At 44.2% G+C, this 135,000-nt stretch overlaps 4 protein-coding genes across 4 annotated transcripts in view; 1 reads left to right on the top strand and 3 right to left on the bottom strand.

Moving 5' to 3' along the window:
* Nucleotides 1-16,397: 16,397 nt before the first annotated feature.
* Nucleotides 16,398-83,256, bottom strand: LOC106590617 (beta-1,4-mannosyl-glycoprotein 4-beta-N-acetylglucosaminyltransferase). The gene is made up of 7 exons (XM_014181747.2): nucleotides 82,315-83,256; nucleotides 28,642-28,720; nucleotides 26,297-26,472; nucleotides 25,955-26,123; nucleotides 22,644-23,353; nucleotides 21,952-22,261; nucleotides 16,398-19,067 (listed from the first exon to the last, which is right to left on the bottom strand). Exons 2-7 carry the CDS (start codon nucleotides 28,717-28,719, stop codon nucleotides 18,597-18,599), a joined length of 1,914 nt encoding a protein of 637 aa, XP_014037222.1. The 5' UTR covers nucleotide 28,720; nucleotides 82,315-83,256; the 3' UTR covers nucleotides 16,398-18,596.
* A 4,610-nt stretch (nucleotides 83,257-87,866) lies between these two features.
* On the bottom strand, nucleotides 87,867-103,339 carry tab1 (TGF-beta activated kinase 1/MAP3K7 binding protein 1). The gene is made up of 12 exons (XM_045708501.1): nucleotides 103,057-103,339; nucleotides 102,346-102,476; nucleotides 100,531-100,684; nucleotides 100,197-100,283; nucleotides 99,724-99,862; nucleotides 97,109-97,225; nucleotides 96,316-96,427; nucleotides 92,551-92,695; nucleotides 92,073-92,286; nucleotides 90,406-90,571; nucleotides 89,188-89,277; nucleotides 87,867-89,075 (listed from the first exon to the last, which is right to left on the bottom strand). The coding sequence occupies exons 1-12, from the start codon at nucleotides 103,123-103,125 to the stop codon at nucleotides 88,928-88,930; spliced, it is 1,572 nt and encodes a 523-aa protein (XP_045564457.1). The 5' UTR covers nucleotides 103,126-103,339; the 3' UTR covers nucleotides 87,867-88,927.
* An 11,348-nt stretch (nucleotides 103,340-114,687) lies between these two features.
* On the bottom strand, nucleotides 114,688-121,601 carry LOC106590817 (amine sulfotransferase). Its single transcript, XM_014181987.2, has 7 exons — nucleotides 121,372-121,601; nucleotides 120,311-120,528; nucleotides 120,012-120,138; nucleotides 116,451-116,545; nucleotides 116,045-116,133; nucleotides 115,809-115,900; nucleotides 114,688-115,259 (listed from the first exon to the last, which is right to left on the bottom strand). The coding sequence occupies exons 1-7, from the start codon at nucleotides 121,556-121,558 to the stop codon at nucleotides 115,081-115,083; spliced, it is 987 nt and encodes a 328-aa protein (XP_014037462.1). The 5' UTR covers nucleotides 121,559-121,601; the 3' UTR covers nucleotides 114,688-115,080.
* A 12,156-nt stretch (nucleotides 121,602-133,757) lies between these two features.
* The window catches only part of LOC106594525 (voltage-dependent calcium channel gamma-2 subunit), a 103,136-nt gene continuing 101,893 nt past the window's right edge, over nucleotides 133,758-135,000 (top strand). The window contains exon 1 of the mRNA XM_045708485.1: nucleotides 133,758-135,000. This exon is cut by the window's right edge and continues 753 nt beyond it. The gene's annotated coding sequence lies outside the window, so the exon portion shown is untranslated.

Here is a 135,000-nt window from a genome sequence, read left to right as displayed (position 1 = left end):
AAACTAAATGTTTTACATCCCCTAGGTCAGCAGTAACTTACCAAACTAAATGTTTTACATCCCCTAGGTCAGCAGTGACTTTCCATTTATGAGACAGCTATGAATCTTTATGACATTCATCAGAATATAGAAACTATTGTGTGTTCCAAATGGCACCCTATTCCATAGTGCACTACTTTAGACCGAGACACTGCCGTCCAGTTAGACTATTTGACATAATGTCTGTGCTCCTTAATGTGTATTTACATTCATATTTATTTTATTTAACATATCTGCTTTCAGTTACTTTTTAAATTATGGCTGATAGTAATTTGTTCATTATTTTAACTGTTGGCATAATGTTGGGCTGTTTACGTGATGTTGGGCTGTTTACGTGATGTTGGGCTGTTTACGTGATGTTGGGCTGTTTACGTGATGTTGGGCTGTTTACGTGATGTTGGGCTGTTTACGTGATGTTGGGCTGTTTACGTGATGTTGGGCTGTTTACGTAATGTTGGGCTGTTTACGTAATGTTGGGCTGTTTACGTGATGTTGGGCTGTTTACGTAATGTTGGGCTGTTTACGTAATGTTGGGCTGTTTACGTAATGTTGGGCTGTGACTGGCTAAAAGACTCATCATCTAATTTCTTGACCTTTTGCATATATTTTCTTCTCTTTTCTTTAACCACTCTCTCTTTTTCGCTCTCGCTCTCTCTCTGTCTTTTTCTCTTTTTCTCCATCCTTCCTCTTCTCCTCAGCTTTTTCTCGTATTCTTTTCATTTCTTTCCATTCCATCTCTTTTTCATTCCCTTTCTGTCAACCCTCAACTTAATTATCTCCCTGTCTTTCTCTCTATCGCCCATCACTCCTCAACTTCTCTCCCTGTCTTTCTCTCCCTTCACTCCTCTCTCTCTCTCTCTCTCTCTCTCTCTCTCTCTCTCTCTCTCTCTCTCTCTCTCTCTCCCTTCACTCCTCAACGCTCTCTCTCTCTCTCTCTCTCTCTCTCTCTCTCTCTCTGTGATTTAACTGTAGTTGTGTTTGGCAGTGTTTCTGGTGAGAGATGGAGGGCGAGATGGAGGGATGAAGGAGGGGTAGTGACTAGCGAGCCAGCTGGTGTATTAGTGATGGTCTCAGGGTTCATACCGTGCACTGGGAAAGAAGTAGATGTTGCTGAAGATACTGCACACACACGCACGCACGCACACACGCACGCACGCACACACACACACACACTCACGCACACGCACACGCACTCACACGCACTCACACGCATCACACACACACACACACACACACACACACACACACACACACACACACACACACACACACACACACACACACACACACACACACACACACACACACACACAGGCAAACATGTTATTTCTCCAGTTGAAGGGAACAGGATGGAGAGCCTGATTGAAGGTGCTATGCCAGTCTGATCTCCCTGTTGTGAGTTTAGTGTGCATCTGGTGGAAATGAATACTGTACTGCTGGGGTCCTGGGTTGGCGTGGGTTGAGATTAGGGAGAGTGGTGTGTGTGTGTGTGTGTGTGTGTGTGTGTGTGTGTGTGTGTGTGTGTGTCAACCACCCCCCAGCAAAAGCAGCCCAAACACTGGTTCTAAGTCTCTCGAGGAGAGCTACTTTCTTCTGTTCTCTCTTTCCTCCCACTCTCTCTCACAACCCTTTCTTCCAGCCTCTCTCTCACCACTCTACTGCAGAAGGTTAAACCCACATCCTGTCTTTCTCTGCCTCTTCCTCTCTGTAGATACTCTTACACACACACCACAAGAGGTTTTACTTTACAGGAGCATCAGAAGCCAGTCTTAACATCGGGATGTGGAGTTTATGCTTTCATAGAGACATACACACGTGTTTGATGTTTTAAACTAGTTTACCGTGTGTGTGTGTGTGTGTGTGTGTGTGTGTGTGTGTGTGTGTGTGTGTGTTGGCTCTGCCGGCATCAGATTCTACTTAACGGATAATTCCAGGCCAAAACGCAGCATCATTATAATGCATCATACAGGCTGTATTTCTACATTTAGAAAGTTGAAAACTAGATTGCTGACATGCAAAACATTTTGGGACTATATCAACAATGAACTAATGAAACAAATACCACAAATACCACGACGTAGCTTTTAGCTGGAGTTTTCCTTTATGTAGTCTAATGCAGTCTTTGACACAGTGGATAAAACCTCATGTTTATTCAGCTGATTTCAGCCTAAACTGTCCAGATGTAGAAGGTAATCCTGGCACTTCTCTCTCTATCTCTCTCTCTGTCCCTCTCTTTCACTATCTCTATTTATTTCTGTCACTCCTATCCTTCCCTCTCTTTCTCTCTGCCTCACTTTGAGGCTCTGTAAAAAAGAGAGATTTAACTAAAGCTGACAGATAGAGCTCTAGCCCCCCCCCACACACACACAATATTTGTATGGATATTTATTATGTAGGATAGAAGTGAGTTTTATTCTACATGAACTAGAGGTATGCACTGCACAACACAGTTCTCTCTACATATCCACGTCTTGTATTAGTATCATTCTACACTTGTGAAACTTCTCAACTTCAATCTGTCACTTAATGTAACATTTCTTATCAATATTGCCGTTCGTTTTTACATTGATAACGGATGTACGCATCACGTCCTCATGGCCTTTAACATCGCCCACCCATCTGTTATTGCAACAGTTTTATATGAGTCATACTAACAGCAACACACACACACACACACACACACACACACACACACACACACACACACACACACACACACACACACACACACACACACACACACACACACACACACACACACACACACACACGCACACACACAGCAACACGATGGCCCCGTCATCCATAGCTTTCAGTGCCAGATCTGTATCTGTTCTGTTGTTAGTTATGTCACCTATAACACTTTTCAATCAGTCATCCCACAAACATCCCTCAGTCACTCCCATAGACTCACATTATAAACCTAATGAAGGGTTAGTCCCTGAGTGGGTTAGACAGATATGCAAAATAATACATCCCTGATATGGACATTTAATTGAGCATACAATAGAAAGAGACAGTCTGTTTGCACAGTGTGCACTCACTGCAAGACGGAACAGGAGAGAGAGATGAGGGAAAGAGAGTGAGGAGAAAGAAAGAGAGGAGGGAAGGAGAGAGAGAAGGAGAGAGAGATTGAGATCAGAAAAAAGAGAGAAATAGGAAGGAGAAGAGCACCTTCTCCTTCTGAAAGCCCAGGTGCTGAATGCTGTGGAATTAGCCTGGAGGGGGAACCTGCAGCAGACAAAAAGTAGAGAGAGAGAGATAGAGAGAAGGAGAGAGATCCTCTGTACAGAATGAGTGCAGACTGCAGAGAGAGAGGCTAATTAAAATGGGGAGATGAGTTGTAGCAGAGCAGGCAGATTGAGATTACACAGACAGAGAGAGAAAGAGAGCGAGAGGAGTGGGGGGAGATGGGCTCGGTGCCCAATACAGCCTGTACATCTCAATCAGCTTCACAACACCATGATGGGACATCCAGGCTCCAACCTACAGTATGTTCACAACACCATGATGGGAGCATCCAGGCTCCAACCTACAGTATGTTCACAACACCATGATGGGAGCATCCAGGCTCCAACCTACAGTATGTTCACAACACCATGATGGGAACATCCAGGCTCCAACCTACAGTATGTTCACAACACCATGATGGGAGCATCCAGGCTCCAACCTACAGTATGTTCACAACACCATGATGGGAACATCCAGGCTCCAACCTACAGTATGTTCACAACACCATGATGGAAGCATCCAGGCTCCAACCTACAGTATGTTCACAACACCATGATGGGAGCATCCAGGCTCCAACCTACAGTATGTTCACAACACCATGATGGGAGCATCCAGGCTCCAACCTACAGTATGTTCACAACACCATGATGGAAGCATCCAGGCTCCAACCTACAGTATGTTCACAACACCATGATGGGAGCATCCAGGCTCCAACCTACAGTATGTTCACAACAACCTCATTATTATTATTCACTCAATCATTTGACGGACTTGTTTTCGGCTACAGGACTCACAATTAAAACTATGTGTTACTGTTACTCTTGAACTTTCAATCCCAAAATATCTGCATAGGTCCTTAAATATTTCCTCCAGGAGTCACAGGACTGTAGTTGTTTTTCATGTAAAATGGCCGCCTTGATATCATAACATTCCTAGGTCCCAAATTGCACCCTATTCCCTATATAGTTCACTACTGTTGACAAGGGCCCATTGGGCTCTGGTCAGAAGTGCACTATATAGGGAATAGGGTGCCTGTTTAGGACTCATCCTTTGTGGTTTTGGTCTAGCCTGGTCCCCGCCTTTGTCCACAGTGCCTGGCCAACCCTTACTGGACACAGTCCTGAAGCCAGGGACAGTTATATAGCAACTGCTTACCGCTGAAAGTCCTTAACAAAAGTGGTGTGGTCCAAACTGTCACACCAACATACTTGGTTACCCAACTCCAGTCCTTAACAGCAATACCAGACAGCCCTGCTCTAACTAGGTCAGTCAACGGGTCAGCTTCTATCCGATGTGTGTTAGAGCTGGGCTGGAACAAAGCACTGCACATCTGATCGGAGTTGACCGATCTAACATCTGTTTGTCAGGTTTTCTAGCTTCTTGTAGAAATATTTACCCACAGACATTTCAAGAGCAGCTTTTGAAATGATTGACAGCGGAGCTACTGGCTGTGCAGGATTTTGTTCCAGCTCAGCTCTAACACACCTGATTCAACTAATCATGGTCCACACCGAAGATCATGATAAGTTGTTTATTTGAATCAGGCTTGTTAGTGCTGGGCTCGAAGAAAAGCCTGCACCACCTGTAGCTTTCCAGCACCAGGGTTAGTGTGGTCACGGCTAGAAGGGATCCGGTTTTTGTCAAATGAACGTCAAAAGTTCTCCTAACCTGCTGCGAAACCTCAAGTCTGACGTTAATTTGACAAAAGCTGCATCCCCTCTAGCCATGAGCGGTTAGCGGGGCCACTGCTGCCACAACGTCATGATCATTTGATCTTTGTTCCATCACTGCCCTCTAGTGAAATATATGAACATATATGAATGTAGGAGTAGGGTGACGTGGCACCTAGATGCTGATCTTGGGTCAGTTTTGCATTTCCCCCACTATAATGGGTAAGGGCAGGGTTGGGGGAGGGGAAGATGATCCTAGATCTGTACCTAGGGGAAACATTAGCCCGGAGCATGAATATATGACCGTCTGACTAGGGCGATGCAAAGTACTGTAAAAATGCAACATCCTACATAAAGAGACATAAAGTGATAAAAATTTTAAATTAATTTATTATATTTCTTTGTCATAGAATTCATTACTTTTAGTTTGAGGTTAACATACAGCCATTCATCTACAGAAGAACAAACATTTTATTTTTGAAAAATGAACTTAGAAATGTACACTCTTCTTTGTAATAAGACCCCACGGAGGAGAAGAAAAAAAAAACATTCTTTTTTAAATTAAGATCTTTTCTTTTCATTCTTTCCATCCTTCCGTCTTCTTTTCACCCTGTTAAGCTGCTGAGCAGAGGGAGGTCTGGGTCATGTTCATTACGATCCTCAACAGGAAATGTTTTAAAACATTGAGTAACGGAGAATGAAAATAAGAGTTTCTGATTGGACCAGGTCCAAGTATTCCCGCCCTGTTTCATACATTTTGTGCCTAATGTACACAATCCTGAACCCAGTTAACAGACAGTACACACAGGCTGCTTGGGCTGATGTCGATTGGTTTAGCAGAACACCGAGCCACGGAACGCCACACACACACACACACACACACACACACACACACACACACACACACACACACACACACACACACACACACACAGAGGCTGTTCAGATGACAGGAACATCCAACCCTCTTCCGTGATTAATAAAACAACAACAAACAAACACAATATAATAAACAATTACAAAATAAAAATCTGGACAAATCCCTCAAACTGCTATAAAAAATGAAATGTAAATAAACTCAGTGCAAAGGGATGTAGATGTGGTTACTGTACAACATGTTATCATCTTTCTTTGTCCCTCGAGGATGTGTGTGTGTGGGGCGGGGGGCAAATTCCACCACTTTGGAGTAAACTGGGATTACAGTTGAAATACCCACATGTAACATTGGTTTGTCATTAGGATCATTTCATTAGCTTGAATGCCTTAAATCATTTAAACTAACAATCCATTCTAACAATCAGAAGCTAAACTTTTCCCACCACAGAGTAGTAACAGCCAATCAGAAGCACCTTGTCCCACCACAGAGTAGTTACAGCCAATCAGAAGCACCTTGTCCCACCACAGAGTAGTTACAGCCAATCAGTGACCTTATATTAAAAGCCTGAAATCTGACAACCCAGACAGGATGCGTGTGATTAGTCAAATCTGGCAATGCAGCCCAGTGGGTTAACTTCTTACACACACACACACACACACACACACACACACACACACACACACACACACACACACACACACACACACACACACACACACACACACACACACACACACACACACACACACACACACACACACACGTCCTCCTGGGACCCAGTAGGGATCGGGTGGCAGCAGCATGGCGGTCTGGTGCCAAGGTGGCGGAACAGTGTGTGTGTGTGTGTGTGTGTGTGTGCGTGGCTCCACCCCTATCTCTTGTCCCCCAGAAGGGTTTGGCCTTGACACAGGGCAAGATGGACGGAACTGGACAGATCAAGTGTGTGCGTGTGTGTGTTTGTGTGTATGTGTGTGTGTGTGTGTGTGTGTGTGTGTGTGTGTGTGTGTGTGTGTGTGTGTGTGTGTGTGTGTGTGTGTGTGTGTGTGTGTGTGTGTGTGTGTGTGTATGCCTGTATATAGGCAACATCCCTCCCTCTTTCTAAACCAGTCAGTGGGGATTTGACAAGCAGTTGATGGGACAACAATTGAGCTTCTGTAAAGAAAGTATCCCGTCTCTGTGTGTGTGTGTGTGTGTGTGTGTGTGTGTGTGTGTCTCACTACAGCTTCTGTCCACAGAGGGAGAGTACGCCACCTAGTGGTTCCTGTGTGACATCACATCACAGCACAGCATGGCTGTAAAGCAGGTCACACGGGATTCAATCCCATCATTCTACTAGACAATGCAGCTTTTAAAGTTTTAAAGGCAATGTTACCGTAAAGGCTGCATTCAAGGCTGCAGTTATCGGCTCAATCAGAAATGACTTTAAAATGTCCATCGCACTACAGCGTGGTTTCTGATTGAATCCCTGTCTTACTCATCTCCCTGTACACATCTCCCTGTAATTTGGCTAGCCAAATCAGCCTAGCCATCACTAACTTCTATACCATTATCAAGGCAACAATGGCTAGCCAAATCAGCCTAGCCATCGCTAACTTCTATACCATTATCAAGGCAACAATGGCTAGCCAAATCAGCCTAGCCATCGCTAACTTCTATACCATTATCAAGGCAACAATGGCTAGCCAAATCAGCCTAGCCATCGCTAACTTCTATACCATTATCAAGGCAACAATGGCTAGCCAAATTAGCCTAGCCATCACTAACTTCTATACCATCACCAAAACAAACAAACAAAGTATTACTGTAACAGCCATACAAAACAAACCACATCCCCCAGTAACATTAATAAAGTGTTTCATTGTTTCACAGACAGAAACCAAGCACCATCTGATCTGTAATTCAGCATGCAAAAAAACTTCTATGTTTTAAAACATAAAACATCTATTTTTATTATTTGACATCTTTGACCATCTTATGCAAAGAGAAAGGAAGGAAGGAAGGAAGGAAGGAAGGAAGGAAGTAAGGAAGGAAGGAAAGAAATAAAAAGGGCATAATATACATAGAAGAGAGGGAGAAAACAAAGAAAGGAAATGTGTTGATGCCAGTACGGCTTTGGTACCAGAGACAAGAGAGTGGGGTTGGGTTGGTGTGTGTGTGTGTGTGCGTGCGCTCGTGAGCATGTGTGCGTGTGTGGTGTACAGTATGTCTATAAGGATTCATCTCCTTGGTTCTGGGCCCAGAAAGACCCAAACTGGTTCAGAGTGGTTGAGACTCAGGCAGTGAGTGACAGAGAAATGGCTTCTGTGTACAATGGAGAGCCTTCAAGGCCTAACAGAGGATAGAGAGGACAGTCAGTGTGTGAGTGTGTGTGTGTGTGTGTAGAGAGGATAGAGAGTACACTAGACAAAGTAGCTACAGTAGTCAGACAGGCAGTTTAACTGACAAAGACACAGCCAGCATAATCGTCCCCAGACCAGTCCACAGCCCAAAACAGAGGCCACAGTGTGTATGTCTGCGTGTGTGTGTGTCCGTCCATGCGCGAGCCTGTGTGTGTGGATGTAGTCCAAACCAGAAAGCATGTCAGACTTGACTTCCAACAGACCAACTGAAAAACATCCCTAAAAGCTGACCTGTCAGTTAGAATAGCACAACATGGCATCTGTTGTTAAGGTTACTGAGAACAAAGACAAACAGCATTCAAATAATTGGCAATTGAGTTGTTTTGACCCAAAATGGCAGAAATGAATTGTCCATTTTGAAGGTGTAGGTAGGAAACTGTAAGTGGAATGACACCTTTAAAAAACATTAACCCACAAGCTGCCAAGTGAGGTAAAAGAAAGGAAAAAAAACATTCAAGAAAGGACCAAAAAAATAGAAAGGAAGTAAAATAGCAATGCAGAGACAAAGGAACACAACACCGCCCTCTCAGCCTTCTCTCAGCTCAATGAACAACAAGATGACTGAGTTTCACTTGAAAGTAAGTGCATAACAAAATAGAATACAAAAATCATGTCTTGAGTTGCACACAGTGTGTCAATAGAACAATGTCCATGTTTGTTATGACCAAGTTTCTTCCTCCTCTTTCTCCCCCTGTTTCTCTCTCTCTCTTATATCCCTGTTTCTCTCTCACTTATATCCCTGTTTCTCTCTCTCTTATATCCCTGTTTCTCTCTCACTTATATCCCTGTTTCTCTCTCTCTCTTATATCCCTGTTTCTCTCTCTCTCTTATATCCCTGTTTCTCTCTCACTTATATCCCTGTTTCTCTCTCACTTATATCCCTGTTTCTCTCTCTGTTATATCCCTGTTTCTCTCTCTCTTATATCCCTGTTTCTCTCTCTCTTATATCCCTGTTTCTCTCTCTCTTATATCCCTGTTTCTCTCTCTCTCACTTATATCCCTGTTTCTCTCTCTCTTATATCCCTGTTTCTCTCTCTCTTATATCCCTGTTTCTCTCTCACTTATATCCCTGTTTCTCTCTTTTATTGTCTCTCTCTCTTATATCCCTGTTTCTCTCTCTCTTATATCCCTGTTTCTCTCTCACTTATATCCCTGTTTCTCTCTCTCTCTTATATCCCTGTTTCTCTCTCTCTTATATCCCTGTTTCTCTCTCACTTATATCCCTGTTTCTCTCTCACTTATATCCCTGTTTCTCTCTCACTTATATCCCTGTTTCTCTCTCTCTTATATCCCTGTTTCTCTCTCTCACTTATATCCCTGTTTCTCTCTCACTTATATCCCTGTTTCTCTCTCACTTATATCCCTGTTTCTCTATCTCACTTATATCCCTGTTTCTCTCTCTGTTATATCCCTGTTTCTCTCTCTCACTTATATCCCTGTTTCTCTCTCTCTTATATCCCTGTTTCTCTCTCTCTTATATCCCTGTTTCTCTCTCTCACTTATATCCCTGTTTCTCTCTCTCTCTCCTTTTTCACTCTGTTTTCGGATGTGGTGACCCTTACTGCCTGGAGACTCGCTCTCTCCTCCTCTTTCTCCTCTCTCTCCACCCGCCTTCTCTCTCCTTCGATCTCTCTCTCTCCATTCCTCCCTCAATCTCTCTCTCTCTCTCTGTCTCAGTCCAGCAGGTCTGGCACTGAGGACTCTGTGTGTAAGGGATGGTTGGGTGAGTGTGCAGCCAAGCACAGGTGGAATTAAGGTTATAGGGTTAAACACACACACACACACACACACACACACACACACACACACACACACACACACACACACACACACACACACACACACACACACACACACACACACACACACACACTATACTCCAGCTCACTACTAAGGGCATGTGATCAACGGCCAGGTGGTGTGTGTGTGTGTGTTTATGCGTGCATGTGTTGTTATGCGTTTGTGTGTGTGTGTGTGTGTGTGTGTGTGTGTGTGTGTGACAGAGTCCATCTGTCGCTCTGATTCTCCAATGTCGACACTCTTTGATCTGTGGTGACACAGCATATGGCCTCCTGGTTCTACCCTTCTCTCTCGCTCTCTCTCTTCATCCCTCTATCTTTCCTTCTCTTCCTCTCCTCCTTCAAGCCAACAGTCTGTCCTGATATAAACCGTCTGATATGAATATGAGCTCCAGAGACAGCATGAGTGTTCCAAATGACACCCTATTCCCTTCAAAGTGCACTACTTCTGACCAGGGCCCATAGGGTATACAGGGGACTAGGGTGCTACCTGGGATGAAGACAGACATACGGCTGATATTCCTCAAAGCTTTTGGGCCATTACTCAAACCCTGTCATCAGACAGATATGAAATAGTATATTTCAGTGAAGGATAGGTACCCATTACATCTCCAGTCATCCCAAACCAGATATGATCTCTGAGTCCCAAACGGCCTGCTTTTCTCTATATAGTGCATTTTTTAGGACCAGGGCGAATAGGGCTTTGGTCAAAAGTAGTACACGGCGTAGGGAATAGGGTGCCATTTGAGGTGAGAACAATATGCCTGATGCACTAATGGATATATCTGCTGTTTAAACCAGTAGTCCATTAAATGGTGGATAATACAGGAACAATATTAGGCTTAGGTCAATGTTTGAATAAGATAAGGTAGCTAGGTAGGTCATGTTTTATGTCTGCATCCTATCCTATTCCCTACGGGCCCTGGTCAAAAGAAGTGCCCTAAATAGGGAATAGGGTGCCATTTGGGCTGAAGGTTACAGCCTAGCAGCGTAATACACATGTACCAGTGATGACGCAGGCTTAGACGTAGGGACCGTAATATGATACTATAGCCATTTTCCAATGCGTCATATGAAGCACACATACTCACGCACGCACACACAAGCAAACACACTCTTGGACTCATACCTTAGATTTAACTGCATGGCCGCACGCCTATCTCTCCTCAGAGCTCAAATATTCTCTCTTTCTCTCTCCTGCTCTCTTCTCTGTTTACAAAAGACAACAGAGGAGTAATTGGATGGATTTTTGCCTTAGCACAAACAGCAACAATGGCTGCCACAACAGAGACCACACCATTACTATGACAAGAACCAGGGATAGGAGAGAGAGAGAGGGAGGAAGGGGGGACTGGGGGAGAGAGAGAGAGTGTAAGGGTGGGAAGGAGAGAAAGAGAGGGCGGGAAGGAGGGGGGGAGGGAGAGAGAGGGGACATTCCGCATGAAACTGAAACAAAAAAAAGACCATGACCTTTTGGAAAGAGAGGGAAGGAAGAAATAAAGAACCATTGTGACTGACCCCCTGCAGCCCAGACCTCTCCCCCTCCATTCCTCCCTCCATTCCTCCCTCTCTCTCTCCTCTCTGACTCCCACCTGACTAGAGGTGTATCCCAAATAGCACCCTATGAACTACAGTATCTCACAAAAGTGAGTACACCCCTCATATTTTTGTAAATATTTGAGTACATCTTTTCATGTGACAACACTGAAGAAATGACACTTTGCTACAATGTAAAGTAGTGAGTGTACAGCTTGTATAACAGTGTACATTTGCTGTCCCTTCAAAATAACTCAACACACAGCCATTCATGTCTAAACTGCTGGCAACAAAAGTGAGTACACCCCTAAGTGAATATGTCCAAATTTGGCCCAATTGGCCATTTTCCCTCCCCGGTGTCATGGGACTCGTTAGTGTTACAAGGTCTCAGGTGTGAATGGGGAGCAGGTGTGTTAAATTTGGTGTCATTGCTCTCACACTCCCTCAAACTGACTGGTCACTGGAAGTTCAACATGGCACCTCATGGCAAAGAACTCTCTGAGGATCTGAAAAAAAAGAATTGTTGCTCTACATAAAGATGGCCTGGGCTAAAAGAAGATTGCCAAGACCCTGAAACTGAGCTGCAGCACGGTGGCCAAGACCATACAGCGGTTTAACAGGACAGGTTCCACTCAGAACAGGCCTCGCCATGGTCGACCAAAGAAGTTGAGTGCACGTGCTCAGCGTCATATCCAGAGGTTGTCTTTGGGAAATAGACATATGAGTGCTGCCAGCATTGCTGCAGAGGTTGAAGGGGTCAGCCTGTCAGTGCTCAGACCATACGCCGCACACTGCATCAAATTGGTCTGCATGGCTGTCGTCCCAGCAGGAAGCCTCTTCTAAAGATGATGCACAAGAAAGCCCGCAAACTGTTTGCTGAAGACAAGCAGACTAAGGACCTGGATTACTGGAACCATGTCCTGTGGTCTGATGAGACCAAGATAAACTTATTTGGTTCAGATGGTGTCAAGCGTGTGTGGCGGCAACCAGGTAAGGAGTACAAAGACAAGTGTGTCTTGCCTACAGTCAAGCATGGTGGTGGGAGTGTCATGGTCTGGGGCTGCATGAGTGCTGCCGGCACTGGGGAGCTACAGTTCATTGAGGGAACCATGAATGCCAACATGTACTGTGACATACTGAAGCAGAGCATGATCCCCTCCCTTCGGAGACTGGGCCGCAGGGCAGTATTCCAACATGATAACGACCCCAAACACACCTCCAAGACGACCACTGCCTTGCTAAAGAAGCTGAGGGTAAAGGTGATGGACTGGCCTAGCATGTCTCCAGACCTAAACCATATTGAGCATCTGTGGGGCATCCTCAAACGGAAGGTGGAGGAGTGCAAGGTCTCTCACATCCACCAGCTCCGTGATGTCGTCATGGAAGAGGACTCCAGTGGCAACCTGTGAAGCTCTGGTGAACTCCATGCCCAAGAGGGTTAAGGCAGTGCTGGAAAATGATGGTGGTCACACAAAATATTGACACTTTGGGCCCAATTTGGATATTTTCACTTAGGGGTGTACTCACTTTTGATGCCAGCGGTTTAGACATGAATGGCTGTGTGTTGAGTTATTTTGAGGGGACAGCAAATTTACACTGTTATACAAGCTGTACACTCACTACGTTACATTGTAGCAAAGTGTCATTTCTTCAGTGTTGTCACATGAAAAGACATACTCAGATATTTACAAAAATGTGAGGGGTGTACTCACTTTTGTGAGAGACTGTATATAGTGCACTACTGTTGACATGGGCAGACTCCGGCAGACTGCTATCTCAGAAAACCCAGGGATTTGAATTTCTGGATTTCTGAGGACAACCTTCAACATGATGATACAGGGTATAATACAATTCCTGTGAAGTAACATAGTCCAGACAGACACCTTATCTGGCAATGACTCATTCACACACATGTACACGCTCGCACAGACACAAACACACACTTGAAACCAGATGTGCAGAACCAGGCCCAGACAGGGAGCCTGAGGGCTGAGCTAACCCAACTGCATCACGACGGGGACTAAACACACAACACGCCCACCTGGGCTTTAAAGTTCCTTGGAAGTCTCAGATCAAGTTGTATTCATCATTCCATGTAATGATTCAACAATGAATGGAGTGAATAGAGAATTAATATATAGAGAGAGTCACACCTTCCTTCTGCACTAGCGGCTAACCACCCCACCACACACACTACACTAGACCAGTTATATAGAGGTGGTGTTATCATCCCACACTACACTAGACCAGTTATATAGAGGTTCTGTTATCATCCCACACTACACTAGACCAGTTATATAGAGGTGGTGTTATCATCCCACACTACACTAGACCAGTTATATAGAGGTGGTGTTATCATCCCACACTACACTAGACCAGTTATATAGAGGTGGTGTTATCATCCCACACTACACTAGACCAGTTATATAGAGGTGGTGTTATCATCCACACTACACTAGACCAGTTATATAGAGGTGGTGTTATCATCCCACACTACACTAGACCAGTTATATAGAGGTGGTGTTATCATCCCACACTACACTACACCAGTTATATAGAGGTGGTGTTATCATCCCACACTACACTACACCAGTTATATAGAGGTGGTGTTATCATCCCACACTACACTACACCAGTTATATAGAGGTGGTGTTATCATCCCACACTACACTACACCAGTTATATAGAGGTAGAGGTGGTGTGTTAGTTTGGTCACTGCTGTGCTGTTAGGTCCCGGCTATCTCTTTATTCTTGATTTATTTAGTCACATTTATAAACACATTCTCATTTACAGAAACGACCTGGGGAATAGTTACAGGGGATAGGAGGGGGGACAAATGAGCCAATTGGAAGCTGGAGATGATTAGGTGACCATGATGGTACGAGGGCCAGATTGGAACAGAGCCTGCAGTAAAATGGCCTTTCTCATTCTACTTCCCCTTGATGACCTAAGAGAATTTGGGAGATATGGAAAACCGACAGTATCCAGATTCAGGGTAAAAATCAATGTCGTTCTATTCCTGGTACAGTAGATATTGTATTATCTTTGCAAATGTATTTGTTTGAATCTGAGGTTGTAACCAAACTCACAGTATATTTCCTGGAATGTATGTCTGCTTTCTAAATGGGGAGTGGGCTCCCGAGTGGCACAGCAGGCTCAGGCACTGCATCTCAGTGCTAGAGGCGTCACTGCAGACCCTGGTTTGATCCCGGGCTATATCACAACCGGATGTGATCGGGAGTCCCATAGGGTGGTGCACAATTGGCCCAGCGTTGTCCGGGTTTTGGGAGGCCGGGGTAGGCCGTCATTGTATATAAGAATTTGTTCTTAACTGACTTTCCTAGTTAAATAAAGATTTTTTTAAAATTATAATCCTATTGCATACAGTTGAAGTTGGAAATGTACATACACCTTCGCCAAATACATTTAAACTCAGTTTTTCACAATTCCTGACATTTAATCCTAGTTAAAATTCCTTGCCTTAGGTCAGTTAGGATCAGCACTTTATTTTAAGAATGTGAAATGTCAGAATAATAGTAGAGAGAATGATTTATTTCATCTTTTATTTCTTTCATAACATTCCCAGTGGGTCAGAAGTTTACATACACTCAATTAGTATTTGGTAGCATTGCCTTTAAATAGTTTAACTTGGGTCAAATGTTTCGGTAGCCACAAGCTTCCCACAATAAGTTGGGTGAATTTTGGCCCATTCCTCCTGACAGAGCTGGTGTAACTGAGTCAGGTTCGAAGAACTCCTTGCTCGCACACACTTTTTCAGTTCTGCCCACAAATTGTCTATTGGATTGAGGTCAGGGCTTTGTGATGGCCAGTCCAATACCATGACTTTGTTGTCCTTAAGCCATTTTGCCACAACTTTGGAAGTATGCTTGGGGTCATTGTCCATTTGGAAGACCCATTTGCGATCAAGCTTTAACTTCCTGACTGATGTCTTGAGATGTTGCTTCAATATAGCCACATCATTTTCTTTCCTCATGATGCCATCTATTTTGTGAAGTGCACCAGTCCTTCCTGCAGCAAAGCACCTCCACAACATGATGCTGCCACCCCCGTGCTTCACGGTTGGCATGGTGTTCTTCGGCTTGCAAGTCTCTCCCTTTTTCCTCCAAACATAACGATGGTCATTATGGCCAAACAGTTCTATTTTTGTTTCATCAGACCAGAAGACATTTCTCCAAAAAGTACGATCTTTGTCCCCATGTGCAGTTGCAAACCGTAGTCTGGCTTTTTTATGGCGGTTTTGGAGCAGTGGCTTCTTCCTTTCTGAGTGACCTTTCAGGTTATGTCGAAATAGGACTCGGTTTACTGTGGATATAGATACTTTTGTACCTGTTTCCTCCAGCATCTTCACAAGGTCCTTTGCTGTTGTTCTGGGATTGGTTTGTACTTTTCGCACCAAAGTACGTTCACCTCTAGGAGAAATCAGCCTCCTTCCTGAGCAGTATGATGGCTGCGTGGTCCCATGGTGTTTATACTTTTGTACTATTGTTTGTACAGATGAACGTGGTACCTTCAGATGTTTGGAAATTGCTCCCAAGGGTGAACCAGACTTGTGGAGGTCTACAATTTTTTTTCTGAGGTCTTGGCTGATTTCTTTTGATTTTCCCATGATGTCAAGCAAAGAGGCCCTGAGTTTGAAGGTAGGCCTTGAAATACATCCACAGGTACACCTCCAATTGACTCAAATTATGTCAATTAGCCTATCAGAAGCTTCTAAAGCCATGACAAAAAAATTCTGGAATTTTCCAAGCTGTTTAAAGGCACAGTCAACTTAGTGTAAGTAAACTTCTGACCCACTGGAATTGTGATACATTGAATTATATGTGAAATAATCTGTCTGTAAACAGTTGTTGGAAAAATTACTTGTGTCATGCACAAAGTAGATGTCCTAACCGACTTGCCAAAACTATAGTTTGTTAACAAGAAATTGGTGGTTGAAAAACGAGTTTTAATGACTCCAACCTAAGTGTATGTAAACTTCCGACTTCAACTGTATATAGTGCACTACTTTTGACCAGGTCCCATAGTGCACTATGTAGGGAGTAGGACGCCATTTGAGACACATCCTATCTCACTAAAATCAATCATTCTTTATCTCTGTCTCGGACTATCATATGACATCGTCAAAATGCCCATCATGCCTCAGTGTTCTGTTTACCACCACAAGGGTTCCGTCTATTGCAGAGGCAGGGCATCACCACGGTAACATCAGAGAGCGCGAGAGAGAGCTAGGGCTGGGCTCTAGTCAGCCTAGTCAAGAGACTGCATGATTAACACCATGATCTGTCTATGCAATCGGGACTGTAGGGAGAGATGTAGAGATAGGAGGAAGCAGGGGAAAGAGAGAGAGAGAAGGAGGCGGGAGAGGGAGTAAGAGAGAGAATGAATGAGATACAGAGAGACACACAGAAAGAGAAGGAAGAGAGAGAGAGGGAGAGAGAAGGAAGAGGGGAGGGAGAGTGAAAGAGAGGGAGAAGGAAAGGAGAGGGAGAGAGAGAGAGCCAGAGAGAGAAAGAAGGGAGATAAATGAGTCAGGGGAGTAAACTACATTTGGTTAAAGTTACATTCTCCTGAGGATAAAAGAAGGGAACATACACACAGTGCTGCTGTAGATTTCCTTCCCTTTCTCTCTAAAGACTCAGTGACCTAACTTGAACGCAGCTCACCCTCCTCCCTCATCACCCCCTTTCTCTCTTCCCTCTCCTCCCTTTCCGCCACCCCCCCCCCCTCTCTCGTTACCATGGCAACGTGGGCGGCACATTTCTGCTCGAGCAATCAAGTGACCTTTTTTTTACCGGACCGAGTAAGAGAGAGAAAGAAAGAGGGACAGAGGGGAGGGAGACGGAGAGAGAAGATGCAGTAGAGAAGGCAAGCTAGAGAAACCGAAAGAGAGGAAGAGAGAGAGAGAGTCAACCAGAATTTTTTGTTTAAATCTTTGTCTTTATAGGCCACATAGAACAACAATACACCTCCTGCTGTGCTGTACACAAGGCTATGGAGACGACATCACTTCATCATTCATTACTGTCTGTCTGTCTGTCTGTCTGTCTGTCTGTCTGTCTGTCTGTCTGTCTGTCTGTCTGTCTGTCTGTCTGCAGAGGAGGACTGTCACCCAGTTATACACACACACATATTGTGTTCTGACCTTTCAGGATCGCACACCCCAGTGCACACGTGCGCGCATGCACACAGATTAACACATAAACACACACACACACACACACACACACACCTCACAGAGTGTTAGCGGTTTGCAGCAACAGATGCAGAAGTCCCATTCCATGTGTGTAAAGTTAACCAAGAGTTTCTACAACGATTCAGGCTTTTCTCTTGTCAGTTCATTTGCTAGCAAGCCAAAATATTAACCATAAGAAAGCAATACACAGACTGCACTATATCTAACTCACATATGATGAGAGGAGAAAGTGTGTGTGTGTGTGTGTGTGTGTGTGTGTTAGCAGGGGTCACTAAAGACACAACAGGAAGGTATCCAACAGTGAGTGAGAATTCTGCGACGGGACGAGGGAGTGTCTGTGTCGCTATGACGATATGATGAAGTAAACATCAACAGAAACAAAAATGTAATCTTTTGCTTCCTTTTTCCACAGGTTTGCGATTCGCCTGTTTTGTCCCTCTGCCCTCACCGTACCAACCCAGCATAAAGGCCTGTCTGTCAGTCAGAACTAGGAAAGTAGTAGGTGAGGTTCAGAGGTTGATATAGAGAGCGTTTCTAGGGAGGACTATTTTGTCAGTAGTCAGTGGTCATTTCCCCCCAAAGCTGTTCCAATGTTCCCTTTTACCCAAAAATAAGGACTTTTTGTAGCTTGCGTTAGGTATCCTTCCAACGTCAGTGTTTTCCTCCTCCTGTATCCTTCCCCATCAGTGCTAAGGCTTTCCTTCCGTCTGTATCCTTCACCCATGAAGAGTGCTAATTTTGTTTCCATGTCCCTCTCCTTTGTGAGTCCCAGGGGCCCTCCTTCCTTACCCATTCACTTCCTTCAATTCTCTACCCCCCCCTCGAATTCGTTACCCCTCAATCATTTTATCATGTTTGACATACGGGTTCTCCAGAAGGTACAGGTACTTCTCATAATTCTCCAACATATACTTTGGGGCGTACATGTGCTCTTTGGGGTCCGAGGGGGGGTACTCCTGCACCGATCCATCGAACCAACCCCCCGTCCGGATCAGGTCCCGAATATAATTCAGATCCCGTTTGTCCTCGTAGTCGCCCCAACGCGGGAAGTCCCCGTTCTGGGCCGAGATCAGCTTAAAATGGATGCCCTCAGGGCTAAAGCACCAAGAACAGTGCCACCCAGCAAAGTGGAAGGGGCTTCCAACGGCCCACTGGACCAGGATGTGACCCGTGTCGTTCTCGTACTTCCTGAAACCGGGCATGGTGTAGTATTCCCTGCGCCGGAGACGTATCCCATCGGCATCGTAGACGTCTCGGAGCATTCCGACCGTGCATCCCGACACGACCTCCAACGACCCCAGCTAGAACAAGAAGGTGATACTTTATTGAGAAGGAATTTATCAAATCAAATGTTATTGGTCACATAAACATGGTTATCAGATGTTAATGCGAGTGTAGCGAAATGCTTGTGCTTCTAGTTCCGACCATGCAGTAATATCTACCAAGTAATCGAATAATTTCACAACAACTACCTTATACACACAAGTGTAAAGGAATGAATAAGAATATGTGCATATAAATATATGGATGAGTGTTTTTCTGCACCTAACCCCTCACATACTCTCACCCAACCCCTCACATACTCTCACCCAACCCCCCACATACGCTCACCCAACCCCTCACATTAGCACACACCCAACCCCTCAAATTAACACACACCCAACCCCTCACATTAACACACACCCATATACCCAACCCCTCACATTAACACACACCCATATACCCAACCCCTCACATTAACACACCCATATACCCAACCCCTCACATTAACACACCCATATACCCAACCTCTCACATTAGCACACACCCAACCCCACAAATTAACATACACCCAACCCCTCACATTAACACACCCATATACCCAACCCCTCACATTAGCACACACCCAACCCCTCACATTAACATACACCCAACCCCTCACATTAACACATACATACACCCAACCCCTCATATTAACACATACATACACCCAACCCCTCATATTAACACATACATACGCCCAACCCCTCATATTAACACATACATACACCCAACCCCTCACATTAACACACACATACGCCCAACCCCTCATATTAAGGGGCGGCAGGTAGCCTAGTGGTTAGAGCACTGGACTAGTAACCGAAAGGTTGCAAGATCGAATCCCTGAGCTGACAAGGTTAAAATCTGTTGTTCTGCCCCTGAACAAGGCAGTTAATCCACTGTTCCTAGGCTTTCATTGAAAATAAGAGTTTGTTCTTAACTGACTTGCCTAGTTAAATAAAGGTAAAATTAAAAACAATTTTTTAAATTAAATTAAGACATACACACAAGCCCTCTGATACATGCACACACATACAGTGCATTTGGAAAGTATTCAGACCCCTTCACTTTTTCCACATTACAGCCTTATTCTAAAATGTATTAAATAAAAAATGTTCCTCATCAATCTACACACCCCATAATGACAAAGCGAAAACAAGTTTTTAGAAATGTTTGTAAAAAAACTAAAACAGAAATACCTTATTTACATAACAATTCAGACCATTTGCTATGAGACTTGAAATTGAGCTCAGGTGCATCCTGTTTCCATTGATCATCCTTGAGATGTTTCTACAACTTGATTGGAGTCCACCTGGGGTAAATTTAATTGATTGGACATGATTTGGAAAGGCACACACCTGTCTATATAAGGTGCCACAGTCGACAGTGCATGTCAGAGCAAAAACCAAGCCATGAAGTCGAAGGAATTGTCCGTAGAGCTCCGAGACAGGATTGTGTCGATACACAGATCTGGGGAAGTGTACCAAAACATTTCTGCAGCATTGAAGGTCCCCAAGAACACAGTGGCCTCCCTCATTCTTAAATTGAAGAAGTTTGGAACCACAAGACTCTTACTAGAGCTGGCCGCCCAGCCAAACTGAGAAATCGGAGGAGAAGATCCTTGGTCTGAGAGGTGACCAAGAACCCGATGGTCACTCAGAGCTGCAGAGTTCCTGGAGCTCCTTCCAGAAGGACAACCATCTCTGCAGCACTCCACCAATCAGGCCTTTATGGTAGATTGGCCAGACAGAAGCCACTCCTCAGTAAAAGGCACATGACAGCCCGCTTGGAGTTTGCCAAAAGGTACCTAAAGGACTCTCAGACCATGAGAAACAAGATTCTCTGGTCTGATGAGACCAAGATTGAACTTTCTGGCCTGAATGCCAAGCATCACACCTGGAGGAAACCTGGCACCATCCCTACGGTGAAGCATAGTGGTGGCAGCATCATGCTGTGGGGATGTTTTTCAGCGGCAGAGACTGGGAGACTAGTCAGGATAGAGAGAAAGATGAACGAAGAAAAGTACAGAGAGACCCTTGATGAAAACCTGCTCCAGGGTGCTCAGGTCCTCAGACTGGGATGATGGTTCACCTTCCAATATGACAACGGCTCTAAGCACAGAGCCAAGACAACGCAGGAGTGGCTTCGGGACAAGTCTCTGAATGTCCTTGAGTGGCCCAGCCAGAGCCCCGACTTGAACCCGATGGAACATCTCTGGAGAGACCTGAAAATAGCTGTGCAGTGACGCTCCCCATCCAAACTGACAGAGCTTGAGAGGATCTGCAGAGAAGAATGGGAGAAACTCCCCAAGTACAGGTGTGGCAAGCTTGTAGCATCATACCCAAGAAGACTCAAGGCTGTAATCGCTGCCAAAGGTGCTTCAGCAAAGTATTGGATAAAGGGTATGAATACTTATGTAAATGTCACATTTCAGTTTATTATATTTGATAGATTTTCTAAAATAAAAAATAAAATGAGTTTTTGCTTTGTCATTATGTGGTATTGTGTGTAGATTGATGAGGAACATTTTAGAATAAAGCTGTAACGTGGTAAAAAGTGAAGGGGTGTGTATACTTTCCGAATGCACGGTACAAATACCAGTAAGCAGCTTTAGGGGGTTAAGTGATCCTAAAAGCCAACCATAGCACTTAACAGGGACTGTATATCGTTTGAGTGGAATCCAATAGAGATCTTATCTTTCTAGGATCTGTCACTAACAACCCCCTAGTAGTCGGCTCAAATCCTGTTCGAAAAGATAAGATTAAAAAAACTTGATTGTCCATCAAGTTTACACAGGATACATTTTTTTCGCGCCTGGTTTGGGATTCGAACCAGCAACCTTCTGTTAACAAGCCCGCCCCTGTAACCTCTAACCCTCTAGGCTACCTGCTTCCAGAAGAACCCGTAGAGCGACTTCCTCATGTGGATGGCGAATGGTTCCGTCCACCCGTCGAACAGCTTGAGGAAAAGAAGTCCCTCGCGGGCGGGGATCTCATCGGCATCGTTGATGACGAAGACGTCGTCGGCACGTGATCCGGTCACCCTGGCCATGCCGTCGCGGGTCAGGTAGGTACGGAGGTAGTCATCAGCGATCCAGCCGTCCTGGCGCCCGCCGTCGGGAAAGTGGTCTAGGAAAACGTAGAGGATTTTGTGGCGCACGTAGTCGTAGGTTCCGTTCAGGAGGAGACGCAGGAACCTGGAGGGAGGGACAGATACAGACAGTGTGTCAACAGATACACTTAAACGAGTCTTTCAGGAGAGAGAGACGTAGAGAAGACAGACACACAGAAGGCAAGCCAGCCAGATGGACAGACAGCCAGCCAGATGGACAGACAGACAGCTAGCCAGCCAGATGGAAAGCCAGCCAGATGGACAGCCAGCCAGATGGACAGCCAGCCAGATGGACAGTCAGCCAGCCAGCCAGATGGACAAACAGATAGCCAGCCATCTCATCATCCTGTCCACTCGTCGAAGTGGTCATCTCTCTCCGTCGGAGGTGAAGTTGGAGGCAAACAGACACAAAGCCAGCAAGACAGACAGACAGACAGACAGAAGCATATATAGCTATGTCCACTCACCGTAGTGGTCTTCTCTCTCCGTAGGCGGTGAAGTTAGACTCACACACCAGGAACAGATCCACAGCATGGGCCAACTCGTGGAACCTCACGTGGAGAAGATCAAACTCATGGTTCACGTTGATGGCATTGATCACCCTCCTGGGTCTCTCTCTGGGCGTCAGTCTCTCCTTAGTGGGCAGGTTAGAGTGGTAGACCATGGTAGGTACCCCACAGTAGGGCCCGTGCCACCCCGGCCGACACACACATTTTACCAGACGTTTGCCTCCTCGTCCTCTTGATTTGGCCTTGGGAGGCATGGAGGTGCCGGAGGACGACGGATGGAGTGGTTGTTGGTGGGATTGGTTCAGGACCGCCAAGGGCTTACGCTGCCCAGGGGAGCCTGCTCGAGATCCTACCTCAGTACCAGTCACAGTAGGCCCCCCGGGTCGTGCCGCGTCATCCCTGGGGGTGGCGACCTCCGTCCCCTGGCGGAAGCAGAGGGCTCCGGCTTTAGTGCGGACGAAGTAGGAGGTGGGGTCGTCCTGGAGCTGGTGGGTGCGGGTGTGGATGTCGCCCAGGGTTTCTAAGGGGTCCGGGGATGAGGCCTTGGAGGGCACCACCTGGTCATCAATCCCAGCCGAGGCCTTTTCCTCTGGGGCGTAAGGTCTGACAAGGTGGGCTGGGTGGCTGGGGTACCAGGGCTTGAAGTGAAGGTCCTCACCTTCACGCTCCTGAGGAAGACAAGGCAAAGAGGGGACTGTTTAGCACTTTACTTGTCCTCAAAGATCAATCTAGAGAAAGTTTATTAGGGCTCTTTACATTCTGCATCGCTGAAGGGTTACAGATAGAAATGTAATTTCCGATTGAGCCAGCATATGCAGTATTTACCATGAAAACAGTCTGCTCTATTGCGGGAACATTGCCTTTAATTCTTAGGGATAGGCATCCCGTCAACAGGGAAATCATGCTGATCAAATCAAATGTAATTTGTCACAAGCACCGAATACGACAGGTGTAGGTAGTCCTTACTGTGAAATACTTACTTACAAGCCCTTAACCAACAATTCAGTTTTAAGAAAATGATTTACTAAATAAACTAAAAAGTTACACAATAAATTAACAATAATGAGGCTATATACAGGGGGTCAATATGCGTGGGTACAGGTTCGTTGAGGTAATTTGTACATGTAGGTAGGGGTAAAGTGAATATGTATAGATAATAAACACTGAGTACCAGCAGTGTAAAAACAAGGGGGGGGTCAATGTAAATAGTCCGGGTGGCCATTTGATTAATTGTTCAGCAGTCTTATGTTTGGGGGTAGATGCTGTTAAGAAGCCTTTTGGACCTAGACTTGACGCTCCGGTACCACTTCCTGTACGGTAGCAGAGAGAACAGTCTATGACAGGAGTGGCTGGAGTCTGACAATTGTTTGGGCTTTCCTCTGACACCGCCTAGTATATAGGTCCTGGATGGCAGGAAGCTTGGCCCCAGTGATGTACTGAGCCGTATGCACTACCCTCTGTAGCGCTTGGTCGGATGCCGAGCAGTTGCCAAACCAGGCGGCGATGCAACCTGTCTGGATGCTCTCGATGGTGCAGCTGTAGACTTTCTTGGTGTGTTTGGACCATGATAGTTTGTTGGTGATGTGGACACCAAGGAACTTGAAACTCTCGACCCACTGCACTACAGCCCTGTCGATGTGAATGGGGGCGTGTTCAGCCCTCTTATTCCTGTAGTCCACGATCATCTCCTTTGTGTTGGTCACGTTGAGGGAGAGGTTGTTGTCATCTCTGAGCTCCTCCCTATAGGCTGTCTCATCGTTGTCGGTGATCAGGCCTGCCACCGTTGTGTTGTCAGCAAACTTAATGATGGTGTTGGAGTCATGCTTGGCCACGCAGTCGTGGGTGAACAAGGAGTACAGGAGGGGACTAAGCACCCACCCCTGGGGGCGGCCCGTCAGGAAGTCCAGGATCCAGTGATGGTCCAGTGATCCAGTGATGGTGATGAGCTTTGTGGGCACTATAGTGTTAAATGCTGAGCTGTACATCCGCAATACGGATTGAATAGAGCCCTTAGTGTTAACTGCTACTTTGTTGACATGCAATGACTCAGATTCCATTAAACTTTGCTCCTGACATTTAAAAGGAATAGCTTTAATGTTTGGACTGGAGGTAGACTACTGATGATAATAGTGTATTGACTGGAGTACACTGATGATAATAGTGTATTGACTGGAGGTACACTGATGATAATAGTGTATTGACTGGAGGTACACTGATGATAATGGTGTATTGACTGGAGGTAGACTACTGATGATAATGGTGTATAGACTGGAGGTAGACTACTGATGATAATGGTGTATTGACTGGAGGTAGACTACTGATGATAATGGTGTATTGACTGGAGGTAGACTACTGATGATAATGGTGTATTGACTGTAGGTAGACTACTGATGATAATGGTGCATTGACTGGAAGTACACTTATGATAATGGTGTATTGACTGTTGGATGACTACTGATGATAATGGTGTATTGACTGGATGTAGAATATTGTTGATGATGGTGTATTGACTGGAGGAAGACTACTGATGATAATGGTGTATTGACTGGAGGTAGACTACTATGATAATGGTGTATTGACTGGATAGAATACTGTTGATGATAGTGTATTGACTGGAAATAGACTACTGATGATAATGGTGTATTGACTGGAAATAGACTAATTATGATAATGATGTATTAACTGGAGGTAGACTACCAATGATAATGGTGTATTAACTGGAGGTAGACTACCAATGATAATGGCCTTGAGAACCGTTTCTAAAGACACTCTTTCTTATCACAGGTTCCAAAGCACTTTTATGCCCAGGGCCTGTATTCATAAAGCGTCTCAGTGTAGGAGTGCTGATCTAGGATCAGTTTACCCTTTTATATCATAATGAATATAATTATATGGACCGGTGGGGACCTGATCCAATATCATCACTACTACTCTGAGACGCTTTGTGGATACAGGCCCAGGCCTGATCATTGCCTTGAGGAGGGTTTCTAATACACAGCTAACATTTAGCCAACACCCTCGTTTAAGAACCTCAAACACATCCCAGCAGTGAGTAGTCAACACATCTGGCAGGAGATATCCCAGGCTCCCTAGCACTTCCATGACCAGGCATGATCACTGACTCGAGAACAGTTTCTAAGATCAACAGTTTGTAGCTCACACTCATGGCAGTATAGTCAACACAGTGTAGAGATTAGCCAAACTGTCAATCCTGAAAAGTCACAGTGAAGACAAGTAAAACAACCGACCGTTAAACCAAACTGTCTCACCTCGTTGGGATCCGTGTCCCTGTGTCTGGGTTCCTCCTCTGGTTGACCCCATGGTTGGGGCGCAGCAGGTTCCTCTCTCAGCCTCATCTCCACCCCACCTCCTCTTCCTCCTCCACCCCCTCCCCCAGGGCCTATAGCCCCTACGATCCGGGGCTTGGTGTCCGAGGGCCTGTAGGAACAAACAGAAATGTCATGTTGGTCAGAAAGGTCATGTTGTCATCAATCAATCAAAAGTATTTACAAAGCCCTACTTCATCAGTAGTCCCCATGTCTGTCATACAAAAACATCAATACACACACACACACACACACCCCCCCCCCATCCCTCCGACCCACACACACCTGAGGGCGGGCGGGGGTCCATCCTCCTGCCAGGCGGCGAAGTCAGACGACGAGGCAGCCGAGGTTAACGGTGTGCCCCCCCCCTCCCTCCAGAAGAAGCCTGTCACCATGATGAAGGACTTGATGTTGGGGTACGGGGCCGACAGCTCCTTGAGCAGGGATACGTAGTGCAGGGCCTGGAACAAATAGAATAGAATGACTTTATCAACAACAATTAAATTATAACTTTATTTCCCCCCCAGGAACTTACATTTTGGCATTGTGAATGAATTAATGAAAACATTTTATTTGACAAATATTTTAAAAACACATACAGAATAGCCTCAATTATTTATACAATTACAGTGGGGGAAAAAAGTATTTCATCCCCTGCTGATTTTGTACGTTTGCCCACTGACAAAGAAAGGATCAGTCTATAATTTTAATGGTAGGATTATTTGAACAGTGAGAGACAGAATAACAACAAAAATATCCAGAAAAACGCATGTCAACAATGTTATAAATTGATTTGCATTTTAATGAGGGAAATAAGTATTTGACCCCCTCTCAATCAGAAAGATTTCTGGCTCCCAGGTGTCTTTTATACAGGTAACGAGCTGAGATTAGGAGCACACTCTTAAAGGGAGTGCTCTTAACCGCAGCTTGTTACCTGTATAAAAGACACCTGTCCACAGAAGCAATCAATCAATCAGATTCCAAACTCTCCACCATGGCCAAGACCAAAGAGCTCTCCAAGCTCACAAGGCTGGAATGGGCTACAAGACCATCGCCAAGCAGCTTGGTGAGAAGGTGACAACATTTGGGCGATTATTCGCAAATGGAAGAAACACAAAATAACTGTCAATATCCCTCAGCCTGGGGCTCCATGCAAGATCTCACCTCGTGGAGTTGCAATGCTCATGAGAACGGTGAGGAATCAGCCCAGAACTACACGGGAGGATCTTGTCAATGATCTCAAGGCAGCTGGGACCATAGTCACCAAGAAAACAATTGGTAACACACTACGCCGTGAAGGACTGAAATCCTGCAGTGCCCGCAAGGTCCCCCTGCTCAAGAATACATATACATGCCCGTCTGAAGTTTGCCAATGAACATCTGAATGACTCAGAGGACAACTGGTGAAAGTGTTGTGGTCAGATGAGACCAAAATGGAGCTCTTTGACATCAACTCAACTCGCTGTGTTTGGAGGAGGAGGAATGCTGCCTATGACCCCAAGAACACCATCTCCACCGTCAAACATGGAAGTGGAAACATTATGCTTTGGGGGTGTTTTTCTGCTAAGGGGACAGGACAACTTCACCGCATCAAAGGGACGATGGACGGGGCCATGTACCGTCAAATCTTGGGTGAGAACCTCCTTCCCTCAGCCAGGGCATTGAAAATGGGTCGTGGATGGGTATTCCAGCATGACAATGACCCAAAACACACGGCCAAGGCAACAAAGGAGTGGCTCAAGAAGAAGCACATTAAGGTCTTGGAGTGGCCTAGCCAGTCTCCAGACCTTAATCCCATAGAAAATCTGTGGAGGGAGCTGAAGGTTCGAGTTGCCAAACGTCAGCCTCGAAACCTTAATGACTTGGAGAAGATCTGCAAAGAGGAGTGGGACAAAATCCCTCCTGAGATGTGTGCAAACCTGGTGGCCAACTACAAGAAACGTCTGACCTCTGTGATTGCCAACAAGGGTTTTGCCACCAAGTACTAAGTCATGTTTTGCAGAGGGGTCAAATACTTATTTCCCTCATTAAAATGCAAATCATTTTATAACATTTTTGACATGCGTTGTTCTGGATTTTTTTGTTGTTATTCTGTCTCACTGTTCAAATAAACCTACCATTATAATTATAGACTGATCATTTCTTTATAAGTGAGTAAACGTACAAAATCAGCAGGGGATCAAATACTTTCCCCCCCCCACTGTATACACACAGTAAAATGATTGAGAAAACACAACATCAGACGACTTACTTCCATTGTCGTCCTTGTTATTACATGAGCAACAATAGACAGCTTGGGCAAGACTGTCGGTACATTGGCACCTCACATTCAATTTCATTTAAAATACAATGAATATATACAATATAAAGATCTTAATTTGACCTGTATTGTCACAGCAAAAATTATCCTGAAGCAACAGAATTTAAAAGTTTAGTCCAAAATGTTGCCTGATTGGTGGTTAGGCTATTAGCTAGTCAAAATGAGGCCACATGAAGAGTGGAATACTGTTAGAGCAGGTGTCCAGTGCTTATCTGCATTTCCTGCGGGACAGGAAAAATTCTCAGCAGCAAAAGAGTGATCAAATTAAGATCCTACATCTGTAGGCTATACATATAGCAATATATTTTACCTTGTAATAGTGGAGGAAGGAGATGACACACAGGCCCACTGTGCACAGCAAGAACACTCTGTGACGTCGCATTTTCATCCTATAGGAAGAGAGGGAGAGAGAGAATTGACCAATGGGAGATGACACAGGCCATAAACATATCAACATGAACTGTGTACGGCAAGAATGTTGCTTTCTTTTCTTGTAGAGAAGGGGAGAGGAGGGGGGAGAGAAAGGAAGGGAAGGGGGAGAGACAGAGTCAAAGGTGAAAGAGATGGAAAGGGAGAAAGGAGAGGGAGAGAGAGAATGTGGGGAGGTAGCAAGATAGAAGAGGGTGAGTGGGGAGGAGAGAAAAAGAAAAAGAGATCCATTTTTTTTCATTCCTTTCATTATTCACTCATCCCTCTTTCCCCTGGAGGATTTCTACAGTAAACATCACCTAAGAAAGATCTCTTTTTTGATGACCATAATCTTCCTGAGTCTAAAGCAATGACATCATCAACCAATCAGCCAACTGTACATTTAATCTAATCCAATTTCTTCCTCGATTGGTTTATATAAAATATGTGGCCAAAACCTTGATCAACTCATTAAAATTCCTAAAAAACATCCAGAAAAAAACATCCCAAAATGTAAATGCGTCCCTTTCTAAAAACTTCAGAAAGTACATTGACTTTCATATCCTCCGAAAAAATAGGATTTTCTCTTATAACAGTTCAGTTCATATTCAGTTCATATTCAGGGCAGTCAGTGCTGACGATGCAACATCTATTCTTACATTTAATCCATCTTAATATTTTGTTTTAATACATCTCTCGCAGCCCACTTTAACCACACACAATGAAAGAAAGGGGGAAGAAGAGAGAGAGGTAGAATGGGAGAGAGAAAGAAAGAGAGATAGATTGATAGAGGGAGGCTGGGAGAGGGAGAAGAGTGAGAGACAGAGAGAGAGATAGAGGGAGAGAGACAGAGAGAAAGAGAAAGCAAGAGAGAGAGACAGAGCGAGTGAGAGAGAGAGAGTGAGAGTGTGTGAGAGAGAGAGAGAGAGAGAGAGAGAGAGAGAGAGAGAGAGAGAGAGAGAGAGAGAGAGAGAGAGAGAGCGAGAGTGAGGCAATCTGGCAGTTGTAACACACAATACCTAGTATGAATCTAAAGTAGCCTAGAAGCCTGTACAGGGCTACCTCAGGGATTCCACTGCTTTATCAAACTATGAACAGAACAGAGGAGAGAGTCGAGATGAGAATGAGAGGGGAAAACCAGGCGGAGGAAAAGGAGAATGGGAGAGGAGGAGGGATGGAGAGATGTGGTCCAGTGGAGGGAGGAAAAGTATGAACAAGGGACCAGCCAGAGGGAGGTAGGGAAAGAATGCCAAAAAAAATGGAAAAATTCAGTAAACCTCTCTGAGAAATGTCAGCGTTTTGCATTCCTGCTAAGAACAGGGAGATATATGCTGCTGACCCTTTATACGCTGACTTAAGGACAGTTTAGTGTTCTCCCTAAGGATGGAGGATAGGATATGGGGGAGGGAAAGCTGATACTAGATCTGTGCCTATGGGCCAGAAATCTATACAGGCTATCTCTGAGGTCACACACACACACACACACACACACACACACACACACACACACACACACACACACACACACACACACACACACACACACACACACACACACACACACACACACACACACACACACACACACACACACACACACACACACACACACAGAGTTCCATTCCACAAGGCTAATGCTACACTTGGCAGGACTACAAGCAACAACTGAGAGAGAGAGGAAGGGAGGGAGAGAGGAGGGGGGGAAGGAGAGAGGAATCAGTGTGGTGCTAGGGTGTGAGGTAGGGAGGTAGAGAGGGAGGTGGGGAGAAGGGAGAGATGGAGGAGAGGAGGGGTGGTTGAATCTGTGTGGTGCAAGGCAGTGAGGGAGTAGAGGAGGGGTGGTTGAATCTGTGTGGTGCAAGGCAGTGAGGGAGTAGAGGAGGGGTGGTTGAATCTGTGTGGTGCAAGGCAGTGAGGGAGTAGAGGAGGGGGGTTGAATCTGTGTGGTGCAAGGCAGTGAGGGAGTAGAGGAGGGGTGGTTGAATCTGTGTGGTGCAAGGCAGTGAGGGGAGTAGAGGAGGGGTGGTTGAATCTGTGTGGTGCAAGGCAGTGAGGGAGTAGAGGAGGGGTGGTTGAATCTGTGTGGTGCAAGGCAGTGAGGGAGTAGAGGAGGGGTGGTTGAATCTGTGTGGTGCAAGGCAGTGAGGGAGTAGAGGAGGGGGGGTTGAATCTGTGTGGTGCAAGGCAGTGAGGGAGTAGAGGAGGGGTGGTTGAATCTGTGTGGTGCAAGGCAGTGAGGGAGTAGAGGAGGGGTGGTTGAATCTGTGTGGTGCAAGGCAGTGAGGGAGTAGAGGAGGGGTGGTTGAATCTGTGTGGTGCAAGGCAGTGAGGGAGTAGAGGAGGGGTGGTTGAATCTGTGTGGTGCAAGGCAGTGAGGGGAGTAGAGGAGGGGTGGTTGAATCTGTGTGGTGCAAGGCAGTGAGGGAGTAGAGGAGGGGTGGTTGAATCTGTGTGGTGCAAGGCAGTGAGGGAGTAGAGGAGGGGTGGTTGAATCTGTGTGGTGCAAGGCAGTGAGGGAGTAGAGGAGGGGTGGTTGAATCTGTGTGGTGCAAGGCAGTGAGGGAGTAGAGGAGGGGTGGTTGAATCTGTGTGGTGCAAGGCAGTGAGGGAGTAGAGGAGGGGGGACTCGGTACGTTGCTAGACAGAATGAAAGAGCGAGGAAGGAGAAGAGAGGAGGAGAGCAGGGCTAGGTTTCCCCCTCCAGTCATTTCCTCTCTGTCTACCTTATTATCTCTCATCTCCAATTCTCCTTCATTTTCTCTCCTTCTCTATTTCGCTCCCACTCTCCTCCGTCTCCCTTTCCCTCTCTCCCCATCTCCGTTACATTACATATTTCCTGTCCACACACAGTATAGGCAAGATGGCATGAAAGAAAGAGTGAAAAGCAAGGGGTGCTCATAAAAGAGGGAGGAAGAATGACAAGAAAAGCTAGGATGTATGAATGTCTTTTCCTCTCTCTCTCTCTCTCTCTCTCTCTTTCCTCCTTCTTCTACTGTATAATAAAAGTTTTAGCTCCATGATGACATCTTTATTTATCTCCATCTCTATCAACTGTATATCTCTCTCTAACTCTCTCTCTCTCTCCCTCCCTCTCAATCCTTACATCTCACTCTCCTTTACATCTCTCTCTCTGTAGGCTAGAAGACGGCACGAAATGACAAGTGAAACGGGAGGTCTAAAAGAGAGCGTGAAGGAATGGATGTTTCTCTCTCCTTCTTCTATAAAAAAAGGTGCTAGGTCAATGATAATACACCCATGATGAAAACCTCGTCTTGCTCCGAACAGTACACAAACCCACTCTGTCAATGCTCAGCGTTTTACAAAAGGCTGAAAATGGTTGCGAAAAAAAAAACCGTTCAGGTGGGCCTGTAACACAAAGGACCATGGCTATGGTGCCGGATGCTGTTCTTCCATCCCTACTGTAGAGGGGAATCCCAACAACCATCTGGAAATGTTGCCGTCTCAACTAGAGAACAGACGGTCTTTTCTAAACAGGTACCAACAGGACAGTATAGATCAGGGTTGCTCAACTCTTACCCTATGAGGTCCAGAGCCGGTCGGGTTTTCTGTTCTACCTGATCATTAATTGCACACACCTGGTGCCCAAGGTCTAAATCAGTCCCTGATTAGAGGGAACTTGCTTCGAGGTCCAGGGTTGAGTGTGAGGGGTATAGATTATGGTGCCAGCCAGGTGCACATTTCTACAGTAAAGAAGAAACGTTGACAACAGATCAGAAACAGATTGGCTTCTCTGAATGTGAACCAATAACTGTAATATCTCTGTACTATGGTGCCAGGTACCAATGATGCCCATCTTTAATAGTCAAGACAGGAAACGTTGGAAACTGACAGATATAGAACCAATAGAAAACAGGCTTTTCAACTGACAGATATAGAACCAATAGAAAACAGGCCTTTCAACTGACAGATATAGAACCAATAGAAAACAGGCTTTTCAACTGACAGATATAGAACCAATAGAAAACAGGCTTTTCAACTGACAGATATAGAACCAATAGAAAACAGGCTTTTCAACTGACAGATATAGAACCAATAGAAAACAGGCTTTTCAACTGACAGATATAGAACCAATAGAAAACAGGCTTTTCAACTGACAGATATAGAACCAATAGAAAGCAGGCTTTTCAACTGACAGATATAGAACCAATAGTCAAGACAGGCGTTTCAAACTGACAGATATAGAACCAATAGAAAACAGGCTTTTCAACTGACAGATATAGAACCAATAGAAAACAGGCTTTTCAACTGACAGATATAGAACCAATAGAAAACAGGCTTTTCAAATGACAGATATAGAACCAATAGAAAACAGAAAGCTTTTCAACTGACAGATATAGAACCAATAGAAAACAGGGTTTTCAACTGACAGATATAGAACCAATAGAAAACAGGGTTTTCAACTGACAGATATAGAACCAATAGAAAACAAGCTTTTCAACTGACAGATATAGAACCAATAGAAAACAAGCTTTTCAACTGACAGATATAGAACCAATAGAAAACAGGCTTTTCAACTGACAGATATAGAACCAATAGAAAACAGAAAGCTTTTCTGAACGTGTACCACTTTATACTGTCCACTGTATCTACAGCCTGATGCCAGGTACCAAAGGTGCACATCAGAGGGCAGGAAATGTTGCAGTTAGAGAGGAAATGTTGCAGTTAGAGAGGAAATGTTGCAGTTAGAGAGGAAATGTTGCCGTTAGAGAGGAAATGTTGCAGTTAGAGAGGAAATGTTGCCGTTAGAGAGGAAATGTTGCTGTTAGAGAGGAAATGTTGCAGTTAGAGATGAAATGTTGCAGTTAGAGAGGAAATGTTGCAGTTAGAGAGGAAATGTTGCAGTTAGAGAGGAAATGTTGCAGTTAGAGAGGAAATGTTGCAGTTAGAGAGGAAATGTTACAGTTAGAGAGGAAATGTTGATGTTAGAGAGGAAATGTTGCAGTTAGAGAGGAAATGTTGCAGACTCATAGAGAACCGATGGAGAACAGATTGCCTTCTCTGAACGTGACCCAATAATTCAATACTATATACAGTACAGTATAACTACGGTACCAGGTAGTAAAGACGGAAGCTGCACGTCCCTAAACTAGAGGGTAAATGTTACAAACTGACATACAGTGGAGAACAGATAGGAAACAGATTGTGTTCTCTGAACGTGACCCAATAACTCTGTATATCTATGACTGTGGTGCCAGCTACCAAAGGTGTACAGATCACACTCCCTACAGAGAAGAGGAAATGTTGCAGACACACACAACACTCGTTGAGAACAGATACAGGACTGATAAACAGACAGAGAACAGACTGCCTCTTCTGAATGTGAACCAAATGAACCAATGACCCACTGGTGTCCAGGTGGCCATCACCACGGCGACAAGGACAGCCAGCCAATCAAACTGGGCAGAGGTTCTGTACACAGAGTAGTAGAAATTGACAGTGTCATTGTTTGTCGAATAGCGGATATCAAATGAGGAAGAGGGGAAGGATGTTCTTTCCAGCAGTTGAGTTGTTTATCTAAAACCACCTTCAGAGATTACAGTGAACACACACGCACACACATGCACACACACAGTCCCACACAGCATCCCTAGGGTGGGATAAAGACCCATTGGAATGCAGCCTTAAGATATTTGAAATGCTCTACACGAAGGAAACCCAAACATTTGGTTTGGAATCTCTTGGAGGCCTGCGGACTGGTAAACAACCAGTGTGGCACTGCTACAGCCTGCTATGTGGTGGCACACTGATCCCTCTCTCAGATTAGCTGGCAACACACACGCACACACTCGGTGGCACAGACACCAGCCACCATTATTGCCGAGGAGGGCAGTGCAGAAATCAACAGAAAAGCTCATTGTTGGTTGTCATAGAAACAGAGGGGGTGGGGGGCAATGGAACACAGACAGGGAGGGAAATTGAGTTTGAGACAATATTATCCACAGTCAACAAGCCAACTTAGCGCTGTCCTGGGAGACCACACACACACACACACACACACATGCATGCACACACATTGGACACTCATGCAAACGGACACACACACAGGATGTGGGCCTGTATACAGATGAGACATTCTGTCGACTTGGTCTTAACCAGAACCCCAAGGGGACAATGGCTGCTTACTAAGCAATAAACACAAAGCCTGAACTGTTGGGACTCCTGTCCTAAGTGTGTGTGTTCCTCTGTTCTCCAATATCAACGACCATGCAGATGTCCCCAGTCCCATTGTATCAAATAGTGGTCAATGACCCAAAGGGCCAACTAGGCGGCCATTTTGTGCCGACACAGCATCAGCAATAGATATGGCTCCTATTGTCTTTGTGGCTCCACAGCTCCACATTTTCTCATCACATTAGGTTCTGGTAATGTACCACGTGGCCACTGTGTCCCAGCTGGCCTTTTTTCCTAGAGGAGGAATATGTCAAGGACATTGGGACGGGGAAACTAATAGAAAAATGGATGGATGGAGGAGGGGGGGTCCAATCAGATATGTGAAGTCCATTGTCTTAATTGGTTGGCCTATCAAATCAAAAGGGGGAGGGTTACATCCCATGACTACACACACACACACACACACACACACACACACACACACACACACACACACACACACACACACACACACACACACACACACACACACACCATGCACACACGCATTCCACACGCACACACTCACACACTTATGCTATTTCACATAGGATTTACGGTACTTTGCCCGCCCCCCCAAAAAATTGGCCAATGTTTATATGACCCCCTTACAAACAGGCCCATTTTGACCAGATTTTTGCCTAAAAACACCTTTTATACCTTCCATGCCGGCATGCGGGTGACGAGTGGTAAAACTGGTGTGCAGATGTGGGCGGGCGTCTATTTTTATAAATCCAACGAAAATATCAGAAAGAAATCCTTTATTAATTTGTTTAAGCAGGTCCTAATAAACATTATAAGACTAATAAAATGTATTTTCAAAAGAATAGAATAGCATATTTTGAGTTTAATCAGGCCTATCTTAGGGGTCTGTGCAGTCATTATGTTCTTTAAACAGACAAGACACACCTACCCGATCACAGTCAACACATATTAAAAAAATTAAGAGACCACTGCTAAATGATCAGTTTCTCTGGTTTTACTATTTATAGGTATGTGTTTGGGTAAAATGAACATGTTTGTTTTATTCTATATACTACTGACAACATTTCTCCCAAATTCCAAATAAAAATATTGTAATTTAGAGCATTTATTTGCAGAAATGGACAACTGATCAAAAGAACAAAAAAGATGCAGTGTTGTCAGACGTCAAAAAATGCAAAGAAAATACATTTATACTCATTTTTAAACACAATACTATAATGTTTTAACTCAGGAAGGGTTCAGAAATCAATATTTGGTGGAATAACCCTGATTTTCAATCACAGCTTTCATGCGTCTTGGCATGCTCTCCACCACTCTTTCACATTGATGTTAGGCTACATTATGGCACGCTAAATGTTTCTGATCAGTGACAGATGAATAGATGAGCTATACCAACCTCCACTTACTGGCCCAGCCAGAAACCAATTCACCAAATAGGCCTAGCCCACAGTACAGAGGCGGAGATTCAGTGAAACAAAATCACATTGATTGATTATCAGACAAGTCAGTGAAGTCACATGCTTTTGGTTGGGGAGCAGGCCTGGGCTACAAAACATACCACTTGTTAAACTACATAACCTGGCAATGCGTTCTAGTAAACTAACTGATCATGGGCAGTGTGCACTCAACTTAGCTAACATTTTCCTCGACCTAATTGTAGCCAAAGCAATATCCAAACGGAAATCCAACATTTATTCATTTATCAAGACGAGTCCCCACGCAATGACGCTGTCCCAATCAAAACGGTGCTGAAATGATCATCTAGTTGACCACATGTTGGTATTGCTTCAAATGTACTGTATTACAACAATTGGATAACTTTTGGAGTTTCAGTAAGCAACAATTTGATACATGCCTTCAATTGCATTAGCCTACTTTGTTCCAATAATTTCCTCATCCCGTGATATTAATTCCCACAGTGATTCTTTATGGATCCATCCAGTAGGGCATTTGACCTTTTTTGACTGTTTGAGTACACGCATGAGAGTACTTGCATGATTTTTTCCCCAGTTGTCGAATGAAAAAAAAGAACGATTTTTTTTAACAAAGGCAGCACTGTAAAAAAAATATGTGGGCATTTATCTACAGTGCTTTCTGAAAGTATTCAGAGCCCTTCTCTTTTTCCACATTTTGTTACGTTACAGCCTTATTCTGAATAAGTATTCAGACCCTCTGCTATGAGACTCGCCTCCCTGACCAAGGCCCTTCTTCCCCGATTGCTTAGTTTGGCAGGCGGCCAGCCTTAGGAAGAGTGTTGGCGGTTCCAAACTTCTTCCATTTAAGAATGATGGAGGCCACTGTCTTCTTGGGAACCTTTAATGCTGCAGAAATTGTTTGCTACCCTTCCCCAGATCTGTGCCTCGACACAGTCCTGTCTCTGGGCTCTACGGACAATTCCCCTTACCTCATGGCTTGGTTTTTGCTCTGACATACACTGTCAACAGTGGAACATTATATAGACAAGTGTGTGCCTTTGCAAATCATGTCCAATCAATTACATTTACCATGAGTGGACTCCAATCAAGTTGTAGAAACATCTCAAGGGTGATCAATGGAAACAGGATGCACCTGAGCTCAATTTCGAGTATCATAAATTAGCAAAAATATCAACAAAACAGTTTTTGCTTTGTCATTATGGGGTATTGTGTGTAGATTGATGAGGGGATATTTTTTTCAAGTCCATTTTAGAATAAGGCTGTAACGTAACAAAATGTGGAAAAAGTCAAGGGGTCTGAATACTTTCCTAATGCACTGTATAAAAACTTGATGCTTGGCTTGGTTTATTTTTTGTTGTGTCCTGCAAATGCACATGTACAAATGGAACACTAGAGTCAAAGCAAATTAACGTTGTCTTCAAGACAAAATTTAGACCAAATAGTTTTACAGTATTTCAAAATGTTTTTATCCCTGGTTAAAGATCGGGTTTTGACGTCAGTTGGGGTGCTCATGCCCATCCCTAGCATCCAGTTGTTGTTAAGAAAACAGTGCACTGCTTAGCGGTGGGCTATGCCAAGAGATTGGTGAGGTGACATGCCTTGCAAAGTTTAGAACTGCAAGGAGGATGGTTAATGGGCGTTGCCTAGCAACTATCAAGAGTTAAAGAGCATAAGTGGTGCTGATGCCGCCTCAGGGCTACGTTTCATACTAAGCCATAGGCAGAACTTTACTGAAATGATCAGGCTTCTAGGTTGTTTGGTGGAAATAAAAGTTTAGGTTTTGATGCCAGAAACATATTTTCAGAGTTCGGAAAAGTCTGAAAAAAGTTGGCGGTGTGATCAAGGTGCCAGAAAAACGTTAAGTATGAAAGGGATAAAACACACACATGCTAACACACATGTAAGCACGCTAACACATGCATGCACGCACAAACACACGCACACACAAACACATATTATATGAAAGCATGTCATTTATAGGTGGTTTCAATAGTCTGAGGAAGCATCCTCTCCTGCAGATGAAGGAAAGGACACAAGGAAGGGACAAGGGAGCCTCTTTAGAAGATTGAGATGCAGCCCAGCCTCTGTCATCTCATTTAAACTGCAGATCAGGCAGGCCCTGTTCTGCCCATAGATTTCCATTGCTGACCCCACAGTGTCTGTCTGACTGATCTGACTGACCTGTTTCAATAACTTCCTCTGTTCCTGTTTCTCTGAGTCACAGGCTTTACAGAGACCAATGGAAACTAATAAGATTGTGGCCCAAATGCCACCCGATTCCATATACTGTGCACTACTATTGACCAGCACTCTATGGCAGGGGTGCCCAACCTTTTTCCCACAGGGCCCCTTTTTCACATTAGAAAACTAGAACATAGAAATAGAAGAGTTGGCTACAGCGTGGGAAAGACAGTAAGGCTCTCTTGCTCTCTCACCCGCTCTCCCTTTATGTCCTTCTCTCTCTCTCTCTCTCTCTCTCTCTCTCTCTCTCTCTCTCTCTCTCTTTCCTCTCTTTCTCTCTCTGTCCTCTCAGTACATCCCTGACCGTGCCTTGCCCTGTTTAATCTGTGCTGTTCTTCTATTAGCCACCGCTAAGCTAGCTCTACAGTGACTCATCCATAGAACGTCACCCAACAAGAGTCTTCCATTAGCCACCGCTAAGCTAGCTCTACAGTGACTCATCCATAGAACGTCACCCAACAAGAGTCTTCCATTAGCCACCGCTAAGCTAGCTCTACAGTGACTCATCCATAGAACGTCACCCAACAAGAGTCTTCCATTAGCCACCGCTAAGCTAGCTCTACAGTGACTCATCCATAGAACGTCACCCAACAAGAGTCTTCCATTAGCCACCGCTAAGCTAGCTCTACAGTGACTCATCCATAGAACGTCACCCAACAAGAGTCTTCCATTAGCCACCGCTAAGCTAGCTCTACAGTGACTCATCATTATAACATTACCCAACAAGAGTGTTTCTCTGGGTTTCTATAAGAAAGCTGATATCTAACTGACTGATTCAGAGGGGTTGGGTTAAATGCGGGAGACACATTTCAGTTGAAGGCATTCAGTTGTACAACTGACTAGGTATCCCTCCTTTCCCTAAGAACACACTGACACACTCAAATACTTGCACGAAAGCACTTCATAGTGGACTTCCTGGTTGTTGTGTGTGTGTATGGTTCATTGGTGCTCAGTGTGTGTGTGTATGGTTCAGTGGTGCTCAGTGTGTGTGTATGGTTCAGTGGTGCTAAGTGTGTGTGTATGGTTCAGTGGTGCTCAGTGTGTGTGTATGGTTCAGTGGTGCTCAGTGTGTGTGTATGGTTCAGTGGTGCTCAGTGTGTGTGTATGGTTCAGTGGTGCTCAGTGCTCAGTGTGTGTGTATGGTTCAGTGGTGCTCAGTGCTTAGTGCTCAGTGTGTGTGTATGGTTCAGTGGTGCTTAGTGCTCAGTGTGTGTGTATGTTTCAGTGGTGCTTAGTGTGTGTGTATGTTTCAGTGGTGCTCAGTGTGTGTGTATGGTTCAGTGGTGCTCAGTGTGTGTGTATGGTTCAGTGGTGCTCAGTGTGTGTGTATGTTTCAGTGGTGCTCAGTGTGTGTGTATGGTTCAGTGGTGCTCAGTGTGTATGTATGGTTCAGTGGTGCTCAGTGTGTGTGTATGGTTCAGTGGTGCTCAGTGTGTGTGTATGGTTCAGTGGTGCTCAGTGTGTGTGTATGGTTCAGTGGTGCTCAGTGCTCAGTGTGTGTGTATGGTTCAGTGGTGCTCAGTGCATTTGTGCTCAGTGTGTGTGTATGGTTCAGTGGTGCTTAGTGCTCAGTGTGTGTGTATGTTTCAGTGGTGCTTAGTGTGTGTGTATGTTTCAGTGGTGCTCAGTGTGTGTGTATGGTTCAATGGTGCTCAGTGTGTGTGTATGTTTCAGTGGTGCTCAGTGTGTGTGTATGGTTCAGTGGTGCTCAGTGTGTATGTATGGTTCAGTGGTGCTCAGTGTGTGTGTATGGTTCAGTGGTGCTTAGTGCTCAGTGTGTGTGTATGGTTCAGTGGTGCTTAGTGCTCAGTGTGTGTGTGTGTGTGTGTGTGTGTGTGTGTGTGTGTGTGTGTGTGTGTGTGTGTGTGTGTGTGTGTGTGTGTGTGTGTGTGTATGTGTTGTGTGTGTGTGTGTGTGTGTGTGTGTGGTTCAGTGGGCAGGTGAGACAGATCTCAGGAGAAGGCCGAGTGCTAAAAGAGAGAGGTTTGGGTTAGATTAGAGTGTGTGTTTGTATGGATGGAAAAGGGGTTTTAGTGCAATGGCGTGTGTGTAGGGGCGTAGGTTGCGATTGGGGAGTGTGTGTGTGTGTGTGTGTTTGTGTGTGTGGGAAAGTCAGTGGAATGCACACACTCCTCTACTCTCATCCATAATGTAACTGTACCAGTCAGTAAGGCCTCAACCCCTCCCTCTCTTTTCTATCATTCCCTCTCTTTCCCTCCCTCTCTCTCCCTAGACTGATGAACACAGTAGTCACTCTTCCTTCTCTCTCCCCTATTACTGCCTTCCATTTTTTATCTCTCCCTCCCTCCCTCCCTCCCTCCCTCCCTCCCTCCCTCCCTCCCTCCCTCCCTCCCTCCCTCCCTCCCTCCCTCCCTCCCTCCCTCCCTCGTCATCTGCTCCCTCTCCCTCCCTCCTTTCCTCCATCCTTACCTCCCTCCCTCCCTCTCTCCACTCCATCCCTTCCCTCTCCTTACCTCCCTCCCTCCCTCTCTTGTCATCTGCTCCCTCTCCCTCCCTCCTTTCCTCCATCCTTACCTCCCTCCCTCCCTCTCTCCACTCCATCTCTTCCCTCTCCTTACCTCCCTCCCTCCTTACCTCCCTCCACTCATCCCTCTCTCGTCCTCTCCCTCTCCCTCCCTCCCTCCTTACCTCCCTCCCTCTCCTTACCTACCTACCTCCCTCCCTCCTTAACACCCTCCCTCCCTCTCTCCACTCCATCCCTCTCTCTCCATCCTCTCCCTCTCCTTACCTCCCTCCCTCCCTGCACTCCATCCTCTCCCTCTCCTTACCTCGCTCCCTCCCTCTCTCCATCCTCTCCCTCTCCTTCCTTCCCTCTCTCCCCCTCTCCTTTCTTCTCTCTCTCTCCTGATATCTCTGTCTCCAGTTCTATCTGACATCATCATTGCCATAGGGATGGGAATGCCGGACAATCCATTTTCCCATAATCCTCCACACTGTCTTGGTCCCTAGAACAACTTACTGGATCACCAAGACATCGTCATATCATCTTTTATAATAAATGGATTCACAGTTTCCCACACATCATCACTTTCTTCTTCTCCTCCCTCAACACTAGCATCCCACCCTCCTTTCATCCTCCCTTTCTTCATTCAATCCTCTCAATTGCCTTCTCATTACAGCTGAAAAGGAGGAGAAGGATTCAGGAAAACTGTCTGGCTGCTTTACTGCATATCTTGCTGACTTTAGCCCGTTAGCGTATTAGCACTCTGCATTGGGCTTGTGTGTTCTTTTTAGCTGAGTCATGCTAGCCAGGGGTTATATATTAGCGGTAGGGATAATGACTGGGTTTGGAGACAAAGACAGGTGAGGCGGCACAGTGTGTGTGTGGTGCTTTGACGGTAAACAATGTTATTATCGTCTGTCCAGAGGTGTGTCATTATATTCCAGACAAACACTAATGCTGTCTAGAACCTTCCCTCCCTCCCGAGTGGTGCAACGGTCTAAGGGACTGCATCTCAGTGCAGGAGGTGTCACTACAGTCCCTGGTTCAAATCCAGGCTAAATTACATCTGGCTGTGATTGGGAGTCCCATAGGGCGGTGCACAATTGGCCTGGGGTAGGCTGTCATTGTAAATAAGAGTTTGTTCTAAACTGACCTTCCTAGTTTAATAATATATGTATTTTTTTTAATCTAATGATGTACATCTCCCTCTCTCTCTCTCAATATTTCTCTCCACCTGCTGAGCAGTGAATGGCTGTTAGAGTGCTGTATGAGGCCTCCGACCACAAGGCATTACAGAGGGTAGTGTGTAAAAGAGGGCTTCTAAACAGCTTCTAGCCATAAGTCTCCTGAACAGCTAATCAAAGTGCTACCCAGACCCCTATTTTACGCTGCTGCTATTCTCTGTTTATAATCTATGTGTAGTCACTTTAACTCTACCTACAAGTACATATTACCTCAATTACCTCGACTAACCTGTGGCCCCGCACACTGACTCTGTACTGGTACCCACTGTATATAGCATTGCTTGTGATTTTACTGCTACTGTTGAATTATTTGTTACTTTATTTTCTATTTTACTTTTTTACTTAACACTTATTTTAAATTTTTTTAAGCATTTCTTAAAGCATTGTTGGTTAAGGGCTTGTAAGTAAGCATTTCACTGTAAGGGCTACACCTGTTGTATTCAGCACATGTGACAAATAACATTTGATTTGATTCTCTCTCCCTCTCCCTCTTCTCTTTCTCTCACTCTCTCGTTCCCTTTCATTCTCTCCTTCTCTCCCTCCCATCTCTCTCCCTCTCATCTCTCTCTCTCCCTTTCCCCCCCTCTCTCTAACTCTCTTCCCTCTCTCTTTCGCTTTCTTCTCAAGTAGATGTCGTTCAGAAAATGGCGTGTATTCATTTCTTGGTCCAAAAATTGACCAAGAATAAAATAAAAAAACATAAAATAATGTATCTTTCATTTCTCTGTGTTTCATAATTTTCCAACAATTTGCAAGTGGCTGAATGTGTCTCACCGGAGAAAGCATCCAGCGAGCGAAACAGTGTCCCTCTGTCTCGGCATGTGTAGACCATCTATCTGATGCTATTAGGTCCAAAAGACATTGTTGCCGCCTGTAGCATAGAGCTGATCAGGCTCTTGATTATGGCCTGTGGATGTTAACCCACTCCTCTTCAAATGCTCCAGAGTGGCGCAGTGGTCTAAGACACTGCACCTCAGTGAAAGAGGTGTCATTGCACTACCTGGTTCAAATCCAGCTGGGATTGGGAGTCCCGTACGGCGGTGCACAATTGGCCCAGCGTCAACTGGGGTAGGCTGTCATTGTAAATAAGAAATTGTTCTTAACTGACTTGCCTAGATACATTTTTTTTTTAAATGGCTGTGTGAAATTGCTGGATATTGGCGGGAACTGGAACATGCTGTCGTTCCAAGGCATCCAAAAAATGCTGACGTGCGACATGTCTGGTGATTATGCAGGCCAGGGAAGAATGAGACATTTTCAGATTCCAGGAATTGTGTACAGATCCTTGCATTATCATGCCGAAAAATGTGGTTATGGCGGCAGATGAATGGCACGACAATGGGCCTCAGGATCTTGTCCCGGTATCTCTGTTCATTCAAATTGCAATCGATAAAATGCAATTGTGTTCATTGTCCATAGCTTGTCATACACATCAATCCAGAGCATCCCAACATGCTCAATGGATGACATGTCTGGTGACTATGCAGGCCATGGAAGAACTGGGACATTTTTAGCTTTATTTCAGAACATTAAATTCTCCGCCAACAGCTCTGGTGGACATTCCTGCAGTCAGCATGTCAATTGCATGCTCCCTCAAATCTTGAGACATCTGTGGCATTGTGTTGAGTGACAAAACTGCACATTTTAGAGTGGCCTTTTATTGTCCACAGCACAAGGTGCACCTGTGTAATGATCATGCTGTTTAATCAGCTTCTTGATATGCCACACCTGTCAGGTGAATGAAATTATCTTGGCAAAGGAGAAATGCTCACTAACAGGGATGTAAAAACATGTGTGCACAAAATTTTAGAGAAATAAGCTTTTAGTGTGTATGAACATTTCTGGGATCTTTTATTTCAGCTCATGAAATATGGAACCAACACTTTACATATTGTGTTTATATTTTTGTTCAGTGTAGCTTACGTTGATTGGACTAAATCGTTTTTGGTATATTTTAGTTGTCACTGTATTAGACTAAGCAGAGGTGATTTGATGATGTTGAAACGTTGAAGTTGAAATGGTGCTGGATAGTGGAGGCAGCTCCTCTTTTCTTTGGGACTTGCGGTACATCTCTGTGGTTCTAAATCAATAGTTGTTTAGTGGTCTGAAAATGTTGGAAACATTATCTTACTTGACCACGCTGTAGGTCATGATACTGTTTGTTACATGCAGAATGCTTGGTGGAATTCACCGGACGGATGTTGCTCTCCGGTTTTGTGATGAAACAAAGGTGTGGTTGAATTTATTCTGCCATTGTGTCTTGTTATTGTCTTGTCCTTTAGGACTATATATCACGGTGACAAGGCATATGAACTAGCAGGTTATAGAGCAAACAACACAATGATCACAACACATGGATTGTAATATGTCTTTTTTTTCTGGCTTGGCTTCCCCAGTGATTTTACCCATGTACCTCTACTGCGTTCAGATGTAATTACCCCTAGTCAGACAAACAGACAGACAAAGACAGTCAAGGACGGTGTGTGTGTGTGTGTGTGTGTGTGTGTGTGTGTGTGTGTGTGTGTGTGTGTGTGTGTGTGCGTACTGTAACTGTATATGTGCAACAATCAATAACATCACCAACAACACAATAACATCCAAACCCATCACATCAACCATTTTTTCCACTTGCGTCACAGCAATCACCACTGATGGCTCTCGTGTCAATCAGCAAGGTCATGCAACTAATCTCCTTGTGGCTCCATCACAGCAGCTTATGTAAGGTGAGTCCTACTGTACGGACCAAAATGGCCGCCGAGCTTCACCACCCAGGTGGCTTTTACACTTCTACACATTAAGAGAGGATTAGATCAGGTAAGTCAATCCAAAACACTGGAAAGAGCCTTCAGATCCGATAAAAGGTCCCATTGTACAGTAGCCTGTACAGATGCCCTGTAATCCATTGGTAATAAGGGAACTGGAGAACCATGTTGGCTCAAGTCTTTCACAACCCTTTGAGCATCTGAACCTCAATTACATTCAATTGAACAGTGTCAACTTGAAATAACTGTTAAATATATTTAAGAGTGAGTTGAATAAAAAAGTGCATAGAATACTGAAGAACAAAAACATTAAGTTTGACTGCATCAGGTTTCCTAAAATGTTTTCTCTTGAGGTAGAAGGCAATGTGGCGTCCCTCTCTCTCCATTAGGCCAACACACACACACACACAGAGTGTTGCTCGGGCCTGCGGAGAACAGTGTTGAACAGTGTGTGTAACAGGAGGAGAACGGTGATGCAGAACGTTACAGCTGAACGCAGCCCGTTCAGTATCACAAGCCATTTAATACAGCTACTGATGGTGGAGGAAGCCCTCTTCTGAGAGAGAGGCAGAGAGAGAGAGAGAGAGAGAGTGTGTGTAGGTGTATGTGTGTGTTCCTCTGTGCGGATGAAGGAGGCAGCGGTAGAAACAACACACACACACAATGAGAAGAAGTAGAAGTCTATTAACCAGATTTGAACTTTGAGGGAACTGAAACTGTCAGGTTTCTGAAACCAACATGTTGTCTAGAATGAAACTAAAAACCAAATGAGGTCCCCTTCAGCTGTAAGTGCGTGACTGTGCGTGACTGTGCGTGACTGTGTGTGACTGTGTGTGTGTGTTTGTGAGCGACAAATACAGAGGGAGAGAGTGAGAGAGTGGATACTTTGTGGCAAGAGACGGACACAAGTAGTACATGCATTCTAGGGTTTAATGTGGGGACAAGGCCCCCAAGACGACATGTCTGTATGTCTGTCTCCACTGTGAGTGTTTTTATGTTGTGACCGGAGCAGACCTGTCAGGCTGTCAGCATAGTATGTCGAGGCAGTGTAGTGTGTGTGTGTGTGTGTGTGTGTGTGTGTGTGTGTGTGTGTGTGTGTGTGTGTGTGTGTGTGTGTGTGTGTGTGTGTGTGTGTGTGTGTGTGTGTGTGTGTGTGTGTGTGTGTGTAGAGTCCTAGTAGAGGAACTCCCCGTCACACCACCCAAGAGACCGTGCTCAAAGTAGGGTTGAATATTTTCCCTGTATTTTACAAATCTTCCATCCAGAGAATAAATCCCTTTTCTCCCAGGCAACCCGGTATTTCCCGCCAAAACCGGAAATGTCATTTAAAAGCATTCTAAAGAATAGAAATAGGCCTATTTCTGGATTTGATTACCTGAAAGAGCTAGGACATCTATATACAGGCCTATACAGCGCATTCAGAAAGTATTCTGTCCCCTTGACTTTTTCCACATTTTGTTACATTACAGCCTTGTTCTAAAATGGATCAAAATACCTTATTTACATAAGTATTCAGACCTGTTGCTATGAGACTTGAAATTGAGCTCAGGTGCATCCTGGTTCCATTGATCATCCTTGAGATGTTTCTAGAACTTGATTGGAGTCCACCTGTGGTAAATTCAAATGATTGGACATGATTTGGAAGTGCATGTCAGAGCAAAATAAATCCAAGCCATTAGGAATTGTCCTTAGAGCTCTGAGACAGGATTTCTAATAACCTGTTTTTGCTTTATCATTTTTTTGTACCTTTGTTTAACTAGGCAAGTCAGTTAAGAACATATTATTACTTTCAATGACGGCCAAGGAACAGTTGGTTAACTGCCTTGTTCAGAAGAACGGATTTTTACCTTGTCAGCTTAGGGATTTGATCTTGCAACCTTTTGGTTACTAGTCCAATGCTCTCACCACTAGGCTACCTGCCGTGTCGTTATGTGGTATTGTGTGTAGATTGATGAGGGGAATAAAACAATTGAATCACTTTTAGAATAAGGCCAGAACGTAAGAAAATGTGCAAAAGGGGAAGGGGTCTGAATACTTTCTGAATGCACTGTATATCAATCTTGAACAGGATTACCTATTTTGGATGCAATTTGACTGGAATCAGTGGAGAGCGAGAACGATTGCGAGAGAGTGCACTGATTCAAGGCAATGATATGAGAGTGTTTTAAAACGCTGCAGCTGCAATAAGAAAGAACAATCTTTACAATGAAAAATAAGGTGATGCCCGAATGGCAGATGGAGATGGGTGAATTAGTAATACTGAAGCATAGACTACGCTGCAGTAAATGTAGGCCTACCTGTCACAATACATGAAGTGACCATGATGAGATGATAGGTCTCCATCCATCGTGCGCTCCATGGGCTGTCTGTCCCCACCCTGAGCGTGGATTCATCATGCAGCCATAGAGAAGCCAGATTTAGACATTGCATGTCATTCAACAGTTCCATTTCACGCCATGTGTCACGACTTCTGCCGAAGTCGATGCCTCTCCTTGTTCGGGCGGTGCTCGGCGGTCGACGTCACCGGTCTTCTAGCCATCATTGATCCATTTTCCATTTGTTTTGACTTGTCTTCCTACACACCTGGTTCCAATCCCATTCATTACATGTTGTGTATTTAACCCTCTGTTTCCCCTCATGTCCTTGTCAGAGATTGTTTTGTTTGTATGCTCGTGTATTATGGATTGGTGCGCGACGGGTTCCTGTACCCGCTTTTATTTATTATGTACTTCGGTTTTGGAGTTTTGTTAAACGCTATTAAACTACTTCATTTATACCAAGATCGATTCTCCTGCGCCTGACTTCCCTGCCACCTACACACACGACATTACACCATGCTGGTCATACAAATCATTTATTAGAATTTTCAGGTTTCTCGCAGATATTTATCACGAGAAAAGGGAATGGTTTGGTGTGGTAAATCTCCGTAACCTGGTTCCCGCTATTCAACCCTGGCTCAGACCTGCCTGTCACACGCACGCGTAAACCTCTGCACTTACAGGCACGCACGCACGCACACACACACACACACACACACACACACACACACACACACACACACACACACACACACACACACACCTCATATCAACAACAGCGTATTTCCAATTCCTAACCGTCTGTTAGACAAAGCATGTTGTGCAACTGTTAGGGTTTAATGTGAATTCCACACGATCAGTTTGGCAGAGATTGTGTTTTCTACTTGTTGAGACTTGCATCCAGGCAATACTGTCAGTGTCAACAACAAACAATCACTAGCCATGTCATCCAGGAGAGGAAAAAATGAGGAAGTGAGAGAGCGACAGAGAGACCGCAGATATTCATCCTTTTATCCATCATTTATTTATCCAGGTATGTAAGTCATTGAGGGAAAATTCGACCCTACAATAACATCCTGGTTATTGCAAAATGTGTATCCCAGTAGCCTAAGTTCCACATCTGTTAGTACTGTATCGCCAACTCCTACAGATGTACGATCTTAATTTGCCAGAGAACGTTCCTGCAATGCAAGGAATGTTATACTTGTAATGTGTCTGAGGTTTATAAATGCTTCTGAAGTTTTTAAATTCCACTTTGAATTTTCAGACCTGATTTTCCCTTACGGAAAATGTATCAACCCCTGCAGAAATGTCAATTAATTATAATCCACATAATAATTCACATTTCCTGTTGCTGCAGGATTATTTTCCTGCTGTAGCAAACTGGCTCAAATTACGATCATACATATGTGTGGTCATTGTCATGAGTTGGTAAAACAGCACAAACAGATGTGGGGCCCTAGAACAGTAGCCTCTCCAAGTGTTAAACGCTGTTGAACTTCGACCTTTCACAGTGTGTACGGTCCAGGAGCAACTCAAAAGGACAGGTCAGCACAAAGACAAAGAAAAATAGATCAGGTGATACCAGAGAGAGAGAGAGAGAGAGAGAGAGAGAGAGAGAGAGAGAGAGAGAGAGAGAGAGAGAGAGAGAGAGAGAGAGAGAGAGAGAGAGAGAGAGAGAGAGAGAGAGAGAGAGAGAGAGAGAGACTTTTAGGTAAAATACCATAATGTGCAATCCCAGCAGGAAGATGTGTGGCCCATTGTCATGAGAACAGGGCAACCAGTGGAACTCAGATAACATTATAAATACCACCAAAACTATTTGCAAATTGCTAAAGCACTGTACATAGCTGATAATATAACACTGGAAATGTCTTTATCTTTTTGAAACCTTCTTGAAAGATTAATGTTCATTTCTAGTAGTTTTTTGTTGTTGTTAAATTTGTTTCTTGTCACTTTTATTTATTGTTTATTTAATTTCCTTTCACTGTAAACATATGTTCCCATGCCAATAAAGCCCCTTTGAATTTAATTGAATTGAGAGCAAGACAGAGGGAGTCTGGGAAAAAGAGTTCTAGCGTGTCAAATCCCTTCTAGCTGGGTAAATAACCTAGGGTTGTTTGTGACTGTGTGTGTGTCTGTGTGTGGTACATCCTGCTAGCACCCATCGTTAATCCGCATTGAGAGATAATGCTGTTCTCAACATTTCTCCTGCCGTCTCTCTCTCTCTCCTTCTGCTCCAAGAGTAAGAGAATAAACACATGCTGAGTAGTCTGCTTCCATGGCCTATCTATCTATCTATCTATCTATCTATCTATCTATCTATCTATCTATCTATCTATCTATCTATCTATCTATCTATCTATCTATCTATCTATCTATCTATCTATCTATCTATCTATCTATCTATCTATCTATCTATCTATCTATCTATCGATCTATCGATCTATCGATCATCTATCGATCTCTCTCATCTATCTATCGATCTATCGATCTCTCTCATCTATCTATCGATCTATCGATCTCTCTCATCTATCTATCGATCTATCGATCTCTCTCATCTATCTATCGATCTATCGATCTCTCTCATCTATCTCTATCGATCTCTCTCATCTATCTCTATCGATCTCTCTCATCTATCTCTATCGATCTCTCTCATCTATCTCTATCGATCTCTCTCATCTATCTCTATCGATCTCTCTCATCTATCTCTATCGATCTCTCTCTCTATTATTTAATAAGAGTCAGTGTGAAAGAACTTTGCTGACATTCTAGATGCAGACGGAAAGCTTCTAGAATGTTGCTGCTTCAGTGTGGAATCAGCGGAATGATAGCCAATTAACATGAAGTGTTTTGAGACTCAGAGAAAGATGGTGTGTGTCTGCCTGCGTGCGTGTGTTGATTGTTGAATCATCACTATAATGTATTAAAACACAGCTCGGGGTAACTGAAACTGGAATGGGCTGTGTATCATGTTGGACAGGTGGCGTGTTACAGGAAGTGGCGTAGACACCGAGAAACAGTGGTCTTAATCAGCGAAACTAACAGTTCCCTTTTCACAACTCTATCTCATTCGCCAGATAAATATGCAGGTCAATGCTTAGCCAACAGTAAGTTCAATAGAGAAATGGTAAATGAACTAGTTCCACATTACACTCTCTCGTGTTGAGGGTCTTTGAGGACAAACAAAAGGCTCAATGAAAAGCACAACACACTCTAAAAGAGATATTATTCAAATGTTTTTCCAATGAGACAGCAACAGTCTTCACCCACACACCCACAAGTCATAAGGGGCGGCAGGTAGCCTAGTGGTTAGAGCGTTGGACTAGTAACTGAAAGGTTGCAAAATCGAATCCCCGAGCTGACAAGGTAAACATCTGTCGTTCTGCCCCTGAACAAGTCAGTTAACCCACTGTTCCTAGGCCGTCATTGTAAATAAGAGTTTGTTCTTAACTGACTTGCCTAGGTAAAAAAAATATATAAGCAAGTCATAACCAATCAAGTCATAAACCGCTGGTTTGCTTCTAAAGACATAATGAGTGCCATATACCAGCATTGGTAGAATGACTCATGATAGTGTGTGTGTGTGTGTGTGTGTGAGAGTATTGGGTTAAGACAGCTGCAGCGAGACAGTGATATTTTAAAAGCTTCCAACTAACAATAAGCCTCCTATCCAATCATTCTAGTGACATTTTAAAAGCGTCTGAGAGAACTGATTACAGGCCTTAGTTCAACCAAGACAAAACCTCCTATCTAATCATTGACAGCATTAGGGTCATGTCAGCTAATACATCATGTACAAAGACCTTCTTTATATTACGGCTGAGAACAGCACTTTTTCATCTTCATACAATGAATGACTGTAAACAGATCTACTGTAACTATCATGCCAACACAGTGAGTCAGTGTACCTGGACAGGTCCAGACCTGGGTAAATCATTCTCCCTCTCTCTCTCCCTCTCTCTCTCCAACACCTTCCAAGTAGAGGAGTGTTGCTAGCAGAATCCGTCTAGTTCATAAACCATGCTCTCCAATCACCTATCTCTCCCTTTGTCTCCCTCTCCCTCTCTCTGCCTCTCTCACTGTCTCTCCCTCTCTCTCCCTCTCTCTGCCTCTCTCACTGTCTCTCCCTCTCTCTGCCTCTCTCTGCCTCTCTCACTGTCTCTCCCTCTCTCTGCCTCTCTCACTGTCTCTCCCTCTTTCTGCCTCTCTCTGCCTCTCTCACTGTCTCTCCCTCTCCATGCCTCTCTCACTGTCTCTCCCTCTCTCTCCCTCTCTCTGCCTCTCTCCCTCTCTCTGCCTCTCTCACTGTCTCTCCCTCTCTCTGCCTCTCTCACTGTCTCTCCCTCTCTCTGCCTCTCTCTGCCTCTCTCACTGTCTCTCCCTCTCTCTGCCTCTCTCACTGTCTCTCCCTCTCCATGCCTCTCTCTGCCTCTCTCACTGTCTCTCCCTCTCTCTCCCTCTCTCTGCCTCTCTCACTGTCTCTCCCTCTCTCTGCCTCTCTCTGCCTCTCTCACTGTCTCTCCCTCTCTCTGCCTCTCTCACTGTCTCTCCTTCTCTCTGCCTCTCTCACTGTCTCTCCCTCTCGCTGCCTCTCTCTGCCTCTCTCACTGTCTCTCCCTCTCCATGCCTCTCTCTGCCTCTCTCACTGTCTCTCCCTCTCTCTCCCTCTCTCTGCCTCTCTCACTGTCTCTCCCTCTCTCTGCCTCTCTCACTGTCTCTCCCTCTCTCTGCCTCTCTCACTGTCTCTCCCTCTCTCTGCCTCTCTCACTGTCTCTCCCTCTCTCTGCCTCTCTCTGCCTCTCTCTGCCTCTCTCTGCCTCTCTCACTGTCTCTCCCTCTCTCTGCCTCTCTCTGCCTCTCTCACTGTCTCTCCCTCTCTCTGCCTCTCTCACTGTCTCTCCCTCTCCATGCCTCTCTCTGCCTCTCTCACTGTCTCTCCCTCTCTCACCCTCTCTCTGCCTCTCTCACTGTCTCTCCCTCTCTCTGCCTCTCTCTGCCTCTCTCACTGTCTCTCCCTCTCCATGCCTCTCTCTGCCTCTCTCACTGTCTCTCCCTCTCTCTCCCTCTCTCTGCCTCTCTCACTGTCTCTCCCTCTCTCTGCCTCTCTCACTGTCTCTCCCTCTCTCTGCCTCTCTCTGCCTCTCTCACTGTCTCTCCCTCTCTCTGCCTCTCTCACTGTCTCTCCCTCTCCATGCCTCTCTCACTGTCTCTCCCTCTCTCTCCCTCTCTCTGCCTCTCTCCCTCTCTCTGCCTCTCTCACTGTCTCTCCCTCTCTCTGCCTCTCTCTGCCTCTCTCACTGTCTCTCCCTCTCTCTGCCTCTCTCACTGTCTCTCCCTCTCCATGCCTCTCTCTGCCTCTCTCACTGTCTCTCCCTCTCTCTCCCTCTCTCTGCCTCTCTCACTGTCTCTCCCTCTCTCTGCCTCTCTCTGCCTCTCTCACTGTCTCTCCCTCTCTCTGCCTCTCTCACTGTCTCTCCCTCTCTCTGCCTCTCTCACTGTCTCTCCCTCTCGCTGCCTCTCTCTGCCTCTCTCACTGTCTCTCCCTCTCCATGCCTCTCTCTGCCTCTCTCACTGTCTCTCCCTCTCTCTCCCTCTCTCTGCCTCTCTCACTGTCTCTCCCTCTCTCTGCCTCTCTCACTGTCTCTCCCTCTCTCTGCCTCTCTCACTGTCTCTCCCTCTCTCTGCCTCTCTCACTGTCTCTCCCTCTCTCTGCCTCTCTCTGCCTCTCTCTGCCTCTCTCTGCCTCTCTCACTGTCTCTCCCTCTCTCTGCCTCTCTCTGCCTCTCTCACTGTCTCTCCCTCTCTCTGCCTCTCTCACTGTCTCTCCCTCTCCATGCCTCTCTCTGCCTCTCTCACTGTCTCTCCCTCTCTCACCCTCTCTCTGCCTCTCTCACTGTCTCTCCCTCTCTCTGCCTCTCTCTGCCTCTCTCACTGTCTCTCCCTCTCCATGCCTCTCTCTGCCTCTCTCACTGTCTCTCCCTCTCTCTCCCTCTCTCTGCCTCTCTCACTGTCTCTCCCTCTCTCTGCCTCTCTCACTGTCTCTCCCTCTCTCTGCCTCTCTCTGCCTCTCTCACTGTCTCTCCCTCTCTCTGCCTCTCTCACTGTCTCTCCCTCTCCATGCCTCTCTCTGCCTCTCTCATTGTCTCTCCCTCTCTCTCCCTCTCTCTGCCTCTCTCACTGTCTCTCCCTCTCTCTGCCTCTCTCTGCCTCTCTCACTGTCTCTCCCTCTCTCTGCCTCTCTCACTGTCTCTCCCTCTTTCTGCCTCTCTCTGCCTCTCTCACTGTCTCTCCCTCTCCATGCCTCTCTCACTGTCTCTCCCTCTCTCTCCCTCTCTCTGCCTCTCTCCCTCTCTCTGCCTCTCTCACTGTCTCTCCCTCTCTCTGCCTCTCTCACTGTCTCTCCCTCTCTCTGCCTCTCTCTGCCTCTCTCACTGTCTCTCCCTCTCTCTCTCCTCTCTCTCTGCCTCTCTCACTGTCTCTCCCTCTCTCTGCCTCTCTCTGCCTCTCTCACTGTCTCTCCCTCTCTCTGCCTCTCTCACTGTCTCTCCCTCTCTCTGCCTCTCTCACTGTCTCTCCCTCTCGCTGCCTCTCTCTGCCTCTCTCACTGTCTCTCCCTCTCCATGCCTCTCTCTGCCTCTCTCACTGTCTCTCCCTCTCTCTCCCTCTCTCTGCCTCTCTCACTGTCTCTCCCTCTCTCTGCCTCTCTCACTGTCTCTCCCTCTCTCTGCCTCTCTCACTGTCTCTCCCTCTCTCTGCCTCTCTCACTGTCTCTCCCTCTCTCTGCCTCTCTCTCATTCAGACACAGAACCACAGCTATGCATGCTTGAAGAATGGTCTTAAAACATCCACCTGGAATTCACTGCGTGCGTGTGTGTGTGTGTGTGTGTGTGTGTGTGTGTGTGTGTGTGTGTGTGTGTGTGTGTGTGACCGTAGACAGAAGGTCTGGTGTTCCGTGGGACCGTGGCCACGTTCCCAATCCCACTCCGGGAATATCTCTCATCAGCCTCTGTCATCATTCCCAAATGGAATTGGCCCATTTACTTTGCACTGTACACTATCGAGTGCATTTTCTCTCGCTTCAGCTCAAATAATTGCCGCCACTGATTTCAAGAAATGTTGCGTAATTTTGTACGTGTTTGAGTCATATTTCTTTGCAAACTTTCTGTTGAAGCTCGCACCGATGCATGCTTCAAAATAGGTACAAACAGAGTAGTGCCCTCCGTGCTCCGTTTCACATACTTTGAGTTGGACTCATACTCCGACCCCCCCGTGCTCCAATTTGCATGCTCGCAGCACGGTAGTATGCATTTTGAGAAACACCCTCCGACTTCGGAATGAAATGCTGACTATTCACATCTCATATGTTGCCTGACTACAATATTTTAGCTTGATACGTTAATAAATACATGCTGTGTTAATTTTGGCATGTTTACCTGCCTATGTACCCTAAAAAGCAAGCCCATAATAAGTCAATAAGGCTAACTGGCTAGCTACTAGTACGGTTAGCTTGCCAGATAGCCACGAAGAATTGCTAGCTACCAAACCAGTAGAAGCTGTTAAGAAGCCTTTTTGACCTAGACTTGGCACTCCGGTATCGCTTGCCGTGCGGGAGCAGGGAGAACAGGGTGGCTGGAGTCTTCAACAATTTTTAGGGCCTTCCTCTGACACTGCCTGGTATAGAGGTCATGGATGGCAGGAAGCTTGGCCCCAGATATGTACTGGGCCATACGCACTAGCCTCTGTAGTGCCTTGCGGTCGGAGTCCGAACAGTTGCCGTACCAGGCAGTAATGCAACCAGTCAGGATACACTCGATAGTGCAGCTGTAGAAGCTTTTGAGGATCTGAAGAACCAGGCCAAATCTTTTCAGTCTCCTGAGGGGGAATAGGTTTTGTCGTGCCCTCTCCACTACTGTCTTGGTGTGTTTGGACCATGATAGTTTGTTGGTGATGTGGACGTTAAGGAACTTGAAGCTCTCAACCTGCTCCACTACAGCCCCGTCGATGAGAATGGGGGCGTGCTCGGTCCTCCTTTTCCTGTAGTCCACAATCATCTCCTTTGTCTTGATCACGTTGAGGGAGAGGTTGTTGTCCTGGCACCACACGGCCAGGTCTCTGACCTCCTCCCTATAGGCTGTCTCATCGTTGTCGGTGATCAGGCCTACCACTGTTGTGTCATCAGAAAACTTGATGATGGTGTTGGAGTCATGCCTGGCCATGCAGTCATGAGTGAACAGGGAGTACAGGAGGGGACTGAGCACACACCCCTGAGGGGCCCCCGTGTTGAGGATCAGCGTGGCAGATGTGTTGTTACCTACACTTACCACCTGGGGGCGGCCCGTCAGGAAGTCCAGGATCCAGTTGCAGAGGGAGGTGTTTAGTCCCAGGGTCCTTAGCTTAGTGACGAGCTTTAGCCTGTTAGGGCTAGGGGGCAGTATTTACACTGCCGGATAAAAAACGTACCCGATTTAATCTGGTTACCACTCCTACCCAGTAACTAGAATATGCATATACTTATTACATATGGATAGAAAACACCCTAAAGTTTCTAAAACTGTTTGAATGGTGTCTGTGAGTATAACAGAACTCATTTGGCAGGCAAAAATCTGAGAAGGTTTCATTCAGGAAGTGGCCTGTCTGACAAGGTGTCGTTCTTCTTGTCTCTGTTTATTGAAGAGTGAGGATCTTAGCTGTCCCGTGACACTTCCTACGGCTGCCATAGGGTCTCAGAAGGCGGTAAAAAGCTGAATCGTGGCTTTGCAGGCTCTGGCTGAAAAAAAAGTAGCGCGTTTGGGTAGTGGCTGGTTACAGTACTGTGAGACTCAGGCTCGTGCCCGCGTCGACCGAAAGCTTTGTTTACTTTCCTCTGTTTAGCTAAATGGACATTCCCGGTCGGAATATTATTGTTTTTTTACGAGAAAAATGGCATAAAAATGGATTTTAAACAGCGGTTGACATGCTTCGAAGTACGGTAATGGAATATTTAGATTTTTTTTGTCACGAATTGCGCCATGCGCACGACCCTGATTTACCATTTCAGATAGTGTCTGGGACGCACGAACAGAACGCCGCTATTCGGATATAACGATGGATTATTTTGGACCAAACCAACATTTGTTATTGAAGTAGCAGTCCTGGGAGTGCATTCTGACGAAGACAACAAAAAGGTAATCAAACTTTTATAATAGTAAAGCTGATATTGGTGAGTGCTAAACTTGCCGGGTGTCTAAATAGCTAGCCCGTGATGCCTGGGCTATGTACTTAGAATATTGCAAAATGTGCTTTCACCAAAAAGCTATTTTAAAATCGGACATATCGAGTGCATAGAGGAGTTCTGTATCTACAATTCTTAAAATAATTGTTATGCTTTTTGTGAACGTTTATCGTGAGTAATTTAATAAATTGTTAGCGAATTCCCCGGAAGTTTGCGGGGGGTATGCTAGTTCTGAATGTCACATGCTAATGTGAAAAGCTGGTTTTTGATATAAATATGAACTTGATTGAACAAAACATGCATGTATTGTATAACATAATGTCCTAGGGTTGTCATCTGATGAAGACCATCAAAGGTTAGTGCTGCATTTAGCTGTCTTCTGGGTTTTTGTGACATTATATGCTAGCTTGAAAAATGGGTGTCTGATTATTTCTGGCTTGGTACTCTGCTGACATAATCTAATGTTTTGCTTTCGTTGTAAAGCCTTTTTGAAATCGGACAGTGTGGTTAGATTAACGAGAGTCTTGTCTTTAAATAGCTGTAAAATAGTCATATGTTTGAGAAATTGAAGTAATAGCATTTCAAAGATTTTGAAAATCGCGCCACAGGATTCAACTGGCTGTTACGTAGGTGGGACGAATTCGTCCCGCCTAGCCCAGAGAGGTTAAGGGTACTATGGTGTTGAACGCTGAGCTGCAGTCAGTGAATAGCATTCTCACATAGGTGTTCCTTTTGTCCAGGTGGTAAAGGGCAGTGTTGAGTGCAATAGAGATTGCATCATCTGTGGATCTGTTGGGGTGGTATGCAAATTGGAGTGGGTCCAGGGTGTCTGAGATAATGGTGTTTCAAAGCACTTCATGGCTACAGACGTGAGTGCTTAGGGTCGGTAGTACTTTAGGTAGGTTACCTTAGCGTTCTTGGGCACAGGGACTGTTGTGGTCTGCGTGAAACATTACAGACTCAGTCAGGGACAGGATGAAAATGTCAGTGAAGACACTAGGCAGTTGGTCAGCACATGCTCGGAGTACACGTCCTTGTAATCCATCTGGCCTTGCGGCCTTGTGAGTGTTGACCTGTCTAAAGGTCTTATTCACATCAGCTACGGAGAGCGTGATCACACAGTCGTCCGGAACAGCTGATGCTCTCATGCATGCTTCAGTGTTACTTGCCCCGAAGCGAGCATAGAAATAATTTAGCTCGTCTGGTAGACTCGTGTCACTGGGCAGCTTGCGGCTGTGCTTCCCTTTGTAGTCTGTAATAGTTTGCAAATACATTAAACACACGGTTTCCATGTTTGATGCCATTCCGTTACACATTTCGTTACAGACATTATTATGAACCGTTCTCCCCTCAGCAGCCTCCACTGACTTCAGTGATACCATAACGTAACACTCCTACAAACATGTCTATTCACTGTTACAGTAAAACAACGTTGCTGTTCAGAAGTAATGATACACTAGCCTATAAACGTATAACATGACAGCTGTGTGTGACGCCTACCTTCACAAGTAAATACCGTCTCACTCTTCATAGAGGGTGGAAAGCCAGCTAGCTAGTCACTTAGAACAACGTTGCTGTTCTTTAGTCTTTGGCAACACTACAGATTAAACTGTGACGCCTACCTTCACAAGCCAAAACCCAAGAGATTGATATCTGGTGCTGAGAGAGAGAGAGAGAGCCTCCTTCACTGACCCGCATGGGAAAAAACCCTCTGAAACACACGCACGTACGTGTATACGCACACACACCCTTCACCCTTATCCGGCCAGATTCAACCAACTCCGAACCAGTCAGAGACACAGGATCTCCTCTCACCTGATCTTCCCAAACAACACATGTATAAATAATGACAGTGTCGTCAAGTTACAATACGTCCTGTAGTTTTGGTTTTATGCCCATGTTGTCAGTGACAGATTAGGAACAACACACCTGATATTGTTTCTCTCTAGCACCAGTGGGTAGCGTTCAGCATTCCTTAGAGTACCTGGTCACACCCAGGTCACACAATAATACATATGGCATTTAGCAGATGCTTTCACACAAAGTGACTTACAGTCATGCAGGCATACATTTTATGTATGGGTGGTCCTGGGAATAGTCCCTTACAATACATAGATGTCAATGACGTATGTCTTCCCTGTCTTGTTTTTATTATGCCTGTCAGGGACGGACTGAAACAACAACCCTGATATTCCTATCACATGAACACCAATGGGCAGTGTTCCACTCAGTAACCTGGTCAGTGGTCACACCCCTATAGTCTCCTCTCAGTGTTCCATAGAGTAACCTGGTCAGTGGTCACACCCCTATAGTCTCCTCTCAGTGTTCCATAGTGTAACCTGGTCAGTGGTCACACCCCTATAGTCTACTCTCAGTGTTCCATAGTGTAACCTGGTCAGTGGTCACACCCCTATAGTCTACTCTCAGTGTTCCACTCAGTAACCTGGTCAGTGGTCACACCCCTATAGTCTACTCTCAGTGTTCCATAGTGTAACCTGGTCAGTGGTCACACCCCTATAGTCTACTCTCAGTGTTCCATAGTGTTACCTGGTCAGTGGTCACACCCCTATAGTCTACTCTCAGTGTTCCACTGAGTAAACTGGTCAGTGGTCACACCCCTATAGTCTACTCTCAGTGTTCCATAGTGTTACCTGGTCAGTGGTCACACCCCTATAGTCTACTCTCAGTGTTCCATAGTGTTACCTGGTCAGTGGTCACACCCCTATAGTCTACTCTCAGTGTTCCATAGTGTAACCTGGTCAGTGGTCACACCCCTATAGTCTACTCTCAGTGTTCCATAGTGTTACCTGGTCAGTGGTCACACCCCTATAGTCTCCTCTCAGTGTTCCATAGTGTAACCTGGTCAGTGGTCACACCCCTATAGTCTACTCTCAGTGTTCCATAGTGTTACCTGGTCAGTGGTCACACCCCTATAGTTTACTCTCAGTGTTCCACTGAGTAAACTGGTCAGTGGTCACACCCCTATAGTCTACTCTCAGTGTTCCATAGTGTTACCTGGTCAGTGGTCACACCCCTATAGTCTACTCTCAGTGTTCCATAGTGTTACCTGGTCAGTGGTCACACCCCTATAGTCTACTCTCAGTGTTCCATAGTGTAACCTGGTCAGTGGTCACACCCCTATAGTCTCCTCTCAGTGTTCCATAGTGTTACCTGGTCAGTGGTCACACCCCTATAGTCTACTCTCAGTGTTCCATAGTGTAACCTGGTCAGTGGTCACACCCCTATAGTCTACTCTCAGTGTTCCATAGTGTAACCTGGTCAGTGGTCACACCCCTATAGTCTACTCTCAGTGTTCCATAGTGTAACCTGGTCAGTGGTCACACCCCTATAGTCTACTCTCAGTGTTCCATAGTGTAACCTGCATGGCCCTAGCTAAAACAATGGAGGCGTTAGAGGAGTCTCATTTAGGACCAGACACCTTCCTCCTCCTTCAGTCTTGGCTGTAATATGACCAGACCAGCATTGTGTTTTGTACAAAACTATGTCCCAGGGAAAGAAGAGAGCCTGACAAAAGATAAGCTGCACGTCCCTTGTTGACCAAACCTGAGGAGTTGTTGAAGGTGAGGTAAAACTGAGGTACCCAAACATGGGAAAGAATTGGGAAATAGCCACCTTTTATATCAGAATCCTCAGTCAGATTGTACAACTCCCACACACACAACCCGCCACACACACACACACACACACACCCGCACACCCGCACACACGCACACACGCACACACACACACACACGCACACAGAGGGTCTATTGTGAAAACCACATATGCTGAGACTTCCGGCAATGGTGAAGCTCTAACAAGACGCGTCTGCGTAGTGTCATCAAACTTTCAAACAATTTGAAGGCATTTTGACACGGTTTAACTCTTCGTTAATAGTGAGTTGGAAGTTAAAACATCTATTGTATCGCCAAAGCAAAATATGCCCAATATGACAAAGCCTCAGATGAGGCATGGAAAAACGCCCCGCTGAGAGCCCTTCTTCGGCCTCGGCAGATGCTAGCTCAGAAGAAGCACCAGCATGGTTCAGAATGGAGATGGACAAGGGTATAACAAAAATCCAAGAGACACTTTCTGAACGCCTCAGCAAAATTGATGTACTGGTCGATAAACTCCACGAAGACCAGAAAGCCACAAAGGGACGAGTGACAAAGTTAGAAAAAGACCATGCTGACCACCAGGCTGCCATCCTGGACGTCCGCGAGGAAGTGGACCAAAAATATAAGACGTTGGAAGACGCCATCTCTAAACTCGAAGAGAAATTTGATTATTTCAAAAATTTCCGAAGGCGCTTGTTACGAGAATTATGTTCTCAATGTTCTTAAACCGAAATTCAATTAAACTACTCAGTCTGAAACCCAGAGTTTGTAAGATTCTGGTTGAATGAAACAGGCAGAATCCCAGCTTACAATAGTCCAAATGTTTATTCACGAGAATTCTGAAAATTATACAATGCACACAGCCTTTTATACCTCACATTTGGTCATATAAATGCCCCTCCTCCTCTCTAACACTGTCAATGCTGTTTACAAGTTTTCTACAACACATACATTGCTTATCATATCCTGCAACATGTTACATAATCTACTGCAAGCCTAACGGTTTCTCCCCTCCCTGGGTGAGGAGACCTCCTTCCTGTTATCAGTTTCCTTTTTTCCTATGCACACACTGTCTCGCCTATATTGCTAAATAGTAAAGTCTTAACTTGTCCTACGCACACACATTAGAGAATTCTAGTCTCATGATTCAAATACGTTTCACTCCATTATACAGTAACAGGGTGGAATACTTTTAGTCATTACCTTAAACATATAATTTGAGACGAATTTGAGACTTCAAGGTTTCCCGGAGGCCGTGCAGGGAAGAGAAGCGATCTCCTTTCTACAGGAATGGATTCCCAAAATTCTGGATCTACCCCCTCCCGCGCACCCACTGGAGATCGAGAGGGCCCATCGCACCCTACGGAGGCGGCTGCCTGGCCAGGTTGCACCCAGAGCATTTGTCATTAAATTTCTACGGTACCAGGACACTGTTTGCATCCTCTGCTGCCCGAGCAAAGGTAGAGCTCAAGTACGGAGATGCCAGAATCATGATCTTTCTGGATCTTTCTCCCACACTACACAAGAGGAGGATGGCTTTCTCCCCACTGAAGAGACTTCTGCGTCAGGCTGGCTTGGCATATGGCCTGCGCTACCCAGCGACTTTGTGGATCAAAACCAAGAATGCTGAGCGCACATTTGATGGCTGAAACATACATGAGGAAAGAAATTTCTGACTTGTTCACGTCTACTACACACCGAGGAACTGTCTTTTGAACTTGGATACAGTGGATAGTGAACTGTTAGCACATGAGGAAACAACGAAATTACTCATATGATCGACTGGCTGGCTGGCTAGATGGCTAGCGTGATAATGACTGGCTGGATAGCTGGCTAGATGGCTAGCGTGATAATGACTGGCTGGATGGCTGGCTAGATGGCTAGTGTGATAATGACTGGCTGGATAGCTGGCTAGATGGCTAGCGTGATAATGACTGGCTGGATAGCTGGCTAGATGGCTAGCGTGATAATGACTGGCTGGATGGCTGGCTAGATGGCTAGTGTGATAATGACTGGCTGGATAGCTGGCTAGATGGCTAGCGTGATAATGACTGGCTGGATGGCTGGCTAGATGGCTAGTGTGATAATGACTGGCTGGATAGCTGGCTAGATGGCTAGCGTGATAATGACTCGCTGGATAGCTGGCTAGATGGCTAGTGTGATAACGACTGGCTGGATAGCTGGCTAGATGGCTAGCGTGATAATGACTGGCGGATTGGCTGGCTAGATGGCTAGTGTGATAACGACTAGCTGGCTAGATGGCTAGTGTGATAATGACTGGCTGGATAGCTGGCTAGATGGCTAGCGTGATAATGACTGGCTGGATAGCTGGCTAGATGGCTAGTGTGATAATGACTGGCTGGATAGCTGGCTAGATGGCTAGCATGATAATGACTGGCTGGATAGCTGGCTAGATGGCTAGCGTGATAATGACTGGCTGGATGGCTGGCTAGATGGCTAGCGTGATAATGACTGGCTGGATGGCTGGCTAGATGGCTAGCGTGATAATGACTGGCTGGATAGCTGGCTAGATGGCTAGTGTGATAATGACTGGCTGGATGGCTGGCTAGATGGCTAGCGTGATAATGACTGGCTGTGCTATTTAGCCAGCTCGCTAAGATTACAAGGGCGTAGCTGTAGCTACTATACATTCTCACTATGCCAGGTAGTTACATTTTTGCTGTATACTTTATTTTATGCAAAGAGGTCCAGTCGGGTTTGGTTAAATAGTTATGTGGCTTTTGACTGGGTTTCAAGCTATGTTGTTTATATTACTGAAATGATTAAGACATATCAACTGAACTATACTCCACTTCTCAAAAAGGTTGGGGAAGAATTGGATAGATGGCGGGATTTACCAATTTCTCTTATTGGGCGGGTCAATTGTGTAAAGATGAATATATTACCAAAATTCTTGTACCTTTTTCAAACCTTGCCCTTTCCTATTCCCAAAGTTTTTTTCAAACAACTTAATAGGAAGGTCTCTTCATTTCTGTGGAAAGGGAAACCCCCCAGAGTGAAACTCACTACTTTATGAAAACCATACTCAGAAGGAGGACTCACTCAACCTGACTTCCTGTTGTATTACTGGGCATCTCAGTTAAAGGCTGTGTGGGTATGGCAAGATACAACAAGTTCACCCTCTTGGAGACAGATAGAGGAGTGTCTGACCCCTGCTACATTGGCATCTATACCTTATATTAGCCCACCTAAAGCTTTGCTAGGTCTCATAAACAACCCTTTCATTAAAAACACTTTAAATATATGGATTGAAGTCTGTAAACAAACAGAAGGGCTTAGATCTATATATGAACAAACACCTTTCTATAATAACCCCATCTTACCCAAAGCCCTGAGAGATGGTATTACATTTTCTTGGTTCAACAAAGGAATTAAAACATTTGGTAATCTCTATAGAGAAGGTGAACTACTATCCTTTCAACAACTGGCATCTCATTTTCAGTTACCTCAAGCGCATTTCTTCAAGTACCTACAGGTTAGGCATTACATTGCCACTCAGCAGGGAGGTAAGATTCAGCCCATGAGTAAACCTAGAACTGATAAACTGTGGCTGGAAAGGAAAGGGGTAAAAGGTTTCATTTCCTCCATGTACTCTGGTCTTCAAGCTCTGACGGAATGAAGAACCTCTGAAAGCTTGCATGAAGTGGCATGATGACTTTGGTCTCATTTTTGAGGATGAGAAATGGGGAAAGTTCTTTTTAGATGCTCAGAGTCTTTCATTAAACACAAGGCACAAGTTGATGCAATTCAATATTTTACATAGGGTCTACTTTACACCAGAGAGACTGTATAAGATCAATTCTAAATATTCCACATTTTTGCCCAAGGTGTAAAGCGGGAGTGGGCACACTTATGCATATGTTTTTGTCCTGCCCTGAACTAAGCAATCATTGGAAGGACATTATTCAGATCTTATCACAGGTCACTAATATGATGGTACCACTAGATCCTTCCCTTATTCTTCTTGGAGATGATTCTGCTCTAGCAGTTAATATTGGTAGCAAAACCAGATTCATTAAATTGGCAGTCATTGCAGCCAATAAATGCACAGCTATTATATGGAAGAGTGACACTCCGCCAAGCAAGCAGATGTGGCTAAAAGAACTATCTTCCTATATTCCATCTGAAAGAATAACATACAATTGACGTAATAAACCCTTTGAATGTAGTGATGTCTGGGGGGACTTTCAGCAGGTTCTAGAGACGTCACCTTAGCTGTCTCATTACTACTTCATTCATTAATGTATTATTATTATTTGTTTTTGTGTTGAATAATGTATTTTCTAGCATGGAATGTGTATGTCATTCTGTTTCTTTTTTTGTTGTTAATCAGTGAAGCTAATACCGGTAGAGGGGAGGGAGGGGGTGTTCCTGTGTTGGGGAGGGAAGGCTTTTGCACGATGTGCCCCCATGTAGCATGGTGTTTTGTGTAGGTGGAAGGAATAACGGGGCATTATCTGTGTCACATTTTGATGAATGTTAAATTGTAAAAAAAGAAATGGCAATAAATATATTGTACAAAAAAAACGAAAACACATATGCTACATGCTGCAGCTATCTTCTCTAACGTGTTTATTAATAAACAAACAAGACATTTCCTGGTTAATAGCAGTAGATTTCTGTCATTCTCTCGCCTGCTGTGAAACACACACACACACACACACACACACACACACACACACACACACACACACACACACACACACACACACACACACACACACACACACACACACACACACACACACACACACACACACACACACACATCGAACTCCCTCTCGTCTGTGGTGCGAAAACACACACACAAGTGGGAAAACACACTGCTAACAAACAATGTAATCAGGTGGGAGGAACGGCGGAGACGAATACATGATTCATCAGAGAGAGGGGGCGGCGGCCCTACCTACATTTCCTGGCTAGAGCGAGTCAAAGGAGAACCACCTCTGGTTCTCAGCCCACAGAATCTATAAACACTGGGCTGTGTCCCAAATGGCACTCTATCACTGTTGACTTGGGCCCACAGTGCACTATAGGGAATAGGGTGCATTTGGGACACAGCCCGGGGCTTTTTCCACAGATGTGACGATAATCCTGATGAAAATGATGTTTCTCCTCCTCCCCTCCCATTCCCTCGTTCTCTCTCCCCTTCATCTGTTTATCCAGTCATAACTACAGTAGCACTGAGACAGACGACTGGTTGGTCCAGTCATAACTACAGTAGCACTGAGACAGACGGCTGGTTGGTCCAGTCATAACTACAGTAGCACTGAGACAGACGGCTGGTTGGTCCAGTCATAACTACAGTAGCACTGAGACAGACGACTGGTTGGTCCAGTCATAACTACAGTAGCACTGAGACAGACGGCTGGTTGGTCCAGTCATAACTACAGTAGCACTGAGACAGACGGCTGGTTGGTCCAGTCATAACTACAGTAGCAGAGACAGACGGCTGGTTGGTCCAGTCATAACTACAGTAGCAGAGACAGACGGCTGGTTGGTCCAGTCATAACTACAGTAGCAGAGACAGACGGCTGGTTGGTCCAGTCATAACTACAGTAGCACTGAGACAGACGACTGGTTGGTCCAGTCATAACTACAGTACCAGAGACAGACGGCTGGTTGGTCCAGTCATAACTACAGTAGCACTGAGACAGACGGCTGGTTGGTCCAGTCATAACTACAGTAGCACTGAGACAGACGGCTGGTTGGTCCAGTCATAACTACAGTAGCAGAGACAGACGGCTGGTTGGTCCAGTCATAACTACAGTAGCACTGAGACAGACGGCTGGTTGGTCCAGTCATAACTACAGTAGCACTGAGACAGACGGCTGGTTGGTCCAGTCATAACTACAGTAGCACTGAGACAGACGGCTGGTTGGTCCAGTCATAACTACAGTAGCACGAGACAGACGGCTGGTTGGTCCAGTCATAACTACAGTAGCACTGAGACAGACGGCTGGTTGGTCCAGTCATAACTACAGTAGCACTGAGACAGACGGCTGGTTGGTCCAGTCATAACTACAGTAGCACTGAGACAGACGACTGGTTGGTCCAGTCATAACTACAGTAGCACTGAGACAGACGGCTGGTTGGTCCAGTCATAACTACAGTAGCAGAGACAGACGGCTGGTTGGTCCAGTCATAACTACAGTAGCACTGAGACAGACGGCTGGTTGGTCCAGTCATAACTACAGTAGCACTGAGACAGACGGCTGGTTGGTCCAGTCATAACTACAGTAGCACTGAGACAGACGGCTGGTTGGTCCAGTCATAACTACAGTAGCACTGAGACAGACGGCTGGTTGGTCCAGTCATAACTACAGTAGCAGAGACAGACGGCTGGTTGGTCCAGTCATAACTACAGTAGCACTGAGACAGACGGCTGGTTGGTCCAGTCATAACTACAGTAGCACTGAGACAGACGGCTGGTTGGTCCAGTCATAACTACAGTAGCACTGAGACAGACGGCTGGTTGGTCCAGTCATAACTACAGTAGCACCGAGACAGACGGCTGGTTGGCAGACAAAATAGAACAGCAGATGCACACTCTAACAAGAAATCTCTCTCTCCATCTCTCTCTCTCTCTCTCTCTTCAACTCTCTCTCTTTATCTCTCTCTTTTTCTCTTCATCTCTCTCTCATCAAGTTCTCATTCTCTTTTTTGTGTGTGTATGGCTGTGAATTGTCTTGGGAGGTGTGAGAGTGTTGTTTATGTGTGTTGGTAGGAGTGTGTTATCTGTGTGACGTGCGAGTGTGACGGTCACACAGTAAATATCCCCTACTTCATAACATCGTCAGAACGGAGGAGGCTTCCAGCTGTCATGAACAACAGAGGGTTCCGGTCATCATGCGGCACATTGAGACGTCAGAAGCAAGTAAGCACTTCATCAGTTAATATCCTCTGCTTCATAACATAGCAATAAGATTTTACACCTGCAAAGTCCCACTGCCCTTCTCTCTTAATTCTCCTTATTAACCTCAATGCAGTCAACCACCCTTCATTACTGTACACTGTATCAACTTCACATAACACCCCTCTGGCCCCACTCAAATGGTATGTTCCGGCCTTGCTGTCTCCATAAACACATATTGAGGGTCAGCCACAGGTCAGAGCCATTCTACTCCCCAGCAGGTGAGTTATGAGGGAGGGGGCACTGTAGGACAGGGCTGTAAGGTGACACTGGGCTGGAATACAAAGGACAGAGAGAGATGGAGGGGGGGGTAAGGGGAAGAGAGAGAAGCAGTAGAGAGAGAAGCAGTAGAGAGAGAGAGAGAGAGAGAGAGAGAGAGAGAGAGAGCTGTCAGAGTGTTTGCCAGACAGAGAGGTGGTGGATTCTATTTTAGCCCACTGTGTGTGTGTGTGTGTGTGTGTGTGTGTGTGTGTGTGTGTGTGTGTGTGTGTGTGTGTGTGTGTGTGTGTGTGTGTGTGTGTGTGTGTGTGTGTGTGTGTGTGTGTGTGCCTGGTAAACTATGCTTGGCCCCCTGACAAGGACAGCACAGTGTCAGAGCCTTATTTAGAAAGAGGGAGCACCCAGGACCTCGCTCTGAGGTCACACACACACAGACAGGCTGATCTCTGTTTGGGCTTTCATAGATGGCCTCACATTCTTGTAAAAATTGTAAACACCACACAAGCCACTCTTGAACTCTGGCAGCTATGTCTCCATGTCTGGCAGAGGAAGAGCGATACTCTTTATGGTTAATGCTAAGCTAAAAACACCACCTACCCATACAGTTATTTAATAAAGTGGAGGATAGAAAATAGCCAAACATGCCCTTAACCAACAATGCAGTTCATGAAATAGAGTTAAGAAAATATTTACTAAGTAAACTAAAGTAAAAAAATCTAATCAAGTAACACAAGAAGATTACATAACAATAACGAGGCTATATACATACAGGGGGTACCGGTACTGAATCAATGACCCCGCACAACCCCCTATACAGGTTAGTTGAGGTCATTTGTACATGTAGGTAGGGGTAAAGTGACTATGCATGAATAATAAACAGCAAGTAGCAGCAGTATAAAACCAATGGGGGGGATATCAATGTAAATAGTCTGGGTGGCCATTTGATTCATGTTTCAGCAGTCTTATGGCTTGGGGGTAGAAGCTGTTAAGAAGCCTCTTGGACCTAGACTTGGCGCTCCAGTACCGCTTGCCGTGTGATAGTAGAGAGAACAGTCTATGACTTGGGTGACTGGAGTCTTTGACAATTTTTTGGGGCCTTCTTCTGACACCGCCTGGTATATATTCAGAACCAAAAACGTGCGTGTCTTGATTGTTGACCAATGACCAGTCATCAGCTTTGGCACGCAAATCTGGCATATCCAGACTAGTGACCAGAAATAACTTGATTCATTTCCTCAAGTTTTGCCTGGAAAAAACAGATTAGGCCTACATTTATATTATCCATATTAAATACCATTTAGCGATCTACTACTGACTACTACTGCCAGAACAATTATAGCGTACCTGGCGATTTGATTGATCATTTTAATATATCAGAAAGGCCTAGTTTGGCTTTTTGCTACATGTCTAAAGATAAGCAGCCTGTAACATCACACTACCTTCAATACTACGAGATGAAGATGAAATATTCTGGGAAATGGATTCCGATATTTGTGAGGAAGAACAGGGCCACCTGGCTGGCAACGAGCACTCCTCAGGTAGGCTGCCCTCCACCTGGCTGGCAACGAGCACTCCTCAGGTAGGCTGCCCTCCACCTGGCTGGCAACGAGCACTCCTCAGGTAGGCTGCCCTCCACCTGGCTGGCAACGAGCACTCCTCAGGTAGGCTGCCCTCCACCTGGCTGGCAACGAGCACTCCTCAGGTAGGCTGCCCTCCACCTGGCTGGCAACGAGCACTCCTCAGGTAGGCTGCCCTCCACCTGGCTGGCAACGAGCACTCCTCAGGTAGGCTGCCCTCCACCTGGCTGGCAACGAGCACTCCTCAGGTAGGCTGCCCTCCACCTGGCTGGCAACGAGCACTCCTCAGGCAGGCTGCCCTCCACCTGGCTGGCAACGAGCACTCCTCAGGCAGGCTGCCCTCCACCTGGCTGGCAACGAGCACTCCTCAGGTAGGCTGCCCTCCACCTGGCTGGCAACGAGCACTCCTCAGGTAGGCTGCCCTCCACCTGGCTGGCAACGAGCACTCCTCAGGCAGGCTGCCCTCCACCTGGCTGGCAACGAGCACTCCTCAGGAAGGCTGCCCTCCACCTGGCTGGCAACGAGCACTCCTCAGGCAGGCTGCCCTCCACCTGGCTGGCAACGAGCACTCCTCAGGCAGGCTGCCCTCCACCTGGCTGGCAACGAGCACTCCTCAGGCAGGCTGCCCTCCACCTGGCTGGCAACGAGCACTCCTCAGGTAGGCTGCCCTCCACCTGGCTGGCAACGAGCACTCCTCAGGCAGGCTGCCCTCCACCTGGCTGGCAACGAGCACTCCTCAGGTAGGCTGCCCTTCAAAGTGATGGCGAACCTGCAACCCCTACTCTCTGGTGATATACATCCCTACTTATTGGCTGCTAACATGAATTACTTTCAGCTCCAAATGCAGGTGTAAAACGCGGTTTCTTCCGTAGGCTATCTTGCGTTTTTGAAAATGCATCATCGTGTATGTCTGTAATGACAGGCTACATTTGCCCAGCGATTGTGCCGCATGTTCGCACCCCCCCCTTTTTGGGGGTCGCGGGTCAAAAAGTTTGAAAATGAATGGGATACATGACAGCAGCAATAAATGAATTGTGTTGGTGATAACACAGCATTTATTCCAGTTCAAAATAGTTTTGCTAAATATTTGGCAGTTTTCCCCTCTTCTTGTAATAATTGCTCAACGAGTCTGTGAGTGGTCTGTGCACGGACCTGCTTCCAGGGAACCACGTGCTGCTCTGCTCTACCAAGACAGCTGCATTACCTATCTATGACCAAATGAATTGATCTGAACATTTCAAGAACCTACTTTACCACACACTTCATCTTGGTAGAGGGCCCAGCGTGGCATGAATTTAAACGTGCAATCCAGCTGTCAAACATTGTGTGTGTGTGTGTGTGTGTGTGTGTGTGAGTGTGTGCGTGCGTGTGTGTGCTTGCTAAAGAGGATGGAGAATTCAACCCCTGTGGATTAGAGTGGACGAAAACACATGCTCAGATCTCTCTTTTCCTCTCTCTCCCTCCCTCGTATCCCCCTTCTTCTCTGTAGTCATTCCAGGCAGAGGATCCAGGGATTGTGTTGGCAGAGGGAGATTGGTACGCTTGTCCATGTGTGTTTGTGTGTGTGTATACGTGTGTGTATACGTGTGTGGATATGTGTGTGTGTGTGTGTGTGTGTGTGTGTGTGTGTGTGTGTGTGTGTGTGTGTGTGTGTGTGTGTGTGTGTGTGTGTGTGTGTGTGTGTGTGTGTGTGTGTGTGAATAGCATGAAGTGGCTCCAAGTCTTCTAGATACTGTTTGGTGTTTTTCCAGTCTAATGGCTAAGGTGAGGATTGAGGAGAGATCTTTCACACATGGTTGATAAATGGTTTAATGTGAAGTCGCCTGTAGTTTGGCTGGCTACTCATGGTCTATTTTAGAGCCAGTGGTGATTACAGGAGGACACAGCTGTTGAAGGAGTGATAGAAAGAGGGTGAAAAGAGGAATACAGGAAGGAGGGGAAGAAAGGAGGAGGGAGAGAGAGAGAGAGGTGTGTTAGAGAAAGGGATAGAATCTGATCCTTATCAAGAGGGGAGGAGGGGTGGAGTGAGAGAGGCAAGAGTGGGGAAGAGAGAGAGGCAGGAGGGATGAAGAGAGAGAGGCAAGAGTGGGGAAGAGAGAGAGGCAGGAGGGATGAAGAGAGAGAGGCAGGAGGGATGAAGAGAGAGAGGCAGGAGGGATGAAGAGAGAGGCAGGAGGGGGGAAGAGAGAGAAGCAGGGCAGGTGAAGAGAGAGGCAGGGCAGGTGAAGAGAGAGAGAGCAGGGCGGGTGAAGAGAGAGAGGCTGGGGGGGTGAAGAGAGAGAGGCAGGGCAGGTGAAGAGAGAGAGGCAGGTGGGGTGAAGAGAGAGAGGCAGGAGGGGTGAAGAGAGAGAGACAGGAAGGGACGAGAAGATGAGGGAGAAAAAGAGTGGAGGAGGAAAGGGGGTCGGAGAGGAAGACAGGGAGGCAGAGAAGGAGAGAAGGAGAGAATAAGAGAAGGAGAGGGTGTATTCAGACACCAATCTGCAGTGCGAGTCCACCAGAGCCCAGTTATTCAAAAAGATGGTACTCTGCGAGACGAGATATTTATAAACTAATATGATCTCTCTCTCCCCCTCTCTCTCTTTCTGATCTCTCTCACCCTTTCTCTCTTTCGCTTTCACTTTTTCTTTCTACCTCTCTTTCATCCTCTCTTTATCGCTTATCCCCCCTCTCTCTAACTCTCTCTTGTTTCCCTTGATACTTGCTCTCTCCATATTCTCTCTGATTTCCTTCATTCTATTTGTTGAGTGTCAAGTCAAATGGCTCTATGGTTATGCCATCAGAGAAGGCTTTCCTGTCAAATGGCTCTATGGTTATGCCATCAGAGAAGGCTTTCCTGTCAAATGGCTCTACTGTTATGCCATCAGAGAAGGTTTTACTGTCAAATGGCTCTACTGTTATGATATCAGAGAACGTGTTGCCCCCCCCCACTCTCTGTCACATTTGCATTTCCTGTTTTCGGCTTTCAGTGGAAGCGAAGGTCAAACAAGGCCACCAACTAAGCAACGCTGTGCCAGAGCCTCATTTAGACTGGGTGAGCACCGAGAACCTAGTCCTCCTCTCTCTTAGGACACACACACATACACACACAGTCTTGGACAGCTAACCCAAAACCCTAACCCTAACCCTTTACCCAAAAACCTAACCTTAAACCTAACCCTAAACCTAACCCTAGCTCCTAACCCTAACCCTAGCTCCTAACCCTAAACCTAACCCTAACCTTAAACCTAACCCTAAACCTAATCCTAGCTCCTAACCCTAAACCTAGCTCCTAACCCTGAACCTAACCCTAGCTCCTAACCCTAACCTTAGCTCCTAACCATAACCCTAAACCTAACCCTAACCCTAGCTCCTAACATAACCCTAAACCTAACCCTAGCTCCTAACCATAACCCTAAACCTAACCCTAGCTCCTAACCCTAACCTTAGCTCCTAACCATAACCCTAAACCTAACCCTAGCTCCTAACCATAACCCTAAACCTAACCCTAGCTCCTAACCCTAACCCTAACCTTAGCTCCTAACCATAACCCTAAACCTAACCCTAGCTCCTAACCCTGAACCTAACCCTAGCTCCTAACCCTAACCTTAGCTCCTAACCATAACCCTAAACCTAACCCTAACCCTAGCTCCTAACATAACCCTAAACCTAACCCTAGCTCCTAACCATAACCCTAAACCTAACCCTAGCTCCTAACCCTAACCTTAGCTCCTAACCATAACCCTAAACCTAACCCTAGCTCCTAACCCTAACCTTAGCTCCTAACCATAACCCTAAACCTAACCCTAGCTCCTAACCATAACCCTAAACCTAACCCTAGCTCCTAACACTAACCCTAACCTTAGCTCCTAACCATAACCCTAAACCTAACCCTAGCTCCTAACCCTGAACCTAACCCTAGCTCCTAACCCTAACCTTAGCTCCTAACCATAACCCTAAACCTAACCCTAACCCTAGCTCCTAACATAACCCTAAACCTAACCCTAGCTCCTAACCATAACCCTAAACCTAACCCTAGCTCCTAACCCTAACCTTAGCTCCTAACCATAACCCTAAACCTAACCCTAGCTCCTAACCCTAACCCTAACCTTAGCTCCTAACCATAACCCTAAACCTAACCCTAGCTCCTAACCCAAACCCTAAACCTAACCCTAGCTCCTAACCCTAAACATAACCCTAAAACTAACCCCACTAATTCTAACCTTAACCCTATACCCCTAGAAATAGCATTTAACCTCATGGGGACTAACAAAATGTCCCCAGTTGGTCAAATTTGTGTTTGTTTACTATTCTTGTGGAGTGACACACACACACACACTCTCCCCTTTCTCTACTGTGGTGCAACAGCTGTGGTCTTCAGTGTCAGCACTGCCGCTGGATCGTTGGCAGACCTTCAGAGCGAACCAACCAACCAGGCTACATCAGATACCTCCGCCTCAGTTAGTGAACCGTTCCCAAGGGGTGTATCTCAATAGTCTTTGTTTGCTTCCTCTCCTTGTCTCCTCATCTCCTCTCCTTGATGATCTACATCGATGTGAAAAGACTAGTCTCTGCATTGAATTTACAGACCCAATCGTGTTCAATGATGTTAGGAGGAAAGGATACATTTTGAAAGTGAGATAGACCCTTGAGAAACGACTGAGTGTGTATTTGTATTTACTATGTATGCCCATCAGCAGCTACTCTTCCTGGGGTCCAGCAACATTAAGGCAGTTATAAAGCGATGCTGTGCTGCTATTTTCATTGACGTGGCCAAAGCTTTTGATACGGTAGACCAGTGGTTCCCAAACTTTTTGTAGTCCCGTACCCCTTCAAACATTCAACCTCCAGCTGCCTACCCCTTCAAACATTCAACCTCCAGCTGCCTACCCCTTCAAACATTCAACCTCCAGCTGCCTACCCCTTCAAACATTCAACCTCCAGCTGCCTACCCCTTCAAACATTCAACCTCCAGCTGCCTACCCCTTCAAACATTCAACCTCCAGCTGCCTACCCCTTCAAACATTCAACCTCCAGCTGCCTACCCCTTCAAACATTCAACCTCCAGCTGCGTACCCCCTCTAGCACCAGGGTCAGCGCACTCTCAAATGTCGTTTTTTTGCCATCATTGTAAGCCTGCCACACACACACTATACGATACATTTATTAAACATAAGAATGAGTGTGAGTTTGTCACAACCTGGCTCGTGGGAAGTGACAAAGAGCTCTTATAGGACAAGGGCACAAATAATAATATAATCATAATCAATCATTTAGATCTTTATTTAGCCATCTTACATATAAAACTTTATTTGTTAATTGAAAATTGTGAATAACTCACCACAGGTTAATGAGAAGGGTGTGCTTGAAAGGATATACAGTCTGTGCCTGTATTTAGTTTTCATGCTAGTGAGGGCCGAGAATCCACTCTCACATATGTACGTGGTTACAAAGGGCATCAGTGTCTTAACAGCGTGATTTTCCAAGGCAGTACACTCTGAGCACAGCCCAATCCAGAAATCTGGTAGAGGCTTATGATTAAATTCCATTTTCACAGAACTGCTTGTTGCAATTTCTCTTGTTCAGATATCGGTACGTGGACTGGAGGCAGGGCATGAAAGGAATAACGAATCCAGTTGTTTGTGTCGTCCATTTCGGGAAAGTACCTGCGTAATTGCGCACCCAACTCACTCAGGTGCTTCGCTATATCAAATTTGACATTGTCCGTAAGCTTGAGTTCATTTGCACACAAACAAAAGAGACAATGATGGAAAGACCTGTGTGTTGTCCTTGTTAATGCAGACATTGAAGAGCTCCAACTTCTTAATCGTAGCCTCAGTTTTGTCCAGCACATTGAATATAGTTGCGGAGAGTCCCTGTTATCGTAGATTCAGATCATTCAGGCGAGGAAAAACATCACCTAGATAGGCCAGTCGTGTGAGAAACTCGTCCTCGTGCAAGCGGTCAGACAAGTGAAAATTATGGTCAGTAAAGAAAACTTTAAGCTCGTCTCTCAATTTAAAAAAAACGAATCAATACTTTGCCCCTTGATAACCAGCGCACTTCTTTCTGTATGTTGTAAAAGCGTTACATTGTCGCTGCCCATATCATTGCATAGTGCAGAAAATACACAAGAGTTCAGGGGCCTTGCTTTAAACAAAGTTAACCATTTTCACTGTAGTGTCCAAAATGTTTTTCAAGCTGTCAAGCATTCCTTTGGCAGCAAGAGCCTCTTGGTGGATGCTGCAGTGTACCCAAGTAGCATCGAGAGCAACTGCTTGCACACGTTACCACTGGACTATGTCTCCCTGTCATGGCTTTTGCGCCATCAGTACAGCTACCAACATATCTTGACCACCAAAGTCCATTTGATGCCACAAAGCTGTCCAGTACTTAAAAAAGATCCTCTCTTGTTGTTCTGGTTTCCAGTGGTTTGCAGAAGATGTCTTCCTTAATTGACCCCCCATAAATGTAACGGGCATATACCAGGAGCTGTGCCAGGCCCGCCACGTCTGTTGACTCATCCAGCTGCAACGCATATAATTCACTGGCTTGTATGCGAAGCAGTAATTGTTTCAAAACATCTCCTGCCATGTCAGTGATGCGTCGTGAAACAGTGTTGTTTGATGAAGGCATTGTCTGTATAGTTTTTGGGGCTTTTCCCCCAGCATTGTCCCAGCCATATCCACGGCAGCAGAAAGAATGAAGTCCTCCACAATAGTATGGGGCTTGCCTGTCCTAGCCACTCGGTAACTCACCATATAAAACGTTTTTAGCCCATTCTTATTAATTGTATCTGTTGCTTTAATACATTTCTTACTACTCAAAAGTCATCTTAATTCTCGCTCAAAACACTCCTGTGGCTTATTTTTCAAATTGGCATGTTTTGTTTGTAAATGTCTGCTCAAGAGTGAAAAGAAAAACTTAAATGTGAATGGCATTTTTATTTGGAGTACCCACGATGGCAGTTTGGGAATACCTGCGGCAGACGATTCCATTCTTGAGGGCCGGTTAAGATGTATTGGTGTCTCGGAGGGGTCTTTGGCCTGGTTTGCTAACCGCTTCTCTCAAAGGGTGCAGTGTATAAAGTCAGAAAACCTGCTGTCTCAGTCACTGCCTGTCACCAAGGGAGTATCCCAAGGCTCGATCCTAGGCCCCACGCTCTTCTCAATTTACATCAACAACATAGCTTAGGCAGTAGGAAGCTCTCTCATCCATTTATATGCAGATGATACAGTCTTATACTCAGCTGGCCCCTCCCCGGATTTTGTGTTAAATGGTCTACAACAAAGCTTTCTTAGTGTCCAAGAAGCTTTCTCTACCCTTAACCTTGTTCTGAACACCTCCAAAGCAAAGGTCATGTGATTTGGTAAGAAGAATACCCCTCTTCCTACAGGTGTTATTACTACCTCTGAGGGTTTAGAGCTTGAGGTAGTCACCTCATACAAGTACTTAGGAGTATGGCTAGACGGTGCACTGTCCTTCTCTCAGCACATATCAAAGCTGCAGGCTAAAGTTAAATCTAGACTTGGTTTCCTCTATCGTAAACGCTCCTGTTTCACTCCAGCTGCCAAACTAACCCTGATTCAGACGACCATCCTACCCATGCTAGATTACGGAGACATAATTTATAGATCGGCAGGGAAGGGTGCTCTCGAGTGGCTAGATGTTCTTTACCATTCGGCCATCAGATTTGCCACCAATGCTCCTTATAGGACACATCACTGCACTCTATACTCCTCTGTAAACTGGTCATCTCTGTAAGACCCACTGATTGATGCTTCTTTATAAACCCCTCTTAGGCCTCACTCCCCCCTATCTGAGATATCTACTGCAGCCCTCATCCTCCACATACAACACCCGTTCTGCCAGTCACATTCTGTTAAAGGTCCCCAAAGCACACACATCCCTGGGTCGCTCCTCTTTTCAGTTCGCTGCAGCTAGCGACTGGAACGAGCTGCAACAAACACTCAAACTGGACAGTTTTATCTCAATCTTTTCATTCAAAGACTCAATCATGGAATGTGCCCAATAATGTTTGTACCATGTTTTGTGCTGTTACCATGTTGTGTTGCTACCATGTTGTTGTTATGTTGTGTTGCTACCATGCTGTGTTGTCATGTGTTGCTACCTTGCTATGTTGTTGTCTTAGGTCTCTCTTTATGTAGTGTTGTCTCTCTTGTCGTGACGTGTGTTTTGTCCTATATTTACATTGTGTTTATTTTTAATGTTTAATCCCAGGTCCCCGTCCCTACAGGAGGCCTTTTGCCTTTTGGTAGGCCGTCATCGTGAATCAGAATTTGTTCTTAACTGACTTGCCTAGTTAAATAAAGTTTTAAAAAAAATACATTTAAAAAACAATGTCAAACATTACAATACATTCACAACACACTAAGTGTGTGCCCTCAGGAGCCTTCTCCACTACCACATATACACAACACATAATCCATGTGTACGTGTGTGTACAGTGCGTATGTTATCTTGTGTGTGTATGCATGTGTCTGTGCCTATGTTTGTGTCGCTTCACAGTCCCCGCTGTTCCATAAGGTGTATTTTATCTGTTTTTTAAATCTAATTTTACTGCTTGCATCAGTTACTTGATGTGGAATAGAGTTCCCTCTTTGTGGCACCTGACCACACGACTTAACAGTAGTCCAAGTGAGACAAAACTAGGGCCTGTAGGACCTGCCTTGTTGATAGTGCTGTTAAGGCAGAGCAGCGATTTATTATGGACAGACTTCTCTCCATCTTCAATCAAATCAAATCTTATTGGTCACATACATGTGTTTAGCAGATGTTATTGCGGGTTTAGCTTTAACGCTTGTGTTTCTAGCTCCGACAGTGCAGTAATATCTAACAAGTAATAACTAACAATTTCACAACATATACCCAATACACACAAATCTAAGTAAAGGAATGGAATTAAGAATATATAAATATTTGGGCGAACAATGTCGGAGCGGCATAGACTAAGATACAGTAGAATAGAATAGAATACAGTATATACATATGAGATGAGTAAGGCAAAATATGTAAACATTATTAAAGTGACCAGTGTTCCATTATTAAAGTGGCCAGGGATTTCACGTCTATGTATATAGGGCAGCAGCCTCTCTGTGTTAGTGATGGCTGTTTAACAGTCTGATGGCCTTGAGATAGAAGCTGTTTTTCAGTCTCTCGGTCCCAGCTTTGATGCACCTGTACTGACCTCGCCTTCTAAATGATAGCGGGGTGAACAGGCAGTGGCTCGGGTGGTTGTTGTCCTTGATGATCTTTTTGGCCTTCCTGTGACATCGGGTGGTGTAGGTGTCCCGGAGGGCAGGTAGTTTGCCCTCGGTGAAGCACCACTCTCTGGAGAGCCACCCTCTGGAGAGCCCTGCGGTTGCAGGAGGTGATACAGCCCGACAGGATGCTCTCAATTGTGCATCTGTAAAAGTTTGTGATGGTTTTAGGTGCCAAGACACATTTCTTCAGCCTCCTGAGGTTGAAGAGGCGCTGTTGCGCCTTCTTCACAACACTGTCTGTGTGGGTGGACCATTTTAGTTTGTCAGTGATGTGTACACTGAAGAACTTGAAGCTTTCCACCTTCTCCACTGCGGTCCCTTCGATGTGGATAGGGGGGTGCTCCCTCTGCGGCTTCCTGAAGTCCACGATCAGCTCCTTTGTTTTCTTGGCGTTGAGTGAGAGGTTGTTTTCCTGGAACCACACTCCCAGGGCCCTCACCTCCTCCCTGCAGGCTGTCTCATCATTGTTGGTAATCAGGCCTACTACTGTTGTGTCATCTGCAGACTTGATGATTGAGTTGGAGGCATGCGTGGCCACACAGACATGGGTGAACAGGGAGTACAGGAGGGGGCTGAGCACACACCCTTGTGGGCCCCCTGTGTTGAGGATCAGCGAAGTGGAGGTATTGTTTCTTACCTTCACCACCTGGGGGCGGCCCGTCAGGAAGTCCAGGACCCAGTTGCACAGGGCGGGGTTCAGACCCAGGGCCCCAAGCTTAATGATGAGTTTGGAGGGTACTATGGTGTTGAATGCTGAGCTATAACAGCATTCTTCATAGGTATTCCTCTTGTCCAGATGGGATAGGGCAGTGTGCAGTGCAATTGCATCATCTGTGGATCTATTGGGGAGGTAAGCAAATTGAAGCGGGTCTAGGGTGTCAGGTAAGGTAGAGGTGATATGATCCTTGACTAGTCTCTCAAAGCACTTCATGATGACAGAAGTGAGTGCTATGGGGCGATAGTCATTTAGCTCAGTTACCTTTGATTTCTTGGGTACAGGAACAATGGTGGCCATCTTGAAGCATGTGGGGACAGCAGACTGGGATAGGATGAGATTGAATATTTCCATAAACACTCCAGCCAACTGGTCTGTGCATGCTCTGAGATACGGCTAGGGATGCCGTCTGGGCCGGCAGCCTTTTGAAGGTTAACACGCTTAAATGTCTTACTCGCGTCGGCCACGGAAAAGGAGAGCCCACAGTCCTTGGTAGTGGGCCGCGTCGGTGGCACTGTGTTATCCTTTGTTGTCCGTGATTGTCTGTAGACCCTGCCACATACGTCTTGTGTCTGAGCTGTTGAATTGCGACTCCACTTTGTCTCTATACTGACGTTTTGTTTGTTTGATTGCCTTACGGAGGGAATAACTACACTGTTTGTATTCGTCCATATTCCCAGTCGCCTTGCCATGGTTAAATGCGCTGGGTTTGCTGGCATCTATCCACGGTTTCTGGTTAGGGTAGGTTTTAATAGTCACAGTGGGTAGAACATCTCCTATACACTTCCTGATAAACTCAGTCGCCGTATCAGTGTATTCGTCAATGTTATTCTCGGAGGCTACCCGGAACATATCCCAGTCTGCGTGATCAAAACAATGTTGAAGCATGGATTCCGATTGGTCAGACCAGGGTACTTTCTGTTTGAGTTTCTGCCTATAAGAAAGGAGGTAGCAAAATAGAGTCGTGACCAGATTTGCAGAAGGTAGGGCGGGGGAGGGCCTCGTAGGTATCCTGGAAGTTTGAGAAGCAGTGGTCGAGTGTTTTAGCAGCGCGAGTACCACACTCAATGTGTTGATAGAACTTCGCTAGTGTTTTTCTCAAATTTTGCCGCTCTGATATCCAAAAGTTCTTCCCGGCTCTATGTAATAACACAAAAAAATTCTGGGTTAATATTGTAAGAAATAACATATAAAAAAACGAAATACTGCAAAGTTGCCTAGGAGCTAGAAGCAGGGCTACCCTATCTGTCAGCGCCAGCTACTGTTGTATCAATGTTTTTACCATGACAGTTTACAATCCAGGGTTACTCCAAGCAGTTTAGTCACCTCAACTTGCTCAATTTCCACATAATTTCCAGATGTGCAACACACACACAGACCCACAGAGACCCACAGACACACACACACACACACACACACACACACACACACACACACACACACACACACACACACACACACACACACACACACACACACACACACACACACACACACACACACACACACACACACACGCACCACCCAGCGACCACTAGTTCACAACGCATAACTCACAACTAATTTGGATTCTTCAGATACCTCAGCCTCAGTCAGGGAACCGTTCCCAAGGGGTGTATCTCTATAGTCCTGGTTTACTTCCTCTCCTTGTCTCCTTTCCTTCACCTAAACTGATGTATTCACAGACCCAGTCATGTTAGCTTGAACGAGGAACACAGCCATCATCTTGATATCAGATGAAGATGAGGAAGCTGCAATTGACTATTAAGATACACCCCTTGAGAAATGATTTTGTGAGTTGTTTCACATGAGCAAGTGCAACCCACACACAGCGACACACACACATACCCACACACCCAGGGAACATACCCACACACCCATTCCGACAACTAACACAACTCCCGGGCTAGCCGCAAAGTAAATGGAGATGGATCAACCAATCGTCACTCCATCCTTAGACATCCCTCTAGCAATATGAAGAAACAACAAGGCCTTAGGCATGCCGACCAAATTGTGTATGTCTGTAACTGTCTTCTCTCTCTCTCTCTCTCACACACACACACACACACACACACACACACACACACACACGCACACAATCAAATCAAATGTTTTTGGTCACATACACATATTTAGCAGATGTTATTGTGGGTGTAGCGAAATGCTTGTAAAATGTGTAGGTACAAGGTTTTCCCCCACATGAGCTTCTAATGGATTATTATGATTAGTCTCATAATGGTAAAGGTCAGGGTTGGTGAGGATAAGCTGATCCTAGATCAGATCTATGCTATATCTGAAGGGACAACTGCTTCCTGAAGCCCTTTACTACTGCTGGTTTAGGTAGGCTGTTATAATGGGACTTGACAGTCTGTTATTCTCTAGGCCCTACATCTGCATTCACTGCACAGGCCTACACTCTTAGAAAAAAAGGGTTCCAAAAGGGTTCTTCTCATGTCCCCATAGGAGAACCTTTTTGGTTCCGGCACAACCCTTTTGGGTTCGAGGTAGAACCCTTTTAGGTGTTCTACATTGAAGCCAAAATGATTTTACATGGAACCAAAAAGGATTCAAAAGGTTCTCCTATGAGGATAGCCGAATAGCCCTTTAAGGTTCTGGATAACACCTTTTTTCTAAGTGTATAAACCAAACAACATGGTCTGAATTGGATGTTTCTATCACTGCAGAATGTAACACTGCATCTCTACTGTAGCAAGTGAAGTGAATGTAATTCTGCATCTGCAGACACGATAACAACCAAAAACAAAACCTAATAGGGCTTTCTCGGGATACGACTGTCTTGTCATGTCAGCTCTCAAGAAGTAAAGAATAATCTGAATTCTGGAACGTCACCTAATATTCAAGATCATAATCGCACGCTAATATTTTTTGGGGGAATGGACAGAGAATACAATTCTGAACCAGCTTGCATTCAGATCGTACTTATTTTGGTTGTGGTTGCTAAGACCATAGGCTAATAGATTATTATAACAATATTCATCATCATCAAATTCATCACCAATATCATGTCCCTATATCTTGGCCTTACCCCCAACTTGGCCTACATATAGGATACACATGCCGCGTTCAAAACAACTGGGAACTCGGAAATCTTCGGCTTCCGACTCAAGTGCGTTCCAGACAACTGGGAACTCGGGGGAAAAAACGAGCTCCGACTCGTTTTGAACGGTCATCCAACTCAGAATTGACCTAAAGATAACGGATGTCATGATTTAACCTATTTTTCAAAGTTCCCAGTTGTCGTGAAAACACCAACACACACACACACACACAGACACCCATCTACATTGCAGTCATACAAGTGCATTATGACAGACCAGGGGTCTTTGAAAATGCACGTCACTGGCCGATATTCCCCTCTATATTTCCCCACAAGAAAAGGAAAGGCTTTCCTTACCCATCGCCTGTGTTTGAGGTCTCTAGATGCAGATAATCATGTCAGATATGTATCCGTTCTGTTCGTCGGTCACCGTGTTGAAAAAAAGCAATCTATGCCATTCCAATCCCGTTACCGGAGCCTCCGTTATCAGCCTGGGTGCGCAGATCAGACAGAGAACCCAGCCAGGGTCTCCCGTAATTCCCCCGTTACATATGTATCTTATCAAACAGCTGCATAGTTTCTCGACGCTGCGCTGCGGCGGTGTTTTGCATCAGGGAGAGAGTGTAGGCTAGTATCCTACGGTTTCTCCCTGTATCTTGCGACGAAGGGGGCTGCCTGCTAGGCTGCAGTGCCTGGGATAGCTGAACGACCACGAATCCCGTGGTCCCGTTGGTACGTCTCCGTTTGTTCAGTCGATGGCAGCCAGCAGGTTCAATCTACCGTTATCCCGGGCAGTGCGCGCCGCATTCGAATACTAGCCACTAACCGATATCTACCGTTGTTCTGTATCTAATGGGAGCATCCGAGAAGAAAAAACGATTTCGGTGGTGGTGCTGCTGCTGCGCGTGAGGCACGGTCCTCTCTAGCGGGAGATCTGACAAATGGTGCAGAAGAAGATATATCCATCCCGATCCCAGTTGGCTCGAATCGAAATGATGAGGGAAACAGGACCCGCGCTGTTATCTTACCCGGTTTTACACCGATTTTGACGTGTTTATGACTCGTCGCTAGCGCTTTCTCCTTTCACTGTTCCGTTATCTGTAAAGCAGCCCCTCTTCCTTCTCTCTCTCGTCTCTCTCTCTCTCTCTCTCGTGTGAGCCCCGGCCAACAACAGATCTCGAGCTGCACGGAATATGACGCCTTTCCGCTCATATGAAGAGGACAAGCAACACACCCGTCTCTCTTTCCCCCGTGTCCTTACTTTTCATTTCTCTCTTTCTCTCTGGTGGGTGAAATTAGTAGCAGGGGAGAAAGGGATGGGGGCCGCACGAGACGGCAGCTCCTCCCCGTGCTTGGGTTTGCTTATCACAGGACCGAGCGGGTGAAAGAGAATAAAGGAAAATATGTGTATTGTATATTTAGCTTGCTTTGGCAATGTAAACATATGTATCCCAGGCAGGTAAAGCACTTTGAATTGAGTGGACGACAAGGGGTGCTCGTGGGGGCGAAATAAAGGCGAAATTGTAGAGAGAGCGATGGCGGAGCGCCATAATGTAGGTATTCAAAATGTGTCATTCCTCCACTGTCGTGATACGATGTTTTGACGCACATCAGGCCAACACACTCCTTCTCTCTCTGCGCCAATGTAGCGGTATAAAATAATGGTACCGTTGCAATGTAAACACAATGTAAACACACATCTTGTTTCACTGACACCCCCCCCCCCCCCGTAGCAAGGAACGCCCTCGTAGTATCCACCATATCCGTTTTAATACAATAGGCCTACAATATAATGGTGGAATTGTCTGTGCAGTCAGCCTGTTTTGAGGATTGGTTGTAAATCGGGGTTTTAACTATGTTTAAATTCATGTCTTGAATCCACAACGGCACTGCAAATTAGACCGTTGCCGATGACTGAGTCGGGACATTGTAAAGTAATAGCCTATTTTGCTGTTTAAAGAGAAAGAGAGCGCGACAGAGAGAGCTTGTTTCCCTTGAGATGGGTCTGAGTCTCAGAACTGAATTCATGGGGGGAGGGGGTCACAGAAACATGCTAAGGAAAAAGAGCTCTGCCTGTGGGACGAGGACATACATTACTCACACGTTTAACGCCCCAGAACTAAAGCTAAAGACAACCAATATATTTCTGAAAAAAGTAAAAACGCTCCTTTCTACATCTTTAGACTATGGTGATAGAAATATATACATTGTTTGGGATGTTTACAGACAATAAACAGGCGGATCGATCAATCCCGATTGCTTTTATTGTAAGCAACACATTTTGATAGATGAAATAATTATTCATACATCTAATCAACAATCGAGACCGGAATCTCAACCCTGCACCTGACACTACAGGCCCTACCTTCATGAATAATTCATTCTAAACAAATATATATATATTGCTCCAGAGAAATAACTGACATTGAATGTTCCATTCCTCAACTCGCTTTCATCATAACATTGTAACTACCGTGTTCTAAACAGTGTTCCAAATGGCACCCTATTCCCTTTATATTCCCTATATAGTGCACTAATTTTAGTAAAAAGTAGTGCACTATATAGGGAATAGGCTGCTATTTGGGACAGACAAGACATATGCCTTAAGCTACTTATTTAAAGAGGGTTGACAAAGAAGAGTTGTGTGTAAAGTGTGAGGACTTCCTAAATCTGACACTGAATGGGGCTGTAGCTCAAGGCACAAACGTCAGTTCACCTGCTTGTTGAAAGGTGGTCTGCTGAATGAAGGATTATACCTATTGTCAATTTTTATTTCTTTCCTTCCTTCATTCATTCCTTCCTTCTTTCCCTCTAAAAGACAGCTTAGCCTGTCTATCTTTTCTCCTTTTTCTCTCTTCTTCAGAGGTACAGTCACTTAGTTTCCTCAGTCAGATTCTGCCCCATGAAATCAATGTAATACTAAGCCTTTCTATACCTTGATCACCTAGTTGGCTATTAAAAGTCATGTATCACTCCTACTGCAAGTGGCTCTGGATAAGATGTAAAAGAGGCAGTAGTTGAAGGTTGAAGAGCGTCTGCAAATGTTTGTAATAAACTTTTATTTTACTAGGCGAGTCAGTTAAGAACAAATTCTTATTTACAATGATGGCCTAGGAACTCCTTGTTCAGGGGCAGAAAGACAGATTTTTACCTTGTCAGCTCAGGGATTCGATCTAGCAACCTTTCGGTTACTGGCCCAACGCTCTAACCACTAGGCTATCTGCCGCCCCAAAATGACTAACATGGCAACGTAAAAGAGGCAGTAGTTGAAGGATTTGGAAGTCAAAACATCAAGACGACATCGCAGAAATCGTCACACATTTCTATCATTTAATTTCTCAATGCAGCCTATCTCCAAGGAGACAAAACTTGCATAGCAAATGTAAAAAGCATTCATAAACATATAAAGCTTCAGGGTCAATTCCCTTTCAATGCAGGAAGGGAAACGAGATACCTAGTCAGTTGTACAACACAATGCATTCAACTGAAATGTGTCTTGTGTATTTATTTAATCAAACCCCTCAATCAGAGGTGCAGGGTGCTGCCTTAATCAACGTCCACGACGGTTAAGTACACTGACATTTCAATTCCAATTCTCTTCAATGCTTTTCAATGAGGGAAATGTGGAATTTGTTCACGTTCTGAAATGAATGGAATTAAAATGGTGTTGACTCTAACCTTGACATATACAGTTGAAGTCGGAAGTTCACATACACCTTAGCCAAATACATTTAAAGACAGTTTTTCACAATTCCTGACATTTAATCCTAGTAAAAATTCCCTGTTTTAGGTCAGTTAGGATCACCACTTTATTTTAAGAATGTGAAATGTCAGAATAATAGTAGAGAGAATGATTTATTTCAGCTTTTATTTCTTTCATCACATTCCCAGTGGGTCAGAAGTTTACATACACTCAATTAGTATTTGGTAGCATTGCCTTTAAATTGTTTAACTTGGGTCAAATGTTTCAGGTAGCCTTTCACAAGCTTCCCACAATAAGTTGGGTGAATTTTGGCCCATTCCTCCTGACAGAGCTGGTATAACTGTGTCAGGTTTGTAGGCCTCCTTGCTCGCACACACTTTTTCAGTTCTGCCCACACATTTTCTATTGGATTGAGGTCAGGGCTTTGTGATGGCCACTCCAATACCTTGACTTTGTTGTCCTTAAGCCATTTTGCCACAACTTTGGAAGTATGCTTGGGGTCATTGTCCATTTGAAAGACCCATTTGCGACCAAGCTTTAACTTCCTGACTGATGTCTTGAGATGTTGCTTCAATATATCCACATAATTTTCTTACCTCATGATGCCATCTATTTTGTGAAGTGCACCAGTCCCTCCTGCAGCAAAGCACCCCCACAACATGATGCTGCCACCACCGTGCTTCACGGTTGGGATGGTGTTCTTCGGCTTGCAAGCCTCCCCATTTTTCCTCCAAACATAACGATGGCCAAACAGTTCTATTTTTGTTTCATCAGACCAGAGAACATTTCTCCAAAAAGCACGATCTTTGTCCCCATGTGCAGTTGCAAACCGTAGTCTGGCTTTTTTATGGCGGTTTTGGAGCAGTGGCTTCTTCCTTGCTGAGCAGCCTTTCAGGTTATGTCGATATAGGACTTGTTTTACTGTGGATATATACTTTTGTACCCGTTCCCTCCAGCATCTTTACAAGGTCATTTGCTGTTGTTCTGGGATTGATTTGCACTTTTTGCACCAAAGTATGTTCATCTCTAGGAGACAGAACGCGTCTACTTCCTGAGCGGTATAACGGCTGCGTGGTCCCATGGTGTTTATTCTTGAATACTATTGTTTGTACAGATGAACGTGGTACCTTCAGACGTTTGGAAATTGCTCCCAAGGATGAACCAGACTTGTGGCGGTCTACATTATTGTTTTTCTGAGGTCTTGGCTGATTTCTTTAGATTTTCCCATGTCAAGCAAAGAGGCACTGAGTTTGAAGGTAGGCCTTGAAATACATCCATAGGTACACCTGCAATTCACTCAAATGATGTCAATTAGCCAATCTGAAGCTTTTAAAGCCATGACATCTTTTTCTGGAATTTTCCAAGCTGTTTAAAGGCACAGTCAACTTTGTGTATGTAAACGTCTGACCCACTGGAATTGCGATTCAGTGAATTATAAGTGAAATAATCTGTCTGTAAACGATTGTTGGAAAAATTACTTGTGTCATGCACAAAGTAGATGTCCTAACCGACTTGACAAAACTATAGTTTGTTAACAAGAAATTTGTGGAGTGGTTGAAAAACGAGTTTTAATGACTCCAACCTAAGTGTATGTAAACTTCCGACTTCAACTGTACATAAAATATATATAACCATACATAAAATAAACATACGTCAGATATACATGGTTTCATAACTATCAAAAAAATGGAATCACTTCAACTGCCCATCTCTCCTCCAATCAACCACTCTCCAGACCAAACATGGATAAAGAGGAGAGAAAGAGAGAGTGAAGAGGCAGGTAGAGAGTAGGAGGGAGTGGGGTGGAAAGAGAGATCAACCAAGAGCTACAGTAACAAGAGACAGCTGAGATGAGTCCCTTCACTTGTCAGCTCATTATGTAATGTGTCACCCGCACTGATAACCCCACATCATTCATTCATCCCCCTCTCCTCCTTCCCACCTCCCTCCCTTGTTCACAGACAGACTGATAACCCCACATCATTCATTCATCCCCCTCTCCTCCTTCCCACCTCCCTCCCTTGTTCATAAACAGACTGATAACCCCACATCATTCATTCATCCCCCTCTCCTCCTTCCCACCTCTCTCCCTTGTTCACAGACAGACTGATAACCCCACATCATTCATTCATCCCCCTCTCCTCCTTCCCACCTCCCTCCCTTGTTCATAAACAGACTGATAACCCCACATCATTCATTATCCCCCTCTCCTCCTTCCCACCTCCCTCCCTTGTTCACAGACAGACTGATAACCCCACATCATTCATTCATCCCCCTCTCCTCCTTCCCACCTCCCTCCCTTGTTCATAAACAGACTGATAACCCCACATCATTCATTCATCCCCCTCTCCTCCTTCCCACCTCCCTCCCTTGTTCATAGACAGACTGATAACCCCACATCATTCATTCATCCCCCCTCTCCTCCTTCCCACCTCCCTCCCTTGTTCATAAACAGACTGATAACCCCACATCATTCATTCATCCCCCTCTCCTCCTTCCCACCTCCCTCCCTTGTTCACAGACAGACTGATAACCCCACATCATTCATTCATCCCCCTCTCCTCCTTCCCACCTCCCTCCCTTGTTCACAGACAGACTGATAACCCCACATCATTCATTCATCCCCCTCTCCTCCTTCCCACCTCCCTCCCTTGTTCATAAACAGACTGATAACCCCACATCATTCATTCATCCCCCTCTCCTCCTTCCCACCTCCCTCCCTTGTTCACAGACAGACTGATAACCCCACATCATTCATTCATCCCCCTTCCCACCTCCCTCCCTTGTTTACAGACAGACAGAGAGCAGGTGACAGGAGTTACATACGCCAGCCAACATACACTCACTGACTGTGTGTTGGGAGTGAATTCAGTCCATTCAGGTAGATCTGGGGCCGTATCAAGCATCTCAGAGTAAGAGCAGTGACCTAGGATCAGGTCACCCCTGTCCATATAATGTTATTCATCGTTATCTAAAGCAAAAACTGATGCTAGATCAGCTCTCCTTCCTGCATACCTGTCGTCCACTTGATCCATCAATAACATTACCTTTAGGCGTGTAATAAACACGTTATCAGCTGTTGTAAAAGGAAGTCATGATAAAGTAAAAAAAATAGAAATACGTTTCTGCCCAAGGATGCCATATCAGACGCTCTAAATCTCGACAACACCGCCAAAATCCATCACACAACCCCTCCAATACATTCCTATACCTCCCTCCTTCAAGAGCAGTTATCACTCTCTTCACCCCAAATCTTGTCCCCCTCCATCACTGAGGCCCCAACCCGGCTGAGGACCCCTGTGTCCCCAGGAAGTCTCCGTGGTCCGACCCCCACAGCCGGTAGAACTGGGTGAAGTCAACATAGGGAGGGACCCGTCCGGTCTCGTCTGGCTGCACCGCCTGGCTGCCACGCTGTCTGGAGAGAGTACAATACAAACCATATTTTAGTCAACATAATCTTCCTAGAAACAGAATAGAAACCATCCCGCCTGGGATTTGAACCTTCTCTAACCCACCGAGCTACCTACCTGAAGAGGCTGCCTCCGTCTCCTGAAGAAGAGCTGGAGCTCTGGGTGGTCTGGTTATTGGTGGAATGGAGCGTGGTGGTGGGACTCTGGCTGCGGGGTGGGATAAGGGGTGGGAGGGGGGCGGGTGGGCGAGGGGGGAGAGGGGGAAGAGAGGGAAGAGGGGAGAGACAGAGCTCATTTATGGACTGGAGAATGTCAAGGGAGGAACGGCGGATGGCGCTGGGTAGAAGGAGCGTGCTAGAGGTGACGAAGGAGGTGATGAAGGAGGTGAGGAGAAAGAGATGGATGGATGGAGGGAGGGGAAGAAGAGCAAAAGAAAGGGGGGAAATAATAGACAGATGGAGGATGGGAAAGCGATGGAGCAGGAGGAGATTCAGAGAAGGAAAAAAAATAAGGAATGAAGGAAAAAAAGACAGCAAAGTAAAGAAGGGTAGAATGAACCAATCAATGACTCAGAACAGGGACCATGCACATGCCTCTAAGAACAACAAAATAACATGAAGCCAACGTGTGGTCTTACCTCGGGCCAACAATTACACTATGATTTATCTGAAATGACCCTAACAAACCCAAATGAAAACCTACAATGAACTTAAAACTAAAATTATGCAACTGGCTATGAAACCATCGTCTACACTTGTTGGAGTATGGCCAAGAACACAAGGTCATCCATGCCTGCAGAAAGCGACCTAATCAAGCCAGGGTGGAAGTGTGTGTTTAGCTTGGTGGATGTGTGTATGCGTTCGGGCTGGGCGATATATCAAGAATACCAGTATAATGGTATGGATCCACATACCGGTATGAATTTTAACAGTACACTCTTCAACTATATTTTGATACAGTGTTACATGAAATGAAAAGTTCTACATATTGGACTACATCCCTGTCAGTCTTGTCCTAGTGTGTATACAACCATCAGAACGGAGAAAGCCCATTCAAATCCCTTTCATTTCATCTGTTGTCATGCTAGGCTCATGCACTACTCATAAAACACAGTCTTCTATTCACAAACATCACACAAATATTGTCATATGATGTGTTGGCCATATCACCCATCTCTAGTATGTGTGTGAGCATGCCTGCATTTGTATCCTCTTCCAGTGAAAGAAAGCTGTGTTAGTCCAGTTGGTGAGTGTGTGTGTGTGTGTGTTATTAGCTCGGTGTGTGCGCGCTTTGGGTGAGTTGCTATGGAGACATGGCATATATTATATATATTACCTAGGTGTGTGTGTGGGTGTGCTCTCCTCCAGAGTGGAGGCTGTGTTGGTCCCGTTGGTGAGGGTACCCCCCTGAGAGGGCATGACCAGGGAGAGGGTGACGCTGGTCTTACTGGTGCTGCTGGGGCAGTTGGAGTAGGGTACCGACACTGGGTAGATACGTCCACCTAGAGGAGAGACAGAGTACATCAGTATTATAGTAGTAATATAGTGGTGCTGGGGCAGTCAGAGAAGGGTACTGACACTGGGTAGATACGTCCACCTAGAGGAGAGACAGAGTACATCAGTATTATAGTAGTAATATAGTGGTGCTGGGGCAGTCGGAGAAGGGTACTGACACTGGGTAGATACGTCCACCTAGAGGAGAGACAGTAGAGAGACAGAGAACATCAGTATTATAGTAGTAATATAGTGGTGCTGGGGCAGTCGGAGAAGGGTACTGACACTGGGTAGATACGTCCACCTAGAGGAGAGACAGTAGAGAGACAGAGAACATCAGTATTATAGTAGTAATATAGTGGTGCTGGGGCAGTCGGAGAAGGGTACTGACACTGGGTAGATACGTCCACCTAGAGGAGAGACAGTAGAGACGACCACCTGGAAACAGTAAACTAGAAGTAGAAATGTTTGTTGAATTAGATAAAGAATTCAAGGTTTCCTGTTCATTTGGTATTGAGGTCTGCCTGCAGATGAAGAATTCAAGGTTTCCTGTTCATTTGGTATTGAGGTCTGCCTGCAGATGAAGAATTCAAGGTTTCCTGTTCATTTGGTATTGAGGTCTGCCTGCAGATGAAGAATTCAAGGTTTCCTGTTCATTTGGTATTGAGGTCTGCCTGCAGATGAAGAATTCAAGCTTTCCTGTCCATTTGGTATTGAGGTCTGCCTGCAGATGAAGAATTCAAGCTTTCCTGTCCATTTGGTATTGAGGTCTGCCTGCAGATGAAGAATTCAAGCTTTCCTGTCCATTTGGTATTGAGGTCTGACTGCAGATGAAGAATTCAAGCTTTCCTGTTCATTTGGTATTGAGGTCTGCCTACAGATGACCAGTAATGCATCTGGAGACGGTTTGAATGTATGAGAATCATGTATGAGAACATGAACCGAGGTATAACTCAGACCCTCCTTGGCCAGGTTCAAGCTCTACACTGAAGGCTCTTGACTCTGTGTATCATGCAGAGACGTCTAACTCACCATTGTGATCTCTACTGTGCTGTCAGGTGGACATCAGTAGCAACACGCAGGCTCAAACACTGGTACATTCTTATTCAGAAGACCATTTAAGGAAAACTGCCATGTTATATATCCTCTCTTCTAGCATGAAATGAGAACACATACAAACTCAGATCTCAATCTTGTTTTATGCTAACAGTCCCTTTCATTATTCAGCCCCTGATCTTGAATTCCCTCCAAGCCAACCTAAAGCCAACCTGTCTCCCCCACCTACCCAGTGTGGGTGTGTCTCCCCCAACTACCCAGTGTGGGTGTGTCTCCCCCAACTACCCAGTGTGGGTGTGTCTCCCCCATCTACCCAGTGTGGGTGTGTCTCCCCCACCTACCCTGTGTGGGTGTGTCTCCCCCACCTACCCTATGTGGGTGTGTCTCCCCCACCTACCCTGTGTGGGTGTGTCTCCCCCACCTACCCTGTGTGGGTGTGTCTCCCCCACCTACCCTGTGTGGGTGTGAGCGCGCCGTCGGCCAGCGTGTAGTTGAGCGTGCGTATCAGCAGCGTCATGTCTTCGTGGCGGGAGCAGTGGGACGCCCTCTGGCGTCCGCTGGCGTAGACATCGTGGTGTAGCCGCTTGACCCGCTCCACCACCGACTGGGCCACGGCCTCTAGAGTTCCCTGTTGGGCTAGTTCTGCTGCTACCATCGCTACCATCTCCTAGAAGGGGAGGAGAGAGGGGAAAACAATGCAACGTGTCATCTCATGGGGAAATCAACTGAAATCAGTAGGGAGAAAGAGGGAAAGAGGCGAAGGAGGAGAGGTAGATGATGTTGGAGTTGGGAAGAGGAGAGTAAGAGGTGGTGGTGAACTATGACGATTGGGAAAGACTAGCACCGTCCTCCTTGGACCGAGGTCTTTATCAAAGAAGCTTGGTGTGAATGTATTGGTTAAGAGGTTCATTGGATAAGTGAATGCACCCACCTGATTGGCCTGTTCAGGTCCGTGGGCGGACTCCAGGGCTTTGATGAGCCCCTCTGACATCAGCAACAGGAAGCCCGTCACGCCCTCTAACGATTGGCTGGCCTGGATCTCCGGCTCTGCTATGATCGGCTTGTTCTTGGCGGCGCTGATGGTCGTGGGCGGGGCATGGGGGAAAAGGAATAAGACGGACAGATCGAAGGAGGAGAGTGAGAGCGAGTGAAAGAGAAGAGAAAGGAAAGAAAGGAGAAAAGAGAGGGATGAGATAGAGGTAAGCGATAAGAGGAAGGGCAGCAAAACGTTGTTTCCAACCTACAATACAATCTAAAGTGGATCCTACAGCTATTGTATGCAGTAATCATGTGCCTATGAGTTATAGTGTTAGCACTGAGGCGGTATGCCCGAGTAGGAAGTCCACTGTGTGCAGCTCACCCTGCACTAACATACAGAACATGAGCATGTCTACTTCTGCTAAGCAATGAAAACAATCAAGCATCCCAGAAAAGTGCTAAAAATAGCCCACGTTAACATATGTAGCTTAAGAAACAAGGTTCATGAAATCAATAATTTGCTAGCAACAGGTGACATTCATATTCGGACAATTTCTGAATCTCACTTAGATAATACATTTGATGATATAGTGGCAGCAACACATGGTTATAACATCTACAGAAAATACAGAAATGCCAAAGGTGGAGGTGTTGCTGTTTATATTCAGAACCACATCCCTGTAAAGCTTAGAGAGGATCTCATGTTAAATACTGTTGAAGTAATATGGCTACAGGTTCATCTGCCTCACCTACAGCCCATTCTGGTGGGAAGCTGCTATAGACCACCAAGTGCTAACAGTCAGTATCTGGATAACGTTTGAAATGCTTGTTAATGTTTGAGACAAACAGAGAGGTATATTTTGACAGGCTTTGATCACACTGCTCAAGAGAAAGCTTCAAATTGTAACTAGCGCCTGCAACCTTGTTCAGGTTATCAATCAACCTACCAGGGTAGTTACAAACAGCACAGGAATGAAATCGTCAACATGTATTGATCACATCTTTTACTAATGCTGTAGAAATTTGCTTGAAAGCAGTATCCAAATCCATCGGATGTAGTGATCACAATATAATAGCCATATCTAGGAAAACCAAAGTTCCAAAGGCTGGGCCTAATATAGTGTATAAAACGTCATACAAGAAGTTGTGCAGTGATTCCTATGTTGTTGATGTAAATAATATTTGTTGGTCTGTGGTGTGTAATGAGGAGCAACCAGACGCTGCACTTCACACATTTAGGAAATTGCTTATTCCAGTTACTAATAAGCAGCACCCATTAAGAAAATGACTGTATAAACTGTTAAAACCCTGTGGACTGATGAGGAATGAAAAAATGTATGGTTGAGAAGGACGAGGCAAAAGGAATGTCAAATAAGTCTGTCTGCACAAGCGATTGGCAAAAACACTGCAAATTGAGAAATCATGTTACTAAACTGAATAAAAATAAACTATACTAGGAAACAAAGATAAATGATATAAAGAATGATAGTAAAAAGCTTTGGAGCACCTTAAGTGAAATTTGGGGCAAAAAGGCAAACTCAGCTCCATCATTCATTGAATCAGATGGCTCATTCAACACAAAACCCACTGATATTGCAAGATTAGCAAACGTATGTATGATATGCCAGTAACAAACGCTGACATTACACATCCAAGTATAACAACTGATCAAATTATGAAAGACAAGCATTGTAATTTTTGAATTCCGTAAAGTGAGTGTGGAAGAAGTGAAAAATGATTGTTGTCTATCAACGATGACAAGCCACCAGGGTCTGACAACTTGGATGGAAGATTACTGAGGATAATAGCGGATGATATTGCCACTCCTATTTGCCACATCTTCAATCTAAGGCTACTAGAAAGTGTGCCCTCAGGCCTGGAGGGAAGCTAAAGTCATTCCGCTACCCAAGAATAGTAAAGCCCCCTTTACTGGCTCAAATAGCCCACCAATCAGCCTGTTACCAACCTTAGTAAATTCTGGAAAAAAGTGCTGTTTGACCAGATACAATGCTATTTTACTGTAAACAAATTGACAACAGACTTTCAGCATGCTTATAGGGAGAAAACATTCAACAAGCACAGCACTTACACAAATGACTGATGATTGATGAGAGAAATTGATAAAAAGATTGGGGGAGCTGTTTTGTTAGACTTGTGTCTTTTGACATGATCATATTCTGCTGATGGAAAAACATGTGTGTTATGGCTTTACACCCCCTGTGGATAAAGAGTTACTTGTCTAACAGAACACAGAGGGTGTTCTTTAATGGAAGCCTCTCCAACATAATCCAGGTAGAATCAGGAATTCAGCTGTCTAGGCCCCTTACTTTTTTCAACCTTTACTAAGGACATGCCACTGGCCCTGAGTAAAGCCAGTGTGTCTATGTATGTGGATGAATCAACACTATACATGTCAGCTACTACAGAGAGTCAAATCACTGCAACACTTAATGAAGAGCTGCAGTTAGTTTCAGAATGGGTGGCAGGGAATAAGTTAGTCCTAAATATTTTAAAAACTAAAAGCATTGTATTTGGGACAAATCACTCACTAAACTATAAACCTCAACTAAATCATTTAATACATCATGTGGAAGTTGAGGTGACTAAACTGCTTGGAGTAACCCTGGATTGTAAACTGTCATGGTCAAAACATATTGATACAGCAGTAGCTAAGATGGGGAGAAGTCTGTCTGTAATAAAGCGATGCTCTGCCTTCTTAACAACACTATCAACAAGGCAGGTCCTACAGACTCTAGTTTTGTCGCACCTGGACTTCTGTTAAGTCGTGTGGTCAGGTGCCACAAAGAGGGACCTGGGAATATTACAATTGTCTCAGAAAAGGGCAGCACGGCTGGCCCTTAAAAGTACACGGAGAACTAACATTAATCATATGCATGTCAGTCTCTCATGGCTCAAAGTGGAGGAGAGATTGACTTCATCACTACTTCTTTTTGTAAGAAGTGTTGACGTGCTGAACGTACCGAGGTGTCTGTATAAACTACTAGCACACAGCTCAGACACCCACACATACCCCACAAGACATGCCTCCAGAGGTCTCTTCACAATCCCCAATAACAGAGGCACACAGTACTACATAGAGCCATGACTGCATGGAACTCTATTCCACATCAGGTAACAGATGCAAGCAGTAAAACAGATAAAAATACACCTTATGGAACAGAAGGGACTATGAAGAGACACACACACACAGACACACATACACATGATAAGACACACACTCTACACACACGTACACAGGGATATTGTATTGTAGAGATGTGATAGTAGAGTAGTGGCCTGAGGGAACACACTTAATGTGCTGTGAAACGTGTTATGAAATGTAATGTCATGTAATATTTTTAACTTACTTAATATTGCTGGACCCCAGGAAGAGTAGCTGCTGCCTTGGCAGGAACTAATGGGGATCCTTAATGAATACAAATACAAAAGTGGAGCGTTTTTCCACTAGAAATCTCTTGTACTCAGTCTACCTACCGCTATGCAGCACTGAAGAAATCCAATTGGAAACTCAATTAAGTGCATTTTTCTGTGGATAAGTTGAATCCTATTCAAAGATCCAGCTTTATATTCATCCGTTTGGCTCGGCTACAGAGGACAGCAGGAAATTGGACTTCTGAGCCTTTGTGTGTGTGTGGGGGTGTGTGTGTATAAATGGATGTACATGCGTTAGTGTGTGTGTGTGTGTGCGCACCCCTACCTCAACAGATCTATATCTGTGTAGTTATATTTAACCCTGTAGTCTCCGATCCTCCTGGTGCTGCTCTGACCAGCTATCAGAGCTGCCTGACGAAGACCAGACACATCAAGACCTGGGGGATGGAGGAGAGGATGAGGGGTAAAGTGGGATGAGGTGGAGAAGAGGAGACAGGGGGAGAGGTGAAGGGGAGTGGAGGATGAGATAGGGGGAAAGACAGGGTGGGAGGAGGGGATGAGGTGGAGAAGAGGAGACAGGAGGAGAGGTGAAGGGGAGTGAACGAGGAGGGAACAAGGAAACAGCAAGAAAGGGAAGAGGAGGGCAGACGTAAAGGACGAATGAAGGAGAGATGGGTGGCGGTGATGAAAGTAAGAGAGGAAGGGGAGGAGAAGAGAGGGGAGGGGGAAGGAGAAGAGGTCACCTTCAACCAGGGTATGTGTTTTCCGATGAATTGACCCCCATTCCATTTTAAAGGCAGACTCAGCAGTATGACGTAGGTGCACAAAGTAAACAGCCTAGTGGGTCAATTTCCACAACAACTAAGAGTGTTGAAGCACAAGGCTCAACTTCTCCCGTAGCTACCAGGCTGTAACAGCGTGAAGTGAACCCATGCACAGACTCTGTGTGTGTGACTCACCCAGCCAGTGTCTGTCTGTCTGTCTGTCTGTCTGTCTGTCTGTCTGTCTGTCTGTCTGTCTGTCTGTCTGTCTGTCTGTCTGTCTGTCTGTCTGTCTGTCTGTGTGTGTGTGTGTGTGTGTGTGTCGTGTGTGTGTGTGTGTGTGTGTGTGTGTCTCACCCAGCCCAGCCAGTCTCTGGAGCTCATCCTCGTTCTCTGTGGTGTGAGGTCGTCCAATCTGGATCACCTGGTTCTGACCGTCGCTGGTCGACTTACATAGCAGAGCCCGGTTGGTACCTGGACCACAACACAACCACCCATATTAATTAAATACAGTAAGAGAGTTTGGTTGGTACCGGGACCAGAAACAGAACATAATCCAGTATTGTATAATAATACCATTTCATTTTATTGATTGATTGGTACATTGATCAATTAAAAGGCTGACACAGACATCCTCATCACTAAGATCCCTGACTGAAACCAGTCTGAAACAGTCACTGTAATGGAGACCTCACTTATTGATTACTTCATTCATTAAATGGCTGGAATTCTCTATCTCACACAAAAGTTCCAAAGTTGTAATGATGAGCAAATAGTTAAAGTACAAAAACGAAAATAATCTCTCTCTCTCACATAAATCAGTAACCGAAAGGTTGCTGGTTTGAATCCATGAGCCGACTAGGTGAAAAATCTGCCGGTGTGCCCTTAGCAAGGAACTTAACCCTAATTGCTCCTGTAAGTCGTTCTGGATAAGAGTATCTGCTAAATGCCATTGAAAAAATGTAATAATAATTAACAAATTAAATGGTTGTAATTGTCTATTAATTGGTCTTTCTGGTTTTAAGACCAGTTGATTAGAATCAAATATACTGTCCATAAATAAATCAAATATAATGTCCATAAATAAATCAAATATAATGTCCATAAATAAATCAAATAAACTGTCCATAAATAAATCAAATATAATGTCCATAAATAAATCAAATATAATGTCCATAAATAAATCAAATATACTGTCCATAAATAAATCAAATAAACTGTCCATAAATAAATCAAATAAACTGTCCATAAATAAATCAAATATAATGTCCATAAATAAATCAAATATAATGTCCATAAATAAATCAAATAACCTGTCCATAAATAAATCATATAAACCGTCCATAAATAAATCAAATAACCTGTCCATAAATAAATCAAATAAACTGTCCATAAATAAATCATATAAACCATCCATAAATAAATCAAATAACCTGTCCATAAATAAATCATATATAATGTCCATAAATAAATCAAATAAACTGTCCATAAATAAATCATATAAACCATCCATAAATAAATCAAATAACCTGTCCATAAATAAATCATATATAATGTCCATAAATAAATCAAATAAACTGTCCATAAATAAATCAAATATAATGTCCATAAATAAATCAAATAACCTGTCCATAAATAAATCAAATAACCTGTCCATAAATAAATCAAATAACCTGTCCATAAATAAATCAAATAACCTGTCCATGCTGGTGGGTATTAGCTTGGTTAGCATAATTGTAGAGGAGACGTTGTTTACGTCTTGTGTTCCTGACCGTGGCATTGCAACAACTTCTACACTCCTTCACATCTCAGCAGAAATAAAACATAACAAGCCCATAGGATACACACACACACACACACACACACACACACACACACACACACACACACACACACACACACAGTATGGAATGAGTCAGGCGACTCCACAGCTGGAAACACTTTTCTCCCTTAAAGGTTCCGTTTCATTGCCACGGTCACCTCTCCACTTTGACTCTGACCTGTACATAGCTGGTGAGGTAGACTGAACAGTCTCCTTTTCCTCCTATCCACCACTCCCTCCCGTAATGAACAACCTTTCGTTTTTTCTCCCCCTATAAAATAAATAATTTTCTGCCCTTATTCCGACACTTGAAAACCCCAAGTGTCTTTTCTCCTTCATTCCTCCCCCTTCTTTCTTTGTCTTTTATTTGGCCCCCAAATCCCAATTTGAGACGGGCAGAGAGGCGGCTAACCATGGAGGGAAAAAAGGACCCCAAATGGCCAGTCTGGAATAGTTGGGACCAAATCGTAGCTTTAAAGATCCTTTACAATTATGGAGGACTTAAATCACCAGTGGAGTTTATTTCCTATGAACCAATGACTGACACACACACACGTCTGGATGGAATAGCCAGACAGATGGTATAAGGCCTATTGGACTAATGAGAAATGCTTATGAGAATGGGTCTGGTTGTTATATCAACCCACGGTGAAATCCTTAGGGAATGTGTGTGTTCGTTTCAGAAATCTCTTTCTGGCTTTCGGCTAGAATTCTAATTTCCTACCAGAGTGGTCTGGCTTTTGGATTTTTCTCAAATAATATGTTTAAATGTTTTTCCTGTCTCTGTTTTCGGGAGGGGGGGTCACACACAGACACACAAACACACACACACACACACAGATTTTGACGAAGAAAAGAGTTACAGGGCAGAAAGGCTGGAACAAGGCGTGTTGACGTTCTGAATATAATTTCTAACAGGTGTTTTGATTCAGAGAAGTAAATGTCATTGTAACGTGTGTGTAAAAGGTCAGTGAGGACATAAAAAGCCCTAGGAGGTGTAATTGTGTTTGTATGTTTACATGGCTGTGGTCGTGTTAGTGCAAGGCTGTGCTCCTGTATGTGAGCTTCCTGTGTGTGTGTGTGTGTGTGTGTGTGTGTGTGTGTGTGTGTGTGTGTGTGTGTGTGGTGTGTGTTGAACAACAGTACGTACCCACGTTGGCGATGTAGAGCTTGTTGTTGTGTATCAGAGCCACAACAGCGGTAGCTCCACCAGACACTTCCTGCTCCAGGTCTTTCAGCCTCTCAGAAAGCTTCTGACTCTGGGGGGAGAGCTGGTGGAACGATACTCCCTGGTGGAGGGGGGAGGGAGATGTAGGGGAGGGAGGGAGAGGTGGGGGGAGGGAGGGAGAGGGAGGAGGGGGGGCAAAAAAAAGAAGAAGATGGTAATAGGAGAGAGGAGATTAAGAGATTTAAGAATGTTAGTTAAGGTCGATTAAATGGCTAATGAGACTATATTGATTCCCAATGAGTACATTCTAATGTGAATTAAAACTGTGGTTGCCATGGAAATCAACGGTGCAAAAAGTTCTGAAATCTAAGTAGTAGAAGGAAAGTTAACACGCTATAATAATAGTCTCAAGTCTGCTCTGTGTGTGTGAGTGAGTGACAGAGTGCCATGCTTACCTCAGGTAGTTGGGATATAATAGTAGCCTTCTCTGCAAGAGCGTCACCGATTGTCTCAAAGTAACTCTTCTCCACAACGTCGAAGGCCTTAGGATAAAACAAGGGTCAATGGTATAAACATTCAAATAGCATTTCTTATGATATGATGCTTCTGCGAATGTGTTCTACCTACAGCAGACAGACAGGCAGACACGCTGATTCAAAGACATAACGGTCGATCTCTCTCTCTCTCACACACACACACACACACACACACACACACACACACACACACACACACACACACACACACACACACACACACACACACACACACACACACACACACACACACCTGTGAGAGAATTCTGCGGACATCAGCGTCAGTGTGCGTAGACTTGAGCTGACCTAGAAGCAGTTCTGCTGTCAGACACTGAGAGACGAAGCTGGACACTCTGCTCCCATCAAACCCATTAAACACTCCATACAGGAAACAGCCTTCCTCACCTCTGATTGGACAGAAAGAAACAACTCTTTGTCTGAGTGGTCAAAACAAGAACAACTCTTATGTTTGATTGGTCTGTTGCGCGAGACACTGGTAAAGTTTGTTTTGCATGGCCCGGATCCCCCTTGTGGGCAGAGTTTGATTATTTTAGACCATTCCATTGGTACTAAGGAGAAATCTCCACCCACGGGAGGTGCCCCTGTGGGGCCATGCAACAACAAACTCACCCATTGAGACACAAAGCTGGACACTGCTCCCATCGAACCCTGTACAGGAAACAGCCATCCTCACCTCTGATTGGACAGAAGACAACTCTTTATGTCTGATTGGTCAATATTCCTAGAACTCTTACTGGCTGTGTAATCTGCACAGATCACCAGCCTTGGAAAGTGTGAGTATGGAACCTACATAAGGGTGTGGGTAATACAGCAGGGCTTTCTCTTTTTTGGCCCACGACCCCACCATGTAAAGTGATGTAATCAACAACGGCCAATGTTTACTTTTTTAATTGGGGCTATGACAGTCTATTACAAATCCCTCTGACAGTACTTTTGACGGTATATCAATATGAAGGAAGAATGGTTTGAAGTAGGGCCGGGATGATACCAGTATTGCGATATTGTTTCCATGGCAAAAATGAAAAAAAGAAGCAGTATTAACTCTCTGGTCCTTTAAAAACCTTCAGTATGTAAAATATTGTGTGCAATAGATTGGAAAAGAAATACATGTGACTCTGGATGACAAAATAATGTTTGTTTCCAACATAAGGGCTGTTTTCCTAAAGAAGTTAAATCCGCTTCATGTTTTATTTACTTGCCATGATACTAAAGCCCGGCCCTAGTTTGAGGTGACTGAAATGCATCAGAAAGGTATTGGGAAGTTCAGAAGCTCATCAGGCAATAATTTTGTTTGATCTTCTGTGTAGAAAGATAGGGCCTAGTTCCACCCCCCCTAGTCTGATGTAGTGTGTGGTCTTGTCCAATCTGTTCTACTGAGGCTTGTGGGCATTGTAGAGGGAAACAGCAGACACGTGTTTCTGAGAGTCTCATTTTCAGTAATGGGGTCATAAAGCGTTCAAAAGATAGAGCCACAATTGTAAGAAGAAAATAAAAAACATTCTGTTTATTACAATTCAATTAAAGGGCTTTATTGGCATGGGAAACATCTGCTTATATTGCCAAAGCAAGTGAAATAGATAAACACAATTCACTAAACATTACACTTACAAAAAAAAAAAAAAAAAAAATATGGGTTGTATTTACAATGGTGTTTGTTCTTCACTGGTTGCCCTTTTCTTGTGGCAAAAGGTCACAGCTGCTGTGATTGCACACTGCGGTATTTCACCCCATAGATATGGGCGTTTATTAAAATTGGATTCATTTTTTGAAATCTTTGAGGGTTTGTGTAATCTGACAACCGCATCTAGTGACTAACAACCACATTTTCAAAATAAGTCACAACCCCTTGTTTGGGCAATGCTGGTATACAGGGACATATCCATGGCTCCAGTAGCATTTTCAGACTGCCAAGCCAAACTATGCTGGCTTGAATATGTTTTTTGTTATTTGGTCCTTTCCAGCATGGTTCCCGTAGCTATGGTGGATATGTAACCAGGCCAGGACAGCTGGCCTTAAAGTGTGAATCAGGCTCAGGTGACTTAGTTACCTGAACCTGAAGTGTCCGTCCTCGTTGGGGTGGCTCTGGGTGTCCTTTCCGTCGGGTCCGTAGGTACAGTTGGGGGCCGTGCCCACCCCGCACATCTCACACAGGGGCAGGTCATCTGTCCAGCTCTGATGCTACCAGGGTGGAGATTGAAAATGACATTAGCTATTGTGTTAGTCATAGCGATCCTACTTATGTAGCCTATGGTTTTAGTGTTCAGAATTTTCTGACAACCATTGAAATTGTCCTGCTTAATTGTCTCCTCAGACTTCTGCTTCAGTTTAGGCTTTGACGACCATAGAAACTACAATATTCACATAGGAACTTAGGCTCACAGTGTAATATTAGCAGAAAACGAAGTTAGTGTGTTCAGAAAATATCCCTTTCTTCACTACCACTATTATTTGGATAAAACTCAACTGACCCGTGGCTAAGAAAATCGCCCCTTAAATAGTAACTAGCTTAATACATATAAATTGCCAAGTGAAGAACACAAACTTAGTTAGCTAGCTGACTAAGCTAGCAATGTTTTTAGCCACGTTAGGCTAGCGGCGGATGTTGCTGTTTGCGGCACACCAGCACAGGGCCCGTGAGTAGTTGTTTCAATTGTCCTTTGGAGAGTTAGAATACTTTATTCAAACAACAAAATGTGACTGGAGTTTTTTTTTATCAAATAAGCACGTCTACAAAAGGGAGAAATCGTTTTTGTCTTACGCTTTGCATCATTTGCCGACGCTGAGACGCCATCTTTGATGGAACTCTTTGTGGACAAGTTTGATGCATTAATGGGCGTCAACCTTGCGCAGCGATTGCGCATTGGCACACGTTGATTTTCACGTCAAATGTGCTTGAAAAGCAGTAAAGGTAGATATCTGAACTTGTACAAATCAATCAAGTTTCTCCTTCATGCCTGTGCTTCTTCTCATTACTCTTTCTTCTCACGACTCTTGAGTAACCCAAACGGAGAGCGATCATTCAAGATACTTGATCAACTAAAGACTGTTTGCTACAGTAAAACAAGTTTACCTCTAATTTCCTTTATTATAGCGCCATCATGTTGACATGTGTTGTATGACATTTCGAGAGTCGAGAAAGAGGATGGAACATTTATTAGTTATAGTCAGATGTGCTTGCTGAAAGCAAGAACAACTTTAGAAATCCGACATATTATTATTCTCTTTGCGCTGGCACATGTAGCAACAAAACTGTAAAAGCTACCAATACCAAAACAACTTTGAAATGTGCAGGTTCACTGTCCTCAGTGTTTGGTGCAAATGTCAGCTGTTTAATAGTGATAGATTTTCAAAACTCACAGTTGTAATACTTCCTGTCTTATGTTCAGAACCTTTCATTGTGCATTCATTGACTTCATCTTTTACTATCTAAGTAATTTATGCAAAATCCAAGTTCATTATGAAATATTTGCTTTAATCACAAATACAATATATACTATTCAGCAGACAGTCATGCCTGCATCCCAGGACTCAAACCCACTACCCTGGTGTTACGAGTACCATGCTACCCTGGTGCTACAAGTACCATGCTCTACCAACTGAGCTACAAAGGATAAGGATAGCCTCACTGTTTAATCACTACATACTAACATTTAATACAACCTCCACTATTATTGCCACCCTTGATAAAGATGATCAAAAAATACATAGTAATACAAATACCCAGATATATTTGAATTGCAAAAACATTTGAAAATTATATTATTTTATACTAATACAATGGCTCAGAGGTTAGGCCCCCAGAACATATATATTTGGCCCAACAGGCAATCAGCAAGCAGTTATCTTGCCTCCAGGGAGCCATGGAAGTGAATAGAAAGGTGAACCTTCACACAGTTGCAATGTTTTGTATAAACCGATGTATATATCGATATCGTATCGAACAAATGCCACTGATATCAATTTAGATTGTCCATATCGGTGCCTATCATTCTAAAAAAAGACAGACAGAGCATCAGTTTAGCCACTAATTTCAGTTTATGGTGTGTGCTTGCTGTTTGCCTTGCTCAATCATTTCTATTTATCTACAAAGGATTGCTACAGTACACTTTTATCTCTGTACCTAGATATTGCCATTCACAACTATTGTTAATTGTCATGTAGGCTAGCTGTATTCATCTCCGTACCTAGACAGTGACATTCATAACTATTGTTTAGATTTATTAAATTAAACTATAGGATACTGTACATGTGATCGTTTGTTCTATTCAACTCTATTCAATTCTACAGTGCTATTCAATTCTACAGTTCTATTCAATTCTACAGTGCTATTCAATTCTGCAGTTCTTTTCAATTCTACAGTTCTATTTAACTCTATAGACTCAGTCAGTATTGAATAGAACGTTACGACCCCGCCCACCTTGGCGGAAAACATCCCTTGGTCATCCCATTGGCTCACAGCAAAAACTTCACCTTTTTCAAACGCAATTTTCATTCAAATGCCTTGACTGACATCTCTTTGAAACATCCATGTAAAGCAACTTGGATGCAGTGATCAGTGTTGCAGTAAAACCTTCATACCTGATAGGTAGTATACATATTTAGGAGATTTTGTGGATGTAGCGAAATGCTTGTGTTCCTAGCTCCAACAGTGCAGTAATATCTAACAATTCACAACAATACACACAAATTTCAAAGTAAAATAATGGAATTAAGAAATATGTAAATATTAGAATGAGCAATGTCGGAGTGGCATTGACTAAAATACAGTAGAATAGAGTACGGTATATGTGACTCGATCCAGGAAACTAGCCGTATGTCGCAAGTCATGACTTCACAGGAGAGCCTTTTGAACGTACATTTATTTTTTTTAAATCAAAATGTGTTTTTTTTGCCAGTAATGCCTTCTCGAACTTTCATGTGCCTTAATATCAAACTTGCATATCATCTGTAAATACGAATAAAATTGTTAAATTACGAGCTGAGTTGGTTTAGCCACAGAGAAAGGCAGCAACCTTCCCGCTAGCCATGATTGGCTTGAGATAATGAATGGGCTGGACATGCCAAGAGATGAGTTTGGATTGGTCTGCGGTGTTGCATCTTGTGTCTATAAAATGAGCTGCTCGTATTGCGTAGATAATCCTTTCTACTACAGTTTTTTAGAAAGATATAACGTTAGCAATGGACAACTGAAAATATGTTGCTACTGCTCTCAATAACATCGATGCCCTGAATTTATCAGGCGCTATCCACAAAGGTCAGTGGGAAAAAGTTGTAATGGATTACTTTCTGGATGATGATCATGCCATGCAATGCTGACTCTCTCTCACTCTGAAAAGAACATGTTTTGAAATCAGTGGAACACAACTGGCCAAACAAGTTGTGCAAACTAAACCGAAACAACACAGGATGTCTGATAAAAGGGTTGCAGTCTGCCGTGAAGCTTTCATCCATGTATACAGGTAAGAATCTAGCTACAGATTCAGATATGACAGTTGAAGTTAGAAGTTTTCATACACCTTCGCCAAGTACATTTAAGCTCAGTTTTCACAATTCCTGACATTTAATCCTAGCAAAAATTCCCTGTCTTAGGTCAGTTAGGATCACCACTTGATTTTAAGAATGTGAAATGTCAGAATAATAGTAGAGAGAATGATTTATTTCAGCTGTTATTTCTTTCATCACATTCCCAGTGGGTCAGAAGTTTACATACACTTAATAAGTATTTGGTAGCATTGCCTTTAAAATTGTTTAACCTGGGTCAAACATTTCAGGTAGCCTTCCACAAGCTTCCCACAATAAACTGGGTGAATTTTGGCCCATTCCTCCTGACAGAGCTGGTGTAACTGAGTCAGGTTTGTAAGCCTCCTTGCTCGGACACGCTTTTTCAGTTCTGCCCACAAATGTTCTATTGGATTGAGGTCAGGGCTTTGTGATGACCACTCCATACCATGACTTTGTTGTCCTTAAGCCATTTTGACACAACTTTGGAAGTATGCTTGGGGTCATTGTCCATTTGGAAGACCCATTTGCGACCAAGCTTTAACTTCCTGACTGATGTCTTGAGATGTTGCTTCAATATATCCACATCAATTTTCTCCCTCATGATGTCATCTATTTTGAGAAGTGTACCAGTCCCTCCTGCAGCAAAGCACCCCCACAACATGATGCTGCCACCCCCGTGCTTCACGGTTGGGATGGTGTTCTTCGGCTTGCAAGCCTCCCCTTTTTCCTCCAAACATAACAATGGCCATTATGGCCAAACAGTTCTATTTTTGTTTCATCAGACCAGAGGACATTCCTCCAAAAAGTACAATATTTGTCCCCATGTGCAAGTTGCAAACCGTAGTCTGGCTTTTTTTTATGGCGGTTTTTGAGCAGTGGCTTCTTCCTTGCTGAGCGTCCTTTCAGGTTATGTCGATATAGGACTTGTTTTACTGTGGATATAGATACTGTTGTACCTGTTTCCTCCAGCATCTTCACAAGGTCCTTTGCTGTTGTTCTGGGATTGATTTGCACTTTTCGCACCAAAGTACATTCATCTCTGGGAGACAGAACGCATCTCCTTCCTGAGCGGTATGACAGCTGCGTGGTCCCATGGTGTTTATACTTGCGTACTACTGTTTGTACAGATGAACGTGGTACCTTCAGGCGTTTGGAAATTAGACTTGTGGAGGTCTACAATTTTCTTTCTGAGGTCTTGGCTAATTTCTTTAGATTTTCCAATGATGTCAGGCAAAGAGGCACTGAGTTTGAAGGTAGGCCTTGAAATACATCCACAGGTACATCTCCAATTGACTCAAATGATGTCAATTAGCCTATCAGAAGCTTCTAAAGCTATGACATAATTTTCTGGAATTTCTGTTTAAAGGCACAGTCAATTTAGTGTATGTAAACATCCGATCCATTGGAATTGTGATACAGTGAATTATAAGTGAAATAATCTGTCTGTAAACGATTGTTGGAAACATTACTTGTGTCATGCACGAAGTAGATGTCCTAACCGACTTGCCAAAACTATAGTTTGTTAACAAGAAATTTGTGGAATGGTTGAAAAACAAGTTTTAATGACTCCAACCTAAGTGTATGTAAACTTCCGACTTCAACTTTCAGCATCAATCAGTAGAACATGCCTGACTCTAATCCACCACTCATACAGTCACCAAAAAGAGAGCTAGCCCAATCAAGCAAAGGCAGCAGCACAGGCATCAACTACATGCACCATTTCTTCACCAATTACAGAGTTGGGAAAACGCGTGTGGACCTGAATTGTGATAACTGCAGTGGCCAAAACAAGAACAAGTTTGTGCTCTGGTGTTGTGACTGGTGGACCATGCACAAGCTCCACCACAATCTGGACCTTTAATTCCTGATCACAGGCCACACCAAGATTGCCCCTGACTGGTGCTTCGGCCTCATCAAGCAGCGCTTCAGAAAGACCAGAGTGAACACTTTGTCTGAGATTGATGGTGTTGTGAAGGACAGCACTGTGACAGGGGTCAACATCCCACAACTGGTTGGAAAGCTGTTGGAAAGCTATGGCTGGCAACAACACCTGACTCCCTACTTCAGGCCGCTGCCACAGATCAAGCAGTCGCAGCACTTCAGGTAAACAATCATGTTCATTGTATGAGGTTATTCTTATTTAAACTTTCGAGGTGAATTGATGTTTTCTTCATGGTTGTAATGTCTTTAGATTTTTTGTAGTTATTCCCTGTTTTACAGCTCGATGCTCTAGAGCCTGGTGTTGTCGCCAAGGAGCGTTCGGACTGTTGGGACCACTTTCAGCTGCTGCGCAACGCTGACATCCTTCCTCTCATAGATGGTCTGCCTGTAACCTGGACTGGACACAGCTAGGTAAACTATCTTTTTTACTAGATCAGGGAGTTTTGCAACGAAGAAGCTATGGACATCACATTCCCTACACTAAAGTCAAGGGCAGGACAGACACAGGCTCTTCGAATATAGATTCCCTTGTTCATGCGTGGTTTGGCTGGACCAGTCATCAGCACTATCTGCAGTGCCTCTATTCACATGACTCTCTTCTAACACATGCGTTGCTGCTACATTTTTTTTTTTATCCTGCTGCTCAGCCATTTTACCCCTGATTGAATGTATGTAACTACCTCGTCTATCACTGATATCGTTATTGATATTGTTCTTGTACATACTGTATATTTTTTTTTATATTGACACTATCTATTTCTTATATTGCTACTATGCAAGTAACCTTTTGGCTGTACCGTTTACACCTTCTGTAGAGACCATCCACTTAGCAAGACTTAGCAAAATATTGATATGTAAAAGAAATATTTATGTGCGGTCATAACATGATTTATGACCTACCGCAACAATACCATGTGACCGTATCAAGTGTTCACCACTTAAATATATGGCGCATGCATCTGTTTATGTACTGTACATGTGCACCTCACTCAGGTTTCAACTCAGGTTGCATGGCCTTAACTTATGTGTGGTATATATGTGATAAGTGTGTGCAACAGTGTATAAAGTATGCTAATGTACTGGTGTGAAGGCATTTGGCCAATGGTGTAAAGTACTTAAGTAAAAATACTTGAAATTACTACTTAACTTCACTAGGATAGGGGCGAAGAGAGGGACGGAAGTTGTAGTTTTTTAAATAAGTGATTGCCTATCCAATATCCTGTGTCTGTGGGGTCAGATTGCACTTCCTAAGGCTTCCAGTAGATGTCAACAGTCTATAGAAGTTGTTTCAGGCTTGTATTGTGAAAGGGGATCAAATAAGAGCTGTTTCAACAAGTGGTCAAGCTGAAAGACATTAGTTTAGTCTCGCACGTGGCCGTGAGCGCGACGCTCATTCTCTTTCCTTTCTAATGACAACGGAATTGTCCGGTTGGAATATTATTAAAGATTTATGATAAAAACATCCTAAAGATTGATTATGTACATCGTTTGACATGTTTCTACTAACTTTAATGGAACTTTTTTGACTTTGTGCATTTGGATTACTGGAATAAACGCGCGAACAAAAAGGAGGTATTTGGACATAAAGATTAACTTTATCGAACAAAACAAACATTTATTGTCTAACATGGAGACCTGGGACTGCCATCAGATGAAGATCATCAAAGGTAAGTGATTAATTTTAACGCTATTTCTGACTTTTGTGACACCTCTCCTTGGTTGGAAAATGGCTGTATGGTTTTCTGTGGCTAGGCGCTGACCTAACATAATCGCATGGTGTGCTTTCGCCGTAAAGCCTTTTTGAAATCGGACACTGTGGCTGGATTAACAAGAAGTTTATCTTTAAAATGGTGTATAATACTTGTATGTTTGAGGAATTTTAATTATGAGATTTCTGTTGTTTGAATTTGGCGCCCTGCAATTTCACTGGCTGTTGGCGAGGTGGGACGCTCACGTCCCGAACGATCCCAGAGAGGTTTTAAGTAGTTTTTTGTGGTATCTGTACATTACTTTACTATTTATATTTTTGGCAACTTTTACATCACTACATTCGTAAAAATAATGTACTTTTTACTCAATATATTTTCCTTGACACCCAAAAGTACTCGTTACATTTTGATAGGAAAATTGTCCAATTCACACACTTATCAAGAGAACATCCCTGGTCATCCCTACTACCTCTGATCTGGCAGACTCACAAAACACAAATGCTTCATTTGTAAATTATGTCTGAGTGCTGGAGTGTGGCCCTGGCTATTCGTTAAAAAAAATAAGGAATTTGAAATGATTTATACTTTTACTCAAGTATGACAATTTAGTACTTCTTCCACCACTGGATGTGGCTGGGGGTTATAGCATTTCTTTCACATGACCCATCAATTTGGACAAGTGTGTCTGGGGTAAGTGTCATCTATTTATAACATATTTTTATCTGGACACTTTGTTGACCTAGAATTGTTCCTTATTGTAGGCTACTACCACTTTTAGTATTGATCTTTACTACACTACTCACTGTTTAGCACCTGACCTCACATATGAAAAGATGGATGTGGCTGGCTTAAGAGGGTGTGAACAATGCTGAATTGATGTAGACAAAGGAGAGCTCTCCAGCACGTACCAAAACTTTCAAAGGCCCTTTTCTCAAAAGTGGGTTTACAAGTTTATCAATGTTCAAAGTAGAATTACTTTCACATTGTTCCTCAAAAATGCAGTGTATGATATACCATGTTGTAGCTCTGAGTCTCTACTTTTATCCAATGTAAAAATAAAAAAAAAACGATTTCAAATTTTGCTACATGAGACCGATTTGAGCTGGTCAGTCACATATAAACTCAGCAAAACAAGAAACGTCCCTTTTTCAGGACCCAGTCTTTCAAAGATAATTCGTAAAAAAACAAATAACTTCACAAATCTTCATTGTAAATGGTTTAAACACTGTTTCCCATGCTTGTTCAATGAACCATAAACAATTAATGAACATGCACCTGTGGAATGGTCGTTAAGACACAAACAGCTTACAGACAGTAGGCAATTGAGGTCACAGTTATGAAAACTTAGGACACTAAAGAGGCCTTTGTACTGACTCTGAAAAAACACCAAAAGAAAAATGCCCAGGGTCCCTGCTCATCTGCGTGAATGTGCCTTAGGCATGCTGCAAGGAGGCATGAGGACTGCAGATGTGGCCAGGGCAATAAATTGCAATGTCCGTACTGTGAGACGCCTAAGACAGCGCTACAGGGAGACAGGACGGACAGCTGATCGTCCTCGCAGTGGCAGACAACATGTAACAACACCTGCACAGGATTGGTACATCTGAACATCACACCTGCGGGACAGGTACAGGATGGCAACAACAACTGCCCGAGTTACACCAGAAACTCACAATCCCTCCATCAGGGCTCAGACTGTCCGCTAAAGGCTGAGAGAGGCTGGACTGAGGGCTTGTAGGCCTGTTGTAAGGCAGGTCCTCACCAGACATCACCGGCAACAACGTCGCCTTTGGGAACAACCCACCGTTGCTGGACTAGACAGGACTGGCAAAAAGTGCTCTTCACTGACGAGTCGCGGTTTTGTCTCACCAGGGGTGATGGTCGGATTCGCTTTTATCGTCGAAGGAATGAGCGTTACACCGAGACCTGTACTCTGGAGCGAGATCGATTTGGAGGTGGAGGGTCCGTCATGGTCTGAAGCGATGTGTCACAGCATCATCGGACTGAGCTTGTTGTCAGTGCAGGCAATCTCTACGCTGTGCGTTACAGGGAAGACATCCTCCTCCCTCATGTGGTACCCTTCCTGCAGGCTCATCCTGACATGACCCTCCAGCATGACAATGCCACCAGCCATACTGCTCGTTCTGTGCGTGATTTCCTGCAAGACAGGTATGTCAGTGTTCTGCCATGGCCAGCAAAGAGCCCGGATCTCAATCCCATTGAGCACGTCTGGAACCTGTTGGATCGGAGGATGAGGGCTAGGGCCATTCCCCCCAGAAATGTCTGCAGTACTTAATGCATCTGGTGGCATGCTGCACCAGATACTGACTGTTACTTTTGATTTTGACCCCCTCTTTGTTTAAGTACACATTATTCAATTTATGTTAGTCACATGTCTGTGGAACTTGTTCAGTTTATATCTCAGTTGTTGAATCTTGTTATGTTCATACAAATATTTACACATGTTAAGTTTGATGAAAATAAACGCAGTTGACAGTGAGAGGTCAGAGTGAGAGTGCTGAGTTTACATATGAAATTAGTCAAGCAGTATGTAAACATTATTAAAGTGACTGGTGTTCCATTATTAAAGTGACCAGTGATTCCATACCGTACCAGGAAGTGATACATCCCGACAGGATGCTCTCAATTGTGCATCTGTAAAATTTGTGAGGATCTTAGGGGCCACAGCAAATAACTTTAGCACCGGTTTGAGTGTCAAGAACTGCAATGCTGCTGGGTTTTTAATGCTCAACAGTTTCCGTGTGTATCAGGAATGGTCTACCACCCAAAGGACATCCAGCCAACTTGACACAACTGTGGAAAGCATTGGAGTCAACATGAGCCAGGATCTCTGTGGAACGCTTTCGACACCTTGTAGAGTCCATGCCCTGATGAAGTGAGGCTCATCTGAGGGCAAAAAATGTTTTGTACACTCAGTGTATGTGTCTTTGCCATAGATGAATAGCGTAAACTTTACATTTTATTTGCTGACATCCTACAGCAGGGGTTGGAACCGGTTCAAGGAACAGAACCAAAAAAACAGAAAATAAAAAAGTTTTCAAGGAACAGAAACGTAACCTGGAACGAAAGTGATCCATACTGTTTAAAAGGTTATTTAAAGTTGTCCTACAACAAATCGCAACAAAGCGCCTATGCAAAGCCCTCACTTTGTCACTCAGATACATATTTCAGTGTCTGAAAATCTTTATCTGTGCGTGTTTAGGATACCTGCCCCTCCCTCCTCCAAAGCATAGGCTACTGTACTGATGTTACAAGCTTGATTCAGAAGATAGATGGGAAAATCATTTTGGTTCCAACCCCTGCCCTACAGTCACATTTTGACACATGTAGAGCTATATAAACCATGCCCCTCTGCAAAAACGCCTTCTCCGATATTGGTTACAAGTCGGTACTTATTAAAAATAGGTAAGAGAAAATAATTTTACCATTGGTGTATTAAAATAAGAGTTAAGGTGATATCACCTTGTTCCCTTGATTATGAATCCAAGTAATTGACATAGGAGGGGACCAGTAACTTTATTATCCAGATTGATGAATGTACATAAAAGCAACAGTCATTTTTCGTACTTTGGTCATCATGCTTTGATCTGGTTTCCTTCAAATATCATCCAATTTCATGAAAAACATGATTTTGACTGTTCATGACCTTTAAGCTAGCCAAGACCAGCAACACGAACAAACAGACTCTACATGTGAAAGTAGTGAGTGAAGTTACTAAACAGACTATACTAAACAAATGAAATGTCTTACCTGTGGTGAAATGTTTTCCACACACACATAGCTACGTGTAGGCTTCTTAGACACTGGGTCCCCACTATTTCCCACTCTTCCACTCCGAATAGCCTGAAGACACAGGGCTCTTCTCGCAGACTCCATTTCCTTAAGATTTTTGTACTTTGAACAACACAGCAGCTTTTCATCATTTTTGTTATTTCTATATAACAAAAAATCAACCACAAAGTTGATTCTTTTACACTGGGGGTCAACGAGAAAGAATCTTTGTTTACCCCAATTTGTTGGAATTCCTTATTATTATGTGAATATTGACTCAAAGTATTCAATTATAGAGTTATATTCAATTATACAATTATATTCAATTGTACAGTTATATTCAACTCTATTCAATTAAACAGTTCTATTCAACTCTATTGAAGTTTACTTTACTATTCGAGTTTTATTCAATTCTACACTTCTTTTGAACTATATTAAATAATACTGTTGTATTCAGCTCTACATATCACGTCCTGACCATAGAAGAGCTCTTATTTTCTATGGTAGAGTAGGTCAGGGCATGATTGGGGGGGTTTATCCAGTTTATTTAGTTCTATGTTGTTTGGTTCTAGTTTATTTTTTCTATGTTGGGGTTTTGGTATGATTCCCAATTAGAGGCAGCTGGTCATCGTTGTCTCTACTTGGGGATCATATTTAAGTAGTTGCACCTCTGTCGTCACGGTTTGTTTTTTTGTTTGTCTTGCAAAGTTTCACAGTAAAATAAAAGATGTAGAATGATACCCACGCTTGCGCCTTGGTCTCCTTTCTACGACGAACGTGACACTACAGTTCTATTCAATTCTATAGTTCTATTCCACACTATTCAATTCTACTGTTCTATTAAATTCAACAATTCTATTCAACTCTATTACATTCTTCAGTTCTATTAAATTCTGCAGTTTTATTCAACTCTATTAAATTATACTGTTCTTTCAATTTAACAGTTCTATTCAATTATAAGGTTCTATTCAATTATACAGATCTATTCAATTATACAGTTCTATTAAATTATATTCAATTATGAGGTTCTATTCAATTATACAGTTCTATTCCATTATACAGCTCTATTCAACACTATTCAATTATGAAGTTCTGTTCAATTATACAGTTTTATTCAATTAGAGTTCTATTAAACTGTATTCCATTATAGAGTTCTATTAAACTTTATTTAATGATAGAGTTCTATTAAACTTTATTTAGTTCTATTAAACTGTATTTAATTATATAGTTCTATTAAACTTTATTCAATTATAGAGTTCTATTAAACTTTATTCAATTATAGAGGTCTATTAAACTGTATTCAATTATAGAGGTCTATTAAACTGTATTCAATTATAGAGGTCTATTAAACTGTATTCAATTATACAGTTCTATTAAACTATTCAATTATACAGTTCTATTAAACTTTATTCAATTGTACAGTTCTATTCAACTCGATTCAATTATACAGTTCTATTAAACTTTATTAAATTATACAGTTATATTCAATTAAGTTCTATTCAATTATGCAGTTCTATTCAATTGTACAGTTCTATTCAACTCGATTCAATTATGACATTATTCAATTAAAGTTCTATATAATTGTATAGTGACACATGTTCTATTAGATTCTATAGTGACAAATGTTTTATATAAATCTATAGTGACAAGTCTTGTACTAGATTCCACAGTGACACATTTTTTATTAAATTCTATAGTGACAAATGGCCTGTTTTCCAAATGGCACCCCATTCCCTATATAGTGCACTTCTTTTGACCAGGGCCCATATGGCTCTGATTAAAAGTAGTGTATTATACTGTATATGGAAATAGGGTGCCATTTGGAACCCATGCATGTTCTATTCAGATCTATAGTGACAGGTGACCTCTGGGACCGATGGTTTTTGGGTGGCTCTGTGATGTTGGTTGATGTCCCAGGTGAACCTTAGAGGCAGGTCCTTCATCTTCTCATCAAACACCTGGTCAAAGTGTTCACTCTGGGCCACCGTCAACGAGTTCTTCCAGTCGCCTATGGTACCTGTGCAGAACACACGCACACACACGCACGCAAGCACACACACACGCACGTGCGCACACACACACACACGCACGCACACGCACGCACACGCACACACACGTGGACATACAGACGGACGCACATGCACACGCAGATGCACATCGCGCACACACACACACACACACACACACATATATTCAGATGAGCCAAATCAATACAAAACAAGTGCTGATCGAGGATCAGGCCCCATATTTATAAATCCTCTCACAAAATGAGTGCTGATCTAGGATCAGGGCCCGTAATTATAAAGCCTCTCACAGTAGAAGTGCTGATCTAGTATCAGGGTCCGTATTTATAAAGCCTCTCACAGTAGGAGTGCTGATCTAGGATCAGGGCCCACCTGTCCATATCGTCTTATCAATTATGATCTAAAAGGGAAAACTGATCCTTTATCAGCACTCCTACTGTAACTATTTGTGTGTGTGTATGTATGTGTGCATATGTGTGTTTATTCATGTGTGTGTGCGTATGTATGTTTGCTCATGTGTGTGTGCGTGCGTGTGTGTGTACCTTTCCGTAGGAAGTGTCCTTTCTCTAGAACGAGCACGTCTTTGGGCAGAAATTCATAGTTGGCTTTTGGATCCTTTTTCATGTTCTTGAACCTGTCAATCAATCAATCAATCAATCAATCCTGAATAATCAGACAGATCATATTAGATTAGTCCTCATTGAGGCTGTTCATTTTGCAGCATACGCAATATACAGTCAAAAAGACAGGATAGAGCACATAAACAACAGGTTCCAACCTGGCCTTCTCAACAATGTGGTCAATGGCTGAGGGGGTCAGGTCCTTCCCAAGGAAATCACAGATATCCACCACCACTGACCTCAGGTCCTGAGAGAGAGGGGAGGGAGAGAGAGAGAGAGGGGAGGGAGAGAGAGAGAGAGAGAGAGAGAGAGGGGCGGGAGAGAGAGAGAGAGGGAGAGGGAGGGGTGAAGAGAGAGAGAGAGGGGCAGACATTAGGTAGTTGCCCTGTCTGTCATACAGCATAAAAGTGTTTCTCAGAGAGAGAGAGAAACAGACCGACAAGGAAGCAGACAGACTGCTTGAGTCTGCTTCCCAAATAGCCCCCTATTCCCTACTTAATGCACTACTGTTGACAAGGGGGCCCTGGATTCCATTTGAGATGCAGAAAAACCCTTTTACTGTACCTCGATCATGTCCTCGTACTTGACAAAGAGAATGTCATACTGCTCTCTCTTGGTGTACCACTCACGGATGTGATCAAACCACGATCCTCCCACCACTGTCAACAACACACAGACACACACGCTATTGGACAGGACTTAAAACATCTTTAACAGTGGCTGACTTTTATCCCCCCCAAAAAACATATACAAAAAGAGATCATGCGTACAAAGCATATTCTTGTTTATGCACATATCAACGATGTAAAAGTTACAAAAGTGTACAGAGAAAGGAGCAGCCGATGTTACACTGTGCACTTGACAGCACACAGTCCTGCAACCCGTTTCCACCTTACTTTTCCCTGTCAGGTACTGCTATGTGACATGTTTTGTTGGGTTCCAATTTGAAATCGACTTATTCCTGTCACTATATAAGAACATATTGATTACGCTACATGTATGATAACTGTATGTGTTTAGGGTGTCAGTGGAGCGTGAACAAGGAACTGTGCATGGAAAGTTACTGAGAGAGACAAGGAGGAGTTTGTCTCTGTTTAACCATGGCATTGTTAGTTCAATCTGTTTAAACATGGCATTGTTATTATATAATAGATAAAGAAGGGAGGGGAAGGGAAAGTCTCTGAATAGGCAGGCGCCTATGGAACTAGGGAGGAGTGAGGAATATGTCTCAAGGTAAGTCAACAGATGAAGTGTGAAGAAACCTCTGTGAAGGGGGGCGGAAGGGTTCAACCCTGGGCTCTTGATTTATGATGTCTGGTACACAATTGCCTGTAATCCAAAATCAAACAAATTTGAGTAACCGCCTTTGAGTGTGTGTTGTATTATTATACGTACTGGTTTGTATGTTTAACTTTATGCTCCACTCCAAAATGTCTATCCACAAGTCTGGGAGAGAATGTATTGTCCTAGGCGATTTAGCTATACATTATATCTCACCACATGCGTTTCCATTTCCTCCTCTCTCTGCTTTATTACATTCTGGAGCGCTCAGAGGGGTTGTCAACTGTTTAGTGAAATATGTTTCACTGCGAAAACATGTTTATATCGATGTTCCTGAACAGATTTCACTTGGTTTCCCAAATGAAGCACTGGGTAGCTGCAGGAACAGGGTTGAAGAGCCCGTTGCATACAGAGTTTGGGCGGAACATCACCTGTATGGCAGCGAGAGCATGGTCCTCAAACAGTGGTTGATGCTTGGAGTGAAATAAGTGTTCTTGTATTTATTTCTCAGCTTCTCATATTAAATAAGCACAGCGCTGCTATGAAACCGAAGTAGCCTACCTGGCATCATTCAAAAACGGACTGGCGGGGAAGCGCGCAACCTCCATTCTCAATTACAGTGCATACAGACGGTACCCGAGCCCTCTGAGACGACTCATTCCGGGGTACAGTAAGTGCTACTGTGCAGATGTTTTCTTCACTGACTAGTGGGCAACAGCAAGCACTCCTGAACGCGACCGGAGTTGGGGTAAAGCATAGGGGTATTTGGCCTCTGTGCTGTTGCTCAAATTGACAAAACGTAAGACAAAAAAAAAGTGCATTAAGTTCAGTGTTGAGTAACAAGGACAGAATCAAAAGTTATGCAACTAAAACCCATGCCATTGACAATAGGTCCAGCCAGTAATCATACCGGGCTCATTCTTTATGGTAGCTGGGATAGAACCGATTTTGGGTTTGGATAATCTATGTGAAATGCCAGGGGAATGGATTCTAAAAAGTAAGAGGTTAAAATTGGCAGGACTCCTCGCACGCAAAAAAATAACCGCTTTGATGAGAAACTTTATTCTGTCTTATTCTGAAATAGCTTTATTGACGAAAGGTAGGTGGAGGGGTCTCACGAGAGAATAAAGTGGAGTTAAGAGTATGAAGGAGAATTTGTAGCACATTGTGTTAAGCACCTGCATTGGGGTAGAATTACCCTGTTAAATGTTTGTGCATTAATAGGATGGGCACTGTAGCACGGTAGTGGAGGGTAAACTCGAACTACCCCGTTTTACCCTCCTTCGGCAAGTAAAGTTACGCAGAATCATGGAGGAAAAGACAGTCCAGTCATGTACTGGCGTAAATATTTAGACTCAGTGGCAAGAAGAACGCCACCGTGCGTATTCGGGTGCGTTCATAAATTCGCTCTGGCTATCTACTCCGATTTCAGAGCGGAGTAGATTTCTCGTCTGAGTGTGTCAGAGCGCAGAATAACTGATGCATTTACAAACGCTCAACACATGTTGAATATGGCCAGTGTCTGTAAACGTCGGCAAAAAGTTGCCCAAAATAGTTTATTTGGGGTATCAGGTTAATTGTGGGGGTCTGCATACTGGGAAATGTATTGCATTGAGATACCGATCTGGCATTAACATCCCACTCATGAAAGTGTAAAACAGGGACAAACGGGGGCTGTACTGACAAAAGTTAATGCTAGAAATATAAGATTAAAATACTTTATGTTAACATTAGTAGTACATACTGTATATATTTATCCCTTTCTGTAAATTTAGATTCTGCAATTGTCGGTTTGTGCTAAGATGATGGTCTTAAATTCGAGTGATAGACTAAGACTAAGTGAAGCACTAGGGACTGTCATTCTAAATTTGTGTTGGATAATTTATAAATAGTTCTAATTATGACTCGGAAATGCTGTAAGGAGAGACAGAGCGCTGCCCCTCAACTGTGAGGAGAGCACTCATCCTGCATATAGTTTCTAAAACGAATGAATAATTTCTAAGAATCCATTGAGAACTGCGGATGACATGGAGTGGGAACACCAGTAAACATGCAGCCTGAGGGGGGAAGGCTGGATACACGCAGGAGGAGGTATATAAGCCTTCATTTGTTGTGGATCCCAGCGGAAAGTCAGGATAAGGGAGAGTGGGAATCGTCATGTTGTTAAACTTCGAGTGTAACTATTTAATAATCATTTCAATATCTTGTGTTCTCTCTCTTTCCTAGTTTTCTTTTCTACTATCACTCTCTTAGGAACCCGAAAGAGGAAGAGAAAGTGAACATCTCCAACTGAAATGTAATTATCGGTAGTATATAGGAGGAACAATGAAAGATGGGGGGAAATTACGAGGGTGATTGGTGTGGTTATAACGATGATAAGAGGGCCTTAAGCCTGAGGTGTACAATATTAATCAAGTGTGAAAATATGAATCATGTTTTCTTTTTATACTAACCATGTTCTATTTTCTGTTTTATTTCTAAGCAATTTCACAGTTTATGTAATGTTGAACAGTATGGAGTCACGGTTCAAACAAGAGGGGACTGTTGGGTGCCAGTTTGAAATCGACTTATTCCTGTCACTATATAAGACCATATTGATGACATGTATAATAACTGTAAGTCTTCGTGTCAGTGGAGGACGAACAAGGGACTGTGTGTGGGAAGTTACTGAGAGAGACAAGGAGGAGTTTAGAACGTTTCTGTTTGTTCAAACATGTCACTGTTACATTATAATATCTCAAGTAGGGAGGCGAAGGGTAATTACTGTTTGTTAATAAGAAGCTAACAATATAATTAAAACGCTGTCGTAATGACATATAAGGAAAATATGTCACAATAACTTACTTTTCCCTGTCAGGTACTGGTCAAAGAAATCCTGGAAGCTGCTGGGTGTCTCCAGCTTGCTCCACACGTAACAGAAGTGGTAGTAAGACACCATATTGTCCTTCGGGTTTCTCATCACGTACACAATCTGAACACCACAGAGGAAGAAGAGGAAGGGGAGGAGAAGAAGAAGATGACTTTATTGTAATTTGTCACAGATACATTGGGAAGTCATCTTTTTTCCTTTATCCCAACCCCCCTTTAGTGGGCGGGCTTTACCCGTTTTCTGGTAATTCTATGTCTGGGCTTGGTGGTTGTACCTTGGGTCTCTTGGTGTTCAGGCTGGCGGGCAGGAGGTTTGGAGGCAGGTGGGAGATGAAAAGTCTAGGTGCGGGGCGCGGGCGCTCGGGGCGGGTGTCTGGGTACTCTAGCCAGGGCATCTTCTCCAGGTTGGTGGAGCTCTGGTCTACTCGCAGGGTACTCTCAGGGTAGGCCGCCTCCACCACCTGGACCAGGATCTGCTGGGTCCATATCGTACCTACACACACGTGCCACACACACACACACACACACACACACACACACACACACACACACACACACACACACACACACACAGAGGAAAGTTATTGCACTACGTCTTATATTGAGGGGTTTATATAGTATTATGTGATAATTGACGTGGAAGCTGCAGCCCTTTCATGGAAAATAAAGTTATGTTTATTGTACACACATCTTTATTGTCCCAAATGGGACATTATTGGTGCAGTCAGGGTAAAACAACATTAAAAACAATAACCACCATCTCATTTTTGTAAAATTCTGTAATTGTTTATTTTACTTAGAAAGTGTGGAGAAGGTTGAGTAGATCAGTGGGAGGAAATCCCAGTTAATCCGTTGTTATATTTGAATATAATTGAGCAAAATGTGACAACTCTGAAAAGGGTGTGAGGACTTTCACTAGGCGATCGGTGAATCTCAAACCAACCCCTTGCTCTTACCAACTATGTCCTTACCAACAATGTCACATGCTGAGAGAAAACTCATAGGGTGACTTCCAAAGCGCGGCGTGAGTATCAATAAACCCATCAACTTTGGAACACACTTGTGACTTGAATGATGCAATTTTGTTCCACATTTAAGTAATAAAACATACATGGAATTCAAATGAACAAGTTCCCCCTGTCATTTTACAAGATATAAATCTCCGTAACAGATGACATTTTCATTTGGGAGGTGTTTAATTTATTACTGTACATGTAACCGGTCCGTACCTAAAAATGTGTGGCAAAAGCTTAGGCTGGTGAATCTCTCTATTGTTTTTCTTATCATTTTTACCACACACACACACACACACACACACACACAAACACAAACTCACCTGATTTGGGGTAGGAGACGAGGAAAATGTCCGTTTCTTGAATCTCAAAGCTCTGGAGGGAGTCGATGTACTGGGGGTCGGTCTCCCCCACGGTAAAGTTGTACCCCCTGTGTGTGAACAGGTAGGGACTCAACAGGTCCAGCCCTTCCACTGATGGGGGAGAGGTGTGGTCTGGAGAGTGAAACATGACAGTTGGCCAGACAATGGTGAGGAATGAGAGCGGTTGAACTGAAAGGTATCTGTTATATCCAGGTCTTTCTACTCTTCAGGTTGGAGGAGGAGGAGAAAAGAGGAGGGGAAGAAGAGAGGAGGGGTAGAAGGATGTTTACAAATCTGTCTGTGCCTATTAAATGCTTTCTGAAAGTGTGCATCTGTCAAATTGGCGCATTAATTCAATCAATCACCATCCACCAACCTAATAATACCAGTAATACCAGAAACATGGCCTGAGGACATTGCTTTCATTGCTTGGACAAAAGGAACACCTACGTGAGAATTCTGTTCATTGACTACAGCTCAGCGTTCAACACCATAGTGCCCTCAAAGCTCATCACTAAGCTAAGGACCCTGGGACTGAACCCCTCTGCAACGTTTAGAAACTACTTATTGGTGATGGGCGGCGATATGGACAATCTATACCAGTTGCATTTTTCAAACCGATATCGATATGATATCTGTTTGAATGAATGATATTGCTGATACCGTGTGGACTTTACTTCCACAGCTTTCTGAATTCCAGACAACCTCTTTCTGATTGTCCACTGAGGCTGGAACGAGTGAGCTGAGAGTCGGGAAGCAAGTTCAGGGAGTGAGTGTTTTAATAAATGAATGAAACAATAAACACGTAACACAAACAACGCTCCGACATGAAAACAGAGTCATTAACATCTGAGGAAAGAACCAAGGGGAGTGACAGACATAAAGAAGATAATCAAGGAGGTGATGGAGTCCAGGTGAGTGTCATGAGGCGCAGGTGTGCGAGACGATGGTGACAGGTGTGCGAGACGATGGTGACAGGTGTGCGGGATAATCAGCAGCCTGATGACCTAGAGGCCGGAGAGGGAGTATGCACTACCGTTCAAAAGTTTGGGGTCACTTAGAAATGTCCTTGTATTTTGAAATAAAAGCAGATTTTTTTTGTCCATTAAAATAACATCAGATCGATCAGAAATACAGTGTAGACATTGTTAATGTTGGAAATGCTATTGTAGCTGAAAACGGCAGATTTTGAATGTCAACAGTGAAGAGGTTTTCAGCCCCATTAACATAATTGCAAAAGGGCTTTCTAAATGATCAATTAGCCTTTTAAAATGATAAACGTGGATTAGCTAACACAACGTGCCATTGGAACACAGGAGTGATGGTTGCTGATAATGGGTCTCTGTACGCCAGGTACAATAGTCATTTACAACACTAACAATGTCTACACTGTATTTCTGATCAATTTGATGTTATTTTAATGGACAAAAAATCTGCTTTTCCTTCAAAAACAAGGATATTTCTAAGTGACCCCAAACTTTTGAATGGTAGTGTATGTGACAGAGGCATGTGTGAATGTTCTGGAAGCCTAACCTACCCAACCAGTTTGAATACAATGGTAAGTCCATTGATGGCTCATCAGCAGGCTGTTAATTATGCGGATTTATGCGGATTATGAGGATTTTGTTCATGCAGGAACATGTATTCGATTTGACAGAGTAGTGTAGGTTAAGAGCAAGGATAAACTGATATCACGATATGCCTTACTCATATCAAACAATGTCGATATTGGTGCCCATCGTTACTACTTATACTTTTATACTACTTGCATAAATCCCAATGCATTTCAATGGCCATAGACTTAAATGGTAAAAATGTCCCCTGTAACTTGTCTTCAACTGTTTAATGTAGAAACGCCATTCAAACTTTAAAATGGGCAGACCCCTCTGAAATAGGTTGCTTGTATACAGCTTTTTGATACCATTTATACTTTTTGAAATATAAAAGCTCCATCAGCTTCAACGGGAAATATTTGGATATGCCACTGCTCTTGATCCCTTAGCTACCAACACCAAAACAACTTTAAAAAAAAGCACAGGCTGACTGTCTTCAGGTTGCTTGAAAATATATATTTTTACTTTTTATATTTTTCACACTACAAGCGCAGTGTTTTCAAACCCAGAGGCCCAACGGGTGTTAAGTGATAACGCCAGAGAAGACGCTGTTTTAAGGATATATTGGCACGGGTGTTGTTAGGCCCGAGACGAAGTCGAGTTATAATAACTCCACACCTACAAACAACCCCAAAATAACTCACTTGAACTGACCCATAGCCTATGACATCCCTATTACTGCATAACTACTAAAAGCATTACTACCTGACTTGAACTGACCCATAGCCTGTGACATCCCTATTACTGCATTACTACTAAAACCACTACTACTGCTGTCATTACCACTACGATGAATACTTCAAGACCACTTGCAAGCACAGACCTTTCCGTCATTTTCTAGTTATCAATGTGCTTGCTGTGCAGTAAGACAAACAAATGTCAAATTACAGTCGTGTTCTTACTGAATTATAACAACGTTTTAGTTGATTTATAATCCAGTAAGATGTATCTGAAGTAAACGAACTAAATCTCCATCCCTGGCCTAGAACGTGTTCTTGCCTGAAGCTGTAGAACTGGTAAAGCAATCTCCACACAGTACCTGGTCAAGAATATGTTCTTGCCTGAAGCTGTAGAACTGGTAAAGCAATCTCCACACAGTACCTGGTTGAGAATATGTTCTTGCCTGAAGCTGTAGAACTGGTAAAGCAATCTCCACACAGTACCTGGTTGAGAATATGTTCTTGCCTGAAGCTGTAGAACTGGTAAAGCAATCTCCACACAGTACCTGGTTGAGAATATGTTCTTGCTTGAAGCTATTAAACCTGTAATGCAACTAGCAACATATTCCTTTGTCCACAGGCTACTATCTACCTGAGCTACTCATCCAGCCTTCACTGTATCCACCAAAGCGTCATTGGATCATTTTTTTCTACCTCCAAAAGCTTCATAACACACATTATAGCTTTTATATTCCCGCCAACAGAGAGCTTAAAAACAGATTATATGGTTTAAGATGCTGTAGTACTCACTCTAGCACTCTATACTAGCCCACTATAATCCACTATACTAACTCCCCACCTACAAACCACCCCAAAATAGGTCACTATAACCAACCCATAGCTTATGTCGTGTCTTTGGCATCATTAAATGTGAAGACTGTTATTTTATCAAATCAATTCTCTGTAATTATTATTACATGATTAAACTAATCATGTAAATATACTTAACTAGGAAGTCGGGGCACCACGGAAAATCTTCAGATTACAAAGTTATAATTTTCTTAATATAACTCAATTAGTCTTCTATTAATGAATTATTCTTTACCTTACATCAGTCTCATCTGAACGTTATAAATTGTTGGTTATCTGCACGAACCCAGCCTTTACTATAAATCACCCATACACCAATTGGCTTAATCATTTATTTACTAACTAACTATATAATCACAGAAATGCATAAACAAACAAACAGTAGATATAGGTTACTAACAATGATAGGGAAGATTCCCTAGTGGGCTAAACCGATATGACGGCTTGGTAGACAAAGGGAAGGGGGTGTTGACTGAGAAAGAGCGGGAAAGACAAAATGGATCACTACACACAGTGGATAATTATATTAAAAAATGCTAACCCTTTGCACATGAACGCTCGCTCATTCGGGAATAATTGCAATCAATATATTTACGCCCATGTGTCTTTGTTGTCTTCTCTGTTGGAATCGTCGGTCCGTCTGCGGGAGAGTCAGTTCATCAGAGAGTCTCTGGTTACTCATGGTGGTTGCTCTATCAGTGGCTCCTGATAGCGACTGTTGTAACCGGCGTCCATTGTTCTTAGAGTAGATGTTTCGGCGGTTGTCGGTATTCGCATCCCAGGTTTACATAATTTCTAGCTGCAGACTAGCAATTAGTGTCTAAGATTTGCTCTTATTCTGTAGGGATCGATAGTCTCAGAGTTGAACCATTTCCAGCTTTGTAGCCAATGCTCCAAGCTGCGTAGTCTTCTAGTTTTGGTACTCAACTATTCGCAATCACAACTCCCGCTGTGGGTTTGCTTAGTCTTCGTACTCAAACCTGTGCCACCTCAGCTTACACTGAGGTATGCGTGGTCTGAAGAGGATTTCCTCAGGAGGGAGTTTTATTCATAACAATAGAAAAGGGCAGTTCCATGACGCCAGATCATGTCTGTGCTCACGGGGATGTGCCCACTGACTAGTTAAACTTTACAGGGAATACAATTTTCTCTCAAATTAAAGGTTAACATCACATTACATCATTTCACAAATAGTTTCATCTTTACTCATTCATTTTAAACAAGAATTAGATGCAAACACCATAATTGAGAAATGTACCAATTCAGAGATATGTGTGTTTCCTGTCCTTCGTGAGGTCACCAAATGAAACACATTCAACATAACTGTCCCTTAAGGGTCCACGGACCCGTCCCACATTCTCACAAGTGGACATATAGTTTCATTTTCCCATTTTGGGGATTTAGGAGTTCGGCCATGCAAACTCTCTGTGGTCTCTCTCTCTGCATGAAAAGGGGGAGAGAGTCTCCACCAGGAATTTACGACCTGAGATAACAGAACCTGGGAGTTGGAGAGAGTGAGAGAGGGGGAAGCCACGATCTACCCCCAGAAAGGGCCACGTGATGACACCTATAACAACCATATTACTACCATTACTACTACAATATGTTCTACTGCAGTCACTACCACTACTTCTACTATTTCACAACCAGAAATACTTCAAGACTGGCAAGCACACACATTTTCTTATGGAAATGTCATTTTCAAGTTTTGTGTTGCAGTTTAACTGAACGTCCATAGGGCCGCAGTGTGACCCCATGTTTTAGCGGAGGATGTGGATGAAACCACAGAACCACAGGCCATGATTCAATGACCGAGGAAACGCATTGACCGACTAACGCATTGAGATGCCACGGGTGCTTTTTAAGGGTAATTGACATAACCTGACATTCGCAGTGTTTATCCTGGATGGATCTCTGAGAATGTCTTTAAAAGGTGCATTTCCAGTAGTTCAGTGTGCAGGGGGAGGGAGGGTGGAGGGACGGAGGGAGTGTGAGGGGAGGGAGGGAGGGTGAAGGGACGGAGGGAGGGTGAGGGGAGGGAGGGAAGGGGAAGGGAGGTGACGGACGGAGGGTGAGGGGAGGGAGGGTCCACACACACACAGAACTGTGATGTCAGATGATTGCATAAACACAACTGAAAAATAAAGACAACAATGTGTGAGCACTCCCAGGAATACACAGACAGACATTATTAAGACAAGGTGAGATGTATGAGCAAGGCTCATCATGCTTTAACAAGTGCAATGAGGAGGGAGGGAGGGAGGGAGGGAGGGAGGGAGGTAGAAGGGGGAGGGGCCGTTCCCATGGAAACTGAGCAGTCAGCACATTAGTATGTTTTTCTGTGGACCCCTCTTGTTGGCATCCCATCCCGTGGTCCCAACCTGCTCTCTCTCTCTCTCTCTCTCTCGCTCTCTCTCTCTCTCGCTCTGTCTCTTTCTCTTTACCACAGCTGGACAGGGCAGCAGCACAAACACACACAACCACACACACATTGCATGCAGACACACACACACACCACACACAGTCGCACACACATTCGTGCACGCAGTCATAGCACACATATATACGCACTCACAGTCAAACACACACACCATGTCACTGCCCCCCTGAACCTGTTACCATGGTGACCATGGAGCCCCGACACTTGTGATGTTCATATGAGGAGTTCATATAGGCCTGGACAGAGCACTGCAGTATCCTCACATTGTGTGTACGTGAGTGTGTGTTGTGTGTGTGTGTGTTGCAAATAGTATTGGGCTACTTACCTCTACTCACTGTTTGGACCATTTGAAGGTGTTCATTTGAATGAATTGTTTCATTTCCTCTCAGTGTCCCTCTTTACTCTCTCTCTCTCGCTCCCTCTCTCTTTCTCTCTCTCTTTCTCCCTCTCTCTTTTTCTCTCTCTGTTAAGGGGGTAATCAATATATTAAAAATGTTCAGCAGTGGCTCACTCCCCCGCATTCTAATCAGGGTCTACCAGCCCTTTAACGAGAGTGACGGAGGGAGAGAGAAGGATAAAGAGAGAGAGAGAGAGAGAGAGAGCGAGAGAGAGAGAAGACAATTTGAATGTCCCATAACTGTGACATTGGTGTGACTTAAAGTGGAAGTTCGGGATTTTACAACTTGACGCTAGATGGTTACTCACTGGGGTTGCAAAGCTACCAGTAATTTACCAAAGTTGCCGGAATCTTGGTAATTCATTTGGCTAAATAATTGTTAATATATGGTAACTTTGGTAATTTATTCTCAAATAACATTAAAAAAAATATTAATATATAGTATACATGTTTTATATCTGTGCCCATATTGTCCATAAGTTTCTAATGGATAGACCATATTGTTCAAGAGAAAATAGCCTAGTTAATGGAAAAAGCACTTAATCAACAATGGCATTATTTTCAATTAACTCTGCAACTCTTCCAACTGTTGACTTTTTAAAAAACTGCCACCAGTTTGACAACAACACATTTACAACAAAGACATAGTCAAATAATACAAGAGTGTAAAAAAATATAAAAAATGAATTATATGTAATGCTAAAACCCTCATATTAAACACCAATGGTAGTCACTTAGTTGATGGTTGTATTTAAGATCATGTTTTACAGCTTTGTCATTCAATTTTTTATTTTAAATTCATCTTATTTGATTATTTTAGATATTTTAAGGCCAGACAGGGGGCCAGAGATAATTTGATGTCAAGATGTCATCTGATAAAATAAAATAACACCTGTGGTGGATGAATCAGAATTAGTTGGGTAGCATAGACAATTAAGATGTTTTATTTGCATAATATGCTTATGTGAGATACTTGTCATTAGAATGTATCCCTTTTGACTCTGGTGTTGGCAGTGGCACTTTTCCCTTAGCTGGGGCTCAGTCACCTTGGGCCCAGAGAGGGGAGAGGTCAGGCTTGTCTTTCACCACATATCCCTGGTGCTATGCAGAATATCAGAAAGGGAAGAGGACAGAATGGAACATTGTCTTCATATGTGAATGTGTCTTTACCTATTCTTAAACCATGTGAAGGGATGGCGTGATTAATGGGGAACCAATTATTTGTCTCCACAATGTCTGTGCGCAAGTCCCTCCCCTCAGTGAGCTTGTCCAGGAGTGGGATCAAGAGGGGGTTTACTTGAGATGGGACTATCTAGAGTTGACAATTGATATATGCCATTGGATGAGTTGGTGTTTTTGTACTATGAAGTACCAGGAATGAGATTAGAACCTCGTCATAGGGACCAAACTGAACGATAATTTATAGCGAATGTTATCTGGTTAAGGGATACTCATTTCTCAAATATAAAGTCCCTTTGTGAACTGTTTCTAAGATCTGTGGTTCGTCATGTACGTTGAGAGGGGTGTATCTTGGCTATAAAAGATCTTTGTACTTTTGTGTTGTCACTTTCAATGGCACATCATTGAAAGTCAAGTGCTTTTGCTGTCACAGGTGTAGCTGTGTTGAATAGACCAAATCGCAGCGGGTATGTGGATACTCATATTCTTTTAATGAAAACACGCAAAGCATCCACAGGGAAAACAATAAACAGTACTCACGACAACAGGAACAGTTTTGCAGGCTCACAAAACGCAGTGCAAAAACAACTACCCACAACCCCAAAGAAAAACACACACTACTATATAGGACTCCCAATCAAAGGCAACTCAACACACCTGCCTTCAATTGGGAGTCCAATCACCAACACAACACTTAACACACAAAAACCCTGCCACGTCCTGACCAAAACGAATACAATTGCTCCCTCTGCTGGTCAGGACGTGACATTTGCAAAGCTCTTATCATTAAAGATGTAGTTTAAGTATAACTCTGACTGGTGTGTGAAGTTGGTAACTCTCCTCATTTGGTAATGCAGAAATTAGCCACCACACACCATTGAAAGATATTACAATTCTGGTAGTTTACTGATAAACTTGGACATTTTCCAGTAATATACCCTTCAAAGGGAGTGATGGACCACTGTGCTTTGACACGTTTCATGACATATAAGTGACTTATCATAACATTAGCCTGACATTAGTCTGACATAGGACCTGAGGCAGGCTGAATGTGGGCCACTGTGCTTGGAGACGTATCATGACAAAGAAGTGACTTATCATAACATTAGCCTGTCATATCGGTGACATAGGACCTGGGGCAGGCTGAATGTGGGCCACTGTGCTTGGAGACGTATCATGACAAAGAAGTGACTTATCATGACATTAGCCTGTCATATCGGTGACATAGGCCCTGGGGCAGGCTGAATGTGGGCCGCTGTGCTTGGAGACGTATCATGACAAAGAAGTGACTTATCATGACATTAGCCTGTCATATCGGTGACATAAGACCTGGGGCAGGCTGCATGTGGGCCACAGTGCTTGGAGACGTATCATGACAAAGAAGTGACTTATCATGACATTAGCCTGTCATATCGGTGACATAGGCCCTGGGGCAGGCTGAATGTGGGCCACTGTGCTTGGAGAAGTGTGTCAGGGCTGCAGCTAGGGCTGTGCTGTGAATACCAGCCATCCCTACAGAGGAGAGGAAATTTATTTATAAAGATGTCCTTGGAAACACATGCACAGAGAGAAGAAGAGAGGGAAGGAGACACAGATAGAGCAGGAGTAGAGAGGAAGAGGAAGAAAGTAAAGAGGAAGAGGAAGAAACAAGCTAGAGAGAGAGAGAGAAAGAAATAAAGCCCCAAGCGCAACCAAGTTTCCCCTGACTCACTGCTCAAAATGCAAAGTGAGACAGACAGAGAGAGAGAAAGATTTTCACTGCCCTATCCTCTCTACCTCCCTTTGCCCCCATTAACATCGGTACTCTAAGGCTTGGTTCCCAAATAGCACCCGATTCCCAACATGGTGCACTTCTTTTGACCAAGGTAGGGCACTATGTAGGGAATAGGGTGCCATTTGGGACGGAAGGGGGGCGGAGGAGATGGAGGCCGCTGTGGGATAGCCTTTACACCAGAGAGAGAAAAGAAAGGCGGAGGAAGACAAGAGGAAAAGAGAGAGAGAGTGTCCACCTCCATATCAGCGGGGGTCCCAGGCAGAGAATTAACAAGCAATTAACAAGCTTCCCTCTTTATCGCTCTATTAACTCAGTCAACCTTTTATTTCTCTTTTTATTTTAGTATTACTCTGTAGCAGTGGTTGAACCCCCTCTTCTTTCTCTCTCCCCGTCTAACTCTGTCATTTAGCTTTGCAACCCTAGTGAGTAACCATCTAGCGTCAAGTTGTAAAATCCCAAACTTCCACTTTAAGTCACACCAATGTCACAGTTATGGGACATTCAAATTCTCTCTCTCTCTCTCTCTCTCTCTCTCTCTCTCTCTCTCTCTCTCTCTCTCTATTGCTTGTTGCAGTCAGGGAGAGAAGAGGAAGAGGACAGGAGAGAAGGAGGAGAGGAGGTACTTCAGTAGTAGGGCAGTTTTCAGCAGGTCGGTAGGTAACTAATTTATCCACATGGTTCGGTATCCTGCAGTAACACAGGGAGAGAGACACCCTGAGGCACGGAGAGAAAGAGTGAGAAAGAGAGAGATCGCAAGCGATAGAGGGCGAGGGGATAGGATAGCAGAGACAGAGAGAGAGAAAGACAGAGAGAGAGAGAGTGCACACACGCACACACACAGACACACACACAGAGAGAGAGAGAGAGAGAGAGAGAGAGAGAGAGAGAGAGAGAGTTGGTGTAAGCCAGCAGTGGGTTTGCTCATGTATCTGTAAAGCTGCTGTAATCTGTCTAATACTCTGTGTGATCTGACTGTTATCAGTGAGTTGGACAAACAGAGACAAACAGAGAGGACCATGCCCAGCTGCCTTTCTCCAGGGCAGTGCCAAAACACACACACACAAGTAAGAGACAGCATTAACTGAGTCTCTGCAGGTCATTGACATTGTCTCCCAGCAGCACAGTCTGTTGTGTCATAATGTGTCTCCTCCTGTATCTCCAAAAACACAACTCTTTCATCTCTCTTTAACCTGTCTCCCTCCCTCTCTCTCCCCCGTCTCTCTCTCTCTCTGCCTTTCTCTCCCTATCTCCCTCTCTCCTTCTCTTTATTTCTCTCTGTGTCTCTCACTCTGTCAATTCAATTTTTCATTTCAATTTCAATTTAATTTAAGGGGCTTTATTGGCATGGGAAACATATGTTTATATTGCCAAAGCAAGTAAAATAGATAATAAACAAAAGTGAAATAAACAATAAAAAATGAACAGTAAACATTACACTCACAAAGGTTCCAAAGGAATAGAGACATTTCAAATGTCATATTATGTCTATACAGTGTTGTAATGATGTGCAAATAGTTAAAGTACAAATGGGAAAATAAATAAACATAAATATAGGTTGTATTTAAAATGGTGTTTGTTCTTCACTGGTTGCCCTTTTCTTGTGGCAACAGGTCACAGATCTTGCTGCTGTGATTGCACACTGTGGTATTTCCCCCAATAGACATGGGAGTTTATTAAAATTGGATTTGTTTTCTAATTCTTTGTGGGTCTGTGTAATCTGAGGAAAATATGTGTCTCTAATATGGTCATACATTTGGCAGGAGGTTAGGAAGTGCCGCTCAGTTTCCACCTCATTTTGTGGGCAGTGTGCACATAGCCTGTCTTCTCTTGAGAGCCATGTCTACCTACGGCAGCCTTTCTCAATAGCAAGGCTATGGTCACTGAGTCTGTACATATTCAAAGCATTCCTTAATTCTGTCTCCCTCTCTCTCTCCCTCTCTTTCTCTCTGTCTCTGTCTGTCTCTCTCTCCATCTCCCCCCTCTCTCTGTCTCTCTCGCCCTCCCCCCTCTCTCACTGTCTTTATTTCTTCTTTCTTGGTCCCTCTCTCTATGTATTTCCTCTCTTTCATTTCTCTCTTTTTTATCTGTCTTCATCTCTCGTTCTCTCTCTCTCTCCCTGTCCTCATCCTCTCTATCAGCATCTCTCTCTCTGCAATGTCACCGAAATACCCATTAATCAACAAGTGACATTGAGAGTTTTTGTTCCTGTGCTCTAAAACACCATGTCCCAAATGGCAGCCTATTCCCCGTTTACTACCTTTGATCAGAGACCCCACCACTCTTGCCAGGGTTAGAGGTTCCAGACCCTTTCTATAGATTTATATTTCTATGATTCTAAATCCATGGCTCTGGTACAGCCTATCACAAGGGGGAGACAATTGCAGTAAAATACAAAACACAGCGGTTAGAATGGGGACGCGGAGCTGTCCGTTTCAGCACCATATTAGAACGAGAGCCGTGGCCGGGAGAAGCGATCGGCTTCGAGCGCGTCGGTGCGTGGGGGAGAGATAACTGGAAAAGGCATGGTTTGTCATGCCGGATTGTGCAGGGATATGGGCCCGACGTGCTAAGTATTTGTAGGCTACATAAAAACACAATTATAAGCAGGTATAGACCTACAAATATTCAACACTAGTATGCGACAAGAATATTGTCGGCCTAAATTGCATAGGCACACACACACGTTTATATTAAGACATGTCAATGCAATCACATTATTAGGGCTGAGTGAGTGTAGCTATGACAAACTGTAACCTACATCAGAAAACACTAAATACATGGTTCCCCCTCCCTTTCCTCCCCTCCATACACAACACATAGTCTCACAACAACAAACACTCACAAATCGCCCGTCATCACGACAAATATATAAATAAACGGCATGCCGAGCACTTTAACCCACTCAACCAACCGGTTCTCTTTCATTCCCGTCTTCTCACACTCTTATCCACGGCAAAACCGGGCATCCTCCTCCAAGCCCTCCACCGCCACTCCCCCCCGGCCTCCCTCCCGAAATGAAAATCGTTCAACTCTTTCCAGCAACAAGCGCACATTTCGGTGGCGCTTTTCATTGGAGACCGTGTGAAGAAAAACAATTCCCCCCAACGAGAGGGGAATCGGTGGCAACACACACCGGCAAGACGCATCGCCCCTCGTCAAAACTCATAAGACAATAAAAATAAATAAAGGAGATGGAATCAAATGTGCATGTATTCTAAACATACAAAGGGAATACTAATATAACGGTTTGACTTCAAATCTGGACCCCCACCCCCCCAGACCAGAAAAAAACCCATCCGTGCTATACTGCTTTGGCATATAGTGTGTGATGTGCGTGGACCCGTGGACCTCCTCTCTGGTTGTGTCGATTTTTTTTTCATATGCCGCTTCTAACCCCCCCCCTCTCTCTCGGCTCCACTTCCCTCTCAGGCTGCAAGAAAAACCAAACGGGGAGGTGGAAACTGACGAGGGGAAAACATACCACCATCAAGGCATAATGTTATTTATTTTAGCCTGATCTTCTCCTGCCTGCGTCGTGGACTAGCCTGCATTTTGACCTTTTCATTTATTTTTATCTTTTCGCTTTTTACATGGCGCGCGGACGGTGTATGCGGTTCGGGATCGGCTCCGGGTCTGCCTGTGATATAACCACCGAGGATCATTTGGATACCGGAGCAGCAACAGCAGTCTCGTTGGTCTACCAGAGAGGCTCCAGCAGCACCAACGCCTCCGGCGCCCCCGCCACATCCTCTCCCTCTACCCGGCTCTATGACGAGTAATGGTCGGCTTGGATGGCTGGATGCGCCCTCTCTCCACAGAGCTCCAAGGTTCTGCATCGGTACCTCTCCCCCTTCTAACACAGCTCCATTTTCGTTGATAACCTTCCGCATTCTCGATCCTACATATGGAAACTGGGGACCAGAATTTTAGGAAAAAGGAAACCTATAGCGGTGCTGATCTTGTTGATTTTATTCCACGACTAAGCTACTACGTTTTTAAGGGCGCTGGGGTTTTGCGTTGTGACTTGATTATATTTATTCATTTGGATTCGGGGCTTGAATTCGATTCTTCTCCCTCGTTTCCCCCGATGGTTGTTTATTTGATTTGATCTAAGGCAAGCCATCATGTCTGCCCCTGCCGAGTATTTCGTTATGTTGGTTTTGGGGCACCATTTGAATGCGTTCATTTAAATTGTTGTTCATTGTTTCATTTCCTCTCAGTGTCCCTCTCTACCTTCAAGTCCCCAACCCCGTCTCTCTCTCTCTCTCTCTCTCTCCCTGTTCTCCTCTCTTTGCCGAATAGAATAATAGGCCAAAGACAGACAGGCAAGATGCTTGACAAGACTCCATGATTCCATGTGAATTTGACCAGGCAGGTTAGAATAACGTTGTCAGAAAATTGTCAGTAGATTTTCGGTAGGCCTATTCTAATTGGTCGGAAGCCTTTTTAGATTGTGGATCAGAGGGTTTAGGAAATCAGTAGGGTCTACCATTAGACCTAACCCCCAGCCTCCTCCTAATCCCATTGGCCGTTCAATCTAAACTCCCTGTGTGTGAGTGTGTGTGAGAACGTGTGTGAGTGTGTGTGAGAGAGTGTGAGTACGTGTGTGAGTGTGTTTGTGTGAGTGGGTGCTGTGCTGGACCGTTCCCCTACACATG

This window comes from Salmo salar, chromosome ssa02 (genome assembly GCF_905237065.1).
Source record: "Salmo salar chromosome ssa02, Ssal_v3.1, whole genome shotgun sequence".
In the NCBI taxonomy this organism is placed as follows: domain Eukaryota; kingdom Metazoa; phylum Chordata; class Actinopteri; order Salmoniformes; family Salmonidae; genus Salmo; species Salmo salar.
Note: the sequence above shows the minus strand (reverse complement) of the source record. Positions and strands in the feature narration are given on the sequence as shown.

Coding starts and splice junctions, on each gene's coding strand:
- LOC106590617 (XM_014181747.2), bottom strand. CDS start 28,719: ATGAAAATGCGACGTCACAGAGTGTTCTTGCTGTGCACAGTGGGCCTG. Junction 26,473..28,641: donor CCTTCCTCCACTATTACAAG/GTAAAATATATT, acceptor TATTTGTTCCAG/GCCCTGCACTACGTATCCCT. Junction 26,124..26,296: donor GGACCCCCGCCCGCCCTCAG/GTGTGTGTGGGT, acceptor TTGTTCCTACAG/GCCCTCGGACACCAAGCCCC.
- tab1 (XM_045708501.1), bottom strand. CDS start 103,125: ATGCATCAAACTTGTCCACAAAGAGTTCCATCAAAGATGGCGTCTCAG. Junction 100,284..100,530: donor TCCGCAGAATTCTCTCACAG/GTGTGTGTGTGT, acceptor TTTTATCCTAAG/GCCTTCGACGTTGTGGAGAA. Junction 92,287..92,550: donor GACCTGAACAGGCCAATCAG/GTGGGTGCATTC, acceptor CTCCCCTTCTAG/GAGATGGTAGCGATGGTAGC.
- LOC106590817 (XM_014181987.2), bottom strand. CDS start 121,558: ATGTTTCACTCTCCAGACCACACCTCTCCCCCATCAGTGGAAGGGCTG. Junction 116,134..116,450: donor AGTACGAGGACATGATCGAG/GTACAGTAAAAG, acceptor CCTCTCTCTCAG/GACCTGAGGTCAGTGGTGGT. Junction 115,901..116,044: donor CACATTGTTGAGAAGGCCAG/GTTGGAACCTGT, acceptor ATTGATTGACAG/GTTCAAGAACATGAAAAAGG.